Below are 144,179 nucleotides of genomic sequence, written 5' to 3'. Positions count from 1 at the left end.
GAAGCTAACCGCTATTCTGAGAAGGCCCAAAACCAATGGGGACTTCTAATTTCCTAAAACAACTCCAATTTTAAAAAGGCCATAGCAGATTATTATTATTTCTTTTTTTATGGAACTACTGCCCCCTTTTTTTTTTTTTTGCAAAGTAAGCCGACAGGAAGTGGGGTGGAGAGAGGGGGAAGACATGCAACATAGGTCTCCGGGGTCAGGACTCAAATTAGAGACGGCTGGGTCGAGGACTGAGGCCTCATTTGAGTTATATAGTCTACTGCTATTCCACGTGCTGCGTCCCAGAAGCCGTTAATAACTAACCCAGAAAATGAAGGTAGGTAGAAGGCGGTGCACCTCTAATGATCATCCAGTGTCAAATGCGCGGAACGGAACATGTAAAGTGTATCTGGTCAGGGTAACTGTTTTATATAAAAGTAAAATGGTTAAAAATCTTAACAATTTGTAATGGCTTAAGTGATACCCGTATTTTTGATTTTACACTGCGCTGGTTACTCTAACCAAAAACGCTTTTCTGTAGGCATTTTTGGTAAATATTCAAAACTGGAAGAATATTGGTGGTACACTGCCTCCAGAATCTATGGAAAAAAGAAAACAAATCAACTACTGCAAATGTAACATTCATTAAAACCTATCCATAAACCGCTGACATTTTTAGGATTGGAGCTTTTTTAAGACAGTGGAATTCCCAGCTTTGGTCTTTACCCCTCTCTGAATGGCAGTTAGCTTCAGCCTCTGGAAGAAACTAGTCCAGATTTATACTAAATGAAGATGCCAAGAGAGTTATCTACTGCAGGCTAGATAATAACTGCTTATAACTTTTTAACAGAACATCACTTTAATAATCCCAAACAATTCCTTTAAGAATGAATACTGTGTATCATAAGTGGGCTCCTTCTTATTCTGGAGGGTGATGACAAGTTTATGTATAACTGATGTTAGCCAAATGATTTCAGGTACATTTTTCACCAGTCCATGTTTACATGTACCCTCTGTAATCTTTAAACTGTACCTTTATTGACACATTCAAACAACTATAGCCTTACAGTAACTTCCTTTCGTTTTCTTTTTCCCTTGGATTTTAAATTAGTTAGAATTAGTGGTTTAGTTGTGGCCACACTACATAAAAGAGCTCTTAATATTTCATTGGACACATGCTGCAGACTTTCTTTTAAAGCCCAAAGCAAGAGCTCTGGAACAACACCAAAGAAAACTCAGCATGAGTATGAAATGTAGATGATTCTTAGTTTTTCAGAGTTATTTGGGATAATCTGCCAGTAAATGCTTATTAACTGAATAATACATTGTTTTAGATTATGTGAGTGTACACAGTATGTATCCTGCCAATCAAGCAGCTATGCAAGTAGTGATGGTGAATACCTTATTTTAATACCTTAAGTATAGATAAGAACCAATTTGTACCCAGGGACATAGCGGAAGTGGAAGCATTTTGATGGAGGATTAGGCTCCACAATGTTTGCCATCCACTTGAATCTTTTACCGTTGAAAGCAGGTACACTGTGAAAAATGATTGGTTTCTTTTCTATTTTACATTATTTGGAATTCCCAAAATTATTTCTATATGCTGAATACCAGAATAAGTACACATTTTTACGACTTTCTTAAAATTCATAAGTCTACATACATGTCCTTAGCAATTTTTGAATTGCCTTTTAAGCTGTATAACTTTGGTCAAATGTATTGTGTATCCCACTTTAAGCTCCTTACAAGAGTTAGGCCCATTCCTCCTGGGTCAAGTCATTGTAAAAGATCAACATCTCATACAAGCAAAGTAATCAGTACAACTATAACATAAAACACACAGATCTCTTGTTTAACTACAATTGTAAGCTAATAAAAAAGAAATCTCTTTTTAGCAGCGATTTTAATTGATCAACTGTTTAACCAGCTCTGATGTTCAAAGGCAGGCTATTTCATAGCTTAGATGCCACCAAAAAAAATATTCTATCGCCTCTGGCTGTTAGTCTGACTCTTGGGGTGTCTAAAAGCAACTGAGCAGTGGATCTTCACTATTACTGGATTGTAAGAGTGAAGCAGCTCAGATAAGTAGAGTGTGCAGGGCCATTAAGACTTTTAAAAGTTAGCTGTAAAAATTTAAACTGAATTCTGTTCTAAATAGGAAGCCAGTGCAAAGTTTTCAATACAGGGCTGATGTAATTGCAAAATTTGCTTCCAGTCAAGAGGTGAGCTGCTGCATTTTGTCTAGCCTGGAGACGCATTAGCATGCTTGATCAACACCAACATACAAGGAGGTGCTGTATTTAAAGCACGATGTAATCACTGATTAATATCTCAAACTGGTCAGGATAGATGTAGACTGTAATTTTACTCAGCTAACAGAGTTAAAATATGCTTGCCTTTACAACATTCCTAATATGTTTGTCACAAGCCTTGTCAAAACTAAGCCCCCAGGTTCTAAGCAGATGGGTGACAATGTAAATCTAATAAACCTATGATACTCTGATAGCCAAGGTTAGGTTTTCCAAATAAAATGATTTACATTTTTGATTAAAAGGTTTATCTCCATCCAAATTGGAAGAAGATCTCTAAGACGGTTCTGTAATGACTTAAACTATAGTGTGGCTGTTAGCTGGAATAGACATATAATTCAATTCAATTCAATTCAATTCAGTTTTATTTATATAGCGCCAATTCACAACACATGTTGTCTCAAGGCACTTCACAACAGTCAGGTACATACATTCCAATTAATCCTAACAATTGAACAGTGCAGTCGGAGTTAGCTTTTTATTCAAATTGGATAAAAGATTTTTCTGTCTAAGGAAACCCAGCAGATTGCATCCAGTCAGTGACTTGCAACATTCCCTCCTACCGGATGAGCATGTAGAGACAGTGGACAGTTGCTGGCGTTGACTTTGCAGCAATCCCTCATACTGAGCATGCATGTAGCGATAGCGGAGAGGAAAAACTCCCTTTTAACAGGAAGAAACCTCCAGCAGAACCAGGCTCAGTGTGAGAGGCCATCTGCCACCACCGACTGGGAGTTTGAGAGAACAGAGCAGAGACACAAAGAGAACAAAGAAACACTGATCCAGAACTTTCTATGGGAAGGAAAAGTAAATGTTAATGGATGTAGCTCCTTTAGTCGTTTCACCTAGAAAGAAAGAACAGATAAACTCTGAGCCAGTTTTCAAGGTTAGAGTATGAAAGAGAGGACATATAATTAGTTACAGTAAAAGCTCAGTCAATCGCCATGTCTAGGAGAGAGAAAGGGTTAAACACTAAAAGACAGGGCTATGTGGATCATTGGTAGAGGGTGAGCATTAAGTTGTTGCCAGCAGAAGCTCGAACGATTCCCCTCTCCAGAAAGGTGTCACAGGTAGACACAGAGCCAGGCCAGGTGTACAGGTCCTTCTCAAAATATTAGCATATTGTGATAAAGTTCATTATTTTCCATAATGTAATGATGAAAATTTAACATTCATATATTTTAGATTCATTGCACACTAACTGAAATATTTCAGGTATTTTATTGTCTTAATACGGATGATTTTGGCATACAGCTCATGAAAACCCAAAATTCCTATCTCACAAAATTAGCATATCATTAAAAGGGTCTCTAAACGAGCTATGAACCTAATCATCTGAATCAACGAGTTAACTCTAAACACCTGCAAAAGACTCCTGAGGCCTTTAAAACTCCCAGCCTGGTTCATCACTCAAAACCCCAATCATGGGTAAGACTGCCGACACTGACTGCTGTCCAGAAGGCCACTATTGACACCCTCAAGCAAGAGGGTAAGACACAGAAAGAAACTTCTGAACGAATAGGCTGTTCCCACAGTGCTGTATCAAGGCACCTCAGTGGGAAGTCTGTGGGAAGGAAAAAGTGTGGCAGAAAATGCTGCACGAGAAGAGGTGACCGGACCCTGAGGAAGATTGTGGAGAAGGGCCGATTCCAGACCTTGGGGGACCTGCGGAAGCAGTGGACTGAGTCTGGAGTAGAAACATGCAGAGCCACCGTGCACAGGCGTGTGCAGGAAATGGGCTACAGGTGCCGCATTAGAGAGAATTTAAGTACACCCTTTCATCAAACTTTTTGACAGGTGGGTGGGACCTCCGGTGAGGGCAGGACTTCCGGTTGGCGCCATGTGGGCGCCATGTGGGTGCCATGTGGGCAGGAGGTCACGTGTTCAAGCAGGTGGTGTGTCCAAGGGGGCGTAACCGTGGATGCTGATTGCTTGTTGTCATTAGGGGCGATACCTTAAATGAGTCAATTAAAACACAGGGGTGCGTTTGTTATAAATAGAACAAGACAAATATGGTATTATCGGAAACTGTTTGGCATCAGCACCAATTAAAAATAGAGGGGGTGTGTTTGTAAGCATCGTTAAACCTTGAATAACCCAATGAAAACAATAGGGCGTGCTTTAGTGTTTACTTTAAATACAGAGATAAAACTCTGCACTTTACATGCAGCATTCGTTGGAAAAAAGAACACCCGTTCAACAATGGCTAGAGTTAAGAGAGTTTATCGTCAAGCGGAGGAGAAACGCAACGCGTGCCAAGATGATGATGATGAACAAGCAACTGCATCATATACTTCCTCAACGGAGATACCTATCGGAATTCCCGTCATGACATACTCTACCGATGATGAGGATCCAACATCAACTTCAACAACCATGGTTGAAAATAAGACCTCGGGTCGGCCAAGAGGTATGTCAGTTCTGTGCGAAACCCCAGTGACCGTCTACCAGTATTCATCCCGTGAATTGAATGCTCCTAAGAAATCAACATACTACATACCCCCGTTCGACACTCTGCAGGAAGAATGGTCTTTGGAGCCATATGGCCTGGTTGGCAGCTGGGGTTATATTTTCATGTATGAAATAGGAGAGCTTTGCCTGTATCAATTGGATCAAGATGAGGTATTTAATGGATCACTGGCTCTGTGTACTCTCACCCACAGCGACTGGGCTGTGTTAAGGCTTGCAATCCCGCACCTTAATGATAGCCCTGAAACAGTCTCAAGGCAGGAGAGGGAGGAAGAAGAAGAAGAAAATGAACTGTCTCCTAGACCTGTAAAACGGGCGAGAATGTTTCATATACCATCCGATGTTGAAATAGCTGAGAGAGAACCTCTCTTTAGCGCAGTGTGGGGGTCAAAAACCACAGCAAATGGCCGCTGGTCTTTTCGGGCAAGCAGACGCAGGAACAACCGGACGAGTCCCTCAGATCTGTTTGTGTTGGAGGCTTTCAATCAGGACTGCGGCGTATTCAAGACAATGCTGGCTCTGCCGTTTGAAGCTTGGGCAGAGAAGATGAGTGAAATTGGACATCGTCTTTCCGACCTTTTCCACAAGTCACGAAGTTAGATCGATGTCATGTCAGTGAAAAAAACGCTGACGTTTCCTGTTTTACGTTTAGAACGAACCCTCTTCTGAGGACACGCCCCTTCCTATGATATATATATATATAACTGCAAGCTCACAGACACTGAGAATCGTATCATGAGAATGAGTGGACCGACACCATACAGGGATCTTTACAACCACCGAGCAGAGATCCACTTCTCTCCTGAGCACGATGAAAGCTTCAACATTGGACCATATCATCCGCCTTCCCCTGACCTCTTCTCACCATCCACCTCAACATCCTCATTCTCAGAGAACCACTTCAGTCCTGCATCACCTACAGGATACAACATGAAATATCTACCGCTTTCTCCAGACCTCTGCTCACCATCACCGCTATTCATGGCTGAGTCTGTAGACGCGAATGTCCTGCCTGAAGACATGAAGGTGGTCATGGAGGAGGAGGTAGCCACCGGCTACTCACCCTCTACCGAAGCCCCTACACAAACCCTGGAACCGATGGAGGACCCTCAGCCTTCAGCAGAGGATGAGAGTAACCAGGAGGACGAAATTGACGGTTGGTTCTCAACCACCCTCATCAATACGGTGAAAACAGCGATACTTCAATTATTCAACATAACCTCTTTGAACTATCACAGAGAAACCTGCTATGGATGTATAACGAACCACCCGAGCCAGCGTCAACACCATTGCCTGGAGGTACTGGGGGAGGATTATTACCAAGTCAACTTTCAACGCATCGTACGACGACTCGTAACCCCCAAACTCGTTCCTGCTATTCAGAATCTTCTGGTACTTCGACGCATACAAGCGGATGACTTCAGAGTGAAGACGATTGCCAAGACGGTTTTATATGAACTGAAATTGGTACAAGGCATCCACAGTGCAATAGCGCACGTTTATGATCGCATGGTCGATGAGAAACATCTCAAACAACTTAACTCTGTTTCAGAGTGCTATGGACTGACAAACCGATCTCACATGTTTGATGACTTGTTGTATCATTTTTTTTTTTTTTTTAGTATTCCAGTACTTTAATTAATCTGCATTATATGATTTTTCTTCTTTTTTCTTTTTACTATTAAATACAATTAAAGTAGGAACATAGTAACCTTTCCCAAAAGTGTTGTTTAAAAGCTAGTAGTGTTTGAATTCATCTGCATTAATCTGCATTTTATCTGATTTTGTTTTTTGGTTGTTTTTTTTTTATATTAAATACAAAAATAAAACAAATAAGGATAAATCTACCCTCCTGTGTGTTTTTTCTCATTATTTAACAAGTAATCGGCAGAGTGAGCATAAGGCAGAGATGGCAGGAAGACGGCTGATGAAGAAAGTATATTATAGCCCTTCAAATCCGGGAAGTTTTGGGGGTGTAGATAGGCTGAGGAGGGTTATGCAAGATGAAACGGGAAAGAAGGTTGCGGTTGAAAAAGTTAAAGATTTTTTATCAGGAGAAGATACCTATACTCTACATAAACCTGCAAGAATAAAGTTCCCGAGATACAGAGTTTTTGTCACCAGACCATTGAGGCAGTTCCAGGCTGATCTCTGTGACATGCAAGCTCTGGCCATGGAAAATGATGGTTATAATTATTTATTAACAGTCATTGACATCTTTTCAAAAAGGGCGTATGTACGAGTTTTGAAGAGGAAAACAGCCGCTGAGGTGGTAAAGGCATTTGAATCAGTTTTTACAGAAAGTCAGATCCCCAAAAAACTTCAGACTGATGCCGGTAAAGAATTTTTTAACAAGAAATTTAAGGTTTTAATGGAGAAACACGGTATTGAACATTTTGCCACAGCAAGTGAAGCAAAAGCTTCAGTGGTCGAGAGATTTAACCGCCCATTAAAAACAAGGATGTGGAGATATTTTACAGCTAACAATACCCGGCGGTACGTCGATGTACTGCAAAACCTAGCTAGAAGCTACAACCATTCCTACCACTCCAGCATTAAAATGAGCCCTATGGAAGTGACCCCAGAAAATGCCTTTCAAGTGTTTCAGAATCTGTATGATGTCAAGTCCAACAGATATTGCAAGGACTCAGTGACAACGTTTAAACAAAGGGATCTTGTCAGAATATCCAAGGTCCGTGGAGTGTTTGACAAAAAATACGAACAGAGTTTTACGGATGAAGTGTTTACAGTGTATGAGCGGATACCCCGTTCTCCTCCTGTATACAAACTCAAAGATTTGGATGGAGAACCTATCGAGGGTTCCTTTTACGCTGAGGAACTTCAAAAAGTAAAAATATTTAACGACAAGATGTATCAAGTGGAAAAAATATTAAAACGACGTACGGTCAAGGGAGTCAAACAGGTTTTTGTAAGCTGGAAAAACTGGCCTGAGAAATTCAACAGTTGGATCAAGTTTGATGAACTTCAAAACGTATAAAAAAGGTTTGCACTAAACCTCACAGTTGACACAGCATCATGAACCGTCAGGTAGAGGATGATGGCTTTTACGTTACTCTTCCATCTAATGCTAGCATGGAAGTGTTTAAAAATAATACCAGTTCAAGTTTCCGTGTAAATTTAGCTCAACATATTGATTTAGAAGGCCAATGGATGGTTGCATTAGCAGAGATTTCATACCCTCATACATGGCATAATTTACCGGATTATGATGCCTACTTTGAATGGAGGAAGGTTGGTGATGTGGAGATCAATACGCAAAGGATCAGAAGTGGCTACTATAACAGCATTATTCAACTCGAGACAGAGATGGAAATGTTTTTCAAAAAATTGAAATCGGGTTTACACATTAAATTCAGCAAAGTTCAAAAGAGATTTGCATTTCAAGCAAACAGTCCGTATGAAATACGCTTCTTCAACACTCTAGCTTATATGATGGGCGTGAAACCAGGGGAATGGATTCATGTTTCTGAACCAAAACTGGCTCCTTTTCCGGCGGATATAAAGGCTGGTTTCTATCACCTATACTGTTACAGCGACGTGGTCAGCCCACAAATAGTAGGCGACACTTTTGCACCTTTACTGCGGACCGTCAAAGTACAAGGCAAATTCAGTGATATGATTACTCAGACGTTTAACCCCGCCCACTACCTTCCAGTCTCCAGAAGACATATTGAAAATATCAATATAGAAATTAAATCGGACCAAAATGTTCCTGTAAATTTCGTTTATGGAAAGACCGTCATAAGACTACACTTCAGACCGGTGATATCACAACGTAGCCTGAGATAAATTTTATTTGTATAAACTATTCCAGAGATATGTATATAACCTCTAAGATTGATTGGTTATCATTCATATTACGCTGGTCATTCAACACTGCATCAAGCAGGCAAGAGAGAACATGGCACAGCTAAGTCTGAGACGTGATCCAAATCGCTTTGTAAATTACTATGTAAGTCAATCAGGCGGTAATCTGCCAGGGTTTTATGGGGCCCCGGTCATGTACGGACGCGGAATTGGATCATTATTTTCAAAATTATTCCGCTTCGTATCCCCTCTGGTTAAAAAAGGATTTGCAATTGCAAAACCCCATCTTAAAACGGCTGCATCAAATATCGCTTCGGATGTCATCGGTAGAGCCGTGAATAAAATGAGTGGTTCTACACACACTGACGGTCAAGAAGGTTCAGGAATTATGGTTTTATCCAAAAGACCCAGAACAAGACCCCCTGGTGATCGTTTAAGGACGGTTAAAAAACAACGACAAACGCGAAAAAGGAGATCAGTCGCAGCTGACAAACGAAGAGGAAGGAAGTCATCCGCAAGTTTTGATATATTTAAATAATGGCTCTTTTACATAACAAATCATCAGAGTGCACGCTGGCAGAGTTGGACTTATTTTCTGCCCCGATGACGCAGCTATCGATCGAAGATAAAATTTACACCGAGATCCAGCCTTTATCAGCAATCACTGATGGAGGGCCGATCGAGTTTTTCATTCCGGGAGACGGAGAAAAGTATCTGGATCTCAACGATACGCTGTTGCATCTCAGAGTGAAAATTACTAACGAGAATGGAACAAACCTGCCAGATGATGCACCTGTAGGGCTCATCAACTACCCGTTAAACACCATCTTCAGTCAGTGTGACGTCACTCTCGGAGATCGAATGATTTCACAATCCAGCGCTACACATCCATATAGAGCCATGATTGAGACATTGTTAAACTTTTCTGAGGATTCTTTAAAAACCCAGTTTAGCTCTGGTCTTTTTTATAAAGACACAGCAGGTGCTCTGAACTCTATTGTTACAACTAACGGCCCTAACCAAGGTCTTAACAGCAGAGCAGGCTTTACGGCAAATTCCAGGGAGGTACATCTCCTAAGCCCCCTGCATGCAGACATATTTTTCTGCGAGAGACTTCTTTTAAACTCTGTTGACCTTAAAATTAAACTTACAAGAGCCAACGATGCCTTTTGTCTCATGGCAGCAAGAGACTCCACTTACAAACTCAGGATATTAGGAGCATCTCTTTTTATCAAAAAAGTTACCGTCTCTCCAGCTGTACGACTGGGGCACGCTTCAGCTTTAATGAAGGCAAATGCTCTGTATCCACTTTCACGTGTGAATGTAAAAACATATTCCATCCCTGAAAATTCAAGGGTATGCAACCAAGAGAATCTTTTCTTAGGCGTCTTTCCCAAGTATGTGGTGATTGCGTTACTGGATCATGACGCTTTTACAGGAACATGCAATCTCAATCTGTTTAACTTTAATCATTTTGATATGGAATATTTAGCTTTGTGTAAGGATGGCAGACAAATTCCTGCTAAAGCCTTCCAGCCCAATTTTAACCAAGGTCATTCAGTGAGAGAGTATTACAACTTGTTTACGGCTACAGGACGACATCTAAAAGATCTTCCACTGAGTATAACACGTTAGGAATTTAATCAAGGATACTCTCTATTCACATTTAATCTTAACCCGGGCGAGGACACAGATGCTCTATCTCCAGTTTCCAGTGGGAATTTAAGATTGGAAATGCGCTTCAGAAACCCGATGCCTCATACCACCACGCTGATCATCTACGCTTGTTATGACTCTATTTTAGAGATTGATTCAAAGAGGCGTGTGCTGGTGGATTATTATTAATCTAATCAGGCATGAATAATCATGAAATTGAGAGCCTGATGCGTCATCTGTTGGGAGATTTGTTTTGTGGTGTATGGCCGTGCGACCAGCTGCCGCTGCTAGCTGACAAATTCCCAGGGCCGGCCTACTTTATTGTGAACACACATCCTTCACACATGCCGGGAGAACACTGGCTAGCTCTGGCATTGGATGAGAATGGTCAATCCAGCTTTTTTGACCCTTATGGATTCTCTCCGGATTTCGAGTTCTGCCCGTCAAGCATCGTAACATTTTTAGAAGAAAGATCCTCAAAAATATTGTATCATAATAATCAGTTTCAAAACACTCTGTCCACTGTGTGCGGTCACCATTGCATTTTTTATCTATGTCATAGAGCGTGCGGATTATCACTGCAGCAAGTGTTGTCGAAATACACCGGAGATGTGATTAAGAATGATTTAATGGTATCTAACTTTGTGAAAAAAATATCAGAAATGTGTCGTTAATCAAAGTTGTACATTTTATACTCACGGAACATGCTCTTTGGAGATATTTATGGATTGTTATGGAATTTAAATTGTCTTTTTTTTTTTTTTTTTCATTGTTTTTTTTTTTTTTTTTCTTCTTATGATTTAATATTTGTGTAATGATATCATATGTTAGTGTGTGAAGTAGAGAACGAAGTTAGACTTGAAAAATATAATCAATAAATATTTTATTGAATAAAAGAAATAGACTACATGTTTCATTTTCTTATAACGGTTTATGGTGAAAATGTAATCCATCGGGGTGGTAGTGTCGTCTTACGAAGAGACCTTTTTGATCTCCCATCAGCATTTTTTGGATCTTCCAGCTCAGATCTCGACCAGTAGGGAGAATGAGTTATCTGCCTTCTTCTTCTTTTTCTTCTCTGCTTAACGCTGGGGGTGTACCCCCATTTTCAATCGATGTACCCTCTGTTTTGAAACGTCTATATTCTTCACGAGCATAAGGGTTAATGACTGAAGATATAGGGATGTTTACTTCTGACAAGGTGTGTAGAAAGTCAGACCATCCTCGGGTTTGTGATGCTCCAGATGTTTTTAAACGGAAGCATGAGATTTTTCAACAAATCAATCATGTGGGACCCTTTTATAACATTTCCTTTAAATACAAATTCACCTCGCGAAGTCCAATTCACTTCTTTCGGATAATTTCTTCAAAATGTACTCGGCATTTTTACGGTTGTGTTTAGGAAGGCTTTTCAGTACTTCCGTAAGAACCTGATCCTTAGGGGCCTCGTCCTGCCCTGGGCCTTGTTTTTCTTGGGACATCTCATGTTCAGGAACCTCTGTGTCACGCTGCAGCGTTAAACTGACCCGCTGTTTTTCTTCTTTGACACCTTGCTTAAGTAAAGTCAGATACCTCTGGAGAAGAGCATCGTATCTCTTGATCTTTTCATAAGAAGTCAAACCCGGCTCGTTTAATATCGCTCTCATTTCAGCATCCAAATTCTCCTCCGCCGTCTGTCTGATGGACGTGTCTGACTGGGTCAGACGCTTGAATTGATGAGGTGTAATGAGAAACATCTTCTGCGATGTTCTGAGAGACATTATCTCCTGATGATTCCACCCACTAGATCACCGATCAAGGGTGCAAGAGCCGTTAAGATGGGGAGAATAAAACCACCTCGTTGCCTTTTGAGAGCCAACTGTTTAGTTTTTATCCCGGTTCTTTTATCACCCAACAATCTGATGATATTTCTTTGTTTCTTCAACTGTCGGTGTTGAGAGGGTGATAGTTTAATTTTACCTTTTAGGATATTCAGTGCAATCTCGCACAGAGCCTGAATAAAGTCGGGAGAGCAGTGTGCGAGAATATCTTTACGTTTCTGTGGACAGGCCTGGTACAAAGCTCTGAATAATGGTAAATTCCTTTTTATACGCGCAGACATGATGACTTACTTTGTTCTGGGTACGTACACAGCAGGCCACTGCTGAGGAAGTATCCCCGTTCTCAGTCTGAAATGTTCTGGGCAGGTAGGCGTAAAATCGATGATTAAATATCCATGAGCTTCTCTCGTTGCGTCTTCAAAACTCTCCAAGAAGAGACCCTTTTGAGATGGAAACATTTGGCGGGCCAGTATATTCAGCTGGAGTTTATCTCTCGGGTTCTTAAACAACACCATATAATTACAGTTCAAACTAATAGTGCGACTGAACTTTCCCTGATGAAAAACATTCTGAGTCAACATCATAACACTCATATTACGATGGTGACGAAACTGGGTAAAGACCTTCATCACGTTTTCATCATCTGAGGCTTGAGCGATAACATCGTCTGGAATAATCAGATGATTCTGATCAGGAGGAAACAGGTTTTCATCTTCAAAAGAATGAGGCAATCCTTCCACAAAGGTAATATTTTTATTCATCTTCTGCAATTCAGCATACATGGGTTGAAAAGATGTGTAAATCCATACAATATTTTCTGGAACAATATCCATGACATGATTACAGTTTTGTAAAATACTTTTTACAAAGAAAGTTTTCCCGCAGCCGCTGGGTCCAACTATCATACATGAGAAAGGTGCTCTAAATCTAGAATCAAAATCAATCTCCTGTAAATCCATGTGACTTTTTATTTTATTTCTTCTTCAACTCTAATAACCGAAAGGCAGAGTTGTCCCGTCAGAAAAAAGACGTCTCTTATCATACACCAGTCGAACCTTTTTAAGAAATGTCGCGTTTGTCAAACGGAATCTCTTTTTATCCCTCCTGATCGTGTGCTGAGGGATTTCAATGACACCCTCACTTGACCTCTGTAAGTAGCCCTCGACCAGCCCTTTGATGCTGTCAAAATTGACCCTCTGGCTGCATTCATGCGTTTGAGTGATGCCTTTAGCACGTATCATTACATTTTTACGGTTTTTGGTCTGGTATGCATAACTCTTGGGTCCTGTCGATGCAAACTCCGAAATGCTGTCACCATCTAACTCGTCAGTAAGATCACCCAGATAATTCCCCAATTCCAGAGGAGTTTCACCACTTTTTGTCACATAAATCAAACTGTCCGTGTCAATATAAATCAATCTGTCCTGTAACTTCTCCATGCTGCTGAGAAGTTTTAAACGTGCATAAGCGGTGGTGAATGCTGCTATAAACACATTATTTGTCTTACTTGGTGGATATATGACACGTTTACTGAAATTCCACTGCACTACACACATTTCAGGGTTGAAAAAATGAAAATAGTTAACCCTGTATTTACTCGAGAACATGAAGCTGAAAAAGTCTTCAGGGTTACTGATGACTGTGGTCTGAGACAGATCACTTCTTTGCGCAAATTTCCCCCAAAAACTGTTTAAACACAATTTTGCAACCTGCCTTTTGGCAGGATTCATCTCGATTTTCTCAGGGTCTAATTGGATGCCCTGATGCAGTTTGTAGTCGCTTATATACTTTGACTTACTCTCCTGATCCACTGCTTCAGACGGATAGCCTGAAGCCTCCTGCTTACCCTTTAAAAAGCAATGAATGTAACCTTTAAAAATTGTATCACTTCTCTTTTCAAAATGCCACACCTCTGTGATTTTAGCAAGACGATAACTACACTCCAACGCTTTACAGAGTTCTACACTCACCCAAACACCCGTCAGAGCTCTGTCCTCATCATTATGCATGCAGGGACCTGACTGGTTATTTATTTCAGTGCATGTGCGGCAGAGAGTGAACACAAGTTTACCTTGGGATGTTCTGTAAGGTAAAACAGGAAACAACAGGTTACGTGGTGGGTAGACCACAGCTTTGATTATACCAAAGTAGCTGCTGGGGTCATCAAAATCTTTGTAAATGATGGTGGGGTGTCCGAGGGGAAAAACGCAATTGGCGTTTACATAAGGGTACAGAGATGTGTAATCCACATAGTGTACAGTTTCATCCGGTTCCGCTGTGTACCTCAACTTCATAGGACAGGTGCGTCCACCATACAGAGCATCCCGGGGAGATAGCAGTTCGGGTGCATTAACTTTCTCAAGAAAGCTGATCACCCCAGGGTCTGATTTTTTCATTTCAATCCACTCATGCTCCCATATGACTTCGAGACGAAGGCCGTACACAGTTTGTAACACCTTGCTTCTCTCAACAGTGGCTGCGTAAAACTGTTCAAATGCGACCCCTCTCAACGGACACTTGTCATGAGGCATGTAACACTTTTTACAGCCGTGGAAAAAACAGCCATAAAATTCAAACGCAACTTTGATACCGTTAATCTCTGCATACCCATCCACTGAATATGGGCCGATTTTCTTTTCACCCCTATTTAATGCATGCTCGATAAATATGGCTCTGCTGTCTACAATCCAGTCCAGCCGAGCCATTGAATGGACGCGCTGGAGAACGTTTTACTGCTACGTCTGTAGTCCAGAGGTGATGGAATGGCTAAGGTTTGAGGAGGAAGGAAATTGGTTCCAAAAACCTTCATGCAGGCTGATGCTATTGTGATACTTTTAAACGGATCCACACTTGTCTCCTTAAAGAACTCGTCTCTGAATTTTAAGCATCCTTGAAAAAGAATTTCAACGTCATTTTTACAATAACGAATAGCTTCTTTCTTAAAGTCAAAGACCTCTTTGCTCGCTTCTCTGTACCAGCTGCTAAACACCTGTTGTTCTTGAAGACTCATGCGTTCTACAGCGTAGCAGGATGGAGGAGGAAAAGGCCCCACATACTGGAGACGTTGTTCAGAGGAAAATAGGTGGGGAAAAAAAACCTTGCTTTGATCGGTAAAGCCTAACGCTTTCGGCATGGCACTAAGCTTCATGCACATGAAGGACAGGCTATCAATGTATTTTAACCTGTAATCAGGGTCGGTTAAACAGAGAAGTTTACTTCCTACCATGACGAGATGAGGTTTAATGCCTAACTGCAGCATTGCTGTGAGAATCAGGTAACCATCATACCCCCGCGCATTGTGCGCTATTAAGGTGAAGCCTCTGTACTTCGGCCTCTTGAAATGCAAATGCAGGAGAAATTTTTGGGTGCAATTCAGTCCATAAGCGTACCATTCATCACCTTTCAACGTTTTAGCACAGACCAGAAAGGGGGTATGCACGCCGCTCTCATTGACGAGGCATTTGAAATCATAAAAAATCAGTTTATCATCAAGCTGATTAATTGCACTGCAAGGCTGAATGTAATGTCTAGGCTGGGGGGTACATTTTCACCGCAAATACTGCATTTTACATTACACACGTGTGGTTTATTCGGTTTACTGATTGGAATAACGTATATCCGTTTGCATACTTTACACAGTTTTACCAACTCACAGTCACTCATAGACCTATCAGCACTATTTCTGATGCGCGGTTCCCTGTGTCTGCTGAAACATGAGGAATTACGACAGATTCTTTGACAGCCTGCACAGCTTACAGGATTGCTAATTTCTTGCATACATTTATATGTTCAACACACTGGACAATAACCTTCACAATGTTGTGTATTTGCATTATCATAGCTGGCGTAACAGTAATTACAAATATATCTGCACCCCATAAAACCTTTGAGATTTTTTATCCCAAAGTAATGACCTTGAAATAACAGCAAAAACAGAGGGTTTGAACGATCAGGGAAACTGGTCTCAAATTTACACAGAGCAGTAGAGCCCGAGGTTCTGTGAAACACTACAATTTTTCTCTTCAGAATGGTTTCAAATTTACCAATATCACTAAAAGTAACTGCTGTTTGCTCGTCGAGGCCTGCCTGATGCTGCCATCTCCTCCCCAGTTCTACAACACGGTGATCCGTGAGCTCAGGATCAGAGACGTGTGCGAGGCTGATTGCAAAACATAACTGATTACCGGTATTGTTTATAATATACAAATGACGCATTTTCTTATTAAACAGTTCACAGTCTAACGTTCCTGCAGCTTTACGCTTAGAACCTCCTGCTGGGTCATTAACAACCTGAAGAACAAATTCCATGTTATTATCTACAGGTATATTTGCATTCGATTGTACTAAATCGTCTAGAAAGTTTTCGAAAGCAGGCAGGATCATATTTCCATCATCTGTAACAGTAAATGTGATGTGACGATTGAGATTTTCACCCACTAATTCCAGCTGCACAACGTCGTTACGTCTGGTTAACGATCTCGCAGCGTCGGCTAATTCAATGATAATATGCATAATGTCTGTATAGAATGCTGCTAAATCTGGAACGTTACTTGGACAGGGCGGCGGTATGGTAAAAGGTCTCCTTATTTCATGGTTATTAAAATGTTCACGTTCAACCACGGCTGGAGGGTTTCGTCCTATTTGATCAGAACTAACTGCTACGTCCGTATTGAAATGACCCCCGTGCTGATCTGCGGCATGTGACGTAGAAGGATTCTGATGACTGTCAGGTGAATCATTTTCCTCAATGCTGCTGTGTGGAGATGGTGCTCTATTTAAATCTTCAAGAGCCTGATTGATTACATTTAAAACGTCACCGTGCCGATCTGCGGCGTGTGACGTAGAAGGATTCTGATGAGTGTCAGGTGGATCATTTTGCTCAATGCTGAGTGGATACAATGCTCTATTTAAATCTTCAAGAGCCTGATTGATTACGTTTAAAACGTCACCGTGCTGATCTTCATTTATTACATTACATTTTTAAACAAAATTAGAGAGCATTCACATGCATTTAATGATTTCTTAAAGATGAATACTTACTTACTTACTTTTAAAGATGTCATTGTGCTTTTGTGAATTATTATCAGAAGTAGATTCCACAATTTCCGGGTTTCCTGAAATATTTACCGACATTTATTCTTGTCAGTACTGGTATTTTCAATGTAACAAGTGTTATGGTTCAAAGACATTCAGCATTTGAAGACCCTGACACTGAGGTTAGCCAATGAAACAGAGCCCCCGGACAACATTTACTCTCAGTATTTATACCAGAACATGTCAGTGTTATCTCAACTGCAAAGACTATGTTTTTAAGACCAAAACCCTTTCTTGAGTTCAAAGGTGATATGGTTATCTAAGGAACAGACCTAACTGCCCTTCCTGACATCGCCCCTAACAGTTGTATATAGTATAACTGTAACCCCCCCCCCCCCCCGAATAACCTTTTACTCTAAGATGAAAAAGTAAATGTTTTAGAAAAGCTACAGGTAACTAAAATTATCATTCCTTTTTCCTAAAATGGAGTCTCTCATGATTCAAAAACAAACACATCATTGCTAGTCAATTTGTAACTTGGAAACAGTATACTGAAGTTCTTTTTTTTTCTGTTTATCTCATATTCGTCTTACCTCTTTCAGCTGCTTTTCCAGTATGTTGACGCAGAAGCTGAAGGTTTTTCTTGTTCCATCGATGTAGTGAAGCACAATTTTTTTATTTACTTTTTTAGGTCTTTTCTATTTTGAACTGATTTAGACTGGCTCATATATTCAACAAATAGGTCCTGCTGTAAAGCAAAATGAACTTACAATTCTGTCAGGTTACACAGTTCATTTATTAGGATTTCATGTGATAGGTCAACATTAAGTTGATTATACCTTTAAAATATAAAATGATGCATGTCTTTTTTGTTTTTAGATGTATTAACGCCTGAAAAAACATACAGATTATTAATACCACCCTTAAACACACCCCTGTGTGTTTTAATTGGCTCATTTAAGGCCTTCCCCGTAACACCCTTAAACACACCCCTGTGTTTTAATTGACTCATTTAAGGTATCGCCCCTAATGACGACAAGCAATCAGCATCCACAGTTACGCCCCCTTGGACACACCACCTGCTTGACCACGTGACCTCCTGCCCACATGGCACCCACATGGCGCCCACATGGCGCCAACCGGAAGTCCCACCCTCACCGGAAGTCCCACCCACCTGTCAAAAAGTTTGATGAAAGGGTGTACTTAAATTCTCTCGCATTCCCCAGGTCAAGCCACTTTTGAACCAGAAACAGCGGCAGAAGCGCCTGACCTGGGCTACAGAGAAGCAGCACTGGACTGTTGCTCAGTGGTCCAAAGTACTTTTTTCGGATGAAAGCAAATTCTGCATGTCATTCGGAAATCAAGGTGCCAGAGTCTGGAGGAAGACTAGGGAGAAGGAAATGCCAAAATGCCAGAAGTCCAGTGTCAAGTACCCACAGTCAGTGATGGTCTGGGGTGCCGTGTCAGCTGCTGGTGTTGGTCTACTGTGTTTTATCAAGGGCAGGGTCAATGCAGCTAGCTATCAGGAGATTTTGGAGCACTTCATGCTTCCATCTGCTGAAAAGCTTTATGGAGATGAAAATTTCATTTTTCAGCACGACCTGGCACCTGCTCACAGTGCCAAAACCACTGGTAAATGGTTTACTGACCATGGTATCACTGTGCTCAATTGGCCTGCCAACTCTCCTGACCTGAACCCCATAGAGAATCTGTGGGATATTGTGAAGAGAACGTTGAGAGACTCAAGACCCAACACTCTGGATGAGCTAAAGGCCGCTATCGAAGCATCCTGGGCCTCCATAAGACCTCAGCAGTGCCACAGGGTGATTGCCTCCATGCCACGCCGCATTGAAGCAGTAATTTCTGCCAAAGGATTCCCGACCAAGTATTGAGTGCATAACTGTACATGATTATTTGAAGGTTGACGTTTTTTGTATTAAAAACACTTTTATTTTATTGGTCGGATGAAATATGCTAATTTTGTGAGATAGGAATTTTGGGTTTTCATGAGCTGTATGCCAAAATCATCCGTATTCAGACAATAAAAGACCTGAAATATTTCAGTAAGTGTGCAATGAATCTAAAATATATGAATGTTAAATTTTCATCATGACATTATGGAAAATAATGAACTTTATCACAATATGCTAATATTTTGAGAAGGAACTGTAGCTTCTAGGAAGAGAAAAGAGAGAACAAGGTTAAAAGCTGAAATAACAGCAAATAATGCTGTTATTTCAGCATTTGCATTTCATCGACAAAACAATGTCATGTTATGCTTTCTGAAAATGGACCAAGAGGGAGTATGTTCAGTAAAAGAAGAGAAGAACTGGATCCAGAATGGAGCCCCGAGGAACCCCACAATCAAAATGGGACTCTGTAGAGGAGTGCTTCCATAGGTGAATAAATAAAATCCTATCCGACAGATATGATTGTAACCAATTAAGGACTGTGGCTTTGATACCAACACGAGTTTAAGCTCCAAATCTATTCAACAGAACCAGGACAGCAAAACTGCTAGAATCAACAGTGAACAACAAATAATTAAAAACTCTTAATAGAGCAATTTCCATTTCCTTTAAAACAAGAGAGATTTTTTAAAATATCATTAAAACCAAGTAGTAATTGTAAGTGACTAAAAACAACTTTTTTAAAAAAGGGAGCTACAAAATTGTTAAAAAAAATTGAAAAAACAGAAGGATTTAAATTATTCTTCTTGATCAGAGGTTCTATCACAGCATGCAACAGAGACAGAGCCATCCGATATCAGCCAAGCATTAATTGGGTCAACAATAAGTGGCCCAACCGTATTAAAAACATCCACAAAAAGACGTGATGGGATGATAGTGACCTGTTCCGAATTTTCAAACAGAGCTTGATATGAGGGTAGATCAGATAAAAAAGAGGTGAAGGTGAAGGTTCACCTACAGATGGATTACTTGTAATAATCAGGCTTTTAAGAACATGAGGTTTGTGATGGTTATTCATTACCAGGCTTAATAAATATTGGGATTTAGCATTTTTAACTGCTCTCTGACATTGTTAAATGCTGTTTTTACAAATGTTCAGTAAGATGGTCCTTTCTCCATTTTCTTTCAACTTAGAGCCTGAGCTGTCTTATTTAGTAGTGGGTCAGAAACTGGTTTACAACATTTCGTCTTTAAAGGATCTACAGAATCCAACTGATCAGGTCAAGTAGAATCCAACAAATTAAAAATTACTAATCAGCTCTGAGACCATATAGTAGTAATCTCAAGTGTAAGGCACAATCTTTAAAAACTGCAGAAAAACAAATAACAGTTAAAGGACAAACTGTACGCAGGGTGTCAGGGTGCACAATTTCAGTGAACAGCAGAACAATTTAAAACAGCAAAATGATCCAGGTCTATGGGGTAAGAACACTGTCAAAAACAATGTGTATGTAAAGATGGAAATGTGTGCATATTAGTCAACAGTTGTGCATAAGTAAAATCCAAAATAGGTATTGTATATTTTCTCTATAAGAATACAAAGTAAAATGTTACAGAAAGAAATTACAAACACAAAGTTTAAGTTTACAGTTGTGGTTTATTCTTTAAGAATAGAATATGCTGCTTCTCCATGTTTGGTTCTGGTCCTGAGTATGCTGAATAGATTTGAGCCAGAAGACCTGAGAGGTGCTAACTTTTAAATGCTCTTCCTTTGGTCCAAAAATTATTACTTCAGTTTTGTTTTGATTCAGTTGAAGAACATATTGGCACATCCATCCATTGATTTCTTCTAAGAATTTACCAAGCGCTTGAATGGGTTCATAGTCACCTGGTGACATTGAAACGTAAAGCTGTGTGTCGTCTGCATAGTTATGATTACTTATGTTGTTGTTAGGGGGAGCATGTAGATATTCTACATATGAATAATGACATTCTCTTACCAGCTTCAGCCAGCATCTTCCCAAAGACTTTAGGTTTTGTTCTGGTATTGATTTACACATTTTGCAACAAAATATGATAATCTCCAGAACACAGAACCCGGCTCTTTTCTAATTGAATTATATGCAAATATGATCCTGACACCTTTTTTTTTTTAAATGTACCCTGTCATAGCATTTCAGGCATACCATATGGAGCAGATGGTTACCTACATGTGCCAGGGCAGTTTTACACTACCAAAAGGATATTTGAAGACAGTATTCTAATTGCGTGATTAGCTTTATTACAGTTTTCGTGATTGCTTTGGCCTGCTTAAAGAAAATGGGATGCACTCAGTTTTCATTATTGCTTTCTCAGCGGAGCAGCAGACACCTCTTGCAAATGTGTTAACGCTTTTTCATTGGATTGCCACATTTTTCCCACTTATTTGGAAAACATCTAACACAGATGTTATTCAAGCAATCCAAACAGCATTGTTTTAGCCATCATAACCAAACAGAAGTCACATAGTCCTAACTATTAGAAGCTACCTAGATCATTATGAAATCACTAAAACAGTGTTTTGATGCCCTCACACAAGTTTTCAATTAGCAATCAGTCTGCAGGCCTAAATGGTGCCATGTATGGGTTGTTCTTTACCAGCATGGATGGAGATGTTGTGAATATGGTTGTGGCAAACAATGCCATAAGGCTACATGAAATCAGGACAGCAGTGATCGCAAATCAGGACATATTTAGGAACATCAACAATGTGAGACTGAGCACCATTGACCGCATCCCAAGACGCAACCATATGGCCATTAAGCAGCTCAACAGAGTTCTACTTAAAAGGAACTCTGATGTGAAGGAGGCCAGAGGCCAATATGTGGAGGTAAGGAAACATTATTATACTCTAATGTCTTGTCATATCATGCGGTTAGAGTCAACTGGAGTCACTTGTCATTGTAATTCTACCTTTTTTACTTAGAGAATAATGGAACTGGAAGCTGAGGGAGCACATCATGTAAAGTGAGAAGACGTGGAAGGAACCTCACTGGGTACAGGGCCACTGTCACAATTCCAAGACAGAGGGTCAACAACATAATTATGTGTGCTGCCATCTCCAATGTCATATGCCATATCTCCCACTATTTGCCTACAAAACACCAAACGCTTCAAAACATTCCGGAATGCATTTCATGAGAGGGTGATCATACCTGAGGAGGGAGGGCTGTTATGGCCTGGGATTCCACTTTTCATCATTATCTAGTATAATGTGGTGTTCCACCACTCTCACCTCGTCAATGGATGGTTTGCAGTACACCATCGTATGAAGATGGAGTTCCTCCCATATATTCCCCATTTTTGAATCCCATAGAGTCCTTCAGTCCCTGGAAGTGGAAGGTTTATGATCAACATCCCTATAAGCAAAGGCCCTTGCTGAATGCAATGACTGCTACTACCCAAGAAATAGGTGCAGAAGAATGTCATGGTTGGATCAGACATGCCAGAAGATTTTTCCCTCGGTGCATTGCAAGAGAGGATATTGAATTTGATGTGGATGAAGAAAATTTAGCCCCATCATCAAAACAGAAGAGACTGAGTATCAATAGTGGGTATTTCTTATACTGTAATAGATTTAATTAATTTATTTTTAATTTAATATTCTCTCAGATGTTATTTGGGTTAACATTTAAAATAATTTGAGTTGACTTTAGTTTGAGTTGAATGCCTGCTGAAAATAATAAAGAAAAACTGTAATTCCAGATTCAATCCAGCATCAAAGTAGGCCTGTTTTTGTAAAACCTATATCATTTGAGTAATTGTGTGCTGGTGCGTGTTGTGTGTGTGTGTGCGTGCATGTGTGTGTGTGAAGGTGGGTTTGTTGGTCAAGCATACATGTAGAAATACAGTGCCTTGTGAAAAAATACTCAGCCCCCTAGAACCTCTTGCCACATTTCAGGCTTCAAACATAAAGATATAAAAGTCAAATTTTTTGTGAAGAATCAACAACAAGTGGGACACAATCGTGACGTGGAATGAAATTTATTGGATGTGTCAAACTTTTTTAACAAATAAAAAACTGAAAAGTGGGGCGTGCAAAATTATTCGGCCCCCTTGCGTTAATACTTTGTAGCGCCACCCTTTGCTGCAATTACAGCTGCAAGTCGCTTGGGGAATGTCTCTATCATTTTTGCACATCGAGAGACTGAAATTCTTGCCCATTCTTCCTTGCAAAACAGCTGGAGCTCAGTGAGGTTGGATGGAGAGCGTTCGTGAACAGCAGTCTTCAGCTCTTTCCACAGATTCTCGATTGGATTCAGGTCTGGACTTTGACTTGGCCATTCCAACACCTGGATAAGTTTATTTGTGAACCATTCCATTGTAGATTTGGCTTTATGTTTTGGATCATTGTCTTGTTGGAAGATAAATCTCCATCCCAGTCTCAGGTCTCTCGCTGACTCCAACAGGTTTTCTTCCAGAATGGTCCTGTATTTAGCCCCTTATCGTTTTGCATTGTGGCCAAACAGTTCGATTTTGGTTTCATCTGACCAGAGCACCTTCTTCCACATGTTTGGTGTGTCTCCCAGGTGGCTTGTGGAAAACTTTAAACGAGACTTTTTATGGATATCTTTGAGAAATGGCTTTCTTCTTGCCACTCTTCTATAAAGGCCAGATTTGTGCAGTGTACGACTGATTGTTGTCCTATGGATAGACTCTCCTACCTCAGCTGTAGATCTCTGCAGTTCATCCAGAGTGATCATGGGCCTCATGGCTGCATCTCTGATCAGTCTTCTCCTTGTTCAAGATGAAAGTTTAGAGGGACGGCTGGGTCTTGGTAGATTTGCAGTGGTCTGATACTCCTTCCATTTCAATATGATTGCTTTCACAGTTCTCCTTGGGATGTTTAAAGCTTGGGAAATCTTTTTGTATCCAAATCCGGCTTTAAACTTCTCCACAACAGTATCTCGGACCTGCCTGGTGTGTTCCTTGGTCTTCATGATGCTCTCTGCACTTTGAACAGAACCCTGAGACTATCACAGAGCAGGTGCATTTATACGGAGACTTGATTACACACAGGTGGATTCTATTTATCATCATCAGTCATTTGGGACAACATTGGATCATTCAGAGATCCTCACTGAACTTCTAAAGTGAGTTTGCTGCACTGAAAGTTAAAGGGCCGAATAATATTGCACGCCCCACTTTTCAGTTTATTTGTTCAAAAAGTTTGACACATTCAATAAATTTCATTCCACTTCACGATTGTGTCCCACTTGTTGTTAATTCTTCACAACAAATTAGACTTTTATATCTTTATGTTTGAAGCCTGAAATGTGGCAAGAGGTTGACCAGTTACTTTCGCAAGGCACTGTAGGTGTATTTGTGTTAAGTGGGTGTTTGTGAGCGTGGTGTGTGGTGTGGCGAGAACGGTTGGTCGTCTGCAATCCCCAGCACCGACGACCAACAAAGGGCAAGTAGACCCGGCTCCAGAAGGCAGCAGCAGTCCTATGCAGGCAGACCTAAAGCATCTGCCCCGTTCAGCCATACGCCCAGCACATAAGCAGGTTGCCAGCAAGGCACAGGAGCAGAAGCCCCCAGGTCAAAGGGGGGCTCAATGCTTGACCCAGCCACACCACCATCCCAACCGTGCAGGCCAAGCCCGGGAAGCGATCCCTCCGGCGCCCCAGGGCGTGCACCAACCCCTGGCAGCAAGACTACCCGAAACCAATCAGGGCATATCCCCCCAGAGCCCCTAAATATGTCGGGCAGTGACCGCTTGTGATGAATACACATGTCTAAAGTGCATTAACATTGGGGTTAAGGGTGGGGGACAAGAGGGGACCAGTTCTCCAACTGGCCCCTCTCTTGTCCCACCACCTCTTGGGCACACGAGCCTAGCGCCAGCCGAGGCCGGGGACCCCCTTAGAGATGCCTGAAGACCCTACAAGGAAGCCTCCACAAGAGATAGCGGGCCCTCCACCGGCAGTCCAAGATCCAGAGATCCGCCAGACTAGCTAAGACCACAGTCATCACACAGGCCCTGGGAGGTGTTACAGCCTCCAGGCCCCTACTGTCCACTGAGCAACAACCATTTCAAATTTGTACCCAATGATCGACCAGACTTTTAGAAGTCCTCAATTCATCATGCATCATGAACTCTTTGAAATACAAGCATATTTTAAGCAAATATCTCGTGGCACATATGGACAAATTAATGCAGAAACGGTTACCTGTGCGCAAATGTAATATTTTTTCATGGTCATCTCAGTCCAAAGATCTACTGTACATCCTCTAGAACAGTGTTTTTCAACCTTGGTCCTCAAGGCAAACTGCCATACATGTTTCAGATGTTTCCCTGGTTCAGCACACCTGACTTCCACTGATGGCTGATTAATAGGCTTTTGCTGAACTGCAATCATCTGAATCAGTTGTGTTAAAACAGAGAAACTTCTAAAACATGCAGGGCACTGTGCCTTGAGGACTAGGGTTGTAAAACACTGCTATAGAAAACAGGTAGAGTGAACTGAAACTGAGAGAGCATGAGAGAGGACCCAGGATTCTGGATGAGATTGTGCAAGAGGAATGGTCAAAGATACCTCTCTTTGTATGCACCAACCATGTAAGATGTTATAGGATGAGACTAAATGTTAAATATTGACAATAGGGCTGCTGATTTTGTAAAAACAATATTCAATTTCTTAACATGGCATAGTTGCTATAAATGTTAAGAATGCTCGATGTTAATGAAATAAGATTCTGCAAGTTTCTGGAGTGCCTCGACGTGAGCTTAGCTGGCATCGTAATTGAGGCACTGCTTAGCTATAGGGACACTATATAAAAACTCTAAAAACTACCAATCAGCTCTAGTTAAAGTCACTTAAATCAGTTTGATGACATGTTTCATTTTTATTGTTCCAGGACATAAAGGCTTATAACCTATACAAACAAAACCAAGGCATTCAAATAATTTTGTCCACTTTTGACCTACCCCCAATCAAAGTTCCTCAACACATACACACACATGTATACTGGAAAGGCCATATATTCCTGACCCCTGTTAATGCACTCTTTCAATATTTAATGTTTTATATGGAGTGCTGACAATAGACCACGGAAATGGAGGGAACATTTTGCTGAGCTACTTCACCTGCTCTAAATCTGTCCTCTCAGCGTAGTTGTGCACTTCAGTGCATAAGGAGGCTATGCATTGAAGGAAAAAAGGAACAGAAAATCCTTGCCAATACAAAATGCATCACTCCTTAAGTGTTTCTTTAATATTTTCTTTTCATTGAACAGCCGTTTCGTTGTTGTATTTCCAAGGACTTAAGAATCCTCTGATGAGCTGGAAGAGGTTATATGTTAATCTTGCCTTCATAAAGGTGAACATTCTACATCATTGCATATTGGACATATTTATAAACCTTTGCCCCTCTCAAGGTGAGCTCAGTGCAATCAGCAGCTGAGTGGATGTGGAGTCAACTGAAAGTAAATTAAAATAAATCAATTAGGAAAGACAAACCTGTGCATTAAATCTGCACTGTTTCTAAGGGAGGACAAGTTAGCAGAAGATCATTACAGAGGTCACAGTGACTGGTGGAGGCCAAGCATGATGGAGATGGACATCAAAAGCCACAGCAAACCAGCTGAGACAAATTATATGTGACAGCTATATCACAACCCAGTAGGTAAAAGTTAAAGGTAATTTATTTTCATGTGCCTAAATAACATGAGGTGAAATGTTGTCTATGTGGTGAGATTTAACTAAACATCAGGCATGTGTGTGTGTGTGTGTGTTTGAAGAACTGTTCACATATTAATGTCTAATCTTGTTTTTTATTTACCTCTGGTAAAAATGTGATTTGATTACTTTATTACTCAAAAAACAAAGTTGAACCTCGTTTTGATCATTTAACAAAATATGTCAACAAAACAAAACTAAGGAGAAGGTTAGGACACTCTAAGAGAGAGTTCTTTAGCTGAAATAACTTGATTGAGACACTTTTGTGGCCATTCACCTGTTTCTGACATCAGTCTGAGCAAAATTTTTAACCCACTCCTTACTTTCAGCTGTGCTGATGAAACATCCTGCAGCATTTCATTGAGTTTATCTTTAGATCTGGGCTTTGACTCAGCCCAGGACTGTCTATTTCTCAATTCTCAGCCAGTCCTGAGTTGATTTATTGGTATTTTTGGGGTCATAGTCATATTGCAGGGTCTAGTTCTGATTTCATTTTTTTTTTTACACATGGTCTCACATTTTCCTCAAGAACCATGGTGGACCGTGGATGGTGAGCTCTTCAGGTCCTGCTGCAGAAAAGCATCCTTTGACCATAGCACATATACCTCCATGCTTAACAGTTTGTCTGAGGTTGTTTTTCTGGAATGCTGTATTTGTTTTGGAAATCCATGAGGTTAACCGGAAAAAAAGGCTTCAATTTGCTAGGGAGCATAAAGATTGGACTCTGAAGCAATGGAATAAGGTCATATGGTCTGTTGAGTCCAGATTTACCTTGTTCCAGAGTGATGGGCAGGGTAAGAAGCAAGGCAGGTGAAGTGATGCACCCATCATGCCTAGTGCCTACTGTACAAGCCTGTGGGGGCAGTGCTATGATCTGGAGTTGCTGCAGTTGGTCAGGTCTGGGTTCAGCAACAGTATGTGTTCAAGAATGAGGTCAGCTGACTACCTGAATATACTGAATGACCAGGTTATTCCATCAATGGATTTTTTTCTGATGGCATGGGCATATTCCAAGATGACAATTCATCTGATTTGAATTGTGAAAGAGTGGTTCAGGGAGCATGAGACATCATTCTCACTCATGGATTGGCCACCACAGAGTCCAGACCTCAACCCCATTGAGAATCTTTGGGATGTGCTGGAGAAGGCTTTCCGCAGCAGTCAGACTCTATCATCATCAATGCAAGATCTTGGTGAGAAATTCATGGAAATTAGTGGAAATAAATCTTGTGACATTACAGAAGCTTGTCGAAACAATGCCACATCGAATGCGTGCTGTAATCAAAGCTAAAGGTGGTCCAATGAAATATTAGAGTGTGACCTTTTGTTTTGGTGGCGACTTTTTTTTTTGGCCAGGCAGTGTGTGTGTTTCTGCAGGTGTAGAAGCAGTCTTCTAGTATTTTGTATTCTCTTCATCCTTCTTTCTCTCCTCTGTTCTTTTCTCCTCTCTATTTTTCCTTTTTGCACAACCTCCCTGTTTCTTGCTTCTTTTTTTCCCTTTTTGTCATCTGTCTCCATGTTCATTGCAGTTGAAATGATCCTAAAGCAGTTTCTAATACAGTTTTTTTAAGTGTTAGCCGTAATGCTCCACTTGTGAAAGCAAATCTGTTGGGCTACTTCTTGGCACTCAGACAACAATTCTGAGTGCTATTCTTCCAGACAGGATACATCAATAACAAACAAACAAAAAAAAAAAAAAGGTTTTGGATTGAATAATGCAGGCTAGAATTAAAATTCTGCAAATATCTGCCCTTAACCCTGGTAAAAGTTTGGCACTATGCTTAAAGGCCTGGAATGCAAGGCAGGATTCCAACTACCTTAAAAGGGGGTTTTCACATGATGTCGCGGTCATGTGACCGCACCTCGGGATCGCCATCTTGGGTGACAGCTGCAGCCTGTTTTCTTTGTTTAAGCATGATCAGTGAAGCAAAACTCCGGACCATTCTACCATGACTATGGTGAAAACTTGTTTAATTGTGGATGCTGCATGTGGTAGTCAAGACCAATGTTCATTCTACCGTCTGCCAGCTGTGATAGAAAATTAGTGTGAGAAAACAAAAACACTGAGTACACAACATCGACTACTGTGGGTGAATCAGACATCCAGGGTGGATTTGGACGGCTTGAATCTGAGCTCTCGGCACTGCCACCCAGCACTCAGCGCTGCAACCTACTTCAGTAAGCTGCGCTCTCACGCCTTGATTTTTAAAACAAGGGGTCTTAAAACAATATATATATATAGATACAAAATCACAAATGTTTATTTATTTGCAGTGAAAGTGCAAATAAAATAAATAAAATATTTATCCACGTCAGATTATATTCGGGTGGGTTGGTTGGGATCGGGTCGGGCTTCTATGGCCGCCGGCCCGGGTCTGGTCAGGCTGGATTTTATGAGCCCGATCTATACTCAACCCCCAGCTACAGTAATACGAGTCCACACATGCAACATTTTTTCTCATGCATAAAATGATCAAATCTGGGACATTTCCCGAGACAGCTTGACCCGACGACAGCTAGTCTAAAACAAGGACTGAAATCGGACATTAGGGACGTTTATTCAACATAAATTCAAATAGACCGCTAATATTTCATTTAATTTACACAATTAAATGAACAATATAAATATATATGAAATGCAAGCATAATTTTAAGCAATATTTCCTCAATAATAATCATAAAGAAAGAAACATATAACGGGCCCTAACGGACTGTCACATATTTTAAAGTGTTTTATAACTTACCCTTCCTTCATTGTGTGATATATGCGGCCAATTGTCCGGATTTGCGCTACACAAACCAAAAGGCAGTACCTTATCAGGAGGTTGTAACGACTCCAGGTACTTATCCATGAGTGAAAAAGAATGCAATGTTGCAATGTTGTGAAGAGCTGTGAAGCGACACGGACCACCCAAGATGGCAGACTGGAAGTGAGGCGGGGACTTCAGTGATGTCAATGAAAAGGGTCCATTTAAACAAAAGAAGATATCTTGAATATGGAACTGAAATTAAACTAGATGGGTGTGGTTGGCTAAATGCATCTTAGTCAGGGACATATAACCTAATGTTAGTGAAGGTCCATATATTTTTTTTGAATTCCTTGTTATTTCAAAAACTCTGAAATTGTTGTATTATCAGTCCAGCTTGTGAAAAAGTAGTTCAAGTAAATCATAAAAGGCCAAAATAAATATTTCATGGCCATGATTAGTGTATGTAAACAACAGACTGCAATTCTATATACAGTATTATAACAAACTTGGCCTTTTTACTAGATAAAACATAAGTCAGACTCATCCAGAGCCCTTTGCTGATAACTATGTAACTGGTAACTAATTTTAAGGAAAAACATTAGATTGTAGCTATTATTTTAATGGTTAGGAGGAAGCTGTTTTGCATTTCTGAACTCAGGCTTCCTGTTGATTGACTTAGTTAACATCTTTTTCTGGCAGAGAGTTTTACAGGTTGATCATTAACGTGAAAATCATTCACAATTCATTGTAGTTTTCTGTTTTAGCGATTTATATCCAGTGTTTACATTCAAATACATAAATAAAATGAATTAAATGAAGTCCAGGCTTCCACTTGCAGACCTCGCCATCCACTTTCTGTGGAGGCAGAGTGGTTAATGAATGTTGTCAAAGCTGTAACATTAGAAGGTTGGAAAGCGTTTATGTTCCAAGACACAAACCTAAACAACCAAAACTCAAAATAGTGAATCATTAACTGATTTTAAGTTTGAATTGAGCTGACATGTTACAGTAATTGCTACATTTTTGACTGTGATTACTAATCCTTCAGGATATGTTGTACATATGTTGTAATTATGAAAGCCTACAGATTAATTCAAATTTTCTCTAAGTTTAATGATTTTTTAATACAGTTTCAGAGTTTAAGCATAATGAAATGATCATGAATAATGTCTTTAGGTCCAAAGACAAGTAAACAGAGAAGTCTGCATCAGTGAAAATTTATTTAAGATTTAATTATTTATAAAATGTAACCTATATGACAGTGTCAACAGCTCTAGTTTTATTAGTTGCTACATAAAATCAAAAGCTTTTTATTATTGTGACTAGATCTCCTCCAAGCCTGTGCTGGAGAGATCCTGTATACAGTTGTTAGTTATGATCAGTGCAGTTAGTTTGAAGTGTGTTCCAGCTACACATTTCCACAAAGTTTGCAGTGACTTTACTTAGCTTTTACTTCATAACTGCTATGAAAAAAATCAGAGAATAATCCTGAATGAGTTTATTTCTATCATTACATTTTTTTAATAAATATTTTTTTGTGCAGCACTAGAGGCCTTTTATTTTTTCAACAGTAGATAGACAGGAAAGAGGGCAAAGTGAGGGGGAGACATTTGGCAAGGGTTGTGGGGTCCGGGACTCGAACCGCATCAAGGACTATAGCTTCTATACATGGCCGCACGCTTTACCCCTACTCCACCAGCGCCGCATTACATTGTTTTGACAGTGCTGCAGTAGGAGGAGTTGCTTGTCAGTGAATTTAATCTACATTTTAATCCACATAAGCAGTAGAAAAGCACACAGGTGATGGCCAGGCTAAAATTAATTAAATTCTGCACAAAATAGCATTCCCAGCGGCAACAAAAAAATACGCCTTAATAGTCCACCTAGCCCATCTCTCTATAAGAAACTTAAACAACCTAACAGAATAATTAAGCTGACTTGCTATGGTAATTTTAAAGCCTTTAAACAGTGCCATCCACAGATAATGGCATCCTAGTAAGGATGTATAAAGGTCTTGTAAGACAATAAGAAATTAGTTCATCGCTTTTTTGCAGTGCCATGGTCTCACAATGAAAGAAAATTATGCAGTACTACAATAATAAGCTCAGTTTCTTTTCCCTTAACAGACTTCTACTCATTGCAGAGTAGCAAGAAAAACTTATAAAGTTATGCTCGAGGCCTTTTTTGTCACGGTTCCAGTTGTTTTAAGTGTTGCTGTTACTATACATACTAGAAGAGTCATTCTTGTGTCCATTTCCTGACTTATTAAGACCACATATATCTGCATTTTCTTCAATGCCCTGCACTCTTGTCTACCTCATTTTGTAGAGAGTTTAAAAAAAATAGGCCTTTGTATCATTCCATTTTTAAACACAAGAGAACTAGTTGGTAAAAGACTACCCATTAAAAGTTTATAGATGCTCTGATCAGCTTAAAAAAAGTAAAGTATACATTTACACATCTTGCCTGGAGGGCACTGTGTCAATGTATGAAAAGTTGTGGGTTCAGTCTTTTTTTTAGTAGTGGAATTTTAATCACGAGACCAAAAAGTTTGGAAGAGCACCCTTGTTATTGATGCTGTAGCGGAAGTTTGAGTTAGTGGTTGTTGGTGTTACCTTTAGCCTAATGTTTCTTATGGTTTCTGAGCATGGAAAGGATTGATTAACAGCTCTAAAGGTTCAACCATTTATAACAGCAAGTCCTGAATCAGAGGACAAAAAGTTTTGGCAAATAGTTTCAGTGGCCTAGCCAAACAGGTGAATATTAGAGTTGTTTGAAGAGTCAGAATCAAACTGCCCCAAACCTGCCTTTCTGCTCTAAAAATTATAGTATTAAATTCAAACAGTGAAAACATTCCTAATGAAAAAGTTCCTTAACTAATAAGGGCATATATATAACACTTGTCAGCAGGAGTCACTTTGCAACTTTATTCAGGAAATAGGGTATGAAGGGAGGTATATTTTCATAAATGCTCAATTTTATGTAATCAAATTAAAAGAAGACACTCTAAATTCTTACTAAATTTAATTTTTTGGACTTTATATCTCACAGTCCTTATCAAAACCAAGACATCAACTAAAAGGTGAGAGCTCTGACAAACAACTGATAATAGGTGTGTAAATATCTAATTTCATCGTCTCTTTCTACAACATCATGTGTGATTTACCTTTAATATATAAAACCTAATTAATAAAATGTGAAAATGAAAAGAAAATGTAATATATTAGTCCGCAAAGGGCAAATGAAAAGACAGTAGCTTTCTTTACAGTATAAGCCTTTATTTGTAAAAAGTTGGTTGTTTGAATGATAACCCTTTTTATACCACATACTTGAACACTTTGTATTTGTAAAAAACACATTTTGTTCAAACACCTAAAAAAGCTGATTGACACCATAACATTAAATTGCACTGACAAAAAAATACAACTTCATACTACACAAATGTTGATTCCATGAGTACTGATACCCCAAATGAAATCAAACACTGTATTAAACAACTGAATCAAATAAGCGCCCAATGTGAACAAAACAATTACAGTACAAAAACTGAATGCATTTTTTTTTACTTCCAGTGCCATATTGTATATCAGATGAATTACATTTCCTTCTTATGAAAATAAAACAACAGTAAGAATAACAATCCATAACAAATGCTACAAATACAATAAATCAGAAATGAATACAGAAATGAACCAAATCGTTTACTTATTCTTACTGAAAAATAAACAAGGTGTTGATCTTGCGGGCTTCTTTCTTCTCATTACCAAATAATTGCAACTGTTGAAAAAGCTTCTATTTTTTACCTACTAGTTAAATATGAGACAGTCTTTCAGTAAGGGTCTTGAAAGAAGGGATGTACAGTAAATTGACGTTTGGGAAACTGGGAATCGGCACAGTGTCTTGCAAATCACCCTCATACAGTAATCGACAGCAGGCCGTAACCAGAGGCAACTTATAAAAAAGAAAATGCAGGGAACACCCACTCAGTGTGCAATCACATGGCTTATATGTGACGATGCTGTTGGAGAGCATCCTCTATATCCTTTGTAGTTGAAGGGCGATTGATGTGATGCTTAAGCTGAATCTGATAAAACTAGCATGCACTTGGTGCATCTATCCCAAACTGATTTACAGGAAATAAAGTTTTTGTTAAAGAACACTACTGTTTTCATCAAATTAAAAAATATAAACAAACAAGAAAATCACATAATGTGCGCCCCACTGTGGCGTTTGTCCTCCAACTTTATGAACAGTTTGTTCCACAAGATTTATAGAGCTGTCTGTAAAACAAGTGCAATTTGAGCATGTAAACACTGGATCTTTCTTTTTTCCTGGCTGTGGAGATAAACTGGATGGTGTAGAGTAAAAATATACGAAAATAAACCTTTTTTTTAAAACTCAGGTCATGCAAAACAAAACCTACAAAGTGAGGACAAAATAATGAATTCATCAGCGACAGTTCATTCGACAGTAAGGAGCCTCCTAGCTTTGTTCTGGTCATTTGATGAATGAAATGTAGTGCTAACACACTTCAGTTAAATAAAAAGGCTTAGTCTGGCTATCTTTAGGCTATTGAGATTTCTGCGCTCTTACAGAACAAGGGACACTTCTTAATTTATTTCTCCAGGCTACAGTTTGCTAACAATTATCTAAATTAGCTAACGTGTTTGCTACAGTCCTGCACAGACTTTGTTAGCCGTGCTCTCGGATAGCTAAAGATGTTTGCTACAATACAGTAAAGACTACGACCATGCGCTTCGACAATTAGTATGGTGCCTTGCTCAAGGGCACCCTGACTTTCTTGTTGAGGAACAGGAAAAAAAAACATCCCACGCGCCCTCTTAAGGCAACCCTGCTCCTCTGGCCAGTGTAAGCTAGCTAGCTAATCATATTTTCTAAGAGAATTCGTGAACAACTGAGTGATTTCTGAATGGCTGAGGTAAGTGCAGTGAGTAGACTGTGCTGAAATCTCCTGAAAAGCTTCAGGTAACATTAAACAGATGAATGTTAAAGGCCAAACCACCAGAATTTATCTGTCTCTTTAGCTGAACATGCACAACTGCGTCTTTTAGCATTACCCTACCGTTATCATTGAGCCACCAGAAACTCCATCACCGTGAGAGAACATTGTCATGATTTCTCCATTATTTTGTTCACACCGTGTGTTCCTTTATGTTTTCTGTTTTTTTCCTCTCTTTTTTTGTTAAGGTTTCATCTGCAGAAGTATGCCAATGCTAGAAAAGCTGTCCATGCCATTAGCAGTGAGGCTAGCTGGTATTAAGAACTGCCATGTTTTTGTTCATGCATTAAGAACTATTAAGTGAAAGATATCATATTTACAGTACAATTCACATGTAATTACACATATACACTAGAGGCAAGAAAATTCACATTGAAATCAGTTCAACACTTTTCCCCCTCCGTCTCTTCTTAAACTCAAGTGTTTAAACAAAAAAGAAATCCTTTCTAAACAAGCAAATATCTGAAAGAAAACATTTCAGAACAGAATGTCCACACAGCCTTTGGATTGAAGCTGCTAATTTCATGTCCAGAAAGCTGGTAATACATGTAGTGATTGAAATGAACAGTGAATATATTTACTGTGAGAATGTTTTTCCCTCCATATGGGTTTGGTGTACTATCTAAAAAATACCTGAACAGGCATTCGTTTCTGGGAATAACACCAACCTGAATAGGAGTTTGACACTTGATTGCGTTTACATTAGAAAAACGTACGCGCAAGTGCATCTCATTGAGACCACAGAGTAGGCTTGGTTTGCAGTGGAACAAATAATATCCTCTGACCTCAGAGTCTGAATCTAAACTCTCCATAAAGATCAATTATATTTTCATTTTAACAGTTTGACATTGAAATAAGCAAAACAAAACAAGCAACAACAAAACAATTTTATAAATTTGCCATCTAGTTTTGTTTTACTACTGTAACAAAAATGTACCTATGTGAAACACCCCTAACTCAAAACTACCCACATCTAACAATTTATAAAGTGTACCGATTATGACATAATCTATACTTTGGAAACACAGTCACTTTTTACTCGTTAATCTGATTGCAACAAGTAGCTGGCATAAAAAGAGCCACATCTAGTAATGATGCCATTTGAGCATCTCCCATAAGAAAACCTCTGTAAGAAGTTAGAATTGCAGCATACATATCACAGGGATGTCCATAATGAGTTAAAGGGGAATAGCAACACTGAAGTGAGTTTACAGGTGTCGGGGAGTACTACTGCATATGTGAAAGAGGCTGAGTAAAGCTTTTATGCCCCAAGTGATCTCAGTGGGTCAAGTTTTACTGCGGGGGGAGGAGGTGTTGTGTGAAGATTTTAACAGGCGAAAGAAATGAACAGACTAAGAGAACGAAGGCTCTCTTTTGTTGTGGCTGTAAAGTCTCAATGAGAGGTTTACAGTTGTGCACGGCATATTAGATTGTTGTGTGAAATCAGTAAAGTGCTCGGAAATCTGCCATTGGGCAAAGGCTGTCTGTTTTAAGTTCATTTCATTTTAGCAAAACACATTTAGATCTAACTTTGAATTCACTACTTCAGTTTTTATGAGAATTATCTGCCTATTGCTTGGAGAAGGCATGGTTTTTAATGCATACTGCACAATTTCCTAGATTTCAAGTACATGAAAACTTATTTGATTTCAGGTACATGGATAGTTGAACAAATAAAGATGTTGGTCGAAAATGTGACAATGCTGCATAAAATTAATCCAAAAAGAAATACTAAATTCATCACATCTCTGGCCACAACACTGTACAAACATTATTACGACTTAGGTAGACACATTGGTTTCTGATCAGTATTCCTTTTTGAAGAAATGTAATGCACACCCAGAGGACAATGTATATATCTGATGATAGATTAATATGTCTTCTTCTCCATCCACATCTTGTTTATTTGCAGCTCTTCCATCTTTATCTTGTTCTCCCAGGATGGAATTCCTTTTACGTTTCACCTGGGGGAAAATGCTCCACACCACTGCAATTTGGGCACAATGTTTTTGTTCTTTCGCTTTTTTGACTGAAGTAAGGTAGCATAAGTAATACATAATATCATACAGTGAAGTCTGATTCAGCACAAGATAGTATCATACAGTAGTTCTGTCCTTGGCTCAGTGTCAGTTCACCCCTTCACCGATTAATACCTCCATTTTGTACCTACACATGTCCCTTCTTCCTTAATTTTGTTCCTGTAAACAACCCATTTCTCCCCCCCTATCTTAAATCTTAAATCATGGCATTATCGTAGCTACAATTATTCATTCCCCTAGTTGAATTAGGTTTACAGTACCATTTATTTTTTATACCACATGTTTCTTCTGACTGGAAATAATATTAACGTTATAGTGGCCAGGCAGAATCGGACAGAAAATCTATCAAGGGAACTAAAGATTAGGGTGTTGGCAAGTATACTTTCCAGTTTCAAAGACTTGAGAGCTCATAAATAAATATAAATCATAAAAATACCAGAGGAAATCTGGTCAGCAGTTAGAAGAAGGGTTTGATTGCTATAATGTCAAATTAAACCTTTTTATTGATAATTGAGAAGGCTATAAATAATTCTTTGCATGGCGTTTTTAGTAAAATGTAAATCAAACTAGATAATCTTTTAATTCATACTTCTTTTACATTGTTATATTGTGTTTTGAGAGATGCCCATTTTATTTCCTATCAATGTTGTGGTTGCATCTGCTCAGGGTAAGAATAATTTTGGCCTTTACTGTAAGTATTTTTAATAATGAATGAGATAAATTGTTGTGAAAATGCTCAGCTTCCATGTCTAACAAAAATAATTGCATATAATTATCTGAAAGTTTGTAATGCACTCTGTTTCCTTTTTTGTAGATGTTACCTGTCTCGACCAGTTAACTCTTATGATCTATGATAGATTATGATTCCTGATTAAGCAAGTCTAAGTGATCTACTGCCGGTAGTTATATTTGTACTTAGTATCATGACAACGCATTTTTCTTACAGAAACGTGGAATAAAAACAATTATTGTAAATCATAGGTTGGGTATGAAAGATCCCTCTGGCAGGTATGAACTGACACATGCTAGGTAAAAAACATCCTGTGGTATACTCCAATATTTCATACCCAAAAACATTGAATACTGAACAACTAAAACTGCAAAGTTAGTGAATGGTGAAGGGGGGAATTGACCAACACTCCTACTTTGGAAGGTGAGCACTAGAAATGCAATGTATGGGTACAACAGGACAAAAACAATGACTTACAGGCCTTTTGGTCATCATTTCATTCAATTCATGGCTATTTCTCAGACATAATTCTTACACAAATCCCTCCTGATCCCAAAGCAGCGGTTTTGGGTTGCTGTTGAATAAGGCTACAATGATGAACCCCCCTCCTCTGTATACTTCTTTCCTTGTGTGCCCGGCACTATCCGAATCCGAAATATTCTTGTCTTTAGACACAGCTATTCAAACAAGCAAAGGAAAAGCAAACAAAGAAATACCACATACTGAATGATGATTGTTAAAAACCTTGGGTGGATCTTTTTGAATATACATGAATTTACATCTTTACATCTTTACCGAGGAATAGTATCAAATGATTAACAAAAACAACCCGGCCCCCTCCCATTACTGTGTAGCAAACACAAAGCAGGATCTGCAGCTAAAAAGAATGTGAATCAACCATTAGGAGGAAAGCAAAAAGCACAAGTACACTTTCATGAGAATACTGAATGATTAAAATGTACAGAATACCATTTCTTTTTTTAAACAATCAAATCAGCAATGCATGCCTTGGACTCTTTCATCTCACAACACCCCAGCACTAGAACATGTTCTGACAGTCTCTGAAATCACAGTTTTTTTTAAAGACAAAATCATATCTACAATAAGAAGTGTTTGTTTTTAACTAGAATGAAAAAGAATTCCCACTTTTTTTCCTACCTACAACACCAACCCAATCCTACCCATACTCCACCTCCTCAAGGATGAGTTTTTTTAAAAAACGAAAGAGAAGAAAAGGGAATACAAGCTTAAATTGACTCTGTATGGGAATGCAGCGGTCAAATATACTATCCATACGCCAACCGAATGGAGACCATTTGGCCGGACCTAATGTCTGATAAGGTGAACAATATTCACTCTAAAAAAAGCCAAGGAACAAAACATAATCCAAACAGGTTGCTGTGCGTAGTAGAACCGGAGGTTTCCGTGCATGTCATCAGCTGGGGTAATGGCAGAGGGTGAGGCGGAGCAGGATCAAAGGTGGTGCCAAGGACCTCACTGAGCCAATACCTGGACAGGCGAGCCACCACTGATTCCTCGAGCTGCAGAAGAGGATTTCTGAATATGATAGGTATCAATAAAAGGTCAGTGGGGCTCTGAGACATCTTTTCTCTCTCAAGAGCCTTTCTCTTTTTTTCTTTTTGTTTTTTTTGCTTTTCTTCTTTTTTTTTGCAAAAATATCATGCAGTCTTTAGTTCCGAAAAACCCCCGGTGGGGATCTCATGTTTGTTAAAGGAGGAAAAACAAACTCAAAGCATCGAAATTCTTCTCACACAAGTATTCTTAAACATTCAAGTCAACCTAGTAATACTTTGTACAGCAGAAAGGTCCTTCAGATTTCACATGTGTATATATAAATATAATATATGGAAATATGCATATACATATGTCCAACTTGTATATGTGTATACATATTTTGGAACTGTATCAAAGCCAATTTAATGTGCTCTCAAAATATGGCCCATGATTCCTAGTGGGATGCACATCAATTCACATAGTACAACCAGTAGATTAGATTGAAAAATCCAAAGGTGATGGGGAAAATGACCCGGGACCACTTGTCAATGGTGCTAACATCTGAGAGGTTGGGGATTTTCAACTTGAGCTTCGAGGAGCGTCGTCGTAGCCGACAGTTGGCCCGGCTCCGCATGGCGCTCCGGTCCAGCGAGTGGTGGCTGTAGCCATCTCGGGGTGCCATGGGCTTCCTGAATTGGACCCCGGAGCTGTCGAAGGACATGACAGAATTCCGAGAGTCACTGACGCTGCTCCCCACATCGGAAGGCATCACCTCATTGTTCATGTCCAGCGTGGTGAGGAGGATGTTTCCGTAAGCATCCACCTGGGTGGAGACAGGAAAGACACACAAAGTCAAGGAGGAGTAAAAAAGGCTAAGTAGTAGCCCCAAATTTCCCATTAAACATCTAACATGACATTCTAAAACCCCTTCCCACCTTTAAGCTGTCAAGCTTAAGCAAAATGCAGGGATGACATGGAATGTAATTTCTTTCATGCAACAGAAATAGTTAGCTTCTTTATATAGACATTTATTAGTCATTCTTATTACTTGCAAAACAGTAACAAGTAATTTGAAAAGTACTGATAATAAGACGTTATAGTAAGGGCTGTCCTACAGCCGAAATGATTGCTAAATACATGTACCCCAACTTTTCTTTGTTCCTCGAGATACAGATTTCTTCGCTGTGTAAATGACCTGAAGGTGTTGGTTTGAAACGGCACGGAAATGGAGTCCTTGCAATGTGACAGAAAAATGAAAAGAACATTAAAACAACTCTAAAATACAGGCAGATAATCATAGTTTCTCAGAAATTGCACAATGTGTAAGAAAGAGAGTTAACAGGAAGAACTTTCTGTAAAGGCATTGCATTTAGTACTTCACACAAAAAGATACGAGGGTGGGTGGGTTCATTCAGTCTCACCCTTACAGCAGTTGGTTTGGAAAAAAGATCTAGTTGCCAGTGCTGCCTTTCTTTGTGTTTTCATGCTTTCTTTGATTTCCTCTAAAAAGTCTTTAAATACAATGTAGCAGAGTGAGAGTGAATAAAGCCTACAGCATCAACATAGACAACAACCTAAATAAGAAATGAAAATGTTTACACCACTGTTGAGTTAGATGAATAGGTATCTCAATGAGAAAGTCTATGCTCAATAAAAACAGTCAGTGCTTGAGGGAGAAGCAATGGATGATGGTGGGTGAATGCATCTCAGGCTGTAGTGACATCAGTATGCCGGTGGAAGATTACTTGAGGGGCTTGTGAACAAGAGGTCTTACGTAGAATGACTATGATCAGAAATATGTGGAACATACTTGTTTTCTACAGAGAAGTAAGCAAAAAAGCAGAGTGAAGCAGCAGAAAGAAGATACAAACCTGTTCCCTCAGGCGCTTCTCTTCGTATCTCGTGCGCTCGTTGTTGACTTTGCCCAGCCTCTCATTGATTTTCTTTTGTTGCGCAGGGCCCCGGCCAAAGAACACGTAATTTACAAAGGCATATTCAAGCAGGGCCAGGAACACAAACACAAAACAGCCCATGAGGTAGACGTCGATGGCTTTCACGTAAGGAATCTTTGGGAGGGTCTCCCTAAGGTGGGTGTTAATCGTGGTCATGGTAAGCACCGTTGTCACACCTTAGCACAGACACACATAAAAAAACCTCTGTTAAACGCAAAGCTTATAGAGTTCATTTTCTCTTCATATGTTTATTTCACATATTTCTTGGGCTTTTAATTACTTCTCTAAAGTGTTTTCTTCCAGAGCAGAATGGATCTACAAGTATAGGTTTTAACAACAAGAATTCATTCTGAAAGTTGTTTTTTCTCATTTAGATTTTCCCAAAGTAAATTATTAAGACTTCAGAGATAAAAATAACTAAAACAATAGTCAGAACAAAAAAATAAATATTAAATATTAAAGGTAATTACAAACAAAGTCAATAATATGTTTAAAAGAATGAAGGAAAAGCATGTTTGAATGTCTTCCTCTGGTTTTTATATGGGTTCTTACTCTCATGGCAATGTAAAAACAAGTATACCTGACCTTTGGGATGACAAGGGGATTTCTGTTTGAAAACCTAAATGCTAGAATTGGAATGGCTTTAACAATTCAGAAATATACCAAGGAGCTTAACCATGGCTTGAAGTTAAACTAAGGGTTTTAAGTAAAACTTTAAAATAAACAGGTTACCAAAGTCAATTAATGAAAACAGGAGAGATGTGAGCTTTTCTGTTTGTTCCAGTTAGAAAGTTGCTACACAGTTTTGGATCAACTGAAGCCGATCAAGGGCTTTTTTTTTTATATATAAAAACATGTATAAAGTGCATTAGGGTCATTGAAAAAAGCATTAATAACCATCTCAGGTTTATGGTTTAACACCAACTTTCTTAGTTTGCAAGTATTCTCAGGTGATAAAAACAGTTTTGAACAAGAGATAAACAACACAAAAGAAGCACTAAAAAACCTCCACTAAATTTGGTTTGATGGCTGAGTTCCAAAGTCCAATCTGTTGCATCATCATCGGTACTCACTCAGTCGTCTCAGAGTTAAGTTAAAGATAGGTTTTTTTTTTTTTTACCAGTTTGTAATTTCTTCTAAGGCATTCAGGTAATCAAGACAGTTTGAAGAACTCTATGCTTGAAGCAGTAGTAGAGCCAGATGTCTTAAATGACCAAAAAAAAAAAAAAATGTTTTTGGGGGCAATTTGTAGAGTTTTTCATCCTCCACACAAAATCTAAACTACTTAGACTTTCAAAACCTGAACTGAATAATTTACACAGGGCTGAAATTAGAGATTCTTAAAACATTTTCTCAAAACAACAACAAAAAAAGAGATCATAAGCACATAATTTTCAATGCTTCTTTGGCTCTACAACCCCCTGAAATTGAGACAGGCACAAAAACTGCAATATGTATATATATATGGGTATGTATATATGTATACACTCACCGGCCACTTTATTAGGTACACCTGTCCAACTGCCCGCAAATTTTTAATCACTCAATCAAATGGCAGCAACTCAATGCATTTAGGCATGTAGACATGGTCAAGACGATCTCTTGCAGGTCAAACCGAGCATCAGAATGGGGAAGAAAGGTGATTTAAGTGACTTTGAACGTGGCATGGTTGTTGGTGCCAGATGGGCTGGTCTGAGTATTTCCGAAACTGCTGATCCACTGGGACTTTAACGCACTACCATCTCTAGGGTTTACAGGGAATGTTCCGAAAAAGAGAAAATTTTCAGTGAGCGGCAGTTCTGTGGGCGCAAATGCCTTGTTGATGCCAGAGGTCAGAGGAGAATGGTAAGACTGGTTCGAGTTGATAGAAAGGCAACAGTAACTCAAATAACCACTCGTTACAACCAAGGCATGCAGAACAGCATCTCTGAATGCACAACATGTCGAACCTTGAGGCAGATGGGCTACAGCAGCAGAGGACCACACCGGGTGCCACTCCTGCCAGCTAAGAACAGGAAACTGAGGCTACAATTAGCACAGGCTCACCAAAATTGGACAATAGAAGATTGGAAAAACGTTGCCTGGTCTGATGAGTCTTGATTTCTGCTGCGACATTCGGATGGTAGGGTCAGAATTTGGCGTCAACATGAAAGCATGGATCCATCCTGCCTTGTATCAACGGTTCAGGCTAGTGGTGGTGGTGTAATGGTGTGGGGGATATTTTCTTGGCACACTTTGGGACCCTTAGTACCAACTGAGCATCGTGTCAACGCCACAGCCTACCTGAGTATTGTTGCTGACCATGTCCATCCCTTTATGACCACAGTGTACCCATCTTCTTATGGTTACTTCCAGCAGGATAACGCGTCATGTCATAAAGCACAAATCATCTCAGACTGGTTTCTTGAACATGACAATGAGTTCATTGTACTCAAATGGCTTCCACAGTCACCAGATCTCAATCCAATAGAACGCCTTTGGGATGTGGTGGAACGGGAGATTCGCATCATGGATGTGCAGCCGACAAATCTGCAGCATCTGTGTGATGCTATTAATATGGACCAAACTCTCTGAGGAATGTTTCCAGTACCGTGTTGAATCTATGCTACAAAGGAGTAAGGCAGTTCTGAAGGCAAAAGGGGGTCCAGCCCAGTACTAGCAAGCTGTACCTAATAAAGTGGCCGAAGTCAGCGTGTCTCTGTTGCGGCCATGACTCGCCAAGCAAAGTAGTCACAGGGCCGGATTGGCTTACTTTTATTGGGGCAAGCCAGCGCTGCAGGTCAAGGGAGAAATGTAAGGATAACATATAATTCATATGACCAGCCATCTGCAGGATATACACGCCTAAAGAAGACCTAGAAATTATTTTCGATGGAAAGAGTTAGGAGGTAAGATATATTATTCAAATTTGAAGCATTTGCTTGGCCAACTACAGGATCGCTACACTGAGTATGTTTAAAAAAATCATTCTAGGGAGACTTACGATGTGGATTTTATCAGTAGTCCTGATCAATATAATTGTTTTTAACTCACATCTGTGTAGAATATCGCCATCTACACTTGTGATTCATGAATGGCCAGTGGGAGCTTGTCATTGTGGGTCATTGCGGCTAATATTGTGTGTCTTTTCATTAGCTGCATGTATTTTTGTACCTACATTTGTTAAAGAGAAAGTACAATTTATTCATTAGGGTTCTGTTGAACATAAATAACCAGTGAACAAGTTTGGATTTTTTGATAATTAATTTCTGTCTCATCAAAGGGTAGGTGCTACAGAAGTTGAAGAGATCACTGCTCTGGTAGGAAAACACGGAGAACAGCACAACTATTAGCCGTGCACTCCAAAAATCTAACCTTTACTGGAGAGGGACAAGAGGAAAGCCATTTTTAAAAGAATAAGAGGTCCCAATTAAAGTTTCTGACAAACCATGTAAGGACTACAGCAAATGGGTAAAAGAAGGTGGTCTGGCCAGTTAAAAACAAAACTGACCAATGTTTTAACCAACGTGAAACACACGTGTGGAGGATAACACACCATCCTCACAGTGAAACATGGTGGTGGCAGCATTATCCTGTGGGGAAGCTATTTTTTTAGCGTTGACAAGGATTCTGGTCAGAGTTGATGGCAAGAATGCTAGAGCATATAAAGCTTATAAAATACAGCATCTTGCTGGAGGAAACCAGGTACAAACTGAAGTTTGAGATCAAATGTGACAAAATATGAAAAGATTTAAGGGATACAGACACTCTGTCCAGGCACTGTAACTTTGACTTACTAAAGTACAGCTGTAAACCCAAGGGACACTTCAGAATTTTGTTTGTCAGCATCTTTTTCAAATGCACTTAGTATTTACTATTGTTCTAGAAAAGAGAAAAGGGCTGTATGATATATCTCTATTTTAACACACATTGCCAATAAAAGCAATAAATAGAATAATAAAACATGTGGGAGTTTATCAATCTTTTGCTTTCGACAAATTACAGAATAAAACTTTAGCAGTTTCAAATATTAAACTGGTAACCGGAGACGCCATAATTCAGATGCACACAATACATTTGGACAATTAGACATGAAATTACCAATGGTAGTAGTGCAAGCCTCACTGGGTGTAGTTGCTTTTAGGGTTATTAATCAGCCCACATTATGCAAAATATTAGTGTGGATTTCACTGTATCCCTGCTGTTCCTATGTTCATTTTTTCAAAACACAAGCCAATCTATGGCAACATCAAACAGAGACAAGGGAAATTCAAAATGCGAAACATTGGCAAAATGAAATTTATGGGAGTTGCTTGTAACCCGCAGCTTCACGTTTGCAGTGTTTACACACTTTTTTTGCGATTGTGAATGTGGACGGTTTGTGTAAGAACATTTACACGTGTGACAGCTGTGTGTTCTTTGTTTCTGTGATAATAGTGGAATCTTGTGGGGGCAGTAAGAAGTTTAATAATGTAACAGTGGCTGTGTCTTACCGAGGGCCACGCGAGCTGCAGAGGCATCATAATTGATCCAGAAGGAGACCCAGGAGAGGATGGTGATCAAGATGGAGGGCATATATGTCTGCAAGATGAAATAGCCAATGTTCCTCTTAATCCTGAAACTCAACGAAAGCCTTGGATATGAACCTGTATGGAAATAGAATGGAGTGATATTTTAGAAAAGTCAAGGGCAAAAGGAATAAAACAAATAGAGAATCAGAAAGAAAGAAAGAAAGAAAGAAAGAAAGAAAGAAAGAAAGAAAGAAAGAAAATGTCGACGCAAGTCAAGAGTTCCAAAGTCTGCACTTTGACAATGCGCAGGGTAGTCATTTCTTCATTTGTTCAGATAGAGCATTTAATTTCCCCAAAGCGATAGATTCCTTTCCAGGGACAAGTTCGATTCCAATTAAACATGGCAGAAAGTCGCAAACACGGCACATTTTTCTGCAACCCCCTATCTCAGCAGGCAGCTCCAACGTCCCTCTGAGAATTGTCACAGTGAGCTACTCTGCTTTTCTTTTGCACTTTCTCTGTCCTCTAAGCATTACCAAATGAGCATTTTAAAATTGGACGATTGCTGCTCACGCCTTTACACTGGAGCAATACAGGATATGTTCACAGTAACTGAATCTAGGGAAATTCGAATCTAAGTGAAGTGCCCGCTTCTTGTGCTAATTAAAAGTATAGAATTTTAAGTTGGGTAATGTTTGGGCTCTTAATCCGAATCAGAATCGGCGTTATTGCCAAGTTTTTTGCCAAGGAATTTGATTGCGGCAGACTTTGCCCTCAGTGATTTTTTTCTATATCATAACAGAAATAAAAAATATCTAAATGTACATATATACACAATTGACTTTACAATAGAATATAATGTGAGATCTGTCCAAGTATGCATGGTGTTGTTCTGAAAGTGTTCATCAGAGAAACTACCTGGGGAAGAAACCTGACAGTAAAAGTCTAAACTTTCAGGGTGTGTGGGGTCTGCAGAGATTTTAGTTGTCCTTTTCCTGACCCTAGACTTGGATGGAGAGAAGGTCAGACCTGATTGTTTATTGCAGTCTGGACCTGTCCTGTTTTGTGGATGAGCCGAGCCACACTGAGATGGATGAAGATAGGACAGATTGAATGATGGCAGTGTAGAAGATGACCAGCAGCTCCTGTGGAAGATTGTACTTCTTGCCTCAGGAAGTACAGTCTCTGCTGGGCCTTCTTCCGAACATTGTCTATGTGTGAGGACAATCTCAGGTTTCGAGAAATGGTGTTTCCTAGGAACCAGAAGTAGTCCACAGTAGATAGCGTTGTTGAGGATGGTGAGGGGTGTGTGGGGGTGGTGTTCTCCAAAAGTCCACCATCATCTCCACAGTCTTGAGTGGGTTAAGTTTCAGGTGGTTCTGACCACACTAGTGTAGCAGCCGATCCACCTCCTGTTTGTATGCAGACTCATCACTGTCCTGGATCAGTCCAATAACAGTGGTGTCATCTGCAAACTTCAGGAGTTTCACAGACGGGTTCGCTAAGGTGCAGTCATTTGTGTAGAGGGAGAAGAGGAGTTGGGAGAGAACACACCCCTTGGGGGCGCCGATGCTGATGGTTCTTGTGCAGGAGAAGATGTCCCCCAGCCTCACCTGCTGCTGCTGGTCCTTTAGGAAGCTGGTGATCCACTGACAGGTGGAGGCTAGGACTTTGAGCTGGATAAGCTTCTGGTGGAGGATCTCTAGGTTGATAGTGTTGAAGGCTGAGCTGAAGTCCACAAACAGGATCCTGGCATACGTACCTGGGTGCTCGAGGTGTTGCAGGATGAAGTGTAGTCCTAAATTGACTGTATCATCTGCTGATCTATTTGCCTATTAGGCAAGGGGACTGTGATGTCCTTCAGGTGCTTCACCACCAGTTGCTCAAAGGATTTCATGACTACTGATGTTGGGATGTAAGGCTTGTAGTCATTTATTCCTGTTATGATGGGTTTCTTGGGTACTGGGATGGTGGTGGAGCTTTTGAAGCTGGAGCGAACCTCACATTGCTCCAGTGACTTGTTAAAAATCTCAGCAAAGATGGGGGCCAGTCGGTCAGTGCAGACTCTCAGGCATGATATGGAGACATTATCAGGTCCTGAGGCCTTCCTTGTTTTCAAACACTGAAAGAGCCTATTTACATCTTCCTCTGAGATCCTTTGTGCAGGCAGGAGGTCTGAAGGTAGGGGGGTGGTTGGTGTATGGCAAGAATTTGTGTCTGAATGGGATGTGAAAGAGTTGGGTTCAAGTGTGAACATCTGCTTTTCATACCTGCAGTACAAGCCATTCAGCTGCTTTGCCAAGCGAGGATTCTGCTCAGAGGCGGGGGAAGGGCTCCTGTAGGTTGTTCTAACCATTCCAAACAGCAGACGCATCTCCATGCAAGAAGCTTTTCTTTAGCTTCTCTTTGCAGCTTTGATCTACTTGGTCAGTTTGTTCCCGGCCTGCTTATGTGGGGGTGGTCCCCACTGCTGTGAGCCTCTTCCTCATCCCTGCGCAGCTTTCTCAGATGAGAAGTGAACTAAGGTTGATTGTTATTGTATGTGCAGAAGATCTTGGTCTGCACACACATGTCCTCACAGAAACTGAAGTATGATGTCACCACATCAGTAAGTTGGTTTAAATCAGTGGCTGAAGTTTCGAAAACAGTCCACTCTGTGCAATCAAAGCAGGCCTGTAACATCTGCTTTGAATCATCAGTCCACTGCTCAACAGTTCAAACCACAGGTTCAGACTGAGCAGAAAGTGTTCAGAAAGTCCTATTTTTTCTCCACGTGTGTTATCAGCTCAGCCAGTTCGTCCATCTTGTTGGCCAGGGAAACCACATTTGCCAGGTGGATTGGAGGCAAGGGTGCACGTAGCCCCCGCTGTTGTAGCTTCACGAGAATGCCGGCTCTCTTCTCTCTCCGCCGCGTTATAGCTCTTAGAGAACTGCTGCTCCACTGGGCAGGATCCCAATGAAGCTACCGTCGCTAATTAATGTTGAAAAAATTCCAAGAGAGGACTGTATGATGTTTAGAAGTTCCTCTTAGCTGAAAAAGACCACCGATGGTGATGGAAGAAAGCACCACAAAACACGCAGAAAATGAGACAGGAAAGCTCCGAGGCTGCCATCAGCGGCACCATCTTGTATCTTGTATAAAACTCATTGCATTCCGTTCTGTAGCTATTCAATTGTTTTTATGGACTTTTACACTGACTTTTTAGGGTATTTACACAGTAAGTCAAATTAGATTTTACCTGTAGTAAATCTGACCTCCCTGGACACCAAGCGGATGTCCACGATGGAGAACTGAGGTAACTCCAACTTGTCAACCCCGGTCACAGCGTTGTCGTCTCCTTGCCAGAAAAATACGATGTCATCTGTTGTATATCCATCTGTTTCAGAGTCAAAGCAAATCAGAGGAGAAAGAAGACTGGGAAATTACTTTTTGATGAGGAAGTAACAATTTTTCTAGTTAAGGTCTGTTGCATAACATAACTCTCACTGGGTATATTACCTTATTGGTACACATTGGTACTTGTATATATACTACATGTATATTTTGTATAGTTTGCGGGTCTTCACATAATTGGCTGTGTTTAACACTATAGGCTTTTCAAAGAACTTTACCAGTGCACAACATACATTATTGTAAGTCATCTCAGTTCCAGACACAGACTGCAATCTGGCCTGCTTCCACGGCATGGCAGTTTTTCAGCTCTCCGGATACAGATGTTTTTATTCAGAGCTAATTTACACTGTTTCTCCTGAAGTGACTTAAATTGTCTTGATCCATCGGTGCCAACATTATACTAACTTTATACTGTAAAATTATCAGGATTCTACTTTCAGCAGATGATCTGTTCCTGTTGATTTTACACAAAGAGGAGGCATTGGAGCAGTTTGTAGCTGAGTGCAAAGCAGTCACCTTAAAAATGTCTTATTGTCCCAAGTGAAAGAGAAAAATAATATATGGTTCTTGCCCTCAGGTCCACATAAAAAGGAGTTAGGGTAGCCTCTATATTCGTGTAGATGTTGCATCAGTCTCTTGAAGGTACCTACAACTGCTAATTTTACCTCTAGATCTGGATGGATGGATGGATGGATGGATGGATGGATGGAATAGAATAATCTTTATTCTTGTACTGGGGGATACAACGAAATTGAGGGTGCTCGTGCTGGGCTACCATAAAACCAGACTAGGATAAAAAAAATAAAAAATAACGCGTTTCAGAAGGTTTTCTCTTAAAATAGAGATATTATAGATGAAGTGGAATATACACTGCAGAAGGCATGATATGTACAACTGAAAATACCAATAAAGATACAGACTATTATGGTTTTGTAAAGGATTCAAGTAAATACATCTTTATCTTTGCCATACATTTAATATTGTTCAACCATTAATACTATCATAAAAATTATCATGTATTTTTCATGTAAAATGTTCATAGTTGTCGGAAAGTTGGAGTGGAAGGGCTGTAGGGAAATATGGACCATCCAATACAAACAAATTTCCAAAACATGTCAGGCTCAGACCTAAATCTGTCAGGCTACAACTACATGCTCCACTCTCCAGACTCCCATGAAGCTATATCACTGCATGTATTACGACCAGCATGAATATTCATTAACATGTGTCACATGCAATGACACTGCCACGCATTCCCTACTAGCAATGCAATTGAAAGTGACTACAGGTGTAGATTTATGGGAATAAGCAAGCATGCAATTACTGCAGAGCTATTTCTCAATCGGGGTAAGTGTTACCACATTTCACATTCTGCAGCCCTACATATGGACCTGGGTGGTATTAAACTTACTACGGGACCAGGATTCATTACCATTAAATCTCTCTGAGAGGTTATAGGGTAAGAAAATGTGACATTGTCCATGAAATTGAAGCAACTGACTGCCTAATCTATCAAACTCATGGTTAATGCGCATGAGTCACTAGTGCAAAGCACTCCATGAGCATAAACAGCAGATATTCTTGCAACTTTTTAATTCATGGCCTGTCTATATTTCATTGCTTACTCCAGCACCCTGGAGGTAACACTGCAGTTCTTATGCTGAACAGCTACCAGAAAGAATCTGATGTATTGACCAGGTCTATGTGACTGATGGCGTGATCAGTAAAAATGATCTCACAAATGCAATTTCTAATTACACAACAAGCTTTTTCTTCTTGAGAATAACAATTTAGCCAATTAAATCTGAAATATCTGGAGGCACGATTTCTTGGTGTTTTTTTATGTGTATGTGGAACACCAGGCATCTTTATAGAAACTACAGACAAAATGTTAAGCCATGCAATGTTTCACATCTGAATTTACCACTTGTAGAGGAATAGAACTAGTGATATAGCAATGTAGGAGGAATTGGAAATAATTTCATAAATATTTAATAGTAACCCTGTACAATGCCAGGAGAGGGTGCATTGCATTTGCCTGAGGCACCAATGACACCCAGGACCACTGGGGCTTGTTAAGTGATTCATCCTTTGGCATGAAGTTGTACAATTTTGATCTTATTAGACTTTAAAAATATAAGTGTCTATATTCAGTTTCTCAAGATTTGTGATATTTTCTAAGCCAGGACTGACCGAGCACAGAAGATATAGACTTCAAAACTTTTTTGAAAGCATTTTTTCAATAGTAATGAAATACCTTCAGCTTGTTCATTTTTTGTTATGTTACAACCCTACCCTAACTTTATATTAATAAGAATTTTCTGTGTGTAACAAACTAACATAATGCAATCCAAAATTCTAAAGTGGAAGAAAAGTGACATGTTTCCTGAATTATTTACAAATAAAAATCTGGAAAATGTGGTGTGCATTTATATTGTGCCCCCTTTACTCTGGGACCCTGAAATAAAATCAAGTGCAACCATTTTCCTGTCAACCAATTAATCAACAAATATAAAGTTGTCCCTACAGAACTGACTGAAGATTTAGCATGATTTTTTATTTATTTATAAAGAATAAATGGGTATAGCCACTAACTGACTGGATGGATGGATGGATGGATGGACAATAAAACCTCTTAAAGTGGTCGTTGTTGTTTCGACTGTGCAGCCATTTGAAAATAAAAAAACGTTTTAAATCACTTTGAAGTTGTTTTGATATTTAGATAGATTTTTAGGAAATCCCCTCTGGTCATATGGACTCAACAGTACCAGTGTGTTGCTGCATCTTATATGCTATGCAGCGTTTTGGACTGGTTAAATAGCACATAGTATTTACACTTCAGAAAAACACATTTTGATCCAAAATGATAACCAATACCTGAGCACAGCTAACTTAGTTTATCAATTTAGTCCAAAGACTAACTGTAGCATGACTTCAAGGTATGGATCAACCAGTAATAACGGCTTCATACTTATGTCATAGGCTTTCAAGGGTTCATGAAAGCAGAAATCAATTTGGTCAAAGTGACAACATGTGACAACATTGAGATATGGATTAATTTGCTAAACTTACAGCTTTCAATTTCCAGAGTGCAGTTCTGTTCATCAAGAGGGTACCTCCTTAAGTCCATCATGCAGGCGGCAGTAGTTGTTATTCTAAGGACAGAGTAGAAAGACATGAAGACAGGTCAACATATAGATTGATTATATCACCTTTTGATACAGAGAGAGACCAATTGTCAGCAACCCATAATAATACTAGTACATACGTAATCATTTTTATGTTTTTGAAAATATGAGGAATTTGCAGCAGTTCCATAGCTCGTGTAAGTGTCTATGCCTATAGAAATATGATTATATAGCTTTGAATGGGTTTTAAAGACCAAAAAATCAGATATCACAATGATTAACATGTCAGAGGAGATCTTACCTCTCATCTATTAAAATAAAAAAAACACAATCAGTACATTTCCAAATTCTCTTTAATGGAAATATTTAGCACTCTTTAATAAAACTGGAAATGTACCATTTTCCTATATTAACCCCACATCGCGTTGCTTCAGTCTTTTTTTCTTGACAGCTGTTATTTATTGCCACTGTCAAGAAACCGCTTTCTGCAAGGTAGCTTTGGAGAAGATGTATGGAGCCTAGGAAAAAACAAATTTTGCTACAAATTATGCATATAGTGGTCCTTTGCATTTAACTGAGACATTTACCCATACAGCAAATTTTAGCAATTACATTTTTGCTGTTGATGCCAGCTGCTATGTGTTCATCATACTGGCTTTCATTAAGTTCCTGCCCTCCTTTGCAATTGCTTTGGGAATGAAATACAAAAAAACTGAATTTCTTACTCTTATCATGCATGTTTCAAAAGCCAGCAACGTAGCCTAAGTTTTGATGTGAACAACATGCATCTTTTTCATGTGTATAGGTTATTATGAAGTGGTACTCTTCAAAGGGTGCAACTCATTTTGAGTTTTACTATCACTCATGCCAGCCACAACTACAAGGTTGTAGGGATATACATTGCTGCAGTAAGTAAGCAAATGTATACAGTAATGTGCAATACCTAGAACTACTAATGCAGGGGATAATAAGCTGTTTGCCTTGGAAATATATTACTTGAATACAGTCAGTAAATTGGTCACGGTGGCTTGCCCAGAGTTCTGTCGGCAGGTAATTGGAAAACAAAATATGTTCCGTAGAAACTGATTTGGGCAGATTTACGCAGAGGCATGTACGCCTTCTGTGACCATGATGAGAAAAAGGCTCTATGAAGACAAAAACAATAATGCATGAACAAAAAGTGTGACAGGTATGAGATGTATTCTGCTGCACAAGCACAAAGCTGCTCAAACTGCATTCTGTTCTGCTCTACTTCACTGCACTCTCCTGCTGCCTGTCAGTGTTTCCCTGCTAAGAGCTACTACTGCTACACATTGTGACGAGATAGAGCCTCATAACACTAATAAAAAGGTCACTTGACAATCATAATTTCAGGCCACGAGTTGGAATAAAGCATAGATACATTTTAGTATGACAGCTAAGAGTTGGTATGTGTTTTTCTCTGACAACATTAGGGGCCATGTAGGTTTATAAATCAGCCATACTTAAATATGGTTAAAAAAAGGGTTAAATGTTCTTTGTTATAATACTAAATTAATCAGTACCAAATATTTATCTGGGAATATCACAAATAATCTAATGTGTTATAGAAAAAAATAAAGCTGCTAAATATATCAGTTTGTAGTCGTCATCGTCATATCAATGTTTACAATATCGCTTTTTTTTTTTTAACAATTATATTCCAAGTGCCCCGCATGCAAAATCTGCATGCCAATAACATATTTGGCCTGTTGGAGAAACTTTAACTGATTGATGTATGTTTTTAGTGGCTGGGGTGCTAAAGCTTTGAATGAATGGTGGGGAAGGTAATGAAGAAAAAAGGAAAACAAAATGTTCAGAAAATGTTTGTGAATGCTGCAGTAGGGCATTCTGAGAAAACCGTGGACTTAGCCTGAACATTTTAACAAGCACGCTGTACTGGTCCCTCCCCCTTGCTCGCCTCTGTGCTACAGTCCTCCCTCCACAGCTCCTCCCCCACAGTGGAGTCTACCGTGAATGTGCGGGCTAATAAGAATGACCACTGATGACAGAGGATGAACAGCTACACTCACTGATAGGGACGAAACATCAACTATATGCTTTACATTGACTAGGGTCTGCCTATACTTTGACAACAAACTTGCTCCTCAAATCTTTAGCACAGCGTCTTTAGCACAGCTGCAGCACACTGGCAATCTTGAGCTTGAACAACAGTACACGCTGTGTAGCGAAGGATTGTGAGCAGTGCGTACACAAGTGTGACACTGCTAAGACATTCCTTATAGCTCTGATTGGTTATTTCTGACTGGGAGCGGTGTATTTCTGCAAATATTAGTAGGGCCACCGGGAAGAGCCAGAGAAGCTTGATGTTTTTCACAGATTTTCCACTTAAACATTCAAACATGCTGAAACAGAGTCTACATTGTTTATTAAAGTTGGAGTGAATCTAATGAACTTGAACTGAACTGTACTATTTGTAATTTTGGTATGAATTGGACATGTCAGTTCTGCAAAGGGCCTTGAAATGACACTATATTAAAAAAAAAGGGGGGACCTCACTGCTGCAACAAATAATATATATATATTTTTGGGTTTCTTGGGTGAATATTAATGTGTGCACAATAATTGCACAACTATTAGTGTGCAGAATTATTATATAGCTAAATGTGATGGACCGTTGTCCAGTATAGAACTCATTATCTTTTTGAAAGACATATGTTCCTGAACTGCCTGACAAAAGTGTTTTCTGAAAACTGATATTTGGTTTGGGAGTTGCTTTTGGGTCCATCTTTAAGCTTAAAATATCCAATAGGGTTAACTTTATTAATGCCAGCAAATACCAGTACCTACTTCCACTTTGCTGGCTTCTGAGCTGAAGTCGAGCTACTGATACAGCCATTTTAAAAAAAAAAGCTACTGGTGCAACAAATACAAATATTTTGGTTTCAGGATTTCTCTGGAGTGTAGCTCCAACACCATGAACATGTGTTGCTTCAGTTCACACTTAAATTTTACAGTAAAAATGTTTTTATCAAAGATAACCTGAGTAAATACAAAATGCAATTTTAGGATTTCATTTTTTTCAAGTTCATCTGCCTCACCTGGTTGAATCATGTATCTACTGAGATTGACCACAGTTTCTGGTTTAATTCCTCTAGCCTCACCCCGTCCTGATTATGGTCAGATCTGAAGGATTAAAGAATCCCTTAAATAGACTCCATCTTACAACAAAAAGTAGGCTCAAAGATTGCAGAAAGCAACTCACCCTGTCTTGTTCTATTAAATTTTAAGAGAAGATGAGAAACAAAGCACAGTAAGTGGCTATGCATCTGTCTGGAAAGGGTTACAAAGTAATTTCTACAGCTCGACAAACACTGTGCTGTTTCTAAAATTATACCAGACTTGAATATGTCACACTGTGCCAACTAGACATACAACTCTAATGGTAACCCATGTTACATGTACTATAGAAGATGCCAGGCTGCACAGTTTGTTGATGCAGCATAATCATCTCAGACATCTTGTTGCCACCAAGGGTGGCTCAATCAATTATTAGGTTTAGGGGACAATTCAGTTGTCAAATAATAAAAGGCTTTTCACTTAATAAACCAGATCACCATTTGAAAACAGGATTTTGAATTTACTCAAGTTACTTTTGTCAAATATTGAAATTTATTTGATGATCTGAAACATTTGATTTAGTTGGAAATCTTAAAGGGACACAATATCGTTTGTGGTACTGCTACTTCAAGCTAAAAAAATTACTTTCGACTCAGGAACAGTGCTCATGGCTTAGCATGATTTCAGCTGTCATCACATTGTGGCTGTGTTAGATGTCCCAACATTCTCTTTCTAGCTCAACACATTATTGTTCATGATTTTGCAAGTTTGTGAGAAAACTATTTATAATACAGTGCAGATAAGAAAAACAAAAATTCAAAAGACACATTCTGTCTTTACAAATGCAGCCCCAAAGGAAAAAAAGCAGGAATCATACTAAACTATCATGGATTATCTCAAACACAATTTTCCTGTTGTTCGAAGGCAAAATTCGAAGTATCCTGATACAGTGAGGCAGAGAAAAAAAAGGCAGCGATATCAGAGACAGCAGCCTGAAGCAACGGACAGGGATGAATTCCTGATCCCTTGGCAAAAGCACACCAGAAATAAAACTGACTGTATATGTGGTAGTTAAAAAGTCAGGAAATAGTCATCACTTGAGCAGACACGAGCTGGGACGGCTCGCAGCGATGGTTTGGGATTTGGGCTTGTCAGCAGATGTAGGTCAGCAAATTACAGTTCCACCAGAGATGATCAACAGCCTCAGACCTGAGCAGGCACTGCAGTCTTATGCTCAGGACACTTGATTCTTTGTATATTTAAAGATGTTTGAGGCGTTTAGGAAGAAGGAAGAAAGAACGAAAGAAAGAAGGAAAGAACGAACGAAAGAAAGAAAGAAAGAAAGAAAGACAAAGTACTAATATTTACTGGAAAATAATGGAAGATACTAAAGTCAAAAACCATACTTTTCCATACTATAGAAAGTCTGATCTATGGCTCCCTAAATATAAAGGCCAAGCCGGTCCAGTCAATTTAATGGAGATTTTCCTTAGCACTGAAAGAAGTTATCAGGACCTACTAGTACTAGTATACCGATGTTACTTAGGCCTGAGTTAAAAATCATTTCTAAAAGTACTGAGGTGTACATGGCAATATTATTAATCAAATATAAATACAAATCAAAATATGAGTCTTTTAAACTATACATTAGAATTAGCGTTTGAACAAAGAAAATCACTGGTTTTAATCTCAGCTGAAGCCTCTATGTGACTGTATCTTCTTCCCATGCATAATTCCTATTTATATGTGACCATGTTTTTTGCCGATTCACGTGCTCTCTGCCTTTTTCACACACTGAACTCACATTTGCCTTCTTATTTTGAAAAGGTAGCACAAGTAAAGATGGCAGACAAAGGGGAGCAGCTACAGCTGTTGTGTTCAGTAAAGGTTGTGTGAGTTTATTTGCAAGGTAACACTTTGCCATAAATTATAAATACATGTATATTGAAGTGTTTAAAGCAATGATTCTGTGCGACCCGCAACCACATTTCAAGAGTGGTACAAAGTGGTCTGGCAGCACAGGCTGGTAATGCAGATGGACACGCTTTAAAGTTTCTGAAGTTTAAATTTTCATTGACATAACAATTTCTAATTTTGGAAAATGTTTGAAACAGCACAAAGAATTTTTATATTATTGCCCCTGTTTTTTCTTTTTGCTGTTGTTTGTTTTATTTTGATTTTCATTTTATGGTAAACCGGACCACTGATTCATTAAACAAAAAACAGTGACCCTTACCAGATTCTTGTTGCTAATAATAGACTAAAACATTTTCTAGACCAAAACATTTTAAAAACAAGCAAACCCCAAAAATAAGGAAATCACATGCTTTTCTTTTAATGAGGCAAACATGGAAGACTGTTTTTACTTTTTTGGACCTACAATGATTTCTACATCCCTTTTCTGTGCAATTAACTACCACACCATTTGCGATCACTGGACTCTGTCAATGCTTTTAAAAACAACTTAAGAGATTCTTTGTAAAACAAGCATTTTAACCTCACTGGTGCCTGGGCTGCTATGACCGACTGTTGTCATAATGTTGTAATAATGTATTTATTTTTCTTTATTTCATTTTTTTAAAGGTTGTTTTAACTATTTTTACAGTGAAGCACTTTGTGACTGCAGTCTGGGAAAGATGCTATATAAATAAAGTTTACTTACTTTCTACTAAAGTCAACTGATACTAATGCTGTTTTAATGAAAATATCTTATACCCCTAGTTTATTGTTCAAAATGTAAACATAAAACAAACTGAACAATACAGTTTGTTTTTTGTTTTTCATCCAACGTTTATACCTTCGTATCTTTGAAGGGTTGCATGGGGTCTGGTGCTTATCTCCAGCAGTCATTAGGTTAGAGGTGGAGGACACCCTCCCTGAACAGGTGGCCACTCCATCACAGGGCATCACATAGACAACCAGGACACACACTACTAAAGGCACTTTAGAGTAACCAATTAACCTAAGTCATGTTTTTGGACTGTGGAAGGAAGTTGGAGTACCTGGAGAGAACCCACGCATTCACGGGGGAGAACATGCAAACTCCATGCAGACTCAAACTCAGGACCTTGGTGCTGCAAGGCAACATTACTATCAGCTGTGCCACAGTGCAACCTATTTTGGGTTTTTAATTTTAAAATATATTTAAAAAATCTTTAAAATATAAACATTTTGTTACCCATGAGTACTTTACCCTTCACAGTTCTGACCCATGTGGCAAAAGCTCCACTTGATGTATAGGATATTTCAGTACCTTGATGGAGTAAAATGCGAGCAAATTTGTTTATTTTTTATTATTTATGGAAACTTATTATTATTATTTATCTATACTTTATTTAATGATAGTTTATTGTTTGATATTTTCACACATTTTGTTAATTGTTTTCAATTAAATATTTTATTTTCCCAAGAATGATGAGGTATTTTTATTAGTAAATTTATGCATATTTTCGATATACAGTGATAGCCACATTTAAGTACATATAAGTAAATATTTAATTTACATAATTCATTAATGCTGAATTAATTACAGTTAGTTACCTACATTACCTTTAATTAAAATACATATAGAAAGTTATTGGCTTTAGCTCTTACACATTTAATGTAAATTTGTGTTATTTTCGTGCCATTTAGAGAAATCTGAAAACAAATCTGACGAAAAGAAAACAGTAACATTACTATTCAGCACCAGGTTAGTAAAAAAAAAAAAAAAGAAAAAAAAAGCAGAGCAGTGTTGTGAAGAAGAGGGTAAGTCAGCTCGTACTTGGAATGGGTGCAAAAATAGAACTGGTTGATCAAGGCGATTCATGTTAAAATCACAAGAAAGAGTCTATCTTAAGATAAATCCAGGCTAAAAATAAAGATAAACAAAAGATCGAGCAGATTTCACAGTGACTGAATAAAGGAAGACACAAAGAGTCTTACTGTAGGTTTGATTGTCCTCAGTTTGCATTCTGCCGTGCACAGGCACATAAGCACAGAGGGGACTTGTTCAAACAGCCAGCATAAAAATGGTTCACACACAGTGCATAATAGTCAAAGTTGAGTGCCATGAAATGTAAATGAAGCAGAGTAAATCTATAAACATTTATTGTTAGACGTGTCTTTTGTTCTGGAAAATTAAAAAAAGAATCTCCATACAACCCCCAAGCAAAGTCAAACATTTCAACAAAGCGCTTTAATTATATGCTTGTAGGAGGCCTTTAAAAGGTCCTGGATACACCACTGGATATAGATTATGAACTGATGCTAATTACAGAACGGTGCAAAACCTGGTCTGGAGGACAGATCCAAGGGCTTGATGTCATCTGCCGCCATTACATCTCAGAGAAACGATCACTTGAAATAAGTTCTATTTATGCTTCTTGAAACCATTTTTCCCCTGAGTGCTAATTTTCTTTAAATCATATTCTGAAAAGGAGAAAACCCTTTAATGTTTAATCAGTAGAAATAGGAATTGACTGAGCTCAGGCAGCTGTAGATTTCAGGGCTGTGCATGCAGAAAGCCAGTGCAGGTACAGATGCAGCCGTAATGCGGACAGCTTTCAGAACTGTGGGTGTCGTGGTGGTCGATTTGAATTCACAATCCATCTTTCTGCTGAACCAAAGCAATTGATTGCACTACATTTTGTCTTTTTTATATCTACAAATACTTGGTAGTCACTGCAACTAATGATTAATGATGTGATTATGAATATATTATTTAATATTTAATATTAATACTTTAATATTTTTATTACATAATATTTTGGTCGGTTAAGGGTTGTCCAGTGAACACCTGCCCAATAAGGCGGTGGTGTTAGGACAAATTGAAAGGGATGAGCCAAGCTCTGGCATTATTGAACAGCAAACCTCGGCATACACACAGAATGAATTCACGCAATTTCTTAAAATACAAGAATTTATTTACAAAAATAAGTCAAAGTCAAACACATTTCAATCAACAAACTCTTTACTATGCTAAAACAATCCAACTAAACTACCAAGCAAAATGAAAGAATAAGGAAGACTAATGGGCTATTTACAATAAAAACAACCTGATCAACGATGGTTGAAAACCATGACTGAAAGAGTGATGCAACATTACCATGCAATGTTTATGTTTGAGGACCGAGGATGATCTTGAAGAATCTGAAGTTGAAGTTAAGTTAGTCTTGGAACTAACTTAGACAACCATTCACAATGCAAGATCAGATAAAACATTATTTTAATAAAATAATATTTTAAGAAGAAAAGTCAAGTGACGCTTGTCTCAATACACCCTTTATATGAATGAATGCCGGATACTCGAACAGCAAATCATTACTTAACTTTGTTGCATGTGATCGTAGTTACTTTTGGATCCAAGTTGAGTCATGTCTGCTTGCCAGCAACGAGACATACATCCACGTGGAACGAGATCTGTTTGTTGGAACGCAGTGTTTTTATTCTAACAGTGACATCACATGAAGTCTGCTTTTACTCCTGTTCCTGTTCCTGCCTGAGCTGGAAGTAAGTTAATGCGATTTATTTTGGAAGTTCAAGAAAAGTTCTTACTGGCCTTTATTGTTGTAACCCATGGCTGGGGTCCCAACACTAATCAGATAAAAAAGTAAAGAATGGAAAGTTGATCCGTTGCAACTAGATATATATATGAAGCTAACAGATATAAAGGAAGGATGGATTTTTCCTTCAACAGAAGCCTGTCAACATAATTATATCTCGCTCTGGGTTTCTGCTATAAATATAGCGGGATTATTTATGAAGGCAATGATTTATATTTTATAATATGCAATTAAAGGAAAGTGGTCATTTTAGATAATCACATATTTTTAATGATTGTGGCAGAATGCCTACGCAATAACACAACAGTTAAAGGAGTATCACTGTTAAAATACATTTTGTCATCTTGCTGCTCAGACCTCTGCGTTTTATGTGATAGGCCAGCACAAAGTAGTGCACAGTTTTAAATTAGAAGAAAAAGAATGAAGTTTCAGAAAAACATCTGAAAAGTGTGGTGTGCATGTGTTTTCTACTTATCACTGCTATTAAAGCTGCATGTGTTTGGGGGTATGTCTCTACCAGCTGTGACTATTCAGAGACAGAATATCTGTCTGTTCTCCTTTGCTAAATAGCTCAAGCTCAGTCAATTTGACTGCAGAACATCCATGAGCATCAATATTCAAGTCCTACCACACATCTAAAGAATTCTTGAGAATTGATACATTTTTAACAGATTGTCCTGGATTTAGCTCTATCAATTGTACCATCATCTCTGACCAGTTTCATTGCCTCTGCTGAGGAAACGCATTCACAGTGCATAACGCTACCTCCACTATATATTACATTTCAGATTGTGTATAGATAGTTCCCAAATGACATCACACGTCCTACATACGGGTGCACTCGCATGTAAGATAACCATGACGGTTGTGCACTGTTGGGTTCAAGGGTGTAAAAATAAAGACGATAAAACAGTAGAGAGAAGTTTCCATTACACATGAGGGTGAGCAAACTTTGCAACTAAACATCCATCATCAAAGAGTGTGACTGGCAAATATCCAGAGGAAACTCCATCAAATACGGCCATCAAATACTCTGATCACTTTATTAGGTAATAGGATAATATATAAGATTATTTGAATATTTTCAAATATTTCAAAATGTTTCAAACAAGAAGTCACAGTTTGGTTCAGACAGGAACCAAACTGTGATGCTGTCTGTCAGTCAATTGTGTATTAAACGGGTTGCTGTAAAATATGTACTTTGCAGTCAAAGCTGCAGACTTGTATGACAGATCCAACCCAGATTGGGCCCTTACCTTGAGAACTCAGAAACTGACCACAAAAGGAGACACCATGAAACTAACGTGAAAAGGTACTGGCTTTTCCTCTGACATTATGTATCTGCAATCAGATTATGCAGTAATGGTAATTTGATGAAAAATATATAGGAAAATTGTGGTGTTTTGTGATAATAATGATTAATATTGAATAACTAAACTATGTAGCATTAAAATTAAAAATATACCAAAAAATAAATGCTGATCACTCAGAGTCATGATGATGTAATGCATCATTTAATATATTTTATCCATTTATTGTTATCGTGCATTAATATCTGCATTCTTCCTGTTTCTCTATTGATAGTACAACTATGCACTCTTCCTTCTTACAACAGATATGAAGGGGGAAAGGACCGGTGTCACACAAAGGACAAGTACAACACAGCCAGAGCCTTGCTGGACCCTCACAATGTGCATGAACCGAAAATCATGTCATTGCATTCAACTTATGTTACATTGTGCTTGACCTACCATGCAACTGTTTATTAGGCGCATTACCACAAAGTTATGAAATATGCTGTTGTACATGCCAATTTGTGACAAATCAGACTACAACTATTATTGTACATTTAATGTAGCTTGTCAAGCTGTTTGGGATTAGAAAATAAAGACTTACATGTGTTACATTCTGCTCTGTTTATTTGAATAATACCTTCAATACTACCAGAGTCTTAGGGATCAGTGCATTTCAATGCTTAATGTTTATAAACTGTTTTTATCTTATAAGACTGAAGTACTCACAATTACATTGCATTTAACAATGTGTCAGTCCTTAAAACACAATCAAGCTATGAGCCTATAACATGAGGTAGTTCAATAAAAAGCCTTTGTCTGTCGTAACGAACATTAAACGATGGCAATCTCACACAAAAAACATGTAATAAAATTTGCATGTCCACAATGAATGAAACGTAAGTAACTACAAAATGTAGATGTTCAAAGGTACATGTACACATTTCTTCTTGTTGCACCATACGTGCTTGAAAAAAAGGTTAAAAGTGGCCAAATACTTCACAGACCATAGTTTTTCTATAGTGTAGACACATTTTGTGAATTAATGTCTGTATAGGTGACTACTGGTAGCAAATCCAACTCTGCTGACATTTTGCATTTGCCTACCTCGTATGGATCTATACCGATTACAGCAATCGTTGTTTTGTATCTTTTTAAGGAAACAACATTTAAAGTGTCTCTGTAACGTGCTCCAGCACCAAAAAAGCCAAGGCTCACAGAAAAAAACTATCAAAAAACGAATAAAAGTATATTATCAACATGGCACACTATTGCATGTAGACCAAAATGTTCAATTAGCGAATCACCTTTGTGTTCCGTGGTCTTCATGATGCAGTTTATTCATTTATGTTCTCTAACAAACCTCTGAGGTCTTGAGAAAACAGCTGAATTTATGCTGAGATTTTAATTTTGAAAGTTTTTCATTGCACTGCAATTCATTTAGGAGGGTTCAGAGTAATGAGGGCTGAATAAGAATGTACATCACCCTTTTCAGATTTTTACATTCTTCTACAGTTCCACTGGAGCCTTTGGGATTGCTGAACGGAGCAGCTGAGAATGTTTATTCAGATTAGATGGCGCACTGTAATTTAGCACAATTCTGGCACAGAATTCTCCTGAGTCCCTACCTGCTTTGATTAACGGTGGCGCAAAGTTCTTTATGTTGAACATGTCTAAAACACAGAGGCTGCATTTAGGTGCTACAGAACTGTTTATTCAAATAATGCAAAGTTGGCCTATTGCATTTTTTTTACAGGTTCTAAAAACTTTGGGTGTGCCAGTTTCTTTTTTGCCAGACACACATTTCTTTTACTTTACACAAATAAAAGCAGATGTTTTCGTACACTTCTCAAGAAAGACACATTTTTTTTTTTCTTTCTGAGTCACACATCAAATCAGAATAAACTTTTACAGTTTTAGGTCATATATGATTTAAAACATAAGATTTAGTTGCTAAAGGCCAGAAAAACGAGAGAGAGAAAGCCCAGATGGTGATGTCATGTAAGCTTCTGTTTGGTCAATTTACAACATTTAAGTTAAACAGATGCACAGTTGTGGAAGTATTTCAAGGCAACATCTCAAACAAACTGTTTCCTAGCTTGACATCATGGAAAAATAAAAAGAAATCAGCCAAAAGAATTGTGGACCTTTACAAGTCTGGCTTGGGTTTAATTTCTAGAAGCCTGAAGGTGCTACGTTTAAGGTATAAAAAGCATGGGAATGTCTAGCCATCATACCATCCAGGAAGAGGTCAGTGATTTGGTGTGAAAAGAGTGTATCAACTCCAGGGTTAAAGCAAGAGATCTTGGGATAATGCTATCTCAAGCTGGTTAGAAACTGTCTTTATTCACAGTGATATGAGTCCTGTCCTGATATGGGCTAAAAGGCCGCTAAGAGAGGACGAAGCCATTACCCCGAAGTAACATAAAAAGCCAGATTACAGTTTGCAAATGCATTTAGGTAGACATAATTTAAGACTTAATGTTCGAGGAGATGTCCTGTGGTATGATTAAACAAACATTGTAATATTGGTACAATATTCACAATATTGACAGCATCATTAGGAAACCTTGGGCACATATTGGTCTTCCAAATGAACAATGCCCCTAAACATAGAGCTAAATTAGTTACATTGTGGCTTAAGGATCCAAAGTCAGTGTTTTGGAGAGGCCAGCACAAAGCCCTGATCTGAGTTCCATGGAAAGTTACACTAAAGTTCTGCCAGGTGGAATGGCCCAAAATCCAGCAAACTATTGTGAAATGCTTATGGAAGGATACCCAAAACATCTGACCCAGGTCATGTGGTATAAAAGGCATACGGTTTGAAGGACATTGCTACAGAAAGCTCAGTATTCTGGCCATTAGCAAGTACAAATAATTTTAGTAATCCAAAGAGACACAAAACAGAAAACATTTAGTCAATTTTCTTGTTGAACAGAATGTTACGTCTTTTTCTATAGTGTATGTAAATATCTTGTGTTAACAGTACATTAACCTGCTGAAATCCGGCATGTTTATCTCACATTAAAAAGACAAAACTTCCACACCAGTGAGACAACCTTTCTACTGGAGTAACAATAGTGGTAATCATAAAGTTAGACTTTCTCTATTATTAGAATGAAATCAGCAGATCAGAGTAACTAAATAGGAATTATGGCAATGATAATTTATTTCCTTGTTAGATTGTGTTTCATCCATGTTAAATCTGTCTGGAATGACATTACAGAACTTAAACTTGATCTGATCTTTGTCACAGCTCTTAATATTTAAAAATGGAACAAAACATGTCCCCAACGTCTTTGCCTTAAACATACCACCATACTAAAAAACACTGACAGAAAAAAAACAATCAGTTCTGATTTTCAGCAAACCTGATCTAACTTTTTAACACCCATGGGGATTTTGATGGGTGCCACTGTTCACATTTGCTGTTGACCTAAATGTTTGCTTTGTTAGAGTGATCTGAGAGGTGGTGAAGATTTTACACCTTCTTTTAGGCTTTCAGGGTCAGCTAATCAGTCTTGAATGTGTCTCTTGCTCTTTCAGAAACAATTGAGCTTATATCTTCAGTCACATTAGAGCACCTTTAGCTTTAAAAATAACACTTTAAAGATGTCTTGCTCGTACCAAATATAAATCTGTCATTTTTCATCCTGCCCGATGAACTAACATACATTTGATTTAAATGTATCTTTCTAAATACTGGTGATACAATACACCCTCTTAAGTCTTTGTCGTAAGGGTCAGAAGAAGGTGAAGTGTATCTTAGCATGCATGAAACATTTTTCCTGCATCCATACTTTTTTTTCTCTCAGACACTTCAACTTCCTGAATTATTAAAGCTTTGTGAGCTTCTCCAATAAATGCATCATATGATGACTGCTTCATAGTGCAAGGTTGCCTGGAGGTTGCTGTTGAAATTATGCCCTCAAAAAAGAATTTCACCTAAGAATTTATGTTTATGTGCAAATTTCTCTAATCAAATCTTAAAACCATTATTTTAATTAACTTTCTGTTAATATTTGAGTCTGGACACAGTCTGGATGTGCTATAGTCCTTAGAATGAAAATTGGAACCAAACTAAAACTTAGCAGGTCAGGGCTTAAACAAAACACGAAGTTTCTGTTCCCATTTGTTAGTTGAGTCAAATACAAAATACCAAAGAAAACATGATTTGGCTGACATGAAATGGCACTTTAGCACCAACAAGGTGATTATCAAATAGCTATTAGCTAGAAGGTTTGCATACAGTAGATAAAAACTAAAATATGATGTATCCCTCATGTCATGTATGAGGTCAGGGATCGTTTGTTCCTTCTGTTTCTCAAAGACATAAATTTAAGACACTGTTCAGTTGATATAGATAATTTTTTAGCCCTTCCTCTTCTTACAATGACCTTCACATGTCCTATCTATGTTGATAACATCTACACTTATATAGCTGTGCTACCACAGAGTCACTGAGTGAAGGTGTCCAAAATAGCAGTGAGTGAATACGCTAGCATATCCTCGAGCCTAATGAAGAAAAGACAGAAGACACTGGTTTTGGTCCAGACAGTGCATAGTTAAGGTTCAGCCCTCACCTGGACTCAATGAAGCTAAAAACTACAATCCATGTCAGTAACCAATGTGCGTTATTCTTCAGTGTTCTACCGTCATAGAACATTGCAAGAATTAAGGGATTCCTATTAGACCGAACATGTCTAAAATGTTGCTGCCAGAGTCCTGACCAAAAGCAGCGAACTCACATCATTTCTTAAATGACTGCACTATCTCTCTGCTTGTAAAAGGAATGGTCTTAATCCTGAATCTATCTCAGAGGTACTAGTCAAATATTAATCAAGAGTCCTCAGATCATCAGAAATATGTTTTACATGCTGTTCCCAGGACCACAAAGTAACTAAAGGACGCAGCATTTCACTTTTATGTTTCTGAACTCTAATGACAAAAATATGACTGAAAACATCACCATTTACAGCAGCTCTGCAGTACAGACACATACTTATTTTGTCAGTTTATTGGTTTATTTGATCAGTTGATGGCTTTTCTGGTTTGTAACATTTTCCAGACTTCATTTTGTCAGATGGGTCCCATAAAGTAATTTCTTGATTCTGCAAATCTGGCACAAACCAGGCCTTTATGTGGTTTGTGATACTGAAACAAAAAGTGGTTAATCACAGCCAGTGTATATTGTAAGAAGGGAGGGAATTCATGTCATCCAATTGAGCCAGGTTGGTTTGGAAAAGACTTATACAGAAATTATATATAAGGGGGCAAATGCTTTCTCACAGCACTGAAGTTCTACCAGGACATATTTTGTGACTGACAGCTTAGGAGAAAATGATAATGATAATGGTTTAAATAAAAATTACATAAAATAAACCAGCAAACTCACATTAGTGGACAAAATTTGTTCAAATATGCTGTTGTGACCTTACGACCATAATAAAGTATTTGAGAATTCATTTGTAAAATGTTTAATTACATATTTTATAGATAATATAATTATTTGGTTAATCACACCTTCTGTTGTTCAGGAGTGTCATGGGATATAGCTACTGTCCTGAAGCCACCTCACCAATTATAGAGACCCAAACGGTTCTCCTGCTCTTACCTCAGTCCGTATAAGACAGTGCCATCGGGGTGCAGTCGGATCATGCGGTTTTTGACTGTCACGCCGTGGAGGAAGGACTTCTTGTCATTAAGGAAGTAGGTGTCAGGGAGCCACAGCTGGTCTGCTACACGGTTGTCCAAAGTCAGGTTCAGGTTCAGCTCGCCGTAGGCCAAACGCTTATCTCGCCAGCTCTGCTGGAAATACATCGTGATGGTATAGTCCTGTGAAGACAGAAAAAGAACCATACTAAATTAAAAACATTTATTTGTTTACATGTGTAAGATGTGCTAGTACTTTAACAATGAGTACGCTTTTTTTTGTACATTATTCTTTAGGAAATAACAGATTGTAGCCACAAAATGGCTAAAAAGAGACACAGGTGAAGTCTATTGAGAGCAAAGTGTCCCGGAGTCAAATTTCTTGTTTGTCTGTATAAGCTTGGCAATAAAGCTGATTCTGATTCTGATAAAAAAAAGGAAATATTAGTAATAAATCTAATCTAAATAAGATCTATTGATAAGAAGTACTGTTCTGTGCTTACATTTGTGTGAAAAGCTAAACTGTTCAGCACTTTGGACTTAGACAAAATGAGATAAGGATATTCGCAGAAAATCAAGAGCGGCATGTGTATCAGTACATATATAGAATACTGTTTCATACTGTAAATACACTGTAAGAAATGCACTATACAGTAGTTAGTAGATCATACCCCTTGTAGACAAACTGCTAGTTTGAGCAGCAAAGCAAAACAAGGATCAAAAATGAAAAATAGTGATTCAATTGAAGTATGAGATTTGCTAAATTTTACAATAGCAAGAAGGAAGGAAAGAAGGAAGGAAGGACTAAGCTGCACTGTGACTGACTTTGTCACACTGGGAGAAGAGCTGATACACAGTGACGTCCTACTTCTTAGACAGCAGCCATATTGTAGTTTCTCTGTGCAGCCTGCCTCTCTGACTGCCAGCAAATCAACTGTTGTTCAAAAGGATATGTTCTCAGTTTCATTTGCAGAACCAGTGAGTAATGAAGTAGTTGCTGATAGCTTCATGTAGTCGTCCCGGGGCCTGTGTGGATAAAGGTGGACCTGCTTTTGTTAGGCTCACAGCGATATGGCAGCAGTGCTGTGGATCCCTTTAAAGCCCTCCCAGTGACACAGATAATGTCAACGGTGACCTGTGGATGGTGGGGACAAACACAAGTATGACCTAAGACCAAGGAGAATGTAACTCACCATGTTTACTTCTGAGATGGAGTCGATACTGGCGATGTTAATGCTCATTCCTACAATGACTGGAGGACCTGAGGGAGCACAGGAACACTTGTTTTTAGTGAAAGTAAAGCAAAGCATTAAACTTGACATCTTATTTGTTTTAAAGCATATATAATTAAGCTTTTTGAACATATTCTGCTTTTTTTAGCTGAGCAAAGGTGTTATGAAAAAGATATGCACTTGTACATGGTTTTCAAAATTTGTGTGTAAAAACATTTTGAACATTATAGTAGTAATAACTGGACATCTTTGTGCAAATGTACTCAGCAACTCTAATCATCTAAAGATTGAAACTTTCACTCATTCTTTACAAAACTGTTCCAGTTCAGTCAGATTGGATGGAGAGTGTCTCTGAACATCAAGGTTTTGAAGACCTGCCAAATATTTTCAATTGGATTTAGTTTGGGACTTTGATTGAGCCATTCTAACACATGAATATGCTTTGATTTAAATCATTTTATTATAGCTCTAGCTGCATGGATTGGGCATTTCTTGTGCTGGAAGGTGAACCTCTAACACAGTCTCAAGTCTTGTACAGCCTTCAACAGGTTTCCGACCAGGTCTGGCTTCATTCAAGTCCTACCATTGTCCTTTCATTTCTGAGCAGCTTCTCCGTCTGTCTATTGAAGAAAAACCTGATGCTGCCACCACCATGTCCACCACCATTGTGGGCATGGTTTACAGGTGCAGTGTGAGTTTTCTGTCAAATATAACGCTTCACAATTTGTCAAAATACTTCTATTTGCTGTCTTCTCACCAGAGCACCGAGCACCTTCTTCCACAACTGTACTCTGTCCCTTCCATGGTGTTAGATTCTCTTACGACTTCCTTTGAGCAATGGCTTTCTTCTTGTCAATTTTCAACAGAGGCCAGAATTGTGGAGTGCACAACTATTAGTCATCGTGTCAATAGATTTTCAGACCTGAGTTCTGGATCTCCGCAGCCCCTCCAGAGTATCTACAAGCTATTGCTGCCCCGGATTAAGTTATGTTTTTAACCTAATCCTGCTTTAAAAGTCTAAGCAACTTTTTCCCTGGCCTGACTGGTGTATTTCTTGGTCTTTTTGATGCTGTTTTTTCAGGTCGGCTCTATTTACAATAGCACACAATTATGCACTATTCTTTGTGTGTGTACTACCTAAAATCCCATTAATTTACACAGGAATTTTTGTTATAATGTGATAAAATGTGACAAAGTTTAATGGGTGTAAATACTTTTGAGAGGCATTACTCATTTCAGAGCCTATATGCAATAGAAGTCACATTGCTTGTGAGCAAGTAAAGCTTTTTAAAAAGACAAGCAGTGGATTTTTGTCTAACCACAACCCAAAAACTATTTTGTATAAAGTAAGGCCGTGGCAGCAGGAAGAAAAGACAGTATGAGAAATGCATTAACCCTCAGAAGCTTACCAAATTACCCAAAGAGAATGCACTCAACCGTACTAATTTCTATGTTAGGAACCCATGTTAGAGAACAGAAAGAGCAACCAGTTCTCACCTCCACAATTACAGTATGTGTTGTAGATATGTAAGCTGTTATGCACGATTACTTCCCAAAGTGTACAACACTACGTCCACTTCAGTATGCAGACAACTTGCTGTTTACAAGTATAATCCATTCACAGTGTCCATGAAACCAACAGCCAGTGAGCAGAGGCACTGTGTGGCTGTGTTCTGTATGAATATTAACAGAAAAAACAAATGTGAATATAAGCAAGTTTAAGGGTTTAGAAGATGTGTGGAAGCCAGATTCATAATTATCATATGTGTTCAATAGTGCCATGATAAGTCACCATGAGGGAGCCTGGATTTTTGCCCTGAATAGTTTATCTACCTCTACCACAATCATAACATTTTATAAAAGACAAGCCCAGGAGGATACAGTATATACAGAATATTTCTTAATGCTTGACACACCTTTAAAAATAGGTCAGAACCAGAATTTTTGGATTTGAACAGAGGTGTTTGTCACTCTCAGTGACTTATCTATACAAATTATTATTTACTTTTTGTGCATATGCCTGCACACCTGTCCACCTGTCCCCACTGCCTGCTTCCTCACTCCCACTGTCACCTTCGCTTTGCCTGATCAGGCCGCAAAACACAAATTGCTGACACTAAAAACAGAAAGTACACAAGCACATAGCAAGTGTGTCAGAGCTGAATCAGGAATTTCTTATACTGTATCTTGGATTTATAGTAGAAAATGGCATTTTTATGGGAATCATAAACAACACAGGAATGTGTTAGAGGCCTGCGCATATATACTGCACATTTATATGTATATGGCAATTCCTATGAACTACAAACCTAATCAAGATATGTAGAGGATATGTGTTCAGGAAACAGATACATTGCTCCTATTTTTTTGTTTCGCCTTACACTGACCAATGTCTTCTGCTGATCTGTATTCCCTTAAAGGTTCAAGTGTTCCTTAAAGTTTTATTTCTATCAACTCTGACTAGCTTTACTGTTCCTGCTGAGGGAAAACACCCCCACAGCATGATGTTGTCATTATGCTTCACCATGGACATGGTATGATCAAGGAGTTGGTTTTCTGATGTTTTGCATATTCTGAAGTTCAATTTTGGTTTCATCCAATCAGAGCATCTTTTTCAAATTTTTCACTGATTGTGAAGGGAGTTGGTTGAAGCAAATTTTATTTAGTATTATCCGAATAAGGGGGGCTGATTGCAAATGCGTTCCACACTTTTCAGGTTTCTATTTGTAGAAATCTTTGAAAACATTGTGCCCTTCTTCACAGTTATAGATTGCTTTGTGATAGTCTGTCACATAAAATCAACATAAAATACATTGATGTTTGCGGTTGTAACAAGACAGAATGTTGAAAAGTTACAGGGTGATGAATACTTCTAAGATCCCAAACTTTTAAAGGGGAAACGAAAGACACAAAAATCACAACAGATTTAGTTCATGGTAGGATGCAATGCTGTTTACGGGTTGCAGAGGGGCAGAGTTTTAAGCCAATGTATAAAAAATCACTAATGTAAACGTAACATAAAATCCTCAGTTTGTGGGACTACATTCTGAATCTGGGACATGACTATGAATAAAGTCCAAGCTGCTTTTCACCCTCACTAACTATATTGTCTACAGCTATTATGATAGCACACAGCCATATTTAGGATGTCTGGATATTAGCAGCAGCATGGTGCTCAAAGCACAATTCCCTGTGGAAAATAAGACTTGAATGAGCACTACTGTTTAGAGACTGTTGGTAAGTTTCTAGTATTATTTGGTTTGATGACTAATTAGCTTATTTAAATTATGCATTGAATTGAAAAGCCTCATCAGTCATGCTCAGTTAACAATGCAATGGACTTACAAACTAAATAATATGCTTTTTTTTAAACATGGGTTCGATATCTAATATCCATTTAACCAAACAGTCACATCTCAGTATATGCTCTTACCTCTTAAGAAGTAAAAAGTAGGCTGGAAAGGGAGTGCATAGTCCAAACCCCTCATGCAATTAAAAACCAAGAGCTCACTGACCGAACCAAATTTGCAGCTATTCTGTGGTGGACCTTGTAAATGAGTTAGGGTGCTTGACTGGAGAACTGTGGCAGCTTGGCTAGTTATGTATGAATGTAGTAAAACTGATCATTAAAAACTTTTTCTACATTATGTCATGTTACAACCAAAAATGTCAATGTATCTACTTGGATCATATGTTTTAAACTAACATAGAGTAGCAGATGATTTAAAGTAAAAGGAAAATGATATGTCAGTCAGACAGTCAGTCATTTTCTACCACTTATTCCATAGTGGGTCATGGGGAAGCTGGTGCCTATCTCCAGCAGTCTATGGGTGAGAAGCGAGGTACATCCTGGACAGGTAGCCAGTCCATCGCAGGGCAGGAAAATTATATATTGTCTTCAAAATTTACACAAATACAAATTGTAAAAAAATTGTGGAATGTGTTTGTATGTAGGCCCCCGTCACTGTGACATCCCATGATAAAATGCCGTCCAACCAATTTCCTTCAGATGTAATCAAATTATTAAATAAAGGTCTGTTAGAGAACATAAGTGAATAAACAGCATCAAGAAGACCAAGGAACACAGGAGGAATTATGTTCTGGTGAAGTTTAAAGGAGGGTTAGTTTGGAAAACAAGATATCAAGCTTTGAACATCTCACAGAGAACTGGTTAATCCATCCAAAAATAGAAAGAGTATTGCAAAACCACAAACCTGCAAAGACATGGCTGACCAAAATTGAACGTTTTAGCCTACATGTTGGAAAACTAACCCTGCAAATCACACTGTTCACACCATCCCAGATCTGAAACATAGTGGTGGCAGCATCATGCTGTGTGAATGTTTTCCTTAGCAGGGACAGGGAAGCAGGTCACATTTGAGGGGGGTGAATACAAATCCAGACAGTTTTCAGATTTCAGATTTTTCAGTTTTGAAATAAAAAAAATAATAATAATTCAACTGCTCGGCAGAAGCCATCAGATTGTACTTTGGGTTAGTTTGACCAAATATTGGGTCAGAATTTTACCCAAGTGGGTGGGTTGAAGACATTTTTCACAAACTGTCATTTTCAACTAGCCTGTGACCTGACCAGATATCACTGGACCTTCCCTCTACTCTGGTGGGGCAGTTGGTAGCACTGTTGTTACGCAGCAAAAGGGTCCTTCTTTCTAATTCCAGCCTTTCTGCATGGAATTTGCAGGTGGTCTCTGCCCAAAGGCAGGTGGAGATAGGCACCAGCTCTACCCCACCCCCTGTGCCCCCTCCCCCACAACACTGCAAAGACAAGCGAGTATAAACAGTGGTTAGATGGATGGTTTATTCTAGAATTCAACTCACTTATGAAAGTCCTTTCTACTTAGAAGAAAATGCCTAATATTGTGTTTAAGGGTTACTCAAATATGTGAATTTCAACCCAGTTTTTGGTAACCTTAACTTTAAACATTTGTCAATTTAACCATATCTTTCAATAGTTATCCTTACCCAGTATGCTAGGTCAAACCAATAACCCAACCCTGCTGAGTTAAAACAACCCAGGATTGGTTCAGTCCAAATTTGAGCCAGCATTGGGTTTTGAATTGAGTTATTTCTAACCAAGCAGTTTTTAGTGTGTATGAATTTTCCCTCCACTTCACTAGTTTGTGTGGCTCTGTTCCAATAAAATACATTATAGTTCGTAGTTGTGGCTTGACAAAATGTGGATTCAAGGAGTGGGAATACTTTGGCACCGCACTGTCCTTGATTTAGGAGATTTGCTGCACTTGAGCAGTGTCATGCTGGTGGTGAGTGAACACCTCTGATATTTATGATCCTAAGGTCTTGGAACAAATAGTTCTAATTGTACTATAATACCTACTAAAACAATTTTTTTTTCTCTTATTATCAAATAATCAACTGAATAGCTGTCTCAAAGATAATGTACCTATTCTGTGTATTCTGATCAGACTTGTGTTCTTACTCATATTCTGTAAATGGCTATCAACTGGTTTCAATCACATGGTCTCTAAAATATGAACCTGTAAACCACATGAATAAGAAATGTAATCCTTCCCTCTCTTAATGAACCCATTTTACTCACTAACTTTTTCTTTTTCACTAAATTCCCTAAAGCTTTGCCGTAGGTGGGCTGGAAGGGTTGGGTAGGAGGGTTTAGGCAGTGCTGTGTACCATCGCACCTTATGAAGGCAACCAGTAACAGTTTTCCCCAAGATGTCAAAGTGCATACATTCTGTAGACAGAAACAGAAAGCCCTAAATCTCACCGTCTTTGCTTTATCATATTTCAGCCCTGCTTCTGTAAACCTCAGCTTCTACCTACAAGTTAAAGAGGAGGAATATTTCCAAAACCGTATATTTGGTTTGCACATTTTCCTGAAGTTAGAACCCATATAAGGGAAAGATGCCAAATTAAAGAGGACATAATGTCTCGAGGCAAAGTGCATTTTTTGTGAAAAATAACTAAAATAGGGTGTCAACGCTTTCAGCACTGTGTTTTTCCAGGAAGACACCAAATGTGTCAACATGCCCTGGTTTTTATGAAGGATCCTGGCCAACGTCTCAGCGGGAGGAGCTTCTAGCAGATGTCAGATTAAGCGTTGGAAATAGATGTGGTAGACTGCAACACAACAGAGACACAATGACAAAACACAATGAGTGAATCTTTCATCGTCTACCAGGGTTGCCCTATGTGGTTCTTGGTTAACTGGGCACGGTTACAACAATTAGGGGAAATTTCCTTTAATCAAATTAAGGGTGCACTGTGAGGTTTTTGATGCCTGCAAGGAGTGGCAGTAGGCTGGTCACTTGTTCCACCAGTCTGAACATTCTCACACTCCTGCCTGCTGTGAGCCCTAACTGGCTGCAAATAGTGATCACAGTTTTTAGTAGAAATTCATCCCAGTGGTAATAATGCTACTGATATATGATGATTAGTAAATTAAATTTACCTGGAGCACTAATATGTTAATGTTTGTGTATTAGAGGGTGCCAGTGAAGAACATCAGATCCTTTATCAAAATGCATTCTATATAATAACTGTCTTCTGTAGCAATTATTACAGACTGAGAATAGTTAAAACCAGATATTTACATACACTGTATAAAAAGACACTTGGCCTTTTTATCCTCACTGTCTGATAATAAATCTGGCCAAACATTACATATTTTAGGTCAGTTAGGATTACTAACATTTGTTGCTAATTGCCAGAATGATGAAAGAAATTACTATGCTTTTAAACAAACTAGGAACACCCAGATTTATTTTAAGGCCTATTTAACACGTGAAGCCCATTTCATCGTTATGTGACATTGTGGAAAAATCTAAACAAATCACCCAAGATATCAACTGTTGACCTCCAGATGTCTGGATTGTCTTTGGGAGCAGTTTTTATAAATGACAGACGGTGCCAGATTCATCTGTTTTTCTTGGGGAATGTCCAATCGAGGGAGACAGACTCTGTGTCCCAGAGAGGAGCGTTTAGGTGCAAAATGTATACATCAACCCCAGAAGATAAGCAAAATACCTTAAAGGTATGATGGCTGAAACAGTTAAGAGAGTGTCATTACGAGTACTGTAATAACATGGGTCGGAAATCCAATCAGAGAAGAAGAGACCATTACTCCAGAAACGTTCAAGCAGCTATGTTGCTAATCCACACAGGGATGAAGATCTTTGGAGACAAGTCCTGTGGCTAAAAAATCATCCCAACTTTGAAGTACAGGGTTGGCAGCATCATGTTGTGGAGGGGATTTTAACTGAAGCAGGGACTGGTACATCCAAAATATTTACAGGTCCTTCTCAAAAAATTAGCATATTGTGATAAAGTTCATTATTTTCCATAATGTCATGATGAAAATTTAACATTCATATATTTTAGATTCATTGCACACTAACTGAAATATTTCAGGTCTTTTATTGTCTTAATACGGATGATTTTGGCATACAGCTTATGAAAACCCAAAATTCCTATCTCACAAAATTAGCATATTTCATCCGACCAATAAAAGAAAAGTGTTTTTAATACAAAAAACGTCAACCTTCAAATAATCATGTACAGTTATGCACTCAATACTTGGTCGGGAATCCTTTGGCAGAAATGACTGCTTCAATGCGGCGTGGCATGGAGGCAATCACCCTGTGGCACTGCTGAGGTCTTATGGAGGCCCAGGATGCTTCGATAGCGGCCTTTAGCTCATCCAGAGTGTTGGGTCTTGAGTCTCTCAACGTTCTCTTCACAATATCCCACAGATTCTCTATGGGGTTCAGGTCAGGAGAGTTGGCAGGCCAATTGAGCACAGTGATACCATGGTCAGTAAACCATTTACCAGTGGTTTTGGCAATGTGAGCAGGTGCCAGGTCGTGCTGAAAAACGAAATCTTCATCTTCATAAAGCTTTTCAGCAGATGTAAGCATGAAGTGCTCCAAAATCTCCTGATAGCTAGCTGCATTGACCCTGCCCTTGATAAAACACAGTGGACCAACACCAGCAGCTGACACGGCACCCCAGACCATCACTGACTGTGGGTACTTGACATTGGACTTCTGGCATTTTGGCATTTCCTTCTCCCCAGTCTTCCTCCAGACTCTGGCACTTTGATTTCCGAATGACATGCAGAATTTGCTTTCATCCGAAAAAAGTACTTTGGACCACTGAGCAACAGTCCAGTGCTGCTTCTCTGTAGCCCAGGTCTGGGGAATGCGGCACCTGTAGCCCATTTCTTGCACACGCCTGTGCACGGTGGCTCTGGATGTTTCTACTCCAGACTCAGTCCACTGCTTCCGCAGGTCCCCCAAGGTCTGGAATCGGCCCTTCTCCACAATCTTCCTCAGGGTCCGGTCACCTCTTCTCGTTGTGCAGCGTTTTCTGCCACACTTTTTCTTTCCCACAGACTTCCCACTGAGGTGCCTTGATACAGCACTCTGGGAACAGCCTATTTGTTCAGAAATTTCTTTCTGTGTCTTACCCTCTTGCTTGAGGGTGTCAATAGTGGCCTTCTGGACAGCAGTCAGGTCGGCAGTCTTACCCATGATTGGGGTTTTGAGTGATGAACCAGGCTGGGAGTTTTAAAGGCCTCAGGAATCTTTAGAGTTAACTCGTTGATTCAGATGATTAGGTTCATAGCTTGTTTAGAGACCCTTTTAATAATATGCTAATTTTGTGAGATAGGAATTTTGGGTTTTCATGAGCTGTATGCCAAAATCATCTGTATTAAGACAATAAAAGACCTGAAATATTTCAGTTAGTGTGCAATGAATCTAAAATATATGAATGTTAAATTTTCATCATTACATTATAGAAAATAATTAACTTTATCACAATATGCAAATTTTTTGAGAAGGACCTGTATTTACCCAAGTTCTGTCAGGAGGAATGGACCAAAATTCCAACAAACTATTTTGAAAAGCTTATGAAAAGATTCCCAACATTTTTTTTAACCAAGCCCCTAAAATATCTACTATGGCCAAAAACTCTTTATTTTTTCTTCCATATACTGATGAACATCCTCCTGGATCAGTACTTCCATGTTTTTTGTCTGTCTCTGTCTTCTCTAACCTCCAGTCAGTGACAGCAGATGGCCGCTCACACGGAGCTGGGTTCTGATAGAGGTTTCTTCTTGTCCAAAAGGAGTTCTAGTTTCTTATTGCACACACTGATATTGCTATGATGATTTTGATTCAATAAATTGTATGCCTACTTGTGTTTTATTCTTTTGCAGATTTGGGTACAAAAACGAAACATTTACTACAAGATATTTCCTTCCAACATGCATCGGTTCATACTGCCTGAGGACAATTTGTACATGCTTTGACAGTGGCTGATTTATAGTAATTTATAGTAATTTCCTCTAATCTATATGGCAATGTGACTCTAATTAATAATCCCTACCAACAGAAGGTTGCTTATTATTATTTTGGTTTGATTAGGGAGTCATGTTCTCTCATATTTGACAACACTCCACTGGTTCAAATATCGATCAGGGCCACAATCAATAAAAATGGTGTATAATTACAATCTCAAGTTACAAGTAGGATTTTAGCATTTTTATGAGCATTTATCTCCATAATTCATCAACATCCTGAACCAGCAACAGAAATTAACTGATATACAAAGGTAGTGTATTAGTATAAAATGGGTTGTTTACATGTACAAAACAGAAGCAGATTGGGATGAAATGGCAACATAAGAGTGCTGCTCCAATATGTGGAAACAGAAATAATGGCTGCCTTTTATGCTGTAATGCCTGTGAATACAACAGTCTTGTAACACAGTGTTACACCTTTACCTAGAATAGTGGGAATGTATTTCAGCACAGCAGTATGGAAATCGCTTTAGTAGGACTGGTCTGTACTGCGAAATTAAATAGCGATAGATTTAAGATATAAAACACTTCATGACGTAAAACAAAAGGAAATGAACACTGAACTGCAATCAAAGACAAGTGACTTTTTTGAGAGTTGAATACCATAATACAGTGTTAAGGAACTTAATAGTTATAATCACCGTGTTCAGCTGATTCCCTACTTTATCCAAATAATAATAATAATAACAATGTTTCCACTCCTGGTTGACAGTTTGGATTTGTTCACCCTTGCTGTCCTCTCCTTTGCCAGTGTCTGTGTATGCTGTCTTCTTCGCTACAACAATCTGTCGCCACATTAAGCTTTCAATCTGACAGTCTTATGTTGCCCCAGGGCAGACAGCCTCAGCTGATGTAGTGGCCAGTGAGGCTGCCCTATTTAATGTTTTCCACTGTAATGGAAGTTTACATCAAACACCATATAGGTTTAAGGCTGAAAAGTGATTGTCAAAAGCACACAGAATTTCCTGCCTTAATTGTAGCATTTTATTATCAGCTAGGAAGAGAACAGAGTCTTGAAAATCAGTATGTACGAACAATAGCCAGAAATACCTACTGCAGCATCGGACTGCTTCATTAGGTTCTGACTGCATGCATTATATGTGTGCGCATGCTGACATATTTGAAGTAGGGATTGTTAATTACAGTCAATGTCATATTGTTTGCATTACATGCAGCAATGCTGTTGTTTTTGCCTTATAGAACAGATTCATTTCTCCGAACTATCTCATATATTTTGATTAGATTCATCTGTCGCCAGTCACAGATATGATAACAGTTGAATACAGGGTTCATAATGGCTTCTATAGAAAAAAAGAGAAGCGATTTTAAAATATTTGCCAGTGAAACCCTTTATGATAAATGTTTTGTATTAAAGTATGGTGCATTTCAACAATCATCAAAGAGTACACATACATTTCTTTTTAAATGGAGAAAGTGTTCTTCCACATATCTTGTCAATTGTAAAACCCTTTTGAAAACAAATTTGCTGGGCAGCAAAGAAAACGCCACCTCTTATGTAAAAAAAAAAAAAAATCTCTGATAATCAAGCTATTGCTTAGCAACACAGAGCTCCATAGCAACTGTGCAGCATTTTGTCAACGGTGTTGCAGGAGAAGTATGATGATTTATCCAGTCGAATCAGTGTTTGGTTTTCTTTTCAATGGCTACTGCTCTCACAAAGCTCTCTTTACACGAAAATTAACAAACGCAGCAACATGGTGCCCTGCACAGGGCTGTTCCTGCATGCAATACAACAACCTCAAGTATTTCGATCACAACAAAGATCAACCTGCACTGCAGAGCTGGCACCTTTAGCTCAGAAAAGCCAAGGACTCTCTTTAAGAAAAAGAACATGAAGATTGAACAAAAGGAGATCATAATATAACAAGATTACTTCTCAACTCTGTTGATGGGCCATATGTTGAACTCAGCTCCATTAATGTACCATACTGTTTTTTTTTTTAAATATATATTTTTGCCATATTTGCTTAATCTATTGATAACAAAAAAGAAAATTACATTTCATATTATTTTGTTGAGTGAACTTTAAATCTGTCCATTTATTTTATAGCCATATTTTATCCATTTAAAGGTCAGTGACAGGCTGGAACCAGTCTAACATTGAGTGCGTAGTCTATTTCAGATGGGAAAATTCTGATTTTGTTTAAATTTCCCATAATGTTACACAAAGACGCATTGTGTTTGAGGTTTTCCTTTACATAAACATCTGAATCTGAAGATTGTAATAAAGAACTTCTTTAATAAATCTGGTATTTAGGAATTAAAACGTATTTAGGTAATTCTAACTGATTTAAAACAGGAATAGTTTAGCTTTTCAGTGTTTAAAAACATTAAGTTTCAATATTCATTTTTATTACCATATAAATAAATATGATAACTATAAAAGCAATAGCAATACCTGCATGACAGTTATTGATATTATATGAACAGCAGTAGCAATAAGTGTAAATAACATATCCTATAATCAATCTAGTTTTTTGAACCCAGATTTGATATAAAACTGGTTTTCCTGTGCAAGGTTCTCATACCAACCATTGTCCAATTCAAAATCCTTTATAAGTTACTATGATTACTAATGAACATGTAAATTATTGGTCAAGGATCTTTTAATAAAAGTAAATAACACGATTTGGTACAAGCTGAGATTCTGAGACTCTCCACTAGCACGGTTTATTATTAGATAAATCTATTTTCCGAACAAGCCTCAGAGTTGCGAGGAGCTGAAGTCTGCATCCAAGCATGAGTGGGCGTGAGAGAGAAACCTCAGACAGGACATCAGTCTGTCACAGAGCAATGCACACACATCCTGACGTACACATTCACACCTACGGGCAACTCTGAGTTTCCAGCTGACCTCTCCGGGGCTGTGGGAGGAAAGTGGAGAACACGTTTGGAAATCAGCACAGGAGTGGAGTGAACCAGGCTAACTCTGAACAGAGAAAAATCCCACGACAGATTGCCAGACGTGATTCCAGGACCTTCTGGTAAAAAGCCAACTCCCCTGCAAAATACTTTACAAATTGTCAAAGCCTATGTAAAACAGCCTTGAAAAAAGTTAATCCTCTTTGGAAAATTATACTCAGTCAGAACAACTATCGTACCTGTTTGTTTTTAAAATAAACTCCACGTTTTATTCAGTATGATCAGAAAGAATTTGCTAAAAGGACATTTCCTAAATGATGTTCCTCATACGTTAATGAAATGTGTGTCTGTTGCAGAGTACAAACACAGAGGGGTTGATTAATCGGGTGATATTTTAGTCAGGCCTGCAGATGGCATGTCTTAATTTAAACCTGTCAAATTACACCCGATGGCTGTTTGAGTGATGGCTCTGATACGGTGAAGTAAACAAAGACAAAGGTGACCAGGCTGAGATGGAAGATTCACAAGAGATGAAGTGTTTATGGAAATTTTTACAGGGTCAAAACCAAACTAAGGAAAGAAATACTAAATGCATGAATGTTATTTTTAGGCTTGTCATTCAGAGAAAAGGAGGACAAAGTCAAACTGGGTGTGCTGATTACTTTTAGCTTTCCACATTTTAATAATTAACAGTCAAATAGATAGCAAATCATTAAGCAATCCTTCTTAACATGTTAGTTCAGCTTTTTTTTTAAGTGGGGCTCTGTTGTATATTTGTGAGTAGTCAGTATCTTCTCTGTGATCCATAATAATTACCTGAACATACGAAACTGCACAATTGAACGTGTTGACCATAGCCAGCAACACTAAATATTTGTATTTGTCTATTTATTATGACTAAATTAATAAAACAGCGTTCACATTACAACTTCAGTATATTTAGTTTTACTTGTGTAATAAATAGTTTCTCTAGACAGATATATAGATACCATGTTCCTTTTGTTTCACCTGGAAATGTGGGATCTTGGTAAACCAGTGACATTCACAAACCATGGACTACCATAGTCTTTGTTATAATCCACATTTCTAAAATCGCAATCTAATGTAAAAATCACAGCGGTGCTCAGGTTTATAAAATTGGGTTTGCAAAAACTGCTATAAGATTTTTGAGTTTGGGTTGTTTTAAGATGCAAACCAAACATGTTTAAAGAACAATCTATTGCAACTAATAGGTCTGCAGTGGTAGTTAATATAATCAGCAATGCTGATTTTAAAGAAACCTTCTAGTCAATGTGTTATCTAGAAGCAAGAAAAGTTTTATTTTTTATAACATCAATATCCTATAGAAGGAAAGCCTGCAATCAGCTTGCTGAAAAACAGAGCTCACCTTCCATGGTTGCAATGCTGCAATGCGTGAGCATCTAAAACAGCATGAAGCAACTCTGGAAGGGTAAATTTTGTTGAGTTAAGGCGAAAACACACCCAGACCACCAGGTTTCACCGTGAACATGCACTGGAGGCATGGTGCTAAATGGCACTGAGATAGATGCAGTCAGAAGCAGTGGTGTTTGAAAACAGACTGAAGCCGAGAGGAATTGCTGGGCTTTGGTCTATGGAGGGTTTTCTAGCAGTGTATAACTCAGAATACCAGAGATGGATTAATTACATGCATCTAACACTGATGGTCATTTTACTCTTGTGATTCAGGATTCTTGAGTAAGAACGCTAAATAACCAATAGGTACAGCAGATACAGTTTCGGCTATGTTTCCTAATGCGTTAGAAGCAATTGCTAGTGAACTCTGCTGAATTTGAATCTTATATCGCAGAGGAGTATGAGGGCTATTTCACTACCTTTAAAGAATTTAACCAATTTGAGTATTTTTGAATGTCAGCTGAACAAACATACTCAAATTGGTTAACCTGGGACTGAACCACTCAAACATAAAAAAAAACATACAAAATGTCTGACAAATCTTTGTAATTTGTAAAATTTCTTATTCTATTTGTGAAAAAGTGTTTGCTCAGTGGAAAATAAGGAAGGTGAGCTACAGCCTTTCAATTCAGTTTCAATTCAGTTTATTTATATAGCGCCAATTCACAACACATGTTGTCTCAAGGCACTTCACAAAAGTCAGGTACATACATTCCAATTAATCCTAACCATTGAACAGTGCAGTCAGATTTAGCTATTGATTCAAATTGGTTAAAAGGCAATTCTATCCAAGGAAACCCAGCAGATTGCATTGAGTCAGAGACTTGTAGCATTCACTCCTTCTGAATGAGCATGTAGAGACAGTGGACAGTCACTGGTGTTGACTTTGCAGCAATCCCTCATACTGAACATGCATGTAGCAACAGTGGAGAGGAAAAACTCCCTTTTAACAGGAAGAAACCTCCAGCAGAACCAGGTTCAATGTGAGCAGCCATCTGCCACGACCGACTGGGGGTTTGAGAGAACAGAGCAGAGACACAAAAATAACACAGAAGCATTGATCCAGGAGTACTTTCTATGGGAAGGAAAAGTAAATGTTAATGGATGTAGCTCCTTTAGTTGTTTAATCTAGAAAGAAAGAACAGATAAACTTTGAGCCAGTTTTCAAGGAAGGTCTGAAAGAGAGCACATATAATTAGTTACAGTAAAAGCTCAGTCAATTGCTATGTCTAGTAGAGAGAAAGGGTTAAACACTGAAAGACAGGGCCAAGTGGATCATCTGTAAAAGGTGAGCATTAGGTTGTTGCCAGCAGAAGCTTGGACAATGCCCCTCTCCAGAAAGGTGTCACAGGTAGACACAGAGTCAGGTCAGGTGGAGCTTCTAGGAAGAGAAAAGAGAGAGAACATAAAGTTTAAAACTGAAATAACAGCAAATAGTGCAAAATTGGAGAGTAGTGTGAGAATGTAGCGAAGAGAGTAAAAGTGGTCATTATGTCCTCCAGCAGCCTAAGCCTATAGCAGCATAACTACAGAGATAGTTTCAGTTTCAGTTTATTTATTTATATAGCGCTTATTTACAACAATGTCGTCTCAAGGCACCCCACAAAGGGTCCGGAACGGCACGGGGAGTCCAGACCAAACCACCGAGTGCCAGAGCCTGGCCACCCCAGAACGGGCCACGTGTAGGGGCAGTAAGTAAAATAATAAACTGATAAATTTTGTCCATCTAGAGCCCACTGATGGCCATTGTTATACTAAAAACCACAAGGATAGGGATACCTCTCTCTGTCTGACTGACTATAGCCATTGGAAAAGAGAAGGGGTCATACAGGTAGCAGAAATGGAGGGTGTGTTTGCACCTCAACCATAACTGAGTCGGTTTAGGCTAAACCTGACTCCCCCTTACTCCGTCCAACAGGGAGGGAGGAAGGTGGAGGTAAAAAAATAAGAAAGATAGCCTAAGCCACTCTAAATATGAGCTTTATCAAAAAGGAAAGTTTTAAGCCTAGCCTTAAAAGTAGACAGGGTGTCTGCCTCACGGACCAAAACCGGGAGCTGGTTCCACAGGAGAGGAGCTCCATACCTTTCTGCAGCTTCCATTACCCATTAGAAGGAACTTCATGCCAAATAAAAAAAGAGAAATATCTTCACAAATAGAATAAAGGCTATATTAACCAAAGTGCATTTTAAAAAATCTGTGATCAGTGAAAAATATTACGGTGCCAGTTTGAGTGGTTTAGATTTTGAAACCTATTTTTGAATTCTTGTCGTTTTACTTCACTGTGGGAATTTACACCCATCAGGCGAAGAGAACAACAATGCTTATCTTGTCATCATGGTGAACATTTTGCCTTCAAAGTGGATATGTCAGAAGAAGAAAAAAATAGCCCAGCAAAGGGATTTGAGTGAGCTTAGTGATGGTCACAGCATCTCCAAAACGGCAGATCTTGAGGGGTGTTCCCCATCGGTCAGTACCTGTCAGGAGAGGTTCAAGGAAGGAAGCATGATTAACTGGGATTGGGCACGTGGGGATCAATGGCATGCCCATGTGGTCAGATCCAACCGACAACCTATTGTAGCTCAAATTGCTGAAGAAGTTACTGCTGGTTCTGATAGAAAGGCATTAGAAGTAAGTCCATCACAGTTTGTTGCCTAAAGTGTTGAACAACAGCAAACAAGTCAAGGTGCCCATGCTGGTCATATGTTATGCCTGACTGGTGTATCTCAAAATGCAGAGGTATCAAACTCACAGGTCACAGATATTCACAGGTGTGGAGACTTGAGAAGATGCAGTAAAAGATTAACCAGTTTGGAGAACAGGCACTGCATCCCCAGAAAGAAAAGATGGATTAATATAATAATTGACTCTTCAAGTAATCAGACAAATATTTAGTCAGCTTCAAAAATAAGAATCTGATTGCAGTTGTTCAATACCTCAGTTCTCACTTTATTTGTCTCATATCCAATCAGGTTATTGATACACATACATCACTGTCTTACCTCAAACTAAACTGTGTCACAATAAAATTAAGATTGGGTTCAAAAGGGAAAGTTATATGTGATTACTGTATTGCTTTCTATTCCAATTTATGGTCAAATATAGACTACTGGGCAGTGTCTCCACTGATCACCGTCTCTAAAAACATTAGAAAAACAATCTCTAGTTGAATATGTGGCGACTGGTGGTGATTTAAGGGAAATCGTTAAAGCAGCTCGAACATAAGAAGCGAAAAGGACAGAGCACAAGACAAATGAAAATGATGAGGTGAAGCAGGAGAGCAGAGGCACTACATCACTAGAAGCCAGGCAGACAGAGGATAAGTAAAGGTGGCCTCTTCTTATCGTCCTATCCTGTCACACACCTCACACCTGATATATGAAACCTACTTAGATTCCATGGTAAAAAGGGGAACAAACAACGCTTCCTACTTACATAGACAGATTTTTGTCAAAGAGTTATGATCTGCTCGATGCATCACCAGTGAGCAGCTCCAACTCATAAATTACAATTCAGTGAAGAACATTTTTAAAGTCACTCTTAAGGAACGAAAAGAGAAAGTTTAGTTAACACTCAGTGAAAAAACGCCAAGCCGCATTATTTCAATGAAATTACTTAGCTTAGCTGTAACTGTAAACTGTTTTTGTATTAATAGCAATCTAATGTTCAGTCTTGGAAGTTTATAGATTAAAAATGAAATAAATAAACAATAATTGGGCAAAACTAATAGAATTTGACCAAAAATTAACTAAAACAAAGGCATTACTTTGCAGATGGATGTACTAAGTAGAGAATGCTGGGATCACATTTCAACAAACATGTTGAAAACAGAAGGGAATGCAGACATTTGGAAAATGCTTTTATTTTCCATCATTAACATTTATGCATACTCATGGTGGAAGTATGTCAGCACATTGCTGGCTAAAGAAGTGTATTATTCATCTAAAAGCGCACTGTTGTCCAGCTTATTATTTATTTACTCATAGCCCAATTTTATCCAGCAATTCACACACCAAGCACTTTAATCAATGCCATTATGTCAATGTTTCTTTCTAATTTAGTACTGAACTTTATGGATGAGCATCTTATGTGAGCTACAGTGCTGAGCACAGCATAACTTTTCACACCCCTTCCACTTTTTAACATTTTCATATGTTACAACCACAAACCCACAATATGTATAATGGTATTTAATGTAAAAGACCAACACAAAGGAGAGTATTATTGTATGGAAGGAGGAAGATAAATTGTTTTAAAACTCTTAGAAATGTAAAAGGTGGAACTGCATTCAGCCCCCCTTCAATAATTTTCGCTGCAGGTAAACCTGCAAGAATTTTGGCGGTGTGTCTATACCAACTTTGCACATCTAGAGACTGAGTTTTGTCCAGTCTTTTTTGCAGAAGTCCCTAAACTCAGTCAGACTGAATGGTGACCATCAATTTTCAAGTCTTCTCAAGATTCTCAATTGCATGTGGGCCTGGACTTTGACTTAGCTCCATCCATCTTTTCATCCACTTTGAGCATCTTTCCTGTTGAAGACCCCCACAGCAGGATACTACCACTACAATGTTTTACCATTGGCATGGTGTTGTTAAGGTGATATGCAGTGTTTTCTTTATTGTTCTCGAACAAACGTCTGAGGCCTTCACAGAGCAGCTGGATTTACAGTGACATTTAATTACATCCAAATGGATTCTGTTTACTGTTTAGGTGACTTCTGAAGGCATTAACTTCCACTGGGTTTTATTTAACGGTATCGGATTAAAGCAGGTTGAATTGCACTACAAACTTTTTTTAATTTATTTTTTTAATATTTCAAAAAAATTTATTATTTTTATTTTCGCTTTACCATTATTTGCTACCTTGTGTTGCTCTATTACACACATTACATTTAAAATTAATTGACATTTATGGTGTAACGTAACAAAATTTGAAAACATTCAAGCGGGCGGAATACTTTTGCAAGGTACTGTTTGTATGCTTTGAAGCATTTGTTTTTAAAGGGACAGCTGTCTTTGTATGTTTTAAAGGGTGAAATGCCTCCAAGCTAATTTCATGAGTAAACCTGCCTGTGCAGTGAATCCCATCGCTTCAGTGGCATGCTGTGTATCGGTGCGTCCTGCTGAAGTTCTCTGCATAATTGCATCAACCTGCTGTAATTACGTCTAGATCCTCCTAACCAATCATGGCTAATATGACTCAGGGGAATAGGATTCATGTATTAGATTTTTACTAATATGTTCATTCGCAACACTACTCTCACACTGACTATGTGCATTCACATAGTCAGTGTCATAGTCATAGTCAATTGTTTCTGGAGAAACAATTTCTACAGGTATTTTTTCATATTTCATTCACACTGCTGTAAAGCTGAATCCTTGGGGAATTGAACTGATCAAGAATCCCTACATTTGAAATACAAAGCTGTGCTGGAAGTGATGGTAGAAATTAAAGCTTTGATCTTAAGGTGTTGTTTGCTCAATGAAGGATGTGTATGAGTTAGAGAAGAAAGAGTTGCTCTTATCAGACACATATTTCTGCCATGTGAATCTTGACAACTTTTCACTTCTCCTGCACTGTCACCTAGAGTTCAGAGTTCATTTATTTTTTGCATGAACTTGTGCATTGTCAAAGAGAATTGTAAATGTGCAATCATACAAGTAATTTAAAATTAAAAGAAATTTAAAAATGGTGGCCAATGGACTACTTTGCAAGACTTAAATTCAAAGGAAACCTTATACATAGAACAGGCCACCTCAATGTAAAAATGTAAAGGAAAAGTGGTGATATGAATTGTTGTTCTGGTGTTTTTCTTTTTTTAAATGCAACAAAAAACACAGAACTTAGTAATGGAAAAGGAATGATATGCCATGAGTTATAACTCCTTTAACATCCATCTATAGCTGAAATTCAGAGGAAAGTGATCTTTGATTGTAGATGGACTTCTTTACCCTTTATTCAAATAACCATAACAGTCACTGCATGATTTAAACGTACCATGATTTCTGCTACTCAGATATTTAGCAAGAACCAAAAAAAAAGTTTGTGTCAGTTGTGAGCTCCCTGGATGGGGCTTGGTTACCATAGCCGACAGTGGAATCCATCCAAACGGTACTCAGGGACTTTAGAAGCCAGGTGTTCACGTCTGACATTTTTTTTGTTGTGTTCTTTTAGTCATTATTAAGCACTTTCTGCAAGGCTCATTGCTGTCCTGCTGGGAATTGGCTGCTTCTGTAGGGGAGTGCTGCTTCCAAAGAACAGGCAAGATTGGTCTGTGTGAAATGTGCAGGTAGGTGGCAAGTGTCAAGTTGACATCAAAAGGAGTGCTAGGAGGCAGGTTTTCCCTGCAGAATACTGCAGCCGAACCTGACACGTAAGCAATGTCACTCACTTGTCAGGCATCATTTGCATGGCTGATCAGCATATGCTGTTTATAGGAATTCAAATAGAGCTGTTTTGGTTACCAGATTCCAGTTTGTGAATAATGAAAGACAGAAATGTCCCAACACTTAGTACTCAGCCTTGAAGCATCACCTTTATCAGTGAGATGCTTCTACAGTTTTACTGAATTCAGTCTTTGAGTTTCTTTTACAAAATCGGGAGGCCACAGATTTCTTGTGTCTGGAATGAAGAACCTTGGTCAGAAACCAACATGAACAACATTGTGGATACATAAAATCTGCTTCATCCGTTTGGTGGCTGGGCTCATGCTTTGAGATCTGATGAGGAGCTCTATCATCCAGGGGGAGTTCAGATTAAAGCTGCAGGTCTGCAGCCTGTTTCATGTGGCTGACTATAGAAGTTTAATAATGGGCTGGGTGTTTAAGCGCGCTTCCTGGTAGCGGGGCCGACCGTGTCTGTCTCCAGATGTTGTAAATGGCATCTTTGCCCTTGTTTATCTATGTAAAACAATTGTAAAACGGTGTCCTTTCCTTGGCCAGTCTATCCTGTCTTTGTCAAAGACACATTTCGCATCATTTACCACAGGTTCAAAAAGTAAGCCACGGGGGACCTCAAGGGGAGATTTAAAAAAAAAAGATAGGGAAAAGTGCTCTGCATGCAGGATGCCTCCCCATAGCCTGACCTAGTGTTTTTGTACTTTGCAGTCCACTGTGATGCATTCTGGTGCAATTCCATCAGCACTTTTCACCTTCATTTTGAAGTTGCTGAAAACAACACTTTGAATGGGAAGATGAAGTATGCCCTTTCTCCGGCGAGCTATCTCTTGGCACCCTTGCCCCCTCTGCCTACCTACATACACACCTCATTTAATTCAAATGGGCAATATAAGCAAAGGAAAACAACAACAAAAAAAACACTCAGCATGAGCATTTTTCCTGTTTCCTCTGCAATAAACCTGGGGCATTTCTCCCCTCATCAGGTTTGATACCGCTTGTCCATGTCCCCACATCCATTCCGAGATTCTGACAGCACTTTCCTGTTTTGTGCTGAATATTCAATACTTTGAAACTGAATCGCGATGACCTCTGGTACCAGCCTATACGCAATGTAGCCCGCAATTTAAAGTAAGGTAGTACACAGATTGTTCCTCAGTATTGCAGAAGTGTCCACTTACATTGATAGAATTGCTTCCATGTATCATTTAATGGCTATACTTGCCAAAATGCAGTTGCTGGTGATGTCCGGCCCACTTCAATCAGTGGTCATGTTTACAAAGGGCAAAATAGTGGTGTGGGAAGTTACCTCTGTAAACAGCTACACACATATGTGTACAGTCATTATGCAGTTATCTGCCAGCCCACAGTGGAAAGCCTCAGATCAATCACACTTACCTTCCACAGTACTGTACAAAGTGAATGTAAAGAGCTAGAGGAACAGCTGATGCTTGTATGTCCCAGCTCTTTTTCATATTCAGTCAGTTACTGTTCTATAAAACAGCCTAGTTACAACTGATCTACAGTTACATGGTTGCAATTGATTGCAACTGTTTCTCAATTACAAACAAGATAAAGTTGCAGCTGGTGCTCATTTGGGTCAATGGGAAATGAGATAAGTCTGCATTGAGCAGACAAGGACAGGTGACCAAGCTTTGATATCATGACCACAAGCTGAAACTACATTTATTTGAATCAGAATGGTTGGATGGATCATTGGCTCAAATTGTGTTTTACAATTAGTCTATTTCTTTTTAGTAGCCTTGTTTATTATAACTCAATAAAACTGCTGAATATCTGCCTTATGCTGTATGATATACAAAGATGCATAAATAACACTAGAACATTGTTTTTGTGTGCATCTGATACTATAGCATATCTAATTTGATTTCCATCTAAGCCAGGGTGTCACAGCAATGAGATTTATGCAAAAGCTACACAATTTCTGGAGCAATAAACCAAAAATGTTGTTACCTAATTTTATGCCAAGCTATGCAGACACTCAGTCTGTAATAATGAAGGTTCACTCTCCTCAGCATGCCAACTGCTTTGAATAATTAAGTTAATAAATAATTATTTGACCATTTCAGGGCATTCAGTGACTGTATGGAGTACTGAACTCTCAGCAAGAGATGGTTATTGGATCACATCACATCATCAATATCAATCACATCAGCTCTTGATATTTATTCAAATTTACTTTGTTTGCTCACATTTAGACCAAAGTAGAAAAAACATTACATTTTGCTAACATAAGGAAATGTGTATGGAGCCATAAGTCAAGGTATTGTGCCTTTTAGTCTTACTTAAAAGCCTCAGATCTTCAATTTCATTTTAATATTACATAATCACGTAAATCATTAATAAACTGTAAATAAACTCATTGCTTTTAGCAGATGACAAAGTCATTGACATAACTCAGTCAGCAAAGGGCTTCAAAGCCTTTTCTAAATCTTTGGGAATGCATCAAACCACAGTTAGAGCCATTATCCACAAAATGAGTAAACATATAACAGTGCTAAACCTTCCCAGAAGTGGTCAGCTTACCAAACCTACTCCAACAAAGCATCAAAAACCCACCCAGGAGGTGACATACCCAAACACAGTGCTGCAAATTTTCTAAAGCACTGCACGGCTCTCTTGCCTTATTTAAGGTCATTGTTCAGAAGAGACTGGGAAAAAATGGCAGCTGTGGGAGACTTCTAACACCAAACCACTGGTGATCAAAAGATATCTATGTGTGTGGCCTGTCTCACATTTGCCAAAAAAACTTCTTGATGTTCACCAAGACATTTGGGAAATACTCTGTGGACTGAAGAGGCAAAAGTGGAACTTTGTGAAAGGTGTGCCACAATATATCTGACATACAGCTATTATCATTTCAGAAAAAAAGAATCATACCTACAGTTAAACATGGTGGTGGTTCTATGATCATGTGAACTTGGTGTTATTGATAGAACAATGAATTTTGTTCTTTTCTAGAAAATCCTGAAGGAGGATGTCCAGCTATCATTTTGTGACCTTACGTTCAAGCATACGTAGGTATTGCAGAAGGACAATGATCCAAAGAACAACAGTTTCTAAAGTCCAGATATTAATCTGATTGACGTGCAGTGGCATGATCTAAAACAGGTTGTTTATCCTAAAAAACCCTACCATAAGACTGAATAAAATCAATTCTGCATTTTGTATTTATTCACATTATTTTTTTCTGATATTATAATTAGTCTAATCTAAAACATTCAAGTGTGGCAAAAACTGCTGAAATTTGTAAGAGGGCAAATACATTTTTACTATATTGTAGCTTCGACCTGTCCAGGGTATACCCCGCCTCTTGCCTGTAGAGCAGCTCCCCCGTGACGCCGTACGGAAGAAGGGGGTATAGAAAATGGATGGGTGGATGTACTGTAGCTTTTAATATTCTGTGCAATTTGTTAGGTGTGTGAGCCAATATAGCAGAAAATGTTAGCCACATAGCAATGACTTTTTGCTTTTCATCTTTATTTCTTTTTTCTGTCACAAGCAACATATGATCATTTACATATACAGAACATGAAGATGGGATAGTAATCAACGCTTTTCACTCCAACCAAAAAAATTTAGTTAAACCAGGACAAACATGAAATAATACCAGTAAAGAATGGTATAAAATCACCTTGGTTAAAGTTTTTTTGATGCTAACACAATATTAGTGTCTTTTGTAGAAAATGTGGGGCACCTCACCCAGCAAGATAGAAAAAACAAATTTATCACAAGCTAGAATTGTGAGAGGTCTTTTATAGGACATACTATTTTGACTTTTATTTGTTTTACTACACAAAACAAAGTTTGAATGTCATCAGAGTGCCTGAAATTATTTTGCTCTCATTCAATCTGTTTTGTACATTCACATTTTAACCAAAATGAAGTTTTTTGTGTGTTTTCTGATGCATAACCTTTGTATCAGGAAGTTTGTATAAGTAGTTGCTGTATGACAACTTAGATGTGAATGTTATGGCAGCAGGAGGGGCAAACTACAGCAGCTGATTGCTGAATTCCAGCAAGACATTGTCAAAGTGTGCAGAAGAAATAATGTGATTTCTACCTAATTTGATTTAATTCTCCCTGTGAGATTAAAGCATTGGAAGACATTTTTACATTTTATGTATTTTGTCCATGCATCACTTGACATTTTAGTTTTTAAGGAAAACATTTGGGATATTTCTTTCTTGGTCGATTAAATCCAGAATTCTTCAAAGATTGATATTTTGCACTTTAAACTGTTTTACACAATATAAACTCCTTATGGTCCAAACAAGTTTAAGTAATTAATTACTTAAACTTGTTTGGACCATATGGAGTTTATATTGTGTAAACAAGTTTAAGTAATTAAACAAGTTTAAGTAGTCAAAGTCACCAGTAAAACCACAAACCTAAGAAAATTTAAATGTGAACAAATTAGCAAGGTGAAAAACCTGCTACCAGAGAACACACTGGGCAACATAAAAGAACTTAGTTAACAATGTGCATATAAGACAATGTGATTTCGATACAAAGTGTTTATGGGCAGAACCGTCTTCCATTTAGTCATTTTATCTTAAACTAGTATTTCCCTCCAACTCATTTTTGCACAAATTGAAAATGAAACAAAACATTAGTTAAAAAAAAACTGACAGCTTTTATACATATAAAATGCATGATCTCTCCGTTTTCTCGTTTTTTATTAATGTATAAATTGAACTGAAAAAGGAGCCTTTGCATGAAGTTTCACAACCCAGACATTCTTCTTTTATAGCAGTGATAACCACTGCAAAGCATAAAATGCTTCACATCCCCAGAGACTCTCCCCAAGAAAATCGCAATCACCTTTTTAATGTTTTGTGCCTTAGTCTTAGAGAGGCTTTGTGTTGGCGAGACAGTACAGTCCAAAGACAGAGCATGTTCTTTCTGTCTGTGCTTTCTGAAAGGAATTTATGTTCGTTAATACAGCTTGAGTGGAAACTTTATCAAGTACTTTACATTTAATAATGTAAGGTAAAATAACCACTAAGAACAATTTTAACTGAAATTGTCATTGGTCAAAGGGATTTTTTAAAATCTGCTGGGCTTTCCATGCAACCCAAAAAAGACTTAATAAATTACCAATGTGGTCAGTGAGACATTTACAGGGTTTCCAGGTTCTTTGTCATGCTGTTTATGGACATCTACAGTATGCTCAGCAAAATCCGTTTTCTCCGTGCTGCACAACTGACAAAATACCATTAAAGGCAAACGAAGCAAGTATCACTGTTTATTACAGCAGACAAGGACACCATAAGGAAGAAGAGTAGCTTAGGAAAGCATCACAGGATTGTATTTGTGCTGATAATCTCAATTATTTTTCATGTTCAGGATACAATGAGCTGAAAGGCAGAGTAAAATGCTGACCTAATCACTAACCAGAGTAAAGAAGCTGAATCGTATGAAACTGACTCAGAATGGAGCTTCATACATATTACACAAATATGTCTCTAAGAGCAGAATTCACCCTAGTTCACAATACTGTTTGCTCATCAAAGTTAAATCATATTCACTCTTAATGTGCAGAACTATTGACTTTGTCCATCCATTGCCCACAATATATATGCCTATCACTGTGTAATTCAAGAAATCTACGCAAATACAGCAAATGTGTAACAGAACTTTATGGACGTTTGTCAGAATGGGTGAATAAGAAGAACCCTGTAGAAGGATTAAGGGGTGCAAAATATTAAAGTTAAATTAGTCACTGAAAAATCCTTTATCAATGATTACTGAACATTTTGTATCTACCAAGTGACTAAAGGACATCTAAAAGATCTATTGATGTCAGCGCTTTAAGTAGTTGAATGTTTTTCAAAGTAAATGTTTAGTCAAAATGTAGAATTCAGATAGGAATACAGATCTTTATTAAGGCCCTGTGAACATGACAACAATCCATTAAAAACCGGATTGTTGTTTTAATTGCGATCTCTGTGCACAATACACTAGTGGAAATGTTAAACACAGTGTAATTTCCCTGTAATGCCTCTAGTAGGCGGTATGTTCTTCGAAACTCAACAACATTGGCATGATCTGTTGTTTTTAAGATGGCTTGTACTCGTTATGCTGCGTGTGTGCACATTAATTTCTACTGATTGCAGTCATACTACGTATGTGCCAGGGCATCCCCATACAGAACATTTCAGTTTTTGCTATGTATACAAGAATGGAGACCAGGATGTTTTCATAACCTTACACTGTGTAACCTGCTTTTAAATCAAGCTGTTGTCACAGAAAATATGTGCCATCGTGGTGTCCACAAACAATAGAAACACAGCAAAACTTTTTTGTTGTCAATGTGCACAAGGCCCAAGCCTTTAACGAGAAAATAGTTTTCAAGAATAAATAAAAAGTGCAGAGTAAACCCCTAGATCTGTTCTTGTAAGAAATACAGCTATTTGTACCAGAAATGCCACTTTTCTAATAGTCCCAACTGTACTCGACTCGGGTTGGATCGGGTCTGCATTCGGTTTGTTTTCCATTACAACTAAGTACCGTCTCAATGTATTGCTATTGACGAGATCATCAATAGCAAGGTGGCGCCGGTCCAAAAACGTAACATGATGTGATTCCATTAGTAACAGTTCAACATAATCATTACTAATGAAAAGGATTAATGGAACAGGGACAAAAGGTACAATACTAGTACTACAATGCAGAACCATAAAAATCCTGTCAGTGTCAGAAACAGTAACTAATTCTGGAATGAATGCAACATTTCTATAACAGCGCAAAGCCTCTTTAGCTGTTTATTGGTCAATGACATTTCATTTTGGAATAATATTGTGATTTCCAAGTACAATAAAACTATAGAAGTATATCATCACCTCAACTAAATAATGCTATGGAGTTTATTTTAACCACAATAAGTAGTCAAAATCTGATCATGCCCTGGAAGACTATAATTTACATTCCTAGTCGGTGCTAAATAAAAGGGCCTTTTGAGTGTCTTTAAGGAATCTGGACTGCATTTGGGCATCTTGTTCAAAATGCCTAGAGTGGTCAATCCTGACCTGGATCATTCAGGGATTTTTAAAACATACCTTGAAATTTATGAAAAATTTGTTATACTCGTGGAACCAAAAAAAGAGCATTTCCGATGGTTTTTAACATCAGGACAATGTAAAACTACATTAAAGACTCTTATTACGTACTGAGAGCTCTTAATAGTCAGCACCCAAGTTGTATTTTTGCAACATTTTTCTATTAAATTAGCCACAGAAACAATGAGTTACAATGATTAGTGGGTGGACCTTCAACATCACTAAAGGGACTTTACTGCACAGTCAGCAGCTCTATTTTAACATGCATCCATGTGCATTAAATTAACCGTACAGAACCTACTTGAAATAGATGGGAACTATACTCTCATACCAAATCCCCAGCACTTGGTAAGAACTCAGTTAAGAGAATAGCATGTTCAAAGCATTCGTGATATTTCGCCCTTCGTGCTTTGTTAATGGTGCGCTCTGAGATCATAAAACTCATTCCGGTGGTGACAGGTTCATTTGAAATATGTCCTCCAGTAGGACAAATGTCTGAACGGGGCCAGAGCTGAGAGCTCGGTGCTCCTCAGTATCTCTTCCCGCAGACAGGACATTCACTTGTTTTTGGATCTTTCTTGTTGACATATCATATTGGTACCAGCAAAGTGAAATAAATCCTGAGCAAGACTGCACACCGGTGGCCCATTTTTCAACATGATTCTCCATGCCCATGCACAAATCAATAGCTCTTTTCTTGACCAATAATTACACAGTCCCTGACACTTGAAAGAAGAGGCACCCTAGAAACAGATTAATACATGACTGCATCCTGATCTGCTTATGTGTGCTTTCATTCGGAAGATAAAAAAATTATAACAACAGCTATTGTTGCAAATAAACTATTCAGTACTTGGCATCAGCTTCAGGGCCATATGCACTCTTTTTTCAGCTCTGGTAACAAGGCCACCTACATATGCTGTGCATCCATCTATCCTTTTCTAACACATGAACTAATAGGAGCAAAGAAGAAACTGGCTGAATACTAATAATGCCATTCATTACCCAAAACTTGAAACATGCGGTTTAATGCAATTTCACTCTGCACACAACTCTGTACTCTGTACACAACAAGGTAATAGCCTTGATAGGTCATATCTGAGATAAGTTCACTGAATGGTCAGGTAAAAAAATAATCCTTGGATGAAGAGATGCAGGGTCTTAAGACTGGACTAACAGGGTGGCTTACTTACAGACAAACCTACAAACTCAGCAAGTAGTCCCAAAATTAAGAGCCTGCCGTGTTTTTATTTTTGACCATCTCCATACCAACGTTTATGAAACTAAGACAACGTCCTGGCGGGATGGTGGCTAACATCCTTCCATCTGGACAGTAAAAGCATCTGGGGCAAAACTTATATCCTGATGCTTTAATAAAAGTATTGGAAATCACCACCACCCATCAGCTAGTAAAATAGTTGGTTACCATTGAGACTCAACACAGCTCCGAGAAAGGACACTACTGACCAAGGATTCCTGCTCATTACTTCAGCAACTCCCCCTACTGCTTGGACTTCAAGAGATGTAGTAGGGGCTGCCCCGCAGCCTTCACCCCATATTACTTTTTTAACACAGGTAATGCCAAGAATGCCAGTTTAACCAGTTTTATCATTGGTGTTGATATTAAACATTCTACTGGAGGCACAGACGGGTTTAAGTTGTACTGCCTTGTGTGTTTAAATTCCTCCAGATTTTATGAGAAATTATGTCTCTCCTATATGTCTGCAGCAAAGCTGCAGAGCTCATTGTGTAAGAAAGGCCTCTAAAAACCTGCCACTGTGCTTTACTATGAGTGAATAGGACCTGAGATCAAATGGGGTATAAGGTACAAGCACTTTCTCTAATGGCTGCAATTCTCAGCAGTGGTCCTTTACTGGGTACAAGCACACTGCTATGATTTTGTTTCCCCACAGTCACAGTAGGTGCTTGATATATTTCAGTTTTCTAAGCCATAACACAGCATCTGAATGACTTTTCAGTTCTCGTACTGTACTCTTCTAACCCTGGTAATCAAAATGATGTACCGGTGGACAACCACATAGAAAATATAACAGTGTTTATTATTCACGGAAAACGGCACAAATGTTTGGATGTCTAACCATATACCATGGAGAGTCAATAATTTTTTATCTGTGGGAGATTTTGAAAATTAGTTATTTTATTATACAAATGCAGTATACTGATCTGTGAAATGTCTTTTTTTTTCTTATAGAAATTCAATTCAAATCCAGCATTTTGGCGTTATCAGACTCTTTGATTTCTGTGGCTGACAGTTTGACTAAGTTTTTACAAGGTGGCTACATCTGAGCAGATCCTTGTACCTATACAGATGTCTGATCATAAGGCTGTTACATTATTATATTACTTATAGTCCCATCAACAAAAATATAACCTCATATTTTTTCAGTATTTTTTAAAGCTTCATATCTGTCTGTTAATTTAAAGAAAAAAACAACAATCTAGACCAGATATCACTAAGTCTGTTTTAACAGGAGAGAACTTGGACAAAATAGTTTATTATCAGTATTTTTGTGTATTTGAGCTAGAAGTATTGTCATCAAAAATAACAAGCAAAATGTTCTGAATTCTACAACAACTGATGAATATAAATCTGACTAAGAATGCTTTCATCATCATTTCGTGATGGTTCAATAGTGAAGAGGAGATGACAGACTTTGCCAACATTGTGGCACTATGCACATTGGACTGACAGCAACAGTGTTTAACTGATGACATACTAAGTGTTGTTTTTTACTGCGCTTGTTATATCAAGGCAGTTAATAAAAATAAAAATAAACCCTCTTGTTTATATACATAAATTAACAGTCAATTCAATCCAATCATACAGAAAAATTTAAAGTCAATTCTGTACATTCTAATTCGGTCCTAGCTATTAAACATTGCAGTCAGGTTCAGTTTATTATTAAAACTGCTAAAAAGCTTTCTATGACTAGTGCATTGAATTGCTGACTTTGCAGCAACACGTCCTCCTGATCGAGTATGCAGTGACAGTGGATAGTCGACTGCGTTGTGTCGTCAATTTTGCAGAGGACACTCTTCACTGAAGTTAAAAAGTAGGAGATGAATAGATATCTACATAAAAACATCTACCGACACAGCCTGGCTAGAACAGTTATATTTTCAGGATATTTTGCAAAGCTATAAAAAGACAAGGACTTAAAACCTTACAACTTGAAATAGCAAATAAAACCAAATAATGAATGTGCAGGGTTTGGAGGGTTGCTTTAGAACTCCCTAGTGAGGAAAGGGAAACATCTAAAGCTGGGGACACACCACACTACTTTCACAACTTCACAGATTTTGAACAGATTTGAAGTTTACACCCTAACAGACTGGTTTCAGCAGTTTTTCTATGATGGTTGACAGAGTGAGGATAATGAATTTAAGAACTGCATCTGATGAAGGACCATAGACTACATGAATTGTCAAACAAGCAAAGACAACTAAACGCATCAAACTCTCCCCAAAACCCTTGTATGGGCGACAGTTTAAAGGCTAAACAAACATAGCAGTTGGTGGTTGTAATTCATCAATTTGTTGTATAAAAACTGTCAATAAGATTTTAAGAAGAAGAATGGGAAAATAATGATTTCCTGTGTCCAATCTTCTCATTTTCATCAAACACTGCACGATTCTTTGCCCAGTTCTACCCCAATTCCCACTTAGGAAAAGTCTGCGTCAGTCTGCAGCAGTTGAGACTAGTAGTTGGCCAAGAAATCTTTTAGTCTGAGAGGGGGTGGAAGACTGGAGTCTGCAAGTGTGTGTGGAAAACCCAATCCGACCTCAATCTCAGGAAAACAAACATGTTTGACAGCAAACAGTTAATGGAAAATAGAGGCTGGCACACGACATCAGCTGCTAGCCATTTGTTTTTTCTTTATTTGTATCTGTTCAACATTAAAGACGTAAACACAAACCAACAGTGGGCATAATACACACCATAAACTGACTGATTACTAAGGGTGGAGCAGTACACAAAAATCAGTTTGGTTACGTATTTGAGTGTCACGGTTCTGTGCGATTTTGGTCCGCTTCAATCAAGATATTTTGACAACCTAGTGTAACATCTGTACCTCTTGGTTTAGTCCACCTTTCTTTCTCCAGTGTAGCTGCATAAGAGATCTTCAATTTTACCACAGCAGACCTAAGTGGTAGCTGGAAGCCCTAATTGCTTTGTTTTGGTGTCACTTTTCAAGGTTACGCTACAGAATGTTGCATGCCACACTTAGTTCTGCACATAAACATTCTGCATGTGTTCAAGTTTTAAAACAACCCTTTATTTGTTCTGTATACGTGCGTACTGAACTGACAGGGCTGTACCGGATATTTTTGGTACAAATGCGTGTACCATCACTTGCCTACTAATTACTATCACACAGTGATCACAAAAACAAAACGTAAAAAAGACAAGAGACACTGAGATATTTAAAACTAAATCATAGTACATAATCAAGGACCATTTTTAAAATAAACAAAGTATGTTAAAATGTAAAAAATATAAGTAAAAATGCTCTTATATTAACAAGTGCCAGTAATTTATTAAATAACACTTTATTTAAGCTTTCAACTTGAAAGAATTTCCACAAGAGTTTGATGCATTCAGTTGGTTCTAGTTGGTTTGATCATTGATGTAGTCTGTGATCCCACAACAGGCGCAGTTGTTAAGTGTTTGATGGCCGTCTTGGGGGTCAGTAATTAGTAACACTACCCAACTGCGTCCAGCTTCGGCTCAGATGATTATAACATGTTTGACTGACTGTAGCTGAGGTCGGGGTCATTTCTTTTCTACCCCCACACTGACAGATTTTGCGCCAACTAAACATGTTGACTGTCCCAAGCTAGCACAGTATGGTGCAGATTTTGTCCAATTGGGAAGAATTGGTCAAATCTGTCAAAGAACATTGCAGTGTGCCCTCGTCTTACGTAGAGGGACTATAGAGTGCACTTATATTTTATAACAAAAAAAAACAAAAACTAACTGAATCTTCCTATTGACCACTTAACAATTAGGGATAAGGTACTTTTATTTCAAGCTTAAATGTGAATTACCTATGCTATCAGGGAATCTACAGTCAGTGTCCAGCATTTTGCCATATTAAAAGCCTCTGAATTGAATCTTGAGTGCTTAGGGTCGTCAGCAGTGTGCCGTGGCAAAAAAAAGCTGACTGATGTTGCAAATGTCAAGAGATGATGGACTACAGCTCTCTGGCCTTGAAGCAAACCATAGCTACTCTCTGGCTGTGATTCGCTCTATTTAAAACTTGCTCCACCCGCTCCAACACTTTCTCATTCATTTTATCATAACCTGTAACTACAAAGAAACATAAACCACAAATAATAATAATAATAATCATCTTTATTGGTCATTGCACATGTACATTACAACTAAATTTGTAGGGGAGCAGTGGGCTGCCATTGTGCGGCGCCCGGGGAGCATTCTAGGGCTAAGGGTCTTGCTCAGGGACCCAGAGTGGTAATCTGTGGGAACCTGGCCCCTTGTGTCCCCTCTAGAACACAAACCTCCTGTTCTAACCACTAGGCCACCACTCCCCTAAGATGAAAAAATATTCTATTTCTTTTTTTTCTGATATCTAGAAACGATAAAATCATGGCCACCCCTACCAAATGCTTCTAACGGGTCAGGATATCTGGGAGGTTTCCTGAAGTTCCTTAAACAACGGATTCCTTGTGACCCGTTGGTTCTTAAGAAGGTTCTGTGTGTCGGTTTGTTCCTCACAGCCATTACATCCTCTCTGATCAGTGTCAAGGTGGGTTGGTGGACAGCAACACAGACTCTCTTTGTCATGTTCTTTGAAAGTGTTTAGGTCGAAAGTGTCAAAGCAAGATAGCAACAAATCACCATGGAAACATGAGCGATGAAACTCACTATACTTATGTATGTAGTAATGTTGGTTAAAGTTAGTTTTAAGAAGAAAATTCTTGTTTTTCTGCTAAATTTGACACATTTATTTTCAGAGTATAATTAATATATGTACATTTTATGTTTTTTAATGGTAGCCTCAATTTTGCAAATCATATTGTTGCAAAATAAAGGGATGTTTTTGTCTTCTACCTGAAGTATTTTAACATTTGTACAAAATAGCTGAAAACATTTCTTGGAGACATTTAATTCTTTTTTCTGCTCTATCTTGTACAGAGATAAAAAATAACTTTTGTCTAAAATGGATTCATACCAGAAAAAAAGCATAATCTGGTTGTGAAAGATGCCAACTGTTACAGCAGCACTTATTAAAACATTAGACAGACACCAAGCCAATGCACACTACACTGCTATTGAGGCACAACAATTGTACAATGAGAAGTTTGCATTCACTCATCATCGACATAAACACGTTAACTGTGGGGTTTTCTGTTGTTCCTTTTCCATGATGATACAAAAAACAACTTCGACAATTTCCAAAAATGACATTTTCTCAAATCCAGTCAGAATAATACATACAAGCTCGAATATTTACACAAATTCCCACTCATATTTAAATACATGTCCTTTGGCAAGCAACAGAGAAACTGAATACTTTATTTAGCCATCAACCAGTTTCTGACATAATTTTGTATTTTTTTTTTCATCAGAAATAGTGAAGTTTATTTAAACTGTTAGGCTTCCTGACTTCAAGATCAGTGTAGCACCGAGGTCAGGGCCTGTCCAAGTGCTTAATATTAACCTGCTTTATCTATTCTAAAATAAGTTCTCATGTGTTTTGGATCATGATTCAGTTGGTCACCACTCAGCTGTTTCCAAGTTTTTAATTGGTGGGAGGTAGTGTTCCTTTTATATTATTCCATCTAACGTTGTGCAGTGTTTCGGGACCACAGGCAATGAAACAGAACCTTCAGCATGATGCTGCCACCAAGTTGGTTGACAGTTAATGTAAAGATCTTGGGTGAGGAAGCCTCAACTTACCTCCTCCAAACATATTAGTCACCCTGGACAAATATTTGAATGTTTGCCTTGTCTGGACATAAAGCTTTTAAGGATGGTCTACATAATTAGGTACAAATCTCAAACACCTCACCAGAATGTTAGGTGCTGTGAATTGATTTGGATTGAAATTGTTTTTTTTTCCAATGGCTAACATCAGGCTAACGCATCTTGGCACATAAGCCTTCATCAGAGCATCTGCTTTTGGCAGAGCACCCGACCAGTAGAAGGTTATATGAGGAGGTGCACCTGCTATATGTTTTTCACTGCTTGATCTCATTATCATCAAGTGGGCTATAGGGGCAGGACTGACAAGCTGCTGCCTGCAGCGGATGTACAAAAATAACATTGAAATATGTGTAATTAGTAAGCACAGTTCAGAAGGCATCGATAGTTAAAACAAAAATATGCCATATAAGGCCAGTAAAAGGTTATGTAATGTAAGTTATTGTGTACTTTCAATTGATCTAAACGTTTATTACTGAGCATAGGAAGCCAAATTACAACAGTGATTACAGAAGACTGAAGTTTAGTTAATATATTGTAACATTGCTCTTTGTTGTTAAACTTAAAAACATATTTGTACACTTAGAATTTCGAAATATATTGTACCTTGACCATATTTCTGTTTGAATCAAGGAATAGTTATGTGGTGAACAAAAGAACACATGTACCTAGAGTAAAGTTCATTTAAAGAAAATACTTTTACGTTATTTCATGTGATTTTCAACAAGAAGGTAACTTTTTATGAGAAAAACCTGTTTACATAACAGCTGATCTAAGAGAAGAGAGGAAAGGAAACACTGCCAAAATATAACTGAAAGATATTAAGATCTTGGGTTTTATTGTGTCGTTTTTATGTCTTAAGTGTTGTTGGCCACAGGTGCTGTCTATGGTGCTGATCCTGCAGGAGGATCTTGACAACAAATTCTGGATTTTTTATTGCTGACATTTGTACCAAAAGCATCCTGTCAGTATTGCTGACATTATTTTAGTTTTACGCTTTATTTGTCCAAGATATGTGGCTTTGAGTAAATATGGCTCTAGCGTAGCGTTTCTATGCATAGGAGATATGCATTTTATGAGTATATGTATTTTATTTCTAGCAAGGCCAAGTTACTACAGAGTTTTTGTTAAACAATTCTGTGGCATGAGCATCACAACATAGATTTTGCACATGTGAAGCCCCCCCCTCCTTGAACCGCCACCTTAACATGGTTTGAGTGCTCGAATGATCCTAGAGGCTATGTTATCTGAGGCTATGTTATCTGAGGCTTAAATTCCCCTGGTAGGGTCTCCCATGGCAAACAGGCTCTAGGTGACGGGTCAGACAAAGAGCGGTACAAGAACCCCTTATGACGACTACGAAATCAAGGCACGTGACGTCGCCCGGTACGGCGGAGCCGGGATCCCACCCTGGAGCCAGGCCTGGGGTCGGGACTCGTCGGAGAGCGCCTGGTGGCTGGGTTGCTCCTTGCGGGACCCGGCCTGGCCAAGCCCGAACGAGAGACGCGACACCACCCCCCGTGGGCCCACCATCTGCAGGGGGAACCGTGGGGGACCGGTGCAAAGAGGATTGGGCGGCGGACGAAGGTGGAGACCTCGGCGGCCCGATCCCCGATGCTTAGGCTGACTCTAGGGCAGTGGAATGTCACCTCGCTGGGGGGGAAGGAGCCTGAGCTTGTGCGGGAGGTCGAGAGATATCGACTAGAAATAGTCGGGCTCACCTCCACGCACAGCGTGGGCTCTGGAACCCATCTCCTTGAGAGGGGTTGGACTCTCTTCTACTCTGGAGTGGCCCACGGGGAGAGGCGGCGGGGTGGTGTAGGTTTGCGTGTTGCCCCCCAGCTCAGCCGTCTAGTGTTGGGGTTTACCAGTTTACCCCATGCGCCTTCGGGTTGGGGAGAGGTCTCTGACTATCATTTCAGCCTACGGGCCAAGTGGTAGTGCGGAGTACCCGGCCTTCTTGGCGTCCCTGTCGGGAGTGCTGGATAGTGCCCCTTCCAGGGACTCCATTATTCTGCTGGGGGACTTCAACGCCCACATGGGAAACGACAGTGACACCTGGAGAGGCGTGATCGGGAGGAATGGCCTCCCCGATATGAATCCGAGCTGTGTTTTGTTATTGGACTTCTGTGCTAGTCACGGATTGTCCATAATGAACACCATGTTCAAACATAAGGGTGTCCATCAGTGCACTTGGCACCAGGACACCCTAGGCAGGAGGTCAATGATCGACTTTGTTGTCATATCATCAGACCTTCGGCCGCATGTTTTGGACACTCGGGTGAAGAGAGGGGATGAGCTGTGCACTGATCACCACCTGGTGATGAGTTTGATCTGCTGGGGGAGGAGAAAGCCGGACAGACTTGGCAGGCCCAAGCGCATAGTGAGAGTCTGCTGGGAACGTCTGGCGGACCCCTTGGCCAGGGATGTATTCAACTCTCACCTCCGGGAGAGCTTTGACCAGATTCCGAGAGATGTTGGAGACATAGAGTCCGAGTGGACCATGTTCTCCACATCTATTGTCGATGCTGCCGCCCGTAGCTGCGGCCGTAAGGTCTGCGGTGCCTGTCGCGGCAGCAATCCCCAAACCCGGTGGTACACCGGCAGTAAGGGACGCTGTCAAGCTGAAGAAGGAGTCCTATCGGCTGTGGTTGGCTTGTGGGACTCCTGAGGCGGCTGACGGGTATCGTGGGGCCAAGCGTGCCGCGGCCCGGGTTCATGGGAGTTTGCCCAACTGGTCCACATGTGTTTTGTGGACCAGGAGAAAGCATTCGACTGTGTCCCTCGTGATGCCCTGTGGGGGGTGCTCCAGGAGTATGGAATCGGGGGCCCTTTACTAGGGGCCATCCGGTCTCTGTTCAAGCGGAGCAGGAGTTTGGTTCGCATTGCCGGCACTAAGTCAGACCTGTTCCCGGTGCATGTTGGACTCCGGCAGGGCTGCCCTTTGTCACCGGTCCTGTTCATAACTTTTATGGACAGGATTTCTAGGCGCAGCTAAGGGCCGGAGGGGGTCTGGTTTAGAGACCAGAGGATTTCGTCTCTTCTTTTTGCAGATGATGTGGTCCTGGTGGCCCCCTCTAGCCAAGACCTACAGCACGCACTGGGGCGGTTTGCAGCCGAGTGTGAAGCGGCAGGGATGTCCGAGGCCATGGTTCTCGACCAGAATAGGGTGGCTTGTCCTCTTCATGTTGGAGGGGAGTTCCTGCCTCAAGTGGAGGAGTTCAAGTATCTCGGGGTCTTGTTTACGAGTGACGGAAGAATGGAGCGGGAGATCGACACACAGATCGGTGCAGCTGTCACAGTAATGGGACTCTGTGCCAGTCCGTTGTGATGAAGAGAGAGCTGAGCCGAAAAGCGAAGCTCTTGATTTACCGGTCGGTCTACGTTCCTACCCTCACCTATGGCCATGAACTTTGGGTCATGACCGAAAGAACGAGATCCCGGATACAAGCGGCTGAAATGAGCTTCCTCTGTAGGGTGGCCGGGCACTCCCTTAGAGATAGGGTGAGGAGCTCGGCCATCCAGGAGAGGCTCGGAGTAGAGCCGCTGCTCCTCCACATCGAGAGGAGCCAGTTGAGGTGGCTCGGGCATCTATACCGGATGCCTCCTGGACGCCTTCCTCGGGAGGTGTTCCAGGCACGTCCCACCGGGAGGAGGCCCAGGGGACGGCCCAGGACACGCTGGAGCGACTATGTCTCTCGGCTGGCCTGGGAACGCCTTGGGCTCCCCCTGGAGGAACTGGAGGAGGTGTTTGGAGAGAGGGACGTATGGGCGTCTCTGCTGAGTCTGTTGCCCCCGTGACCCGGTCCCGGATAAAGCGGAAGACGACGAGTACATGTGAACCACTTTAGACAAGTGCTGATCAAATGTTGAAAGCACGCCATTTTCACTATTTTTTATTTCATGATACACTATGCCGACACTCTGTTTACACTGATAATGATTTACTCATTTTGGCCGATTGAATACTTGAAAATGCCAAAACAGAAGGCAGTCTGACTTATTACCTGATTAATCTAGTTGATTTATTTCACTTTTGCTGTCTCTGTTGTGTAAATCTCATCCTTTAGAGGTGAGGTGATCATTATTATAAACAACAAACATAACTCATAGATGTAACACAACTTGATATTTTAATTAACGTTTCTATATTTCTCGCTGTTTGATTAATAACATATTTTAAATACAACATCTGACAAAAACAAGAAAGAGTGTTAAAATGTTAAAGGTTAAAATTCTTACAAAAACCTTTTGCTTGGGTCTCTCAGGTTTTAGGTCCTTTCTCATTTTTTGTATTTACAATAACCAAGTACAACACCAAGCATTTTAGTTTGATCTCCCTAATCCAAACAATACTTATTCACATTTCCCTAAATTGAAAAATGGCTACGGTGTTTGTCTACCAATCCAAATATTAAAACACTTAACTTAAAAAACTTTAATCATACTCAAAAGTAAAGAATAATGAATGGGATGATCAATGTGCACATTATGTATAATGTAATCCTACAAAAACAGGAATCTGAGAAGTCGTGACATATCTTTTTGGCATGTCTTTTCTTCCAACTGTAAAAATTATTCCAGCCAACACTTGCAAAATTAATTGATGCCACACATTCTGGATGTGTCATTTGCTCTTGTTAATTTGATATCCAATGCTGTTACTATGTCCTGAGAGCTTGCTAAGATTTTTGTCCTTTTGACAGTATCAAGCAGCAACAGACGTCTTCACAGAAAGCAGAGCTTTGAGCGTATGAACCACACATTATGAAGCTGCTGCTAAACTCATTGAGTGCAATTTGAATTCTGGAGCAAATTAGAGTCTTAGCAATAGCTTCTAATCAGGACTGAGTCAAAATTTCCTTCATTATGAGCATTACAGTGACCAGGCCCCAAATGCTTATGTTCAAAAATTTAGGTTGGAACCTTCCTTGTTTTACTCACCCTGAACACAGTGATCTCAGATGTTTGTTTTATTCGATAAATGTTACATAAAAATATTCTAATGCCACTCCAACTCCAAAGGTCTGTATGCTACTTGACAACTGCAGTGGTGGAATTGATTCAGCAAAACAATCAGTCCCAGTGGCATTTGCAAGAAACTGGTCCACACAATGTTTATTTTCAACAGCAGGTACAGAAAACTGCACTATTTAGGCAAGTAGTTTCACAGTATTTTTGAAATGTTAAGGGGATAAATATATAAGGTAAGTCCATTCAATGAAAATACACTTCATCTCTATGAAGAGGAGTAGCAATAATTGATACACTAATTATTTTAGATCAACAGTGCTTTGCAAAAGTATTCATACCTCTTCATTTTTTTCACATTGTTATGTTACAACCATACATCTGAATGTATTTTGTTAGGATTTCATGTGATAAACCAAAAAGTAGACAAAGAAGGAAAAGGATTTGTCATTTGCTTTTGGCATTAATTTGCAATTGTGAAAAGCTCCCTTTGATGCCCCAAAATATAAATTCAGAACCCATCTAATTATATATATTTTTTATCGAAGATACCATCTGTGAGTAACTTAATCTCAATATAAATCCAGCTGTTCTCTGAAGGCCTCAGAGGTTTGTCAGAGAACAATAGTGAACGAACAGCACCATCAAGACCAAGGACAGGTGAGGGAGAAAGTAATGAAGGAGTTTAAAGCAAGTCAAAATTATTAAACATTATCCCTAACTTCTAACATATCACAGAGCTCCGTTCAAATGTTCTAAAGGAAATTGCTCACTTATTGAAGAATGGCAAGAAGAAAGCCATTCCTGAAAAATATGTCATAGGATGTCCTGTTTAAGGTTTGCCACAAGCCAAGGGGCACAGTTAACAGGTGCACAAAGATACTCTGCTCATATGAGACCAAAGCTGGATTTTTTCACCAACATGCAATACAAATGTGGAGGAAAATCAACACTGCACATCAACCTGAACACAACCATCCTCACAGTGAAACATGGCAGCATTATGGTATGGGGATGGTTTTCTTCAGCACAGACTGGGAAGTAAATCAGAGATGATGGGAACATGAATGGAGTTAAATTCAAGGCAAAACTAAGAGAAAACCATTTTTTCTGTAAAACCTTGAGATTGCAAAGGTTCCCTTAAACAGACAAAGAGAGCTATAATTAAATGGTTTAGATTAATCATATTCATGTGTTAAAATACTACAAAGTCCAGACCTTAAAACCAGCAAAGTATCTTATGCAAGGCTTAAAAAATTGAAGAGATGTTTTGTAAAGAAGAATGGACAAATCTTTCAGTCTCTAGATTTACAAAGCTGGTAGAGAAATACACCAAACGAGTTTAAGCAAAAATGTCTGAATATAAATGCACACCGCACTTTTCAGATATTTATTAGTAAGAAAGTTACAAACCTTGTATCATTTTCCTTCAATCTCACGTCTGTCTCATCAACTCCCCAAGAAATACATTCAAGATTGTAGTTGTGATGTGGTAAAATATGAACACATTCAAAGCGCATAAAATGTTTTGTAAAATTAAATGCTTAATTTATCCACTAATGCTTGCCTTGATTCTGAAAGAGTAGCATTCTTCAATAAGTGAAAGGATACAGTCACAACACAGCTTGTTCCTATATTTTACTACATGCCAAATGTTTGCCAGATATCAGACTGACTACTGCTAAAATATCCACAAACCAGGCATAATTACACCACATACCTCCAAAATCAGGCCTTAGACGTATGTCGTATCCCTTCAGCAACTTGTCCACGGTAGTCTTGGCCACAGACATTCCGGTGCTTCCGGTGGAGGAGCTGAGGGCAGAAACCACATGCATAAGTGCCTCTTTTCTCAATCTGCAACAACATGGTTGTGTGTTAGGTACACGCTTAGTTAGAAGTTGGAATTCCTACACTGGTTACCTTGTTCTCAACATTAATGGTGGAGAGGTTATTATGTCTGAAAGGGAATGTTTCACCGAGAACAGCGTTTTCTGTTCTTTTAAACATCTGAGTAGAGCATGCAGATGCTTCTATAATTTCAATTACATTGGTAATTCAGGATTTTTCAAATGACATTCTGGTAAAAGGTTCCAAGCGGTTAATACCTTAGCATAAATACAGATTAACTGGTCCCACTGGCTGATGCCAACAGATTGTCCAGGAGTGGCCAGGGCCAACATGTACTTCTGTCTTCAAAAACTCTAACCGCAACAGTTTCATTAAGCAAAAAATATTTTATTGATCTATAACTGTTGTTTGCCCCTGGTGGTTATTTAAAGCGGAAATAGGTCGAGGAGGTGGTGCACCACCAATGATCTTCCTATGTAAAACAAGTAATGAAAAAAGAACAGGTACAGGTGGAAACATTATAATGCACAACAAAACCCTTAACCATAAGGGAGAAAGATGAACTTAACCAGGGTATAGTAAATTATCTAGTTTCCTTTTGTACATGTTCTGTTCTCAGTATGTGTTTTACACAAGAAGATCAATGGTGGTGCACTGCCTCCATTTCCTGTGTAAATAATCATTGGCTGCAGTGTAAATAATCAGTTAGTGTAAATGTGACAATGGTTTAAAGCTTTATAAAACAGTGTGTGCCTCAATCTCTATGATATTTTTGAGATTGAAGTTGTTTTATGGACCTTAAGGTCTGCTTTGGTCTGGGCCCCTCTCGAAAAAATATTTAGCTTCAATTTCCATATCCAACTAATCTGAATTTATGCGAAATGAAGACAAGAGACCAATTTATTAAGAAATAAACAGATCCTTGCTTCAAAAACCCCAAAAATATTCCCTTAAGATCACATAGTAAGAATTTACAGCTGTTTGATAAAATTAAGGTGTGCTGTAAAAGCACTTTATATCTGGGGGAAGGTTGAAAATTGTACCTTGTGCATTGGACCCACCTATCCTGCACATCCATCTAATTAGTTGTAGGGGTGTCCTGGTGACAATAAATCTGCCAAGCATTTTATTAATGCAAGACTTTCAAAGGGTAGAGAATGAATGTAAAATTGGCATATTATTTTTCCTCACCATCAGCTACAAGCTCCATCTTACACACACATTTTAAAGAGGAACTCGAAAAACGAAACCTTCAATTTTGCTGTCAGTTTGAGCCAGGAGATGGACTATTTTATTCCCTCTTGCTCAGGTCTGACTAACACTAATAATAAGGGGGGACATGACCGGCAACCTCTCAGCTGGTCCAGTTATCCACTTGATATTCCTCTGTACAGTGAAGGTGCAAACTGACAGTTGAAGGAAAATCACAAGGGGAAGAAAAAGGGTTGCCTGAGTCATGGAAGCACCTTTTTATTAACTCACTTTGCAGCTGTTCATCTGGCTTGGTGCTTTCAGAATGTCTGACTTCAACACCTGGGAGCATCAGTGCTGGGTAATATGAGAACAATCTTTAATTGCTGATTGTGTGTCATGGAAGCAAAATGTTGAAAAGTGCAGCCTCAGTCTCAGTGAGCACCTTAAATCTTTTAACTGACACCATGGACCACTGCAGACAAGGAAACGGAGTAGGCCACAAGGGATGTGCATCAGTGTCTTCAACATCAAAACACTAAGGGAGCTGAGCAGCAGATTCTGGCTGCTATGATGTTCGGGAAAAGGCTTCTGCAAAAATGTGTGCTGTAAACATTAAAAGGCCCTGACATGAGCTGATTTACTAAAAGGCTGAAAGTTTTTTTCCCAGCCTTCTATCTGGAGAGCTACAAGAAGAGGCAACCAGCAGGGATTCATTTTTTCCCGTGGTTCAGTTCAACAAGGTGGCCAATTAGAATCATTATATATGTAATGATATTGCTTCCACATTGAGTTTTACCTGTGTTTCCTGATTGATCTAGCTGTCTACCATAGTCTAATCAATCATATCGTCTAATCACCATGCTTATGAGTTATTTTATCCTGGACTGTGCTCTAAACACATTTACAGCACATCCTCATTGAGACATCAGGAAAAGGTTACATTTCCCAATTGGCTTGCAATGATACACGCGCGTATATTTACGCTCGCGCGCGCCGCAGGTCTATCTAATGGAGCATATATTGGCAGCGATGCCCCTATAATAAGCAGGCCTGGGTACCCCTTTAATGCGATTTGCCACATCTCGGGTTCTTATTGATCGCTAATCGAATTTTTTGGTGAACATTTTTTTTTCTGTCTAAATGGAGGTTTCCTTACCTTTGAGCAAAGCACAGGAAGGACAAAGCCGCCAAAGCAGAGAAAATTCCACATAATTTATCTTCTTGACGACCCAACATCTCCACAAATCCTTTTTTATAGTTTCTACAATCCAACCAGTCCAGTGGTCCCCCCCCCCCGCCCCCCCCCCCCCCCCCGAAAACGCACAAACTAAAAACAGGCAATTACAAAAAATAATAATTGCCTTTTTAAATCAGTCGAATAAACTCGCATATATCTACGCATGCAAATTATTCATTATAACAGACGGGAAAAAATGAAATCTGGAATTTGGCCCCCGCTGCTTTCGCTCAGCTATGGAAATCCGTGCAGGTCACAGACCCCCTCGACCAACACCAGAAGATCAGACATCTTTGCTCGAATAAAAAAGAACAGCATACAGGATACTTTTAAAAGTGATGACAAGTCCAGTTGGGGGTGAGAGGGGGGGAGGATGGGGGAAAGACTGAAAAAAAGCAAACACTAGCATGAATGGCTGAAGCAGCAGCCTCCTGACAATCAAATTGGTGGATGAAATTTCCCAGTCCAAATCTGCAGAAGAGGCATGGTTCCAGCGATGCTCCGGCGCCAGTCTTCTCTCACAACGTGATGCTGTTAAAAGATATTTGACTGAGCTGAAAACGGTGGTCGGCTGATGTGTGGGGGGCACTGGGGTTGTTGGGGTTGGGTGGGGTGGAGCGGTGGGTTCAAAAAGAAAAGAAAAATGAAATCTTCATTCCTTTTTTTTTCCTTTCCCCCGTTGCTGCCGCTGCTACTCGCTGATGATGTAGATCAGCGCAAAGTCACTGAGGGGAAAATGCACATTGAAAAAGCACTGGGTAATATCTGATGCAGACGTCAGAGCAGGCTCTATCACTCCTTTGATGAAGAAAGAAAAAAATAAATAAAAAACTACATGCCGAGAAATATGGATTTCCCCTATTTACGCCAAGGCACACATCCACAGCGTTGGATTACTTGTCAGAGATGTATTTGAAAAGTACTCCTGCCTCCACTGCCCGGCGATAAATGGCGTTTGGACACGTTAGCAGGCTGCGATAGTCCAAAATGACATGATGGAGGGACCTCGTGTGCTTCCTTAGTTTAATTTAAAATAATGTCCAACAAAGGGAGGAGGGGGGAACCTAAGGTGAATTCCTTAGCGACAGGCTGTTCATGCGCTGAATTTTCAGCCTGAAAGCCATTAGAATGCTGAGAGTGTGCGCCGGTGCGTTTTCATGCGTTTCTTCCACTTTACCAAATTCTTACAGCGCGCACGCACACTCTTAGGCACGCGCCTACTTACACGCAAGACAGACGCGCAAAAACACACGCGCGCTCAGGAACCGGAAGACAGATAGAAGTTTCAGTTTATTCTAATGTTCTTATGTTCTCTTTTGTCGTCTGTTTGGTTCAGAAATACTCTTACAGCAGCCTGCGCATCAACAATTTAAGAATTACACAGACTTGAGTTTTAAACAGAGAATGAAGGTTTCCTTCAGGGATCTCTGTGCTGTCCAGTTGCTTGGCAACCCAGCCCAGCACTGATGCAGTTGTGGTGATTCGGAGGCTCTGCGCAAAGCCTCACTTAAAGGAGCAGACCCAGTGTGCTGTCAGAGCAGCGGTGTCAGTGGAACAAAAGCAGACATCCACTGATGAACCGTGGAGCCACTGCTATTAGAATAAAGGGGGTGTGGGCAGGAGTGAGGGGGCACGTTAAGGAAATTTGGCGCATTGTGTGGAAAGTAATTCTGCTTCATCGTCACTCTGCTCCCTCTAATCATCCCTGTCATGCCCACTAGGACTATGGTGATGCGAACCACCTAAGTTGTGTAATAAAACAATTTCTAATAATCTGTTACTGCCTAAACGGTGCGCCACGAAAGTAGTGATAAATAAAACCCCTTCCAAGGATTGTGTCACCGAAAGGCCTGGCAGATAACTTTTTTCATACTATATTTCTATCAGATAACTCTGGTGCTGCCCCTTGACCCAGTGGCACCCTGTGCAGAGAGCCATGCCGGACAAATTTGTTTTAGGCTTTCTGTTTCATCGTGTTGTGTTTTTAATGTGTAACTGTTATACTGCTGTGTTGGCCAGGACTCCGTTGCAAAAGATATTCTGAACCTTAATGTGAATATTCCTAGTAAAAAAGGTAAAATAAATAAATAACTATTGTACATATCAAAACTGATACTCAACAAATATGTTTATTTGGCAAATTGGCTAAAATAACTGACGTGTTTTTAAAATCTATTTCTATATCAACTTTTAAATGAAGAAATTGACTCACACACTTCAGGACTGCAATACAGGTTCATTTATTTTACTGCAGCGTAGAACCAAGGGGAGTGGATGTACATCTTTTTCTTCTAAATATATTTTATCACCCCTGCTAAAATGTCACAGAGAGGTTGATTATTTATGGATTTATATTCTGGCTTTATCTGAAGCAGAGGCAAGGCCTATCCATCACATTACTGACATTAGGTACTGATATCAAACAGGCTGCCATTGCAATTGCATAGTTTATGTCAAAGGCTAACACCATGACTGACCGTGATCCGGCACTGAAGGCTGAACAATTATCTTAACATGATCTGCAACACAGTCAGACTGGCTTTCACACTTGTTGGGGTGCTTGTTGCATTACTGGGAGTCAGTGGTCATACAAAACCTCCACTATAAAAATTTATTTTGGAAAAGAATTTTCTAAATGATCATTGAGGGAAAAACTTAATTACAAGTCATAGAAAATATCTAAAACAACACAGTTAACAGTTTGATTCCGTATTTTAAATTTCACTGAATTTATCTTGGTCATTAGCCAGCATATTATGAAAGTTTTGGGTCTCTTTGTACTAGTTCTTTCAGGATATTCATGACGTTTGCTTTATATGACAAATGCAAGATGCCTTTCACTTTTAAGATGCAAAATATTTACATGAGTGAACCAAGAAAGAGGACAAAAAATAGAAGATTTCGTAACAATTCACCTCAAGAGCCTGATTTTGCAGGAGGACTCTTCATCTGTGTCTTCAAATCCTTGTCACATCCACACTGTCAGATTTATGGTTATCAAAGTAGAAAGTCTGCAGTTCTGTCAAGCTGAATTAATTGAGCTTCAACACAGTTTTTGCTATTTAATAGGTGTTTACAACATCACACTGCCACCACTGTGCTTTACATAGGTGGCTATGTTAAAATGACACCACACTAAGAATTATCCATTTAAGGTCAAAATGTTCAATTTTAGTTTTTACCAGGGTATCTTTTTCTGCGTTTTAAGCAAGTATATTAATTTATTTTGTATCTGTAAATCCGTTTGGTTACAGTTCCAATGTGTTTCCCTGTTTTTTACAGACAGCACATTGAACAGCAAATCTATGTTTCTATGGGTTGGATAATGAATAAATATATCAAGTTGGAAAAAGGAACTGCCATAACACTTGATTGAGTACGATTCTGTTTTGGAGTAAGAACTTAAGTTTTGAATCCAGCTTCTTGATTTAGGAAGTTGTTGCCATGCCAATGAGCAGCACATCTTAGCTGTGTCTGTCAAGGAAAATGTTTGAAAGCACCATGTTAGAAAATATTTACAATTTCAGCAACATTTTGTAAATGAATCATAAACCAGTTGTAGTTTTCTAACATGGAAAGATAAATCAGATGAGCAAAAATATCTTAACAATTAGTTAGAATTTGTCAGTTAACTAACTGATTTAAGTATCTTTTAGTATCATTCATAATATTAATTAGAAATGTTGATTGGAAAATACCCAAACAAAATGTATGCAAATTGTTACAGAGATGGTTTTAGTCCAACTGTTTTTCATCAGTGTACAAACGTTGATGGTCGCAGGACAGTCCTATCAGTTTGCTACAAATATGTTATTTTCAAGAAATTTGAAATAATTTTTGAAAACCATACATCCTTGCAGAATGCCCCTGTTATCTATAACTCTAGATCTACAACAGAATTCTGCAAAAAAGTGATTTATACTATTACTGCAGGTTTTATTTGTTTACCCAATCATAGTTGGTTTTTAAACGTTAAATAAAGTATTTTCCAAAGACGTAAAAACAAGACAGTATTTAAAGTGTGGCAAAAAGTATTTACTTCCAATATCTAGACAAAGGTGCAAAGAAAATGTTAAAGTTTTACCCTCATAAAAGGTTGTATATGTGTGGTACTGTCCTAACACAATGTCCACTGTTCAACAAGCTGTGGACTGTTCTTGTGAAAACTGACATTTCAGCATGTATGACAATGACCCTTAGAAAATCCCTAAAACAACACTCACGTGGTTGGACAGGAGTCTTGAAATGACCAGACCTCAAGCAGGAGGAATTGGTTGAATGACTTAAAAAAGATGAACTGACGTTTAATTCATAATGATGTAGAAAACAAAACCCAGTGGCTGGATGTGATATGCAGCAGAAAATGTTGAAAAATCAGGTCTTGCAATGTCTTGACATTTTTGGGTGAAATACAAATGCTTTGTTGAGTTTCAGGCATTGTTTCTTTCTTGATTCAATACTGGAAATCTTTTCTATTGCCATAGTGATGGACATATTGCAATGATCCAATGACACAATATCCATGAAATGCATAAGTAATACAGAGCAAAAACATATACAGTTCATTGGCTACTTACTAATAGTAAAATATAAAAAAAAAAAAAAACATACAATAATATCCTACTTATGTGTCTAGTATGTTTTTCATATTTGTTTTTGTTTGTGATATCTCTGACAATCTGCACACATTACTTGCTGTAAATTAAAATTCCTCTGAAGGATCATTCAGATGTCTTCTTGAACCTTAAGGGTACCACCCTCAGTCAGATTATGATATGTTAAAGATTCACAAGAAAATGCCTGAATTAAAATTTCATGTTAAACATATTTTTATTTTGCAGTACTTACAGATTTCTTTTCATTTTGTTACTGACTTTTTTATTAGACCTGTTCACATGGAAAAACTGTAATGAATGTCCATTTAACAATGACTTAATATTTTTGTTTTTCCATACTTTCCCTTTTCTTTTTCTCGTTTCTTCCAATCTCCTTTAAAACGAGAAAATCCTGCTTTGAATAGATGTTGGAAATTAGCATGTCTGCTATAACGCTTAAAAAGCAATGCATCTGGTTTATGCCAATATATTTGCATTGTCCATATTAAATAAAGAAGTAACAAAAATATTGTTGTTGGCATTCATGAGCCCATGCAATGTGAGTCCACTATGGCTCCATTTATTTTAGTTCACATGTTGCATAAGACGTACGAGTTACTGTGTCACCCCCTTGCTCCTCTGATATAAATAGTATCACATGGTCACATTGGTGCCTTCCAGTCACTGGCGTCCCCCCCCCCCGTTGTCAAAAGGGGGTAATCGGCTCTAAGTAACAGATGATGTATTTAACTGATGTGTTTAGCAATGTTTCAGCATGCTCCATCCTCTCTCCACACAGCTTCTGTGACATGAGTGAAAATGTGTCTTAATGAGAGTTCGTTTAACATTAATGTGATGTGGGATTTTGTCAGCTCCCCTTTAATCAAAGCTTCTCCTGAAGGAGTTAAGCTTTAGTTAAAGCAATCATGCAACATATTTGGTCAGTCTTGGGGTGAGAAGGGTCTCCAATAGCAGCCTAAGGGTCTTAAAAATCACAATTAGATTGTTATATTTATGCTGAGATCCAGGTATAAAAATGTGTTCCCCATGTTTGACCTTAACTTTGAAGATATTTGTCTCTTTTCATGCAAGGTTGCACAACCAGGCAAAAGCAATAACCAGACACAGCCCTTCAGGATCGACAGGTGAGTGTAGATCCCTGGATACTATCAGATTCACACAAGTCAAACACAATTTAGATGACCTCGTGAGTCATGACCTAATTAGGGACTAGGACCACCCCAAAGTGTCTGAGTCAAGCTAGAGGATGTGGCCTATATGCAAGCAGTGTTCATGTTTATTTTATATGACTCTGCTGTAATTTTCAATTGTTTAACTGTGATATTTTACACTTTCATTACACAAATGGGTCAAAGCTGCACTTTGAGAGCTCGCCTACACAGAGTGCCTCTAGAGCTTTGAGAAAATGAAAGTTTTAACTTCAGAGTGCATCATGGCGCTTATTGACTGCAGTGATGAGTACAGAGGCTTTGAAAACACACGGCACTGGAGCACTACCTTGAAGCAGGCTGCCAGGCAATTGTTGCTATGCTACGGCAGAAAGCGCAGTGAAATTGTGTGTTGCCCATTGAGGCTGAACTGCACCACGATGCTTGAAATACTTGTGTGGAGCCCATGTGTGCATACAGGGGCCCCTGGGTACATGTGTTAAATAGCACACAAGGTAGAAAGCCACGGTGATGCTAAAGTTCCTGTGGAAAATAAAACAAATAACATTATTTATAACTTAAAAAATGCTAATAAAAACTGCATGGATTATAATGTCTTGCAAAAATATTCATACCCCTAGAACTTTTTTACATCGTTTACATTACAGCTACAAATTTCAAAGAATTGTGTCTGGCTTTGATGTGATTGACTACCACAAAGTAGTAATAACAATATGAAAGTATGTTGTGCATTTGTATTCGGCCTGTCCTTAGCCCATTTTATATGGCCTGATTTTCCCTGCAATTTCGGCTGTTGTGTTTTGGGGTATGTCTCTACCAGCTTTGCAGTTCAAGAAACAGAAAACTTTCCTCTTACTTCTTTACAAAATAGCCCAAGGCCAGACTGTATGGAGAGCATCTGTGAACAGCAATGTTCAAGACTCTCAGTTGGATTTGGCTCTGTACTTTGACTGGGCCCTTCTAATACATAAACATGCTGAGATGTAAAATATTTCACTGTAACTGGATGTGTGTTTGAAGCTGCTGGAAGGTGAACCTCTGCCCTTGTCTTAAGTCATTTGCAGCATATACATTTTTTCCTGCATTGCACTATATTTAGTTCCATCAAATAACTTCCATAATCTTTGACCCATTTCCCAGGTAATGGTGAAACAGGATTCCCCCAGCATAATGCTTCCACCACGTTTGACCATAGGAAATGGGTTTTCAGGGTGATGTTTAGAGTTAATTCTTCAACCACGCATAACATTTTTGATCAAAATGTTCATGTTTGGTCTCACCTGATCAGAGTACGTTCTTCCGTATGTTTAGGGAAGAAGCTGCTTATTTATGCATTATTTTTCGCGTTGGTCTGTTACGTAAAAGTTTGTGGTTGTAATATCAAAACATTTCTTAGGGGTATGAGAACTTTTGCAAGGGCTTGTGTAAAATGCAAGGTGCCTGTTGGAAGTCTAGAAATCTGTTACCTCAAACCTGTATGAATAACAGCAGTTTGTGATTATCAAAAGCACAAAAACTATATGTTGTAAAAATGGAAAACAAAACTGTGACTTAAGAGCCATAGGGACGTCTGAATGACAAAAGTCAAAATAATCAAAGGTTATTGAGTTAAGTGGTTTACTGTAGAGTCATTGTCATTAGGGATTTTCCTGTGTTACAGTATTTCCTCAGAGACACACAGCCTCTCCACCTGTTCATTCTCCAGCTGAGAAGGCTGAAGTCTTGCCACCCTGCAGGCAACAGCCTACTAACTGACCTGAAACTCTCCTCTGCAGCCTTCACAGAAGCAGAGCACATCTCAGGGAGTCACGTGACTCACCAGCTTCAAAATTAGCATGGACAAGGTGCAACACTTGATGCTAAATAGCTATTGATGGAGGACAAACGCTAATAGGAATCTGTAATTCTGTCCCCTGCTTTGCCCATGTCCTTTTGTAACTCTCAGAGCATTTCATTTACAGAAAGTGGTGCATTTTTAACCAGACCTTTGTGGCCTTTTATTGATATAAGCAAAATGAATAATTAAGTGTTTGTAAAGGTCTGGGATCAAGTTAATTATCTCAGTGGTTTATCAATATGAAAAAAGCATGTCTGTGGCTCATGCCTCATCCAACAATGTGTTCAGTCAGTGTTTTTTTTTTTTACCTGTTTAATGTGAATACACTTGATTGTCCCCGCATGTGGCAGTACCCGTTCTGTACCTACTGCCAGTTTTTTGTTTGCTGTACACTCTTGCAGCTTTAGATTGTGTTTTATCAAACCCAGCATGATTTTTTTCTCTCTGTGAGGATAGCTTAAAGCTGTGACGTAAAAACATCCTGTGGTTTTTTTCTATTCTTTTCAGGCAAGAGTTGAGCTCATGGAAGAGTCTAATTTCTATTCAAATTGCCATCACTTCCGTTTTTCTTCAACTCAAATGTCAGAGCTTGATGCAACAGCCTACGTTTCCCTTCATAACACAAAAACAATGGTTGTCAACACCAATGCAAACTCAGCTTCGTCAGTGCATTCCAGAAATATGCGAGCCTTTCAGAAATAGTTGCATTTAGTCAAAAATAGCACTGTATTATCCCTCGCTCCACTCCTATCTGTATTCTACGTGGGATTTCTGCATGGAAACTCCAACAAGAAAGGGTTAATGAATTCCTCACACAGATAGATATTGCCATGGAAACAGCTGCGTGACTGCTTGCAGCTTGTATACACACAGGAGGGGAAAAGGAAAAAAAACAATGGTGCCCAAGGTATTTTGAAATTCTGTGAGCTGAGGCTTTCCTGCGTGCACACCCTAGTTTACAGTTGTTTTTATTTGTTTGGGGTTTTTTTACACCAATGTACCCACAATGCACCCCCTCATCCACCTCCTCCTTTCCTCTCTCTCTCTTTTTAACGTGAGAGAAACTGGCAGTGCATTTTCAGTAGCCATGGAGTTAATGCATTCAAAAATATGGAGACTTGATGTGGTCGATGGCAACAGAATACACTGCTCTGTGTGTGTCTTAAATGGACACACACCAGCACAATTCCAGCTAAAAATACTTCATTTGCATTATGACACAGACCTCAGGCAATGAGTCTGTCAGTTGATTTAGAAATGAAGGAAAAAGTTGAAAATTGATCAGAACCAAAACAACGGTTTGTCCCTTAAAATAAGAGAATTCTGCTCACGCTTTTAAAGTAGGTGGCAGAGCTCAGTGTGTGCTGGTGGGGTAACCACTTCTGCACAAAAACATGTTTTTTCAGTGCTATTAGGCAACATACCAATGGTGAGTCAATAGTCTCTGCCCAAATGGACTTTTATGCTTGAGTCTGCACATCCAACTCTAAAGGAAGGGTTTCTGCAGTGTTCGCTTCTAGCACTCAGTTTACAGAAGCAAAATAACTTTATTTAAATTCATAAATATTTTGCAATGAAAAGCTTTCAACTCCTTGGAGAATCAGCAAAGTGATGCAGGACACAATAGGTGCAGCATCCAGCGGATGGTGTGGACTCATTCTGAAAACAAACAGAAAAGGAAAATAAATGGGGACATTAAAATCAGAATTGTGCTTCATCACTCACAGGCATTTTTGGTATCTGACTTTCTGCTCTTTTCAGACTCAAATATTCTCAAGCGCTTTATGTGTTTGTATCTCTCCCTCCTCCAATCAGAAAGAAGAGCAGGCAATTCTCCCAGGAACTGAACCACATTCCATCAGCGTGTGTTCTGTCCATTTCTCTGGGTGTTTAGAGCGTAGCATGCTCCAATTCCTGTGTCAGCTCTCAGCAAAAAAAAAAAAAAAATTATCTCTTTGGTCTTTCAACAATAATTTCAGTTAAAAATGGTGTGTAGAAGTAGCTTTACCCTGTATAGAAGAACAAAGATACACGAGGACAACCTTATCACTTGTTCTCTCTGACCTGAAACAAAACGAAGGGTATTTAAAGAAACAGGTTGGGGATCAGAGTCTATCAATCCATTCAGTTAAGTTTTAAAGCCACATTAATTAAAATGTGACAGACTTCAGCTACCCCCTCGTCACACAGCAGAAACAGGAGCAGCAACTGTGGTCAAGTATAATTACACGGCTGTAAGCAGATCATAATTGTGTAACAGTTTTCCAGTTATTCCTTTTGGGCTCTGAACCTCCACTGGGAGTTTTTTTAATTGATAAGATAGCTCACAGCTGCCACAGGTTACAAGATTAGGCGACGATCATAGCTTATTTCACCGAGGCAGAGAAGTAAGTCATAAAGCACATTAGTGGGAGGTTCCGTGAGTTTGTGGGGCAGGTACGTTAAGAGATCTCATCTTATTTGCTAAATGAGCCGGACAGAGACCCTATTTTTTTTTTAACTGCCTGACATTACACCCAGCAGCTGTAAAACGATAAGTACATCTCGTTAGACTTGCTATTTCTAAAATCTGAATTTACTCTGAGCTGACAGAATGAGGAACTTCAACATGTTGCTACACACCAAAAAAAATAGGGTAATATGAAGTAAAAAAAAAAAAATTCAATCATTAAGGGGGAACAAAATGAAAGGGTAGAAGAACTGAAATGCTATTTACCTGCAGAACTATGTCTCCAGAAACTGGAGTTTCATTTGAATGGTATTTCAGAATTTACCCCATGAGACCTGTATGTGTTTATTGCCTTGTTGTTTTCATTAGATTTGCTTTGTTTCTGTTTAATAAGAGTCTTACTCATTCATTCGGGCCCACATTAAGTGACCCAAAATAGGAAACGTTTGGTCTGATTTAATGTCAGCTCATTTAATGTTTCAACCGTATGTCTCAGATTTTACAATCTACATATCCCACAAACTATCCTTTATACCCTCTAAATCCTGTTGAGAGTTAAACAGTCCACAGGCAAGAGGCGGCGTAGACACTGAACAGTTCTTCCACAAACCAGTCAACCATAACTCATATGTTCAATATGATTGTCTTTCTGTCAAGGTTTGGCTGGCAATAAACAACCACTTCAACAGTTTTATGTGCAGATGATCAGAGCAAACTTTGTTTCAGCTATATTTTCGTGTCTTTGTGCCAAACACAGGAAATGCAGAAACAGTTAGCCTAGAGTTTAGATTAGATTACATTTCACCTTATATTCCCCTGTCCACAGTTGTTAAAACCAATACTTCTTTGCTCACAGGACTTTTCTTTAACTTTAAACACATAAGAACTAAAGAAAACACACAAGAGAGTGCCTAATTCCAAAGAACAGTAGGCGTCAGCTCCAAAAAACGCAGTGGAAATCTCAGCATCCACTGAGTTGTGTTGATTCTCTGGAATCAATCAACGATTCTATCAAACCAGCCCAGATATATTATGATTATTTTGTGGAACGGGGTAGTAAAATATTACTTATTACCCCTTTACAGTAATGTAGAGCTGTTATTTATGGCACACATTATTTTTCCAATGTTGGCATTTGAATCATCATCACAGTTGTACCCTGACCTTAAACTTATATAAAAAAAACTTCAAACATCTAGAAATTACAATAATACATAATTTATCAATATCTAACGAGATTTTTCAGCGCAAAAGTATCTTTAAGTAAAATGCAGGAAGACAAAGATAAAACTGTCCATTTTACAGCACAGTGACACATCACTAAAACTGATGAGTCAGATGTCTGAAGGGCAGGGTGATTCTTTTTAAAACGGTTTTAAAATGAAAGTAAACTAATGCGTGTCATTCACACTGCTTCAAGAAAGCCTCTATGTCAGTTGTGTAGGTAAAATGAACACTAAAGCTGGTCAACACAACTTAGAGAAATCACAACTGGTGATTAGCACAATGCAGGTCCTTCTCAAAAAATTAGCATATTGTGATAAAGTTCATTATTTTCCATAATATCATGATGAAAATTTAACATTCATATATTTTAGATTCATTGCACACTAACTGAAATATTTCAGGTCTTTTATTGTCTTAATACGGATGATTTTGGCATACAGCTCATGAAAACCCAAAATTCCTATCTCACAAAATTAGCATATTTCATCCGACCAATAAAAGAAAAGTGTTTTTAATACAAAAAACGTCAACCTTCAAATAATCATGTACAGTTATGCACTCAATACTTGGTCGGGAATCCTTTTGCAGAAATGACTGCTTCAATGCGACGTGGCATGGAGGCAATCAGCCTGTGGCACTGCTGAGGTCTTATGGAGGCCCAGAATGCTTCGATAGCGGCCTTTAGCTCATCCAGAGTGTTGGGTCTTGAGCCTCTCAACGTTCTCTTCACAATATCCCACAGATTCTCTATGGGGTTCAGGTCAGGAGAGTTGGCAGGCCAATTGAGCACAGTGATACCATGGTCAGTAAACCATTTACCAGTGGTTTTGTCACTGTGAGCAGGTGCCAGGTCGTGCTGAAAAATGAAATCTTCATCTCCATAAAGCTTTTCAGCAGATGGAAGCATGAAGTGCTCCAAAATCTCCTGATAGCTAGCTGCATTGACCCTGCCCTTGATAAAACACAGTGGACCTACACCAGCAGCTGACACGGCACCCCAGACCATCACTGACTGTGGGTACTTGACACTGGACTTCTGGCATTTTGGCATTTCCTTCTCCCCAGTCTTCCTCCAGACTCTGGCACCTTGATTTCCGAATGACATGCAGAATTTGCTTTCATCCGAAAAAAGTACTTTGGACCACTGAGCAACAGTCCAGTGCTGCTTCTCTGTAGCTCGGGTCAGGCGCTTCTGTCGCTGTTTCTGGTTCAAAAGTGGCTTGACCTGGGGAATGCGGCACCTGTAGCCCATTTCCTGCACACGCCTGTGCACGGTGGCTCTGGATGTTTCTACTCCAGACTCAGTCCACTGCTTCTGCAGGTCCCCCAAGGTCTGGAATAGGCCCTTCTCCACAATCTTCCTCAGGGTCCGGTCACCTCTTCTCGTTGTGCAGCGTTTTCTGCCACACTTTTTCCTTCCCACAGATTTCCCACTGAGGTGGCTTGATACAGCACTCTGGGAACAGCCTATTCATTCAGAAATTTATTTCTGTTTCTTACCCTCTTGCTTGAGGGTGTTAATAGTGGCCTTCTGGACAGCAGTCAGGTCGGCAGTCTTACCCATGATTGGGGTTTTGAGTGATGAACCAGGCTGGGAGTTTTAAAGGCCTCAGGAATCTTTTGCAGGTGTTTAGAGTTAACTCGTTGATTCAGATGATTAGGTTCATAGCTCGTTTAGAGACCCTTTTAATGATATGCTAATTTTGTGAGATAGGAATTTTGGGTTTTCATGAGCTGTATGCCAAAATCATCCGTATTAAGACAATAAAAGACCTGAAATATTTCAGTTAGTGTGCAATGAATCTAAAATATATGAATGTTAAATTTTCATCATGACATTATGGAAAATAATGAACTTTATCACAATATGCTAATATTTTGAGAAGACCTGTATATTTCAAAGATGGGTCCTTGCAGGGTAAATGGGGGAAACGTGTCCAGAAATGTCCCATCAAGGACTGTTCACAACCTGTGAGACAATCACAATGTTTAGTCTTATTTGCTATTACAGCTAAAAGGAGTGATCAGCAGCTAGGTGGAATTGGGTTTAAAATGCTTTTCAGACCTCTTGACCAACACAGTCAATAAAACAAAGACAAGAAAACTAAACTGAATCAAATGGACGGCAGACATTGCACAAAACAAGAAATTCCTACAGAGTTTGTTGGAAAAGTTTTTCAAAAATGAAATAGTTTAGGCAAAACCTGTTCCAGTGCTGTGTTTTCCTTTTGTTTTTGTTTTTTGTCACACTTAAAAGTTTCAGATCAAAATTTGATATCAAAGAGACCCAGACTTCCCTCTCCCCAGCAACTTGGGCCAGCTTGTCCAGGGGAATCCCAAGGCGTTCCCAGGCCAGCCAAGAAACAAAGTCCCTCCAGCGTGTCATGGGTCTTCCTCTGCACCTCCTCCCTGTGGGACATGCCCGGAACACCTCACCAGGGAGGCGTCCAGGAGGCAACTCGCTCCTCTCGATGTGGAGAAGCACTGGATCTACTCTGAGTCCCTCCCGGATGGCCGAGCTTCTAACCCTATCTCTAAGGGAGAGCCCAGACACCCTGCGGAGGACCTCATTTTGGCTGCTTGTATCTGTTATCTTGTTCTTTCCGTCACGACCCACAGCTCATGACCATAGATGATGGTAGGAACGTAGATTGACCGGTAAATCGAGAGCCTCGCTTTTTGACTCAGCTCTCTCTTCACCATGGCAGACCGGCACAGTGCCCGCATTACTGCTGACGTAGCACCCATCTGTCTATCGATCTCCCACTCCATTTTTCCCTCATTCATGAACAAGACCCCAAGATACTTCAACTCCTTCACTTGAAGCAGGACCTCCCCTCTGACCCAGAGAAGGCACTCTACCCTTCTCCGTCTCAAGACAATTGCCTCGCACTTGAAGGCACTGATTCTCATCCCGGCCGCTTCACACTTGGCTGTGAACTGCTCCAGATGAAGCCAATAGGACCCCAAAGTACATGAAGGACCACATCATCCGCAAAAAGCAGAGAAGCAATCCTAAGCCCACCAAAACGGATCCCCTCAACACCTTGGCTGCTCCTAGAAATTCTGTCCATAAAAGTTATGAAGAGAATCAGTGACAAAGGGCAACCTTGGTGGAGTCTAGTCCTCACCGTAAACGAGTCCGAATTACTGCCGGCAATGGAGACCAAGCTCTGACACCGGTCGTACAGGGACCTAACAGCCCATATCAAAGGTCTGGTACCCCATTCTCCCGGAGAACACCCCACAGGATTCCCAACGGGACACAGCCGAATGCCTTCTCCAAATCCACAAAGCACATGTAGACTAGTTGGGCAAACTCCCATGTACCCTCCAGGACCTTGCTGAGGGTGTAGAGCTGGTCCAGTGTTCCACGGCCAGGACGAAAACCACACTGCTCGTCCTGAATCCGAGGTTCGACTATCCGAAGGACCCTCCTCTCCAGAACCCCCGAATAGACCTTGCCAGGGAGGCTTAAGAGTGTGACTCCCCTATAGCTGAAACACACTCTATGGTTCCCATTTTTGAATAGGGGGAGCACCACCCCAGTCTGTCCATCCAGTGGAACTGCCCCCGATGTCCACTCGTGCTGCAGAGTCACGTTAACCAATACAATCTTACAACATCCAGAGCCTTAAGGAACTCCGGGCGAATTTCACCCGCCCCTGGGGCCTTACCACCAAGTAGCTTTTTAATCACCTCGGTGACCTCAGTAGTCTCCACCAGCGGGTTCGAGGTTTGCCGCCATGACACGCACCAACAACCTCGCAACCACAGCTCCGGTAAGCCGACTTGGCAATGGAGGCGCAGAACATGTCCCACTCGGCCTCAATGTCCCGCACCTCCCTCGGAATGTGTTTGAAGGTCCCCCGGAGGTGGGAGTTGAAGCTGCGCCTCACGGCAGACTCTGCCAGGCGATCCCAGCAGACCCTCAAGATGCTTCCAAGCAGTCCTTTGCAGTTGTGATATTGTGCACAACGATATTGCAATTCAATATATTTTGCAACTCTAAAAAACCTAAGCAAACCTAACCAGTGTTGGTTTCATGCTACATGTAACAGGATGCACACCTTCCAAAAGTTTCACTTTATATGTTGTTCTTGGTCAGCAGTTGTTTTGGTTTTAGAACCTTTCCATTTTTGTCCAGCCTCTTTCTTATTCTTGAATCAGGAACACTTAGCTTAATTCAGACAAGTGTGGTCTACAGTGCTTCTGATGTTGTTCTGGGTTCTTTTTGTGACCTCCTTAGCCTTCTGATCTCTTGGAGTAATTTTGGTAGGCCAGACACTGCTGGCAAGGTTCACAACTGTTCCATGTTTTCTTTTGTGGATAATGGTTAATGGCTCAGCAAATTACTTTACACACAAACTCTATCCAGACTTATAGATGTCATGATTTTGTTTCTGATATTTCCTTGAATTTATTTTAGTCATTGCACAACGTGTTCCTTTTAGAACCATTTTAGCCTATTGTAAGAAAGGTTCTGTGTAAGTGATTTCCTGATTCTACAGGTTTGGCAGTAATCAGGCCTTGGTGCGACTAATAAAATTTTACTCAGATTTCCAAAACATTTTGTCAATCACATAAAGACAGGTTAGTTTTCTCTTCCTTAATAAATTAAATCATCTGAAATCTGCTTTTTGTATTTACTGAAGTTGTATTTGTCTGATAACCTTGTAGGGGGGGTTTCTTTTGAATGATTTTTGCTGTTTTGTATATTGCAACTCAAAGTAAATTTCAGAGTTTAATATTATTTTATTTTTGTCATAAAGTTATTGTCTGACTAAATCCAGTTTTTATTGTTCTTACATTGGTCAGCAGAAATCCACCACTGCACAGGCAAATTTTCTAAACAAAATTTGAAATACAAATAAATGGCTTATTGAGCATTTAGCATTTGCGCTTTGGGACCTGAATTTAAGCTGTTGAAATTAAGTTGACAGTTTTTTTTTATCTGACATGTTAATTCAAAGCTGAGCAATTAAAATATTTCATGCAAATTTGCAAATAGCATGCAACCACCACCTATGGAAAAATGGGTTGCTGAGAATTAAAAAAGTTGAATCTAAAGACAAAAAAAATACATGTACATACTAAGTATCTGTAGATTCATAGACTTTTAGAATTCTGAATCTAGGGACACAAATTATTAAATTAATGTATTTTTTTCTTATACCCTACTGATGTTTTCGTGATATTTCAATGGATACAGACATCTTTCAGAGTAATACAGCAATTTCAGTTTTTTACCAAATTCTATTTAACACTAAATCAAGAAGAACAATGACATGATGTAGACAGTTAAAGAATAATAATAAAAGTGACGCTGTTGTCTTGTATAGCACAGTGATGCAGAGCGCATGTTGTGGGTCAGGGCATGTCTCCAGAAACAGCACTTGCTGACCTTCAAACCCTTACTTAAACCCAAACAGCCAATCGCAGCTAATCTGTCAACATTTTCATTTCTGTCAACACATCCACATCTGTTGACACACCAACCAGTTACCTTCAAACTGTCGATTTTTCAAAGCTTCAGCTCCACACCCAACCAAACCCAACTGAAGTGCTGCCCAACAGCTGCTTATGCAGAGAAAGTCATACTATAGATCCTTTACCATTAATTCAAAGAAGGCACATTCATTTGATCGGATTTCCAGATAATTACTATATATTGTGTAACTTTAATTATACTTCTTCATTTTGCTTAGTGTGTTTCATCTTCTCCATATTCATCAGTGATGATCTCATTGGTTACACATCTAACCACTAAATGCCAGACCCCCAGCCTTCATATGCATTTATGTCAAAAAGCCAGCTGCTCAGTTCACCATAACAGATGGTTTTCAAGAAGAGAACATTTGCCTTTATCAGTTAAAATTACTCCTATAACTATACTTTCAAAGCATGGGCAAAGATTACTCAGAATAAAACAACTGAGTCTAATATGGAAGACGTTTTGTCTGACAAAGAGACTTTGGTTCATTTACAGAAACCGTACAGGCTCATGATTGTCTAGTGACAGTTAAGTCTCTAGTTCTGAGGTAGCCTTTCATGAACTATATCTGTTAGCTACAACTCCTTGCAAGTATTCATGCCCCTGGAAGCGTTTGTCAAATTGTAACCTTTAACTTTATGTATTGTATAGGGATTTTATGTGAAGTTGAAAGAAAAGGGAATATAGTTTTCAAAATCCTTTAAAGATAAAAATATGAAACGTATGCCTTGCATTTGTGGTCATCCTTCTTTACTATGATACCCTTATATAAAATCCACTGCCACAAATGGCCTCCAGAAGTCACTTAAGTGCTGCAAAAGACTTGAGACTTGTGCAGAGGTTCACCTTCCAGCAGGACAATGACACTGGATGTCCATTTACAGCTACAGTGGAATATAGCAAAGCATATACATGTGTTAGAACGGTCCAGTCAAAGTCTAGACCTGAGCTTAAACTTTCTTGCAAAGAAAAAGGGAAAATGGAACGTTGATGTTCAAAGCTGGTAGAGACATGTTGGGATTATGAATCTGAGAATATTATTTAATATTAATATTTTAATATTTCATCAAATAATATTTTGGTCTGTTAAGGGTTGTCTTGTTAATACCAGACCAATAAGGCGGTGGTATTAGGACAAAATTGAAAGGGATGAGCCAAGCTCTGACATTGTTGGACAGCATAAACTCTGCACACACGGAATGAATTCACACAATTTCTTAAAATATAAGAATTTATTAACAAAAATAAGTCAACTCATGTCAAACATATTTCAATCAACAAACTCTTTACTATGCTAAAACAATCCAACTAAACTACCAAGCAGAATGAAAGAATAACGAAGACTAATGGGCTATGTACAATATAAACAAGTTGATTAAAGATGATTGGAAACCATGACCAAAAGAGTGATGTAACATAACCATGCAATGTTATTTATGTTTGAGAACCAAGGATTATCTTGAAGAATCTGGAAATGAAGTTAAGTTAGTCTTGGAACCAACTTAGACAATAATCAGCAACCATTCACAAAGAAATTCCAGATAAAATATTATTTTAATAAAATAATGTTTTAAATAATGATCTGCTGAATAAAACCAATCTTCTGGATGACCATTTCTCAATGGTGTCTAATTAGCAGCCTTTATTTATTAAAATAATATTTAAAGAAATATTGAGGGAGTATTTTGGAAAAGAGCCAAATCTTTCTGGAAAAATGGGGCTTAATGGTGTTTACTTAGTTATCAAATTTAGTAAAATGATGTTTAGGGACTATTATTCACTAGCTTGAATACTAACAACCTTTCTGTTAAATACCCTTTAGTAGCAAGCACGTGTTCTTCCCGGTTAGCAGTTGAGCTAACAAAAGAAGCCAATATCTTAGCACCAGAATCAAACACACACCTTTAAAATATCAGGGTTAATAAAAGGGTTAAAATGGATAAGCGCGGACGACGCTTCTGTGTTTAAAATCACCCTTTAAATAAAGTTTGTCTTAACCTTAAAAACACACAGACCAAGAACACAAAACTGAACATGTGTGCTGCAGATATTCTGCTAGCACCAAGATAGCTGAGTTCAACACAAACAAAATCAAACTTCATAAAATGAAAAACGTTTAGATCATTTCAATCTAAATCACTCTTATATTATTCTGCTCTGCCCAAACCTAACCTCATGAACTGTGGTGAGGAACGTTGTCCAAGACGGTGAAGTTTGAAGAATGCATCCACAGTGAACAATGGTTATCTTCCAGCTAACCTCCGTAGCTGTTGATGAAAGACGGCTCGTTGTGTCCGCCAACCTCACTGTGTGTTAACACGGTGATGCGGTCTCTGTTGTCTTCCTTCCAGACTGGGAGACCGCGTGTCTGCAGTGGCTTCTCTGGAACACCGTTTGCTTCTGCAGGCCTCAAAGAGAGAGTCAGGCAATGCTTATACCTTAATTTTCCCTTTTTATGAATTAATACTGGGTACACAAACAGTTATTCACTCGTACTTAACTTGTGCATATAATCGATGATCTTATGACACTCTTGGATCCAGTTGAAGAGTTATGTCTTTTTTGCCAGCAAAGAGACATCAGCGCACTGCCTCTCCAATCCCGGTCCCGCAAAGAGGAACATTGGAAGAGGGCGGATGTAGCAACAGCTGTGGTTTTATTTGGGCAGTGGCGTCACAGGAAGTCCGCAGTTATCCCGTTTCCTGGCTGTGCTGGAAGAAGGTTAATGCACTCTATTTTGAAAAGTTCCAGAAGAGTTTGTACCGTAGTTTAATGTTGAAATCCTTGGCTGGGTCCCAACAGACATATGTTAAAAAGACTTGCAGATGCAACTACAAAAAAAAGGTGGTTTTAGGTGTTGACTCAGGAAGGCTACATAGAAATGCCTGTCAAGATTTAGATTTGAATATGCTAACAAATCATGAATAACAATTTGTTTATTCCATTCTAAATCACAATTAACATGACATGGAAGTTAGTAATTTTTAACTTGACAAAACATGAAAAAGTTCCAGAGGTATGAATACTTTTCAATGCACTGTGGAAAAAGAGCATTTTGTAGACCGTCACAGCAAAGGAAGAGTCCCAAAAGCAATACATGCAATGATCAGGGATGTTTCATCATAGTGCTATTCTCACAACAAATATTTTCTAAAGTCGCTATGAACTTAAAAACCTAGAATTAACCTCAGTCTTGGTATGGTGTCAGATGCCCTCATTCATTTCATTTAATTCCAGGTATTTGAGAGCAATTCAAAGAAGAATTTTTCACCCTTTCAATCTTTTTTGGACTAAACTTCAACTTGCCATCGTGCGTGATTAAATCTTCTGTGAAAGCAGAAAGTCAGGCTCTTTTGCTCTATCTTTTTGAATTAAGTTGTCCAGATTGTAATATCCTAGTTATATAGCTCACTTAACTAACATATTCTCCCAGCCCTTTCTATAAAATGTTACATTACTGATGGAAAGTATGTCTTTGACTTAGTAAACAAACAGAAAAATAACTCTCAGGAAAAAGAACCTCAAATAAGCAGTTTTTGTCTTATAACCTTTAAAGCAAAGATGAAAGAAACTACAATGAAATCCGGGTGTTAGGAAGTCATGATGTGATTTTAGTGTCCAATATTTCAGCCAGTCATTAAATTACATACCAGTTTAAAACATGACTTGCAATGAAGACATGCAGAAAAGGGAACTTGTGGAAAAAATGGAATCAGATAGTGTATTCCAGTAATTAATAATTCACACTTCTCAGCAGATCTTTACCCTCACCGAGTTGGAGAGGGGCTAATAAGGGTGCTCTTGTCCAGTCCACATGTGTAATACCAGACAAGGTTAGTAACTGTGCCCCCCAAGGCATTTTGTGGGGATCCTGTGGGAGTATGGGGGGGCCACGGATGCTTGCAAGGGCTATTTGAGGGTAATGCGTGTATAACCAAAGCACTGTATCTGCATTTTTTACACAAAGTTAACCTAATTCTCACCTTGGTTTTGACTTTTTCACTCTTCTGTTTGTAGTTGTTATAGAATGGAATTAAAGGCATAGTCATGGTAATGAGGGTTTCAGGATAGGGAACCTCAGGATCTTCTCTTTGCTTTTCACTGATGATGTGCTTTTGTTGGCGTCTTCAAGCCAGAAGCTCCAGCTGGCACTTGAGTTGGGTACAGGTAAATATGAAGAGGTCGAGTTTGGAGGAAGCACCAAGGCCGCAAGATCACCTAGCACCGAGGAGGAAATTGTGTCATGTTGTGAAATAAGGTCTTATATCCTCAAATGTAGAAATTAGATCACAACAACATTTTCACATGAACCATATACCAATGTAGGTGATCAAGAAGGACAACATATGCATGTTTTCTTCCCACCATACAAGCTATTAACCAAGAGAAGACTATTCATATTTGCAGAAATAAATTATTTACAACCAGATGCACTCTCTCCAGCAGTGAGGAGACAGTAACCATGGGCTGCCCCTGGAGAAAACGTTGTAGCAGCATTTTTTTCTAGATGTACTCTTTCAGTGTCCGTCTTGTAAGCAGGGGTGTATATGGACATCATACACATCCATAATCTAATATCTTTTTAGATTTTATTACATGTTTTTTTAATACCTTAATCCCATATTTAGACTTTGTGCTGTGCTTCTGAGAATTAAAGTTTCACTGATTCCAAAAACTAACTGACCTCCCAACTGGTGGGACATGCAGCAGGAACATTCAAATTTGGCATTGTTGCAAAAACCTTGCTCTAGGCATTTATTATGTTACATTGCTAAAGCAAGTATAAGCACTGTGTGCCTGGATGACTCCCATAAGAATAAGATCTCCACACAAGACTAAAGCACATTATCTGGCTCATCAAATCACAATCAGAGCATCTGGCTCAACCACTAAATCTATCATGGCATAATTGGATGATGAAACTGCTGTGAAACAACTGAGGTCAGCAATGTCTGGCCATTTGACATTATGTTAACAATGCATAGATTTCAAAGAGCTTCTAGGTTAGAAACCCTTTAACAGATAGTTTAGAGGTGGTGGCAGTTTGCCACCTTTGGTTCCACTGTTCCCATTTTGTAAAACATATTTTGCTGTGCTCTGATTGTATTAGGCAAAGGTTATTATCTTCTGCAAGTATGTAATATTGTTACTTTATTTTTTGTTGGTCTGTGCTATTTTGTGAATATATATTTTACTTCTCATTTGCATTTTGCCAAAAGCCATGTAGGGGGCACAGTAAACATGTAAAAAGAAGGGGCTCTGGTCAGATAAGACAAAAATTTAACTATTTGCTCCACATGCAAAACACTGCCAACCCTGGTCATCAACATGAAGCCAACATCCCCACAGTCACACTTGGTGATAGCAGCATGCTGTGGGAATGCTTATCTTCAACAGGGACACAGCTGGTCAAACTTTAAGAAAAATTTAGCTAAATACAAGGCTTTCCTGAAAGAAAACCCTTTAGAGGCTGGGGTAGAAGGTCATCTTCCTGCAGGACAACAACCCTTAGCATACAGCCAGAGCTACCAGGAGATAGTTAAGACCAGGTGTGTTTAAAGTCTGGCCAGGGCGCCATCTGTTGCACTCTAAATGATTTTATGTGGCATCTGTTCACAATTCTAGAATGGCGCAAATCTGGCCTGTAAGCATAGTTGGCTGATGCAGAAAGACTCTTTTTATTGTCTTTTAAGGCAACAGTTTCAGAGATAAAATCTTCTAAAAAAGATATAAAAAAACAATTTCTTATTTATTAACCAAGTTTCTGCACTCACTATAGTCTGTACGTTGGTCCTGGAAAACCTTAGCCACAATCGAGCGAAACCCTTTTTTATGTTTTGGATCTACAGTTTTTTCAGATTCCTTTTCTACAAAAATCTATTTTCTTCATTTCAATAAATTTGTGCATGTTTAGTTTATTACTGAGCAGATAAAATTAAAAATGACAAAAAAAATGCATTTTAAAACTTCAGTTTAAAAATATTTACTTTTGTGTCAATCAAGTTCTTTCAACTTGATGATTTTGGCCTTCTTGGCAAAAGGTTAGGACACCACTGGTTCACACCAAAGGCTATTCATGTACTAGAAAGGCCCAGTCATAGTCCAGATCTAAATCTCATTGAAAATATGTGGTAACACATAAAACTGCTGTTCATTGACGCTCTCCATCCACTCTTGCTATGTTTGAGCTGTTTGGCAAAGACGAATGGGTAAAAATTTTAGGCTACAAAGACATATTTCTGTTTTAAGACTGTCTTATTGACTCTGGAGAGAAACATAGATGCACAAAAAACTTTTCAGATATTATTTGTAGAAAAAAAGCAAACCGTGTAGTTTTTATCTTTCTGTTTTGCAACTACAGGGGTTGGACAATGAAACTGAAACACCTGGTTTTAGACCACAATAATTTATTAGTATGGTGTAGGGCCTCCTTTTGCGGCCAATACCGCGTCAATTCGTCTTGGGAATGACATATACAAGTCCTGCACAGTGGTCAGAGGGATTTTAAGCCATTCTTCTTGCAGGATAGTGGCCAGGTCACTACATGATACTGGTGGAGGAAAACGTTTCCTGACTCGCTCCTCCAAAACACCCCAAAGTGGCTCAATAATATTTAGATCTGGTGACTGCAGGCCATGGGAGATGTTCAACTTCACTTTCATGTTCATCAAACCAATCTTTCACCAGTCTTGCTGTGTGTATTGGTGCATTGTCATTCTGATACACAGCACCGCCTTCAAGATACAATGTTTGAACCATTGGATGCACATGGTCCTCAAGAATGGTTCGGTAGTCCTTGGCAGTGATGCGCCCATCTAGCACAAGTATTGGGCCAAGGGAATGCCATGATATGGCAGCCCAAACCATTACTGATCCACCCCCATGCTTCACTCTGGCCATGCAACAGTCTGGGTGGTACGCTTCTTTGGGGCTTCTCCACACCATAACTCTCCCGGATGTGGGTAAAACAGTAAAGGTGGACTCATCAGAGAACAATACATGTTTCACATTGTCCACAGCCCAAGATTTGCGCTCCTTGCACCATTGAAAGCGACGTTTGGCATTGGCATGAGTGACCAAAGGTTTGGCTATAGCAGCCCGGCCGTGTATATTGACCCTGGGGAGCTCCCAACGGACAGTTCTGGTGGAAACAGGAGAGTTGAGGTGCACATTTAATTCTGCTGTGATTTGGGCAGCCGTGGTTTTATGTTTTTTGGATACAATCCGGGTTAGCACCTGAACATCCATTCAGACAGCTTCCTCTTGCGTCCACGGTTAATCTTGTTGGATGTGGTTCGTCCTTCTTGCTGGTATGCTGACATTACCCTGGATACCGTGGCTCTTGATACATCACAAAGACTTGCTGTCTTGGTCACAGATGCGCCAGCAAGACGTGCACCAACAATTTGTCCTCTTTTGAACTCTGGTATGTCACCCATAATGTTGTGTGCATTTCAATATTTTGAGCAAAACTGTGCTCTTACCCTGCTAATTTAACCTTCACACTCTGCTCTTACTGGTGAAATGTGCAATCAATGAAGACTGGCTACCAGGCTGGTCCAAATTAGCCATGAAACCTCCCACACAAAAATGACAGGTGTTTCAGTTTCATTGTCCAACCCCTATAGGTGCTCATTTGTGTTAGTTTGTTGTTGAATTTTTGGGAAAGTCAGAACCAACTTTACAGAAGGGCGAAACACCACTGTGAAGAACGGAAGTTAAAAAGGTTGCTGCACTGCCATCAGTGGATGCACTTTATTGATTCTGCACAAAGCTACAGTGATAGAAAGTCGAGGATCAAATCCAGTGGCCTTTGCTTTTTTCATTTTGTGCTTTTACAAGCAGTGCTGTAAAAAAAAAGTCTTGATCGCAGGATGCATTTGTTAAGCTGTCTGTGGGAAGGTGAGAAACATTTGTTACTTCAAATGAAGAGCCAAGGGGACAGTAAAATCTAGCTTTACAGGTGGAGGTAACAATCTTTAGCTACCATGTTATGTGCACAGATAGTAATATGTGAAATATGTTAGAACTAAAGACACAGCATAATATCATCAGGATAATAATAATATAAATAATAATTCATTATATATTATCATTATTATAAATAATGATGATAATATAACAATAAGAGAACATTTAGAAATGCCATTTGTTGAAACTGTTGGCACCTCAGTAACAAAGACAAATGTAGATCTTTGACCTTTTAAACCGTATTTACTCCACCTGCTCTTACATTACGTTTGTTTATGTTATTTTACATACCATGGCTAAAAGTAAACATGCAAATATATGCTGATGATATACACTTTATCAGTCCTTAAGTTTGTGATGAGATAATTTTCTTAAAAATAATACCTTTCTAAATTATGCTGTATCGCAAAAAAACAATCTTCTAGCATTGTCTGATTTGTCTCAAAGGTTGTAGCTCAGATTTGCTAATCAACTACTATTAGCAAGAGTAGTTAGCCCAATATCAATTAGCTAATGACAACACATTTGTCTCAGTTTTATGCATTTAAAAACTAAAGGATAATTATCACAAGCTGAGATTGTACAGCACTAATTGTGCCATTTTTTTAAGCAAAACAGTCAGCCAATGAACAGTTTTTTGGTTTGTTTATTTTTCATTTTGAAAAAGCGCTAATAGCCACTTTACCTCTGTCAGATGCATGGCAGCCATGTTGGATAAAGAGAACATATCGTAAGAGCTAAATATTAAAATAAAAAAACCTAAATAATTGATTTAAATTAACATGACTTGATATAAACTTTTGATTAGAAGTAGGGTTTACTGTTTTCTAAGACAGTCTGTCTGTAAAAGATATTCATACCATAATAGAAATAATTAGAACTTACTCTAATTCCCTGGTAAATTAGAATAAGCAGCAGATTAGGTTGGCAGAGCAGGTATTTATTTTGTCCTACAGTAACATGCACTCACAGCCAGGAGCAGCCATGTGAATCCAGAAAGTAATTCACTTACCACCCGGGAGCTCGTTGCAGCAGCCCAAGGTTAAAAGCATTTCTTAAGTACACTTTGTTTGGTGGCTTGTAAGAAATTTTCACAGGCACCATTGTAGCTGCACAAGTGCACACCCATGTTCTCTGCTGTGCCCCGCAATCTCATTCATACCAATCTGTCACACGGAGCTTATTTTTGGCTCGCAATTTGTTTGGGCCACACCGATCCAAATCACAGATTCCCAACAGGGACAGCTGCCGAGGCCACACTGGGGGAAAAGAGGTGTGGGCATGTTTCTAGACATGTGTGTGTCTGTACAGGTCCTTCTCAATAAATTAGCATATTGTGATAAAGTTCATTATTTTCCATAATGTCATGATGAAAATTTAACATTCATATATTTTAGATTCATTGCACACTAACTGAAATATTTCAAGTATTTTATTGTCTTAATACAGATGATTTTGGCATACAGCTCATGAAAACTCAAAATTCCTATCTCACAAAATTAGCATATTATTAAAAGGGTCTCTAAACGAGCTATGAACCTAATCATCTGAATCAACGAGTTAACTCTAAACACCTGCAAAAGATTCCTGAGGCCTTTAAAACTCCCAGCCTGGTTCATCACTCAAAACCCCAATCATGGGTAAGACTGCCGACCTGACTGCTGTCCAGAAGGCCACTATTGACACCCTCAAGCAAGAGGGTAAGACACAGAAAGAAATTTCTGAACAAATAGGCTGTTCCCAGAGTGCTGTATCAAGGCACCTCAGTGGGAAGTCTGTGGGAAAGAAAAAGTGTGGCAGAAAACGCTGCACAACGAGAAGAGGTGACCGGACCCTGAGGAAGATTGTGGAGAAGGGCCGATTCCAGACCTTGGGGGACCTGCGGAAGCAGTGAACTGAATCTGGAGTAGAAACATCCAGAGCCACCGTGCACAGGCGTGTGCAGGAAATGGGCTACAGGTGCCGCATTCCCCAGACCTGGGCTACAGAGAAGCAGCACTGGACTGTTGCTCAGTGGTCCAAAGTACTTTTTTCGGATGAAAGCAAATTCTGCATGTCATTCGGAAATCAAAGTGCCAGAGTCTGGAGGAAGACTGGGGAGAAGGAAATGCCAAAATGCCAGAAGTCCAGTGTCAAGTACCCACAGTCAGTGATGGTCTGGGGTGCCGTGTCAGCTGCTGGTGTTGGTCCACTGTGTTTTATCAAGGGCAGGGTCAATGCAACTAGATATCAGGAGATTTTGGAGCACTTCATGCTTCCATCTGCTGACAAGCTTTATGGAGATGAAGATTTCGTTTTTCAGCACGACCTGGCACCTGCTCACAGTGCCAAAACCACTGGTAAATGGTTTACTGACCATGGTATCACTGTGCTCAATTGGCCTGCCAACTCTCCTGACCTGAACCCCATAGAGAATCTGTGGGATATTGTGAAGAGAACGTTGAGAGACTCAAGACCCAACACTCTGGATGAGCTAAAGGCCGCTATCGAAGCATCCTGGGCCTCCATAAGACCTCAGCAGTGCCACAGGCTGATTGCCTCCATGCCACGCCGCATTGAAGCAGTCATTTCTGCAAAAGGATTCTTGACCAAGTATTGAGTGCATAACTGTACATGATTATTTGAAGGTTGACGTTGTTTGTATTAAAAACACTTTTCTTTTATTGGTCGGATGAAATATGCTAATTTTGTGAGATAGGAATTTTGGGTTTTCATGAGCTGTATGCCAAAATCATCCGTATTAAGACAATGAAAGACCTGAAATATTTCAGTTAGTGTGCAATGAATCTAAAATATATGAATGTTAAATTTTCATCATTACATTATAGAAAATAATGAACTTTATCACAATATGCTAATTTTTTGAGAAGGACCTGTAGTTCTATGTGCATGTGTTTGTTTCTGTGATGGGCAACAGCTAAGGGACTTGAGCTGTTTTAAAGCATCTGCGCTACTCTTTTGGAGAGGTGGCCTTACATAGGAGTGAAGGCATTAATCGGGTATAAGGAGTGTGTTCTATCACAATCTGTGTGTTCATTCAAATTTGTTAAATAGAAACAAGAAAGATTCATCTTAGCATTTAAATATGTTGCGTGACTAAACTCATGTATTGCATGCAATAATCATTAATCGGGCTCGATCAACTTCAAGACATTTACACCATAATTAGGCATATGATGCATACACTGTCATCAGACATTAGTAATAAGCCCATGACTGACTGGCTTGTTTTCTCTCTATCTGAGATGGTCAGTGCTGAATTAAGCGCACTTGAAGCCTGATTATGCATTCTTCCGTAACGCAGCCTTCAGTGGTCACTAATTTAGAAACATAATCCTCCCCAGGGCTTCTTTCTGCTTTGGTTGGTATATATGGACTCTCACACAGATGACTCACCTTGTCTTCCAAAGGCACGGGGCTGTGAACCCACAGGCAGATCCTTCTATGTTGGGCTTTGGGCCTCCATATTTTGTCCTGGCAACCCACGCTTTCACACCAACCCACCCAGAATGCAGTGGCCTTTACTGCAGGCGTGCCGAGGCCTTCTCTCACGGTGTCAACCCAAATGTAAACTAATCTGTCAACCTAAATGTGCACAGCTTGGTTTTCTGCATGTCTGAGAGACCTGAGGGTACAAAACACATATACTGAACAGTATCAACCACAGACAAGAGCAGAGCCGGATAAAGGGTCTGGGAAGCAAACAAATGTGCAGCACAAAAGAATGCTGAGCAGCATAGATTTAGAAGATCTTATATGGAACGGGTAAAGGTTAGATTATTTTAATCAGCACATCATTCCAATCCAAATATATGTGCATTATTGCTCTGTAAATTTGGTTCCCACCGTTAATGATTCAAAACCACATTTTCTTCAAAACATTTAGGTATGGTTGGGCCTAGTTTTATTTTTGTTGATATTTCTGAGATGTGTGAAGTATAGCCAGAATCCCCTTTCCCTTGAGTACCGTATGGTTATTTGTGTGTGAAGATCTGTTCTAGGTGCGTAAAATGTGGCACATTTGTGCCTTCTGATCTCATCTGACAGAGCTGAGAAAAAACAGTGGTGACAAAACTGTGCTGAGATGTGCAGATGTGCAACTATCCTAAGGGAGCCTTTTTGCTCACGCACCCCATTGATTTCCCAACTGACAGCAACATTGGGACCAGAGGTCTGACCCGAGTGCCCTCCTACAGATCTTAACCTTTTTAAGAGAATGGGATGGACACTATCCAAGTAAATATCTAGTGTAGTATTCCTTTAATAACATGTCAAGTGCAACAGTCTTCTGTTTCAATATTTTAGCACCAGGTTTAAGTTTCAGAGCTACATTGATGGCTTCTCCCTGAGTTTGTGTACTCCAGTGTGCACATTTTGGCATCCTCTGGTGAACTGTGTTCTCCATGAAAACGTTATGGTTCTTCTATGCTAAACAGAACTAAAAGCTAAAATAAAGTAAAATAAAGTACCTTGCAAAAGTCATACTTCTTGAATATTTCACATTTTGTCACTTTATAGACTGTATAGTGGAAGGTAAAGGATAAATGGTTTACAGATTATTTTTTACAAATAAAATCTGAAAAGTTTGGCAATAACTTTCATCCAACTCTTTTACTTTGATACCTCTATATAAAATGCAGTGCACCAAAGGAGTCAACTATTTAGTAAATAGTCCTTGTGTAATCTAATCCAAGTTTCAACCTTGTATGGTATTCACTTTTGGGACACTCTGGTATGCCTCAGGTCAAATTGACCCGGGACATATTTGGGGTTTTAAAAAAAACAATTTTAATATAAAATTTTACTTCATAAACCATTGACATATATTGTCTTTATCTCAATTTCAAACAATTGAGATAACAAATGTGTTTCATAATTGCAATTACTCTCTACTAGAACACAATTAACAATGGAAGCGTGACTACTCTTTTTGTCATAATGTTATAATTGATATTAAAAATCCACTATACGCAAGATTTGGGTGTAATAAATCATGCTTATCTTGAAAAAAAAAACAAGTGAGACAATGTTTTCATTAACATTTATTACTTTGAATGCAAACTCTCAATACATCAACTGGAACTTCAACAATCAATCACTTTTCTCTTATGAAATGCAAATGAACAACTGAAGCACAGTTCTTGCAACAGGGAGTGGTGCTTGGGATAAAAAAAGATAGGCATGGCTGTTTACAAAACACATGCATCACAAAATGTCTTGTAAAAATTTGAAATTAGTCAATTTGACCCAAATACCATATAAGGGTTAAATCCAGCTGTGCATTAAAGGCCTCGTGGGGATGTTAGAGAACATTAGTTAACAAACAGCATTATATTGGGACCCACAGTCCCAATATGATCTCAATAAGGCCAGAATTCACTTTCCTGGAACTTTCAAAATAAATCTCATTAACCTACTTCCAGCTCAGACCAGGAATCATTGGAATGAGTAGGAATCATTAACCCAAAGACACCTTCCTCCCTCCACTAGGTCTCATTCTGGCTGCGGACAGCAGCTGATGGAGGGACCAGACCACGCCTCAGCTGAAGGCCTTGAAACTCACGGGTGAGTAAGGTTTCTACTCTGAAGAATCCTTGGATCCAAAAGCTTGACATATTCTTCTGAGGAAAATAGGGGCGACTTCTATGACGTTTGCTTTTTGTTTGTGTTGAGAAAACTCAGCAATGTAAGTGCTAGCAGGCTATTTAAACTTTTATTAATGGTATTTTTAAAGTTACATGTGTGACTTTAAAGGAGTGGTAGCAAGCTATACGTTTCCTGTTAGCTCCAACCGCTAATGGCTATGGTAACACGTGACTTACAGCATCTTACGAGCCCCACGCTTTGTCGTCACCAAGTTAAGGATCATTTATTCAGAAAGGTTGTTAGTCTAAAATATTGGAAAATAATATTTCCCTAAATATTATTTTACTTAATCTGATAGCTAATTAAACACCAATTAGGATTTATTTATCCAGGAAGCTTGTTGGTTTTATTCAAAGTAATATCTCTTTAAATATAATTTTAATATTTCCTTAATAATACTTAAAGAAATAGTATTGTACTAAATAAAGACAGCTAATTATTGAATTGTTATTTCTCAAAATATTTAAATGTTACTATTAAATAATATAACCATAATAATAATCACAAAAATCATGAAGACAAAGAAAAAAGCAGAAAAGTCACAGAGAAAGTTGTGTAGATGTTTAAATCACGGTTAGGTTTTAAAACATTACCCTAAACTTTGAACAGCTCACAGAGCTCTGTTCAATCCATAATGTGAAAATAGAAAGAGTATGATATGACCGCACACCGATCAGAGCATGGCCATCCACCTAAAGTGGTAAGCTGCCAAACAAAGAATTGATTGAGCAGCCATGAAACCCATGGAAATTCTAGAGTAGAAATTTAACTATTAAATGTTTACTCCACAAATCTGGTCTTCTTTTAAAGAGTGGCATGAATAAAGTCTTTGCTGAGGGAAACTACTAAGAAGTCAATTTCCAGTTTGTGACAGGACATGTAGCAGATGCAGCAAACATGTAGAAGACGGAGCTCTGGTCAGATGACACCAAAACCGGGCTGCTTTGACCTTCGATGGGAATTCTTTTATTTAGAAAACCTACAGGTCCTTCTCAATAAATTAGCATATTGTGATAAAGTTCATTTTTTTCCATAATGTCATGATGAAAATTTAACATTCATATATTTTAGATTCATTGCACACTAACTGAAATATTTCAAGTATTTTATTGTCTTAATACAGATGATTTTGGCATACAGCTCATGAAAACTCAAAATTCCTATCTCACAAAATTAGCATATTATTAAAAGGGTCTCTAAACGAGCTATGAACCTAATCATCTGAATCAACGAGTTAACTCTAAACACCTGCAAAAGATTCCTGAGGCCTTTAAAACTCCCAGCCTGGTTCATCACTCAAAACCCCAATCATGGGTAAGACTGCCGACCTGACTGCTGTCCAGAAGGCCACTATTGACACCCTCAAGCAAGAGGGTAAGACACAGAAAGAAATTTCTGAACAAATAGGCTGTTCCCAGAGTGCTGTATCAAGGCACCTCAGTGGGAAGTCTGTGGGAAAGAAAAAGTGTGGCAGAAAACGCTGCACAACGAGAAGAGGTGACCGGACCCTGAGGAAGATTGTGGAGAAGGGCCGATTCCAGACCTTGGGGGACCTGCGGAAGCACTGAACTGAATCTGGAGTAGAAACATCCAGAGCCACCGTGCACAGGCGTGTGCAGGAAATGGGCTACAGGTGCCGCATTCCCCAGACCTGGGCTACAGAGAAGCAGCACTGGACTGTTGCTCAGTGGTCCAAAGTACTTTTTTCGGATGAAAGCAAATTCTGCATGTCATTCGGAAATCAAAGTGCCAGAGTCTGGAGGAAGACTGGGGAGAAGGAAATGCCAAAATGCCAGAAGTCCAGTGTCAAGTACCCACAGTCAGTGAT

At 39.0% G+C, this 144,179-nt stretch overlaps 1 protein-coding gene and 1 long non-coding RNA gene across 4 annotated transcripts; both read right to left on the bottom strand.

Moving 5' to 3' along the window:
* Positions 1 to 32,744: 32,744 nt before the first annotated feature.
* Positions 32,745 to 109,471, bottom strand: gabrb4 (gamma-aminobutyric acid type A receptor subunit beta4). The gene is made up of 8 exons (XM_047379482.1): positions 109,381 to 109,471; positions 68,535 to 68,602; positions 67,304 to 67,524; positions 51,700 to 51,782; positions 48,473 to 48,610; positions 45,216 to 45,368; positions 40,663 to 40,919; positions 32,745 to 39,614 (listed from the first exon to the last, which is right to left on the bottom strand). Exons 1-8 carry the CDS (start codon positions 109,451 to 109,453, stop codon positions 39,261 to 39,263), a joined length of 1,347 nt encoding a protein of 448 aa, XP_047235438.1. The 5' UTR covers positions 109,454 to 109,471; the 3' UTR covers positions 32,745 to 39,260.
* A 4,759-nt stretch (positions 109,472 to 114,230) lies between these two features.
* LOC124876777 lies at positions 114,231 to 137,852 on the bottom strand. 3 transcript variants are annotated; one of them, XR_007040370.1, is made up of 3 exons: positions 137,718 to 137,852; positions 132,718 to 132,952; positions 114,231 to 115,416 (listed from the first exon to the last, which is right to left on the bottom strand). It is a non-coding gene; the product is annotated as an uncharacterized LOC124876777 (long non-coding RNA). The 3 variants fall into 3 exon arrangements; XR_007040371.1 differs by lacking the exon at positions 114,231 to 115,416 and adding an exon at positions 121,092 to 121,223; XR_007040372.1 differs by lacking the exon at positions 114,231 to 115,416 and adding an exon at positions 131,212 to 131,445.
* Between the last annotated feature and the right edge of the window lie 6,327 nt (positions 137,853 to 144,179).

This window comes from Girardinichthys multiradiatus, chromosome 11 (assembly GCF_021462225.1).
Source record: "Girardinichthys multiradiatus isolate DD_20200921_A chromosome 11, DD_fGirMul_XY1, whole genome shotgun sequence".
Classification (NCBI taxonomy): domain Eukaryota; kingdom Metazoa; phylum Chordata; class Actinopteri; order Cyprinodontiformes; family Goodeidae; genus Girardinichthys; species Girardinichthys multiradiatus.
Note: the sequence above shows the minus strand (reverse complement) of the source record. Positions and strands in the feature narration are given on the sequence as shown.

Excerpts from the sequence above, each read along its gene's own strand:
- gabrb4 (XM_047379482.1), bottom strand. The coding sequence starts at position 109,453 with ATGTCTGTGGCCAAGACTACCGTGGACAAGTTGCTGAAGGGATACGAC. Across the intron at positions 51,783-67,303 it reads ACTGTCTTATACGGACTGAG|AATAACAACTACTGCCGCCT; the intron begins GTAAGAGCAGGA and ends CTCTGTCCTTAG. Across the intron at positions 39,615-40,662 it reads AGAAGCGCCTGAGGGAACAG|GTGGATGCTTACGGAAACAT; the intron begins GTTTGTATCTTC and ends GTCTCCACCCAG.